This window comes from Strix aluco, chromosome Z (assembly GCF_031877795.1).
Source record: "Strix aluco isolate bStrAlu1 chromosome Z, bStrAlu1.hap1, whole genome shotgun sequence".
Classification (NCBI taxonomy): domain Eukaryota; kingdom Metazoa; phylum Chordata; class Aves; order Strigiformes; family Strigidae; genus Strix; species Strix aluco.
This window is the reverse complement of record NC_133971.1, coordinates 70,699,450-70,843,628: the sequence shown is the minus strand read 5'-3', so window position 1 is coordinate 70,843,628 and position 144,179 is coordinate 70,699,450. Positions and strand designations below refer to the sequence as shown.

At 41.1% G+C, this 144,179-nt stretch overlaps 1 protein-coding gene across 3 annotated transcripts; it reads left to right on the top strand.

Moving 5' to 3' along the window:
- Positions 1 to 41,334: 41,334 nt before the first annotated feature.
- On the top strand, positions 41,335 to 143,757 carry DAPK1 (death associated protein kinase 1). 3 transcript variants are annotated; one of them, XM_074812137.1, is made up of 26 exons: positions 41,335 to 41,363; positions 41,800 to 41,967; positions 94,293 to 94,514; positions 104,308 to 104,446; positions 106,377 to 106,506; positions 106,789 to 106,837; positions 106,978 to 107,001; positions 107,419 to 107,571; positions 107,716 to 107,761; positions 109,349 to 109,438; positions 110,717 to 110,809; positions 112,384 to 112,503; positions 113,657 to 113,755; positions 114,539 to 114,637; positions 115,777 to 115,875; positions 117,389 to 117,586; positions 118,596 to 118,793; positions 122,137 to 122,235; positions 127,302 to 127,379; positions 130,150 to 130,372; positions 132,729 to 132,917; positions 134,690 to 134,887; positions 137,603 to 137,741; positions 138,905 to 139,025; positions 140,542 to 140,730; positions 141,349 to 143,757. In XM_074812137.1, exons 2-26 carry the CDS (start codon positions 41,906 to 41,908, stop codon positions 142,579 to 142,581), a joined length of 4,290 nt encoding a protein of 1,429 aa, XP_074668238.1. In that variant the 5' UTR covers positions 41,335 to 41,363; positions 41,800 to 41,905; the 3' UTR covers positions 142,582 to 143,757. The 3 variants fall into 3 exon arrangements, with proteins under 3 accessions (XP_074668238.1, XP_074668237.1, XP_074668239.1); XM_074812136.1 differs by having other exon boundaries at positions 106,975 to 107,001; XM_074812138.1 differs by lacking the exons at positions 138,905 to 139,025; positions 140,542 to 140,730; positions 141,349 to 143,757 and adding an exon at positions 137,075 to 137,118 and having other exon boundaries at positions 106,975 to 107,001; positions 137,603 to 137,736.
- The last annotated feature ends 422 nt before the right edge of the window (positions 143,758 to 144,179 follow it).

Below are 144,179 nucleotides of genomic sequence, written 5' to 3'. Positions count from 1 at the left end.
AAAATTCGTGCATGTGGAGTATAAACTCCTCTGGGGCTTTGTTTTTAGTTTCAGTGTGAGTACCCGTGCTGCAATGATTTGATTTGTACATATGTCTGCAGGATATTGTTTCATATCATTCAAGTCAACAGGGTTCCTGGAGTAAATTGTTGTAGCAGGACCAGGCTTTGAAGAATGTCACTCTCCAGGTACAGTAACAGGAAAAAGGCAAGTTTATATGGCCAAAAGCAACCAGTGCAAGCCATGAGCCTGCATACTCAATGCTCACTCTATTCCCACTGATAATAAACAAAATCAGTGGCAGAAATCAACCTGGATTTTTTTTTCCTGCAGAAAATTAACGGGAAGATCATAAGCCTGCTGACAGACAATCTGTGAAGGATGAGAATGGTGAAGTGCATCGTATTAATTATTCAATATAAACTATTCACTCTGCTCTTCCAGCAGGCACTGTCTTCTACTCCATTCTTGCTCTGAGGCCTGCAGCTACCCCAAGTCCTGCCTGCACAATGGTGCAGCTGGCTCCACTGAAAGTTTTTCCAGCCACCTCTGCTTACTGCATTCATGGCTTAATATTCAGCACCCTCACAGTTCAGCAATTTTTGTGCTTATCTGGTGTCTACCAAGGCAAGATGCTGAGAAATGTAGAAAATGAAAGAGCACAACTGCAAGGTTGGGTGGGGAGGGAGACACAAGGAATAGTGTCACCTGTAGCAAGATGCAGCTGACAAAGAGTCATGGAGCTGGATCAAGTAGTCCATTTAAACCCATACATGTGTCCCAAGAACTTCAGGGGAATAACCTGTGTGATGATAATTTTTCACACAGTTAAGGGTGTATTGGATTCTTAAACCTCTGTATAATCCAATAAAGAAAAAAATCAAAAGCTTTGATAAATCCCCTGCATTAGAAGTCCTGCAATCTAGCTGTCTGCTCAAAAAGCTCTGCAGTGACTGATGCTCATGTTTCATAAGTGTTCCCTGAAGGCCATTATTCATCAGCAGAGAGTTCAGCACAGGCAGATGAGAGACTCACAGCATGGAGCTGTATTTCTGAAAAATCTTGCATGATCATTTCTCCCAATGACCAGTTAATATAACTGATCCAGTCATCAATCTATTGCTGTCTGTCCTTGCCTGCTTGCTCTTCTCAGCCATGCATGATGTGGAATGTATATGAGCTGATAGCAAACCTAGATGGATGTCTCTTCAGTAGCATCATTTGAATGAGCTACTCTGGCCGTGAGTCTTCTGTTTGTCTACCAGGGACAAACACTGTAAGTATAGATCCACGCTCTTACTGCACTTCATGCTGCAATTTCATGGCCTATGGTTAAAAATAATTTGCTTTCCTTTCTGTCTGTGAAGCCAGTCAGTCCTCAGTCCTAAGTTTGCATAGTGGAAGAGAAACTGCTTTGAATGTGATTGTTGTTTGCACCAGGAGAGATACCAGTGTACACTGTAATTGTGAAAGTGACAGATTGCTGAGTGCTGAACAAAGTCCTACCTCCAAGTTGCTAGTTGTACCAGGTGTATTTAGAACTACTACAAGTTGGTTTGTTTTTTTTTTTATCTCAGAGGTTCTAAATCTTTGATTAAAAATAGCAGTCATAAAGTGACCATATTGATTTCTCAAGTGATACCACACTTTCACAAAGGGATTTCTCAGACTATTTCCCTGTTTCCAGGCAACCTTGCTGAAGAGAAAGATAAATTAAACATTGTGCTAACAGATTGACATATAACTTTGACAGCTATTTTTAACAAATGTAAATCTAAATTACTGCGTCCAACAGCTTCATTCAAAATCTGTGATCTTGGCTACTATAATACCTCTAATTTATTTCTTTTCACTTTTGCCTGAGACACACAATCCACAGAAAGCAATCCAGAACTATAATTATTGGCATGGTGATATGGCCAGGCATAGTACTTGTTAAAAAATTACCTCTGAGAGCTTCTTCCCCAAGATGCTGATAATCTGAACTATAAAGACAAATTGATTGTGCAAATATAGACAAGTGATGGCAGGAGTGGATTCAGTCTGGAGAGCACAGAAATGCTGAAAGTTAGTTCCTTTCCTCTTCTACAGACTCTTTGGAGCTCAATGTCTATAGAAGTGTAATCAGTCATAGGTGGAGACAGGGGAACAGCTATAAATCCAGTGCCTAGATGAAACAAAAGTTCCAATTCCCTCCAACACAGGAGGAACAAACATGAGTAGGTGATTCAATACACCCACATGATTTTGTTCCCTGGGGAGCACACTTACTCTTTCCTTCTTCTTGGACCAAACTGTTTGCTTCTGCCTGATGGCTTCTTCCCCTCAATTTTTTGCTGCACATACACAGCTTGCCAAATAATCCTCTAATGCCTGTTTGCAATGAGAAAGCCCTTCTGCCTGTTGCCTTAGACGGTGGTCCTATTGTTTCAGCTCTGCCCCTGTCTCTGTGTAAAGTCCCGTAATTGTTCTCTGTCCTGAACTGGAAATATGAATGCTTAACATATATTATAACCACATCTCTGATTATGAGCAGACATAGGTCATGGTTAACACTGGCCAGAAGGATGCTTTTACTTCAGACCTGAAGAGAAAATGCTTGTGGGTGACTGTGTGTGAGCTCAGTCTGCCAGCTTCAGTTCCTGACCTGTCTCAGAGGCCAGGCAGGGCAAAACAGGGATCAGGAACCCTAGTTGAGGCTAGGCTTCTCTCAGTGTTGATACAGCTAGAACATTGTCTCAAACAAAAGTATTAACTAGTATAGTATTCTATCCTATATTAAAAATATAATAATGAAACAGAATACAATATTTTATTCTCATGAATGCTTGATCCAAAAAGATCATCTAGAATACTGGGTATTGTATTGAGTGCGAGTCTTTGGCTCAAGCAGTCCAGCACAAGTGTCAGCACCAACACCAGTAAGTCTGATCCTGTTCCTCCTGCACTGATGGCAGAATTTGCATGAAGTAAACCCTAGGTGACTTAATTAGCACCTGATAAAATGTCATATCTTCTCTACCCTGATTTGCATAAATTATAAGTCTAGCTCAGGAACAATAAGATAATTACTGAATGCAAATTTGCTAATCAGGGTGCTGCTTGGGAGCAGATGTCAGTGAAGATAAACTTCACAAATCTATGCTGATCTGTTTCTGGTAATGTCATGATACAATATTTTCTCCTCCATTTTGGTTTGTTGTGGTAAAATCCCTGGGCTTTTCAGTGTTTCAGTGTCTTACCTTTACCTCAGATATGTTAACAGAAATCTGCCTTTGGCATATTGAATATCAGTCGTGCCCTATTATATGTATCAGGCTTTGGTAGACATTATCTGCAGGACCTCCATACTGAATAATACTTGAGAGACTAAGATAATCTCATTTCTGAATCATTGTCTGCTCTAATCAGTGACACTGGATGATAGGAGGGTGTACAGGTCTCCTCTTCCCTCTCCTGTGATGTGACAGTTCACAGCTGCAGGTCCTGACACTCGGGTGGGTCCCTCAGTTGCTAATGTGGAAGGATACTCTATTCACAAAAGTCCCTCAGCTGGTGGTAGTTGATCCAATCACCACTAATACATTTTAGCTGAAAGTGTGACTTTTTTTTTTTCCACCTCCTTTTTCTATGTTCATGAATAGTCTGTTCATAGTATCAGTGTGGTAACATCTTGATCTTTTTCTTCTCTTTCCCTTTAACTAATGGAAACTGATTTAATGTAATTGCTTCCAAGTAACACAATGAATGAGAGAATGTCTAATATGACCATCATTAAAAGGAACGTGCTCTTCATTATTCCAAGAGGGAAACACAGAGCTATCTGTTAGCCCTGGAGAATTTAAACCACTTAAAATAGGGGTCAATTTGGTGGCTATGGAAACTATAATTAGTCTACCCTCTAATAAAAATGGATATACCCGGCTGTTGAATTGGCTGGATGACTGCATGCTAAGACTTAACATACTTCATTAATGAAAGCAGAACAGAAGTGTAAGCCATATGTGGGGGATGTACTTTGGAAGAGTGTCTTCAAAGGACAGGTTATCTAATAAGACAAGAGCAGCAATACTTTTGGTGCTATTTGATAGTACTGGTCATACAATAATCAGAACACGAATCCAGGAATGAACACTCTTGCTTAAATGGTAAGGGAGGATGAGCACCTGATGTCCACAAGTTATTTAGATGTGTGGCACAGAAAGGGCTCTCATTAATCATAGCAGAATATTGGATGTAATTCATAAAAAGCTATGCTTTCATGTGAGCATGGAAATATGGGGTAATGTATTTATGCCTTATCGTAAATCAAAATCAATGATGATCATGTTCTTTCCCAGGTTAAAATAGAAACTGTGAATCTGTTAATTGCTTGTAATACTGGGGAAAGGTTTTACATTTTTATGTAAAACTGTAAGAGCTCTCCAAAACATTTTAAGTACATAATGGTTCTGTTTCAGTAGTATCATTTTAATTTTCAAAACATAAAAATAACTTTTGAAGAGTTGGAATGTAAAAATGGACTTTGCTACTTAATGCTAGTGCTCTCATGGGCAAGAAAACATAGTCTGCAATACGCAAAACTCCTGTCCGTAAGACATTAACACAGAGATTGCAAAGGCAAGAGAGATCTTTCTAGTCTGTTGAAATTCCTCTTCACACATTTGATGTGACATTTATTAGCTCGTAGAGGCACTTAAGTAGAACCCAAGGCCTCTCTCACCTCTAAGTTTTGATTTTAGCATATGCAGCCTCACCTTAGATAGCTATGAGGTCAATCCACATTTAAATACCTAAACAATGATCTTAACTTTCCAAGGCACAGGTCATTCACAGGTCCCTTTTAATGCCAGTGGAAGACGCTCATCCTCTAAATATGAGTCCAAATGTATGGGAAGTTCAGCAGCCCAGTGCTACCCAGGATAGATGTGATCCAGGTAGGCTGCGCACTGGATGGCCTCTGTCCCACTCCCTGAGCAATGCTTTGTTCAGACAGACTTCTTCATTTTGGAGAAGTACAGATATCATACTGAAATTATGCTTGATTTGCTGAAGATATTTCAGGTGGGCCTGTTTCAAATAACCATATTGATGCACATAGAAAATCGTTTTGTTCTTCCGCTAGGCAGTCTCTGTCAGGAATGAAGAGGCCTGTGGGTGGCAGAGCAGCACATCGCAGGGCAGGAATCAAGCAGCACGGCGAGGAACAGGCAAGCTCAGGCTGAGGCAGAAAGTCCCACGGGAAACATGATTCTTAAATGTATCTGTGTGTTCGGGATTCAGAGAAAATGCTACTTTGCACTGAGCATCCAGTTTGTATCATCATTATTCTGAACTGGCTGCCTTGATTTTAAGCAAATCAAAGTTTTTTAAACATGACTTGTGATTTTAAAATAATTTCTTCCTTCCATGTCTTACCTGCTTAATAAGACAAAAAGATAGGCATAATAGTAGGTTTCCTGAGAATCTAAGGCAGAGAAATACTGCGAGATACTCTTCAGGCTGTATCTTCTGAGGAGGTGTTGTATATGGTGTAGCATGAAGCCCTCTGACTGGGAGACTGTGCAACTAGTCTTGGTTTTTGTGTGCTGAGCAGAGCAGATTGAAGGTTTTCACAGATGTTTTCTGTCACTGGAGCATTAGATATTAAATTAAGCACTGATTTCCCTAAAATTAATTCAATTTTTGTGTTAAACACTGGAAATACTAGTTTTTAGACACTCTCATGTATATAACTGCAGGAGGAATACTTTTAGTAGAAATCCACATTTTTCACTGGTAGGAAAAAAAAAAAAACAACCCTGCTCTAGCTTTGAACCTTAAAATATAAGAGTTTCTTTCATATTTTTGCCACAGGCAGCTGACCTTCTGCACCTTCCAATTTCTATGGAAAATAGAGTCATAGTCTCTGTCCTTTTCTTTCCTTCTCTTGCTTAAAGACTTTTTAGTTGTTCTTGCTATTCTTCTTTGTCCTGGAATAAGTGGTACCTGGCAGGGTGCTTTAGTAACAGAGAAGTTCAGTAGAAAGACTGAACTGGATGCATGTAGCAGTCTAGAATGCTTTTTAAGGGCATGAGAAAAAGCACCTTGTATTACCACAGATAGAAAAGATCATTTAACTGAGAAGTTTATTCTGTTTTGAAGGGAAATCAGTATTTAAAGAAGAAACAGAGCTACATTTCTGCAGGGGGGACTCTGATATTGCCCTGTACTCTTCAAAAACACCTTCACAAGATGTTTCTTTGCAAAAATGCCCACGAAGAACAGTTTCTTTACCTCACACTAGCCCTGTAGACAATTGCAGTACACAGGCTGCAGCCCTCAAAGCAAGACTGCCCAGGTGCAAGTGGAAAATGCTACAGAAATTCCATTTGTCAACATAAATCATCAGCGAAAACATGTCTTAGTAAAACAATTTCAGTAATGCTAAGTGACTTTTACCTAAGGTTCACTTCTCAAGGTTGTTTCAGAAGGCATTTAACAAGGATGCTGGTTTTTTTCTCTTGCAGCGCTGGAACGTGTAAATTTCCAGTAATCCATGCATTAAGAAATCCACTTACAGAGATCATTAGGAGCAAAATACACAAGTGTTCTTGGAAAGCAACTGTGCCGTGCAAGTATCTGTGCTATATATTTAGGTCAAACTGTAATAGGAATTTCCAGTTTCACTGAAGTTCTTCCAAAGAATCATCATGAAATTTGGAAACAGATTTCCCTGGTTTGATATAAACAAAAATTATATATCAGAAAGGAACCACCAAAATAGCAAGGAAAATATTGTAAAACCCCTAGAGATAATAGAAAAAATCTGCATATATGTGCATATATCACATCACATATCCTATCATATTAATGTCATGTTATTATGCTTATATACACATAATTAATATGAATACAATGTTAATATATATTATTATTGTATCATCTTAATATTTATATACATAATTAATATTGATATCATATAATATTATATTAATTATCTGAAAGCAAACTTTGGACCATATGACTGTGGTGGTGCAATTCTTACCCCTCCCCGCCCCTCCTTGTTGGGCTGCTTGGTGCTATGTGCGATTCTACCCACATCCCCCGAGCTATACACCAATCTGTGGAGATAAGGACTGGTAACATTAACGAGCCTGGCTCCTGCCCCTCCCAATTGCTCGGAAACGGCTATAACGGCCCATCCTCTCCTAATGACCTGGCACACCTGTGCCTGGGATGCGGTCAAATGGGAACAATAACAGAGTTGCACATTCATCAAGTTCTTGTGCAACTGCTGGAAGGCACCAGAATACTTCGTTGTTTGAGCTGGGTGTGAGCAAAAGCTATCTGACAAAAGTCAATTATCTTGGACCCTATAAATGGCGACCACAAGGGAGACCCTTTGAGCTCTTGTGGATCGCAGTGGGCCTGTGACCAGCATCTCCCCTGAGCTGGGATGCCTCTCAGGTATCAAAACCCTTAAGGTATTGTCCGCTGCCAGAGCTGACGGAAGGCCAGGGCGAAGTCCACCCGCTCGAGTCTCAGTTATCGCCCGTTGAGGAATGCCAAGGCATTGTGAGTATTTGCTCTAAACTTGAGGGAAATTTTACTTTGAGCTAGCTTCTCTTTCCCCTGCTCTTTCTCTGTTTACTGGTGTGTGGGTACATACTTCATTCTACTGGATCCGAATACTTTTATCTCTGTGTGGGTTTGTATGTTTTGTGTTCATTCTACTGGATCCAAATACCTTTGTTTCGTTATGTGTGTTTGTACGTTTTGTGTTTGTGTATGCGCATGTACCTATGTATAAATTAAGATACCATGAAGTAAGTTAGTGTGAATCTTGTCATCCTAGAATCTGTAAATAAGTCGCTATTTTATAACATCTTCTAAATTATTTTGTAAATGATCAATTGCTGTTATTTATTAATAAATCTAAAATTCCTATTAAATCATTACCTTGTTAATACTTTCATCCGCGACAATGACCTTGCCAGCTGCCCACAGTTAGAGATGCAATGACTCAACTCAGTGATCACTCTCAGAGCAGAATCATTATGGAGATCCCATACAGAGTAATACATATTGACTAAAAAGGGAACAGTTTAGAAAACATACTTTGATATTCTTGCCTGGCAGAAGTCTCACTGTCACTCTTACTAACAAATCAAATGCACTAAGACATGGCTGTCTCATTTCCAGGAGAAGGATGCAGTCTTAGAGATCTGCAGCAAAGTTTGTATTTTGAAACTAAGAATTCCCAAGTTTATGTAGCTACAGCTGAAGACAGCTAATTAATCCAGTAACATGGACCTTGCCAGAATTGCCATGCTTTTCACTTTAAAGAAGTTGCAATTAATGAAGCAAGGCTCTGACCTTTGATATTCCACTTACATTAAAGATTCCTCAAAGTCCTATGAGGAGGGAGGCACAATTTATTGGTTAAAAACCTACATGGTCTGATTTGCAGTTCAGCTGAGGAACTTTATGCCACCACTTTCACAATGTAACATCACAATTAGCATACCTTACAATGAAGCACATAAAAACTATAACATCAAGCCAGTGAAAACAAGAATGCTGTCTAAAAATATGCATTTATTGAGGAGTGCAAGCCCATTGAAAAGACGGACATAATAGAAGCGTGTCCCTTCAGTAATCTTGTGGCTTAAAAATTATTTGCATATCATCAGCCACCATTGCCAATGGCAAAGATATGTTGCCATGACATTTCAGTTGTCCTTTTTTATTCTCTTATTGCCTTTTGGTCATCTAAGGAGCCTTCAATATAAAATGAAACAAAACCGAGCTCTGGTCCATATAATAGCACACTGCACTTTGTAAATATTGCACAAATATTCTTTGATTAACCCATACAGCAGACTTCAGAGGCGAGTAATTGCTTGTTGCATTTGCTATTCAAGAATGTGTAGAATCTAAGCAGGACATTTTAATTCCTAGCTGAGGACTTTGGTCTCCAGTTTGCAGATTCATAGTTGTATATCCAATTTATCAAGGCTAAAGATGCTCACACAAGAATTCTGAACATTAAATATCAGAAACTTAAGAAATTTTGCATGTAAAGCACCAAATGAGTGTGCAAGGCTGCCTGTGACTTGATTTAAGTCTAGATTATGAAAGTCAAGATATGAACCCCACCATTCCAATAGCATTCTTGTATTTCATTATCTTTCTGAGCTGAGAAGCATTTTAACCTGTATTTTGCAAACTGAAAAAAAAGAGTTCTGTCTCTCCAATAAACAACAATTACTAGCAGTATTTCTAAAAAGGAAAAAATATCAGCTATAAATACTCTAAAATGCTCTTCACCTGCAATTGTAACCCTTATAATCAGCACATACAGCTCTTCTTTTAACCTTCCCTGTGCTTTGTCACATGAAGTGAATAGGATAAACAAAAGCGCCTTTATATTATGTTTCAGGAAATTTGCAGTAAGGTTCCCCAAGGCTGTAGGCTAGCCAGTCTGGAATATTAAGAAGAAACTGCCGTGTGACACACAGAACAGATTCAATAGCTTTTGTTAACTGTGGAACAGGCTGTGACTGAAGTCTACTGCAGAGATCCTGTTGAAGGACTGGCAGAAAGTTTTTCCTTGGAGCTGGGCAGCAGGATTAAAAGAGGAACAACCCTGGGAGAGCTGTTTACCATTTTGGTAGCTGTTTCGAACCTGAGTTGGGTTTTACTTTGTCAAACCAAGCCTTGTTTACATCTATAGTGGTACTTAAATTTGGCAAGGGACCATTCTCTGGCCTTGAGGACAACAAGCATGTCTTGGTTTAAATCCTTACAGCTGAGCCCTCTTGTTCTCCAGAGTAGTTTATCTTCATGTGTACAGCCCCTTGAGCACAGTTAATGTCCTATGGTTATTCCAGGACATGCCAGGATACTGCCTGAGAGAGGGCTACCTGGTGGTGGCCAGAACCATGCTCTGGATCTCATGACAGTGTCCAGACACGCATGCCCCAGCATTGTTCTGTGTACTAAATTTGGGGTAACCTTTTTGACCCAGATCCCACTCTATAGGTGAATATAGTATATAGAGTGGATGCAGTATATATACTGAATATAATATATAGGGGGTTTTTTAATCCGTATGTGTTTTTAAAATATTTTTTAAATGTAAACTACACCAAAGAAGGAGCAACACCTACTAATCTTTCCATTTGTAACCTTTATAGTCAGACTGAATGTCATAAAACTGGCAATGAGAACTTTTCAAAATATTTCCCCAGGGTAGGAGCTATTTGGCTTTAAAGAGCAAAAGTGGATAACTTTTCTTGTTAAAAAACCTCAAGGCAATCTTGCAAAATTTTGATGTATTAAACCAGAATCTTGTGGACATATACCAGTTTTCAGATGGGGGATATGGGTTCCTGTGTAATAAATTCCAGCCCTCTGACAATGGACATATTTCTCTCACCTTTTGCAGATCCTTAGAAAGAGTCCCTAGATCTTCAAGGTTAAAATAGTCAATAGTAGAATAGAATAGAATAGAATAGAATAGAATAGAATAGAATAGAATAGAATAGAATAGAATAGAATAGAATAGAATAGAATAGAATAGAATAGAATAGAATAGAATAGAATAGAATAGAATAGAATAGAATAGAATAGTTTAGTTCAACTGGAAGGGATCCACAACAGTGATGTAGTCCAACTGCCTGACCACATCAGAGCTGACTAAAAGTTAAAGCATGTTATTAGGGCAATGTCCAAATGCCTGTTTTTAAGGCACTGACTCATGGGACATCAACCACATCTGGGAAGCCTGTTCCAGTGTTTGACCACCTCTCAGTAAAAAAATGCTTCCTAATGTCCTGTCTAAACCTCCCCTGGTGCAGCTTTGAACCACGCATCCTATCACTGGTTCCCAAGAAGAAGAGATCAGCACCTCCCTCTCCACCTCACCTCCTCAGGAAGCTGTAGAGGGCAATGAGGTCACTCCTCAGTCTCCTTCTCTCCAAACTAGACAAACCCAGAGTCCTCAGCCACTCCTTACAGGACATGCCTTCCAGCTGTTCCACCAGCTTTGTTGCCCTCCTCTGGATGCATTCAAGGACCTTCACACCGCTCTTAAATTGTAGGGCCAGAACAGCACACAGCACTCAAGGTGAGGCTGCACCAACACTGAGTACAGCGGGACAGTCACCTCTTTTGCCCGGCTGGTTATGCTGTGTTTGATGTGTCCCAGGATGCGGTTTGCTCTCCTGGCTGCCAGGGCACACTGCTGGCTCACACTGAGCCTGCTGTCGACCAGCACTCCCAGATCCCTTTCTGCAGGCCGGCTCTCCAGACACTCCTCTCCCAATTGTACTTGTGTCCAGCATTACTCCATCCCAGATGCAGGATCTGGCATCTGTTCTTGTTAAATTTCATGCAACTGATGATTGCCCAATGCTCCAATCTATCTAGATCCCTCTGCAAGGCTTCTTGTCCCTCAAGAGAGTCAACAGCACCTCCCAGTCTGGTACCATCAGCAAGCTTGCTAATGGTGCATTCAACTCCTGCATCCAGATCGTTGATAAACATGTTGAACAGAACTGGCCTGAGAATTGAACCTTGAGGAACAACACTGGTGACCAGTCACCAGCCAGATGTAGCCCCATTCACTACACCCCATGGAGCCATGCTCTTCAGCCAGTTCTTCACCCAGCACACTGTGTACCTGCTCATCTCACAGCTGGACAACTTGTCCAGAAAGATGCTGTGAGGGACAGTACCAAAAGACTTACTAAACCCAAGAAAAACTACATCCACCAATTATGATCAAACACTTATAATCACAGAATTATCTAGGTTGGAAAAGACCTTGAAGATCATCCAGTCCAACCATTAACCTAACATTGACAGTTCCCAACTACACCATATCCCTCAGCGCTATGTCAACCCAACTCTTAAACACCTCCAGGGATGGGGACTCCACCACCTCCCTGGGCAGACCATTCCAACACCTAACAACCCGTTCTGTAAAGAAATGCTTCCTAATATCCAGTCTAAACCTTCCCTGGTGCAACTTGAGGCCATTACCTCTTGTCCTATTCCTTGACACTTGGTTAAAGAGACTCATCCCCAGCTCTCTGCAACCTCCTTTCAGGTAGTTGTAGAGGGCGATGAGGTCTCCCCTCAGCCTCCTCTTCTCTAGACTAAACAACCCCAGTTCCCTCAGCCGCTCCTCATAAGACCTGTGCTCCAGACCCTTCACCAGCTTCATTGCCCTTCTCTGGACACGCTCGAGTAATTCAATGTCCTTTTTGGAGTGAGGGGCCCAAAACTGAACAGAGGAATCGAGGTGCGGCCTCACCAGTGCAGAGTACAGGGGTAAGATCACTTCCCTGTCCCTGCTGGCCACGCTATTTCTGATGCAAGCCAGGATGCCATTGGCCTTCTTGGCCACCTGGGCACACTGCTGGCTCCTGTTCAGCCGGCTGTCAATCAACACCGCCAGGTCCCTCTCTGACTGGCAGCTCTCCAGCCACTCCTCCCCAAGCCTGTAGCGCTGCTGGGGGTTGTTGTGGCCCAAGTGCAGCACCCGGCATTTGGCCTTATTGAAACTCCTACAGTTGGCCTTAGCCCATCGCTCCAGCCTGTCCAGATCTCTCTGCAGAGCCTCCCTACCCTCGAGCCGATCAACACTCCCACCCAACTTGGTGTCATCTGCAAACGTTAGGAATATGTGACCACACTGGACTGGCTTTTCAAACACATTTGAATTAGCAAAACAAAGAAATCCTCCTGAATTCATCACCCATCATGTTTTGTTAGGCTTTTCCTGATGATGTGCTGGGAGGAGGGTCTGACAATATTTTTGCAAGGTGCTTAGCTTTGATGGGCTTTTTTCTCAAGGAGCTATTTAATATCTGACTGTCCTTTCTTAGTTTCCACCTATATTACCGACCAAACAGATGATCTCAGCCGATCTTAACACTCACAGAAAGATTTTTTGTTGGCATTCATGCTGAGAGGGGAGATGGTGTATATCTGTATACTTCAAGAATGGACGGGGGTTGATTTGATCTCAGACATAAAATAAGACACTGTGAGAACTGCTGAAATGCAGGATTCCAGAACACCTCTCTGTAGGACATAAAAAGTCTTCACCTGTGACATAACAGAAGTGGCTTTTCAGCATTAGCAGTGAACTTCCTTCATCAGCACTGTTCTCTATGCTTCCTCTGCATTTCTGATCAAGCTGACAGAAACCGGCAGAATTCCTTAATATTTTCTCTTCAGAGTAAGGTTCCTGTTCTCCTACATACTCCTCATCTGCAAAACAAATTCCCTGATTGAAGGTAGGAGATGATTAAACTATTGATGAAAGAAGGGCTTAAAAGCATAAATAGCAGCTTTTGTTATGTCACTGACCAACATACTAGAAGCTTCTGGCAATATGAATTTCAATACATAGCACCTGCTATATTCCATTATATTTCAAAGAGCCATCATTCTCCATAGTGAAGCAGGCAGTTTCGGAAAAGAAGTTCAAGGCATTTTTCAATGCCTTTGGGGTCTGCTCCAGAGTCCCATTGCAAGGATTATGCTAAATAGGCCCAGTAAAACCCTGAGAAAGAGAACGCAAGATCGGCTCAGTGTTGATACAGAAGATAATGGCAACCCTGTATCAGTGATCCAAGAAACTATGCATGCAGTTAAAACAAGGCATTTCCTAATTTTGGTCTATTGCTGACGTGTTTTCCCTCTTTGCTAGGACCGGTCTAACAGAAGCTTCTGAATGTTTGAAGTATTGCTCTTTTTCTAATTTCTCTACAGCCTTCTCGTTTTAACCTAAGTTATTCTGATATTTGGGACCTCTGTCATGAGATATGCCACGTGCCTTGAGAGGAAGAGCTGCATAGCAGCCCTGGCCCGGCACTTTCGTGTGGGATCCATGTGAGCACAGCTCCTGCTAGGCTTTGCATGGCTGCAAGGCAGAGTGTGTTGCAGTTCTCTGTTGCCCTGGGTAGCCAGGCTGCCCTACTGATGGTCTACTGCATTTGGCAGCATCCACAGAACAGGAAAGAGAAGGTGACCCTGCAAGTACCAGGATGACTCTGGGTGATATTTCTATCTATCTGCAGATTTCAAGAAATTAGCTGGAATCTGTGTGGTGTACAGGGAACCTTGTAAATCAAAAAAGGCAATGGAAATGGAGACAGCATGTATGATGTGTCCAGCTTCAGAAGTACAGAATATGGAACAGGAAATACAGGACATGGAGAAAGAGAAGCATGCATGGTCTCAGGGTCATGGTTTAGAGCAAGGCAGGAGACTGTGGGTAAGGGTATGGGGTCTGAGACCAAAGCCTTCGTTAGGGAAGATGCAGCATATGTAGCTAGGGCTGATAGATAGTGTTTGCTTTTTTTCACAAATTTCTGTCCTAGTTACACGGCTTAGCAGCAAGGCTTGCTTGTCAGCAAGGAAGTAGCCCTTTGAAAGATTTTGCTCCCATGAGGTTTTGTCTCACCTTTCTCCCATTGTTGTTGCCAATGACCCAAATCAGGAGGAGAGATGATGAACACTGTAGCATGAAGCCCTGTAAAATCACAGCTATTTGATGAGAAAAAAGTTTACAAAATGCAAGAATAGAACAGTGACAGTACAAGTAGAAAGCAAAGCCATGTCCTTTCATCTGTCTGGATATGACTTCATGCTCAAGCTACATGTTCAGCAAAAAAAGCAATTTGTACCACATAAAGCAAAAGCACTTGTGATGAAAGCAAAGTATTTGTATGGCTTTCATCTCTCTGCAACATCAGACCTTTCTTGCACTTATATCACCTTACACTTCTGAATTACTTTCTGTCCAGCAGGGTTTTTCCAGAGCAGATCTACCATGATAACATTTTGTATTGACATGTACAAAGAATTTAATTTGTGTGATAATATCTCTTCAAGGCAAAGCACACACAGGGCTGGGTTTTTTCCATTTGCCTGGATTTTTTAGCAATGAATAAAATTCTGGAATTATGAGACTGGTAGATCTTTAAGGGAGAAATCACTAACCCAGTGAAAATCTTAGTCCTTGCATCTATCTAGTAAACAATGATTTACAACATGAGTAATAGCTTATGGTTGCAATTATATGTAGAAGAAAACCTCTTGTAGAATATTGCACAGAAACATCCAGGTAACATACAGGAATCTGTAACTTCATAAATAATTTTTTTAAGCAGTCAGGCCAAAATACCTAGCCAAGAGACAGACAAATGTGTGCCTGAGCCAAATGGTCACTCTAAAAGTGGAAAAGTTAAAACTGGGCCGGAATGAAAAGTTAAATGATGATAAGGCACAGCTGTAGTTACTGTTGCCATGGTTTCTGCTCAGCTCTCATGGCAAGCGCTGGCAAGGCTTTCACAGCTCCAGGCATGCTGTGTCAGGACTGTCCGGGAACTGCTACAACTCTTGGAACGCTGCCAGCCGGAAGCCTCTGCCACCTTGTGTCTCCCATCTTGTGAAATGACACATTTCCATAAGGCCTGCTGCTGGTGTTGGTATCATTACGGCAGAAGAACCACCATCCTCAGAAGTGCCACGTGATGGTTGACAATGTGGTTTGCCTTCTGTCATTGTTTTGTGTGCATCTTCTGTGCTTTACAAAGTAGAGCTAAATGGTTCCTACAGCACTTTGCAGTAACTGGTGCCACTGTACAACAGCCTCCAAAGGAAGGACAGGATTAAAAAATGAGAGCAAAGCTTCTAGGATAAAAAAACACAGACTGAGGTTTAATTACTAATGTAAAGCTTAACCCCTGCTTTGTGATCTGGGTGAGTGAGAACAGAGCCCAGTGAGGGTTCCCTGTGCTATCAGAAACCCACGGAGGGACATCCGCCCAGCCAAGCAGTTTTAACAGGCTTGAGAAGTGCGTTGCAAAAGCTGGCTTGTGTGCCCGTGCTTCCAGTGTGGCACATGGGAAGGCAGGCAGCCAGCCTGTTTTGTAGGGCAGCCCGCTCAGATCTCTCTGCACTGCCCTTCCCACGACTCAGGGAGGTGGGAGCAGGTCGTGGCTCCTCTGTGGTGCTCCCCTGTGCACAGACTTTTTTGTTGGGCTGACTCCTAGATTTGTCTATTTGTAATTTCAGCTTTCTGGCCTTCCAGAAAAGAGACTGGAAGGTTTGAGATGTTGCAAAGTTATTCAGTCCCTTTGAGTTTTTAAGAGAAGATTATTCTTACCTGCTGTTTTTTGGTTGGGTTTTTTTGGGTTATTTTGTTTGTTTTTTTTTTCAAGTCAGCAGTCTCTGGCAATATTAATAAAGTGAATAAACTTCACTTCCCACATCTTACCAAGGTCTGGCTTCAAAATACCTTGCTACAAGCAGATGCCTTCCAGAATGCAAGCTGCAAGTTACAGCAATGGGAATCAGACCAGTTTTTAGAGCCAGGGTTCCCAGACTTCGATTCATGTAGGACTGCTTCCTGGATACTATGCAGCATAGGCACCACATAACAGAATTAATTTATAGTATGGCACCTTTTATTTAATGGTATACTTCAATGAAAATGTTCATTAGCAAGCTACATGTAAATGCTTCTTTGGATGCAAGTAAAAGGCTGAGAAGTTTGAGGAGAATTCAAATGGGTAGGTGTATGGAGTTGACCCAGTCAGATCCGTAATGCTGCTGCATCTCTAGAAATAGGTGGGGGGGAGCTGCAGGTCCTCTTTCATGGCTATTTCTAAGGCATGCCAGGAAACAGGGGATCCTCTTCTCTTGTGGTATTAGCATGTAAGGTTGAATAGGTTCATTGCAAGACAAATTTATTTTTTTTTTTAATCACAACATGCTCACTTACAATCTTCCAGTCTTGTTTTGCTCAGTATAAGCAAACAGCATCCTGGAGGCAAAATAAATTTCCCCAGCACCTTGGGTGACAAAACAGATACTCCATTATAAAATGAGATCCAGAAAGGAAGTGTTTCTCTACATTTTTGTTGCTACAAATACTGTTCCCAATATGGTGGTTACAATGGTCACCATCTCCTCTCTTAAAGACAAGGAAAATGAGTAAATGAATACGTTACTTGGTATCCTTCGGTAACTCTGGAGGCTGGAGGACAGTGGTTGAGGAAGGAGGACATGGGACAGTGATGAATACAGCAAGAATTCTTGGAAGAGAAAGATGGCACTGGCAAGAGTGCTGGTCCTGTCATATGCAATAGCACGCTACATTTCACAGCATACATTGCTGGACCAGCAGTGCTGCACAGCTGCTGACATACTTCTCTTCTTGAGCTTGCGCAGAGAACAAACCTGGTTCTTGAACTTCTGTGAGAGTAAGGAAAACATCTCTGTCTGCATTAATTGTATCTTAAAATAAGATGATGCCTTTGATTATGGCACAGGATATTGTTTCTGGGAGGAAGAAAATAAAATACCTTGCCTATTTTAAAACTGGAGATCTGTGATAATTAGGAAATGCAAACAGCTCTAAGTGAGCCCTAATGCACTATTACATTTTTTAAAAAAGCAACTATGTAGGAAATTCACCATCATTTTAGTTGAGGGATACTATTTTTTCTGTCAGTGTTGAGTGCACAACATAGGAAACAGAAGCAGCACTTGGCTGTGTAACTCATTCTTACTCAAATATCCTTCTGAAAAAAGGATTAATCAATAGCTCAGAAGAGAATATCAATTGTTTAACAGTAAATTAACTCAGCCTCAGCCTCTTTTAGTTTTAGAAGCCAGTTTGACACAATTAATTAAATATTCACACTCCAAAGCAAGGGCTTGTGAGGAGAGTTGAAGGAATGCATGTCAATGAACACTAATGGAATTCAAAGTATTTTCTCTGACAGAAACTGATAATCCTACCATCTTTAATGGCAGGGTTATATACAGAGACAGAATTGCACAGGTGGTACCTTATAATAACAGCCAAGCTGAATGGTAGGGGATCAGATAACGTCCATTGCCAGCAGAGAGGCCCAAAAGTGAAGAAAAGTAAAAAGCTACCTTGTGTCTTTCTAGTAACCATGCTTTCAAAGAGAAGTCTTAAGGCTGATGGTTGCACAGACTCTTTGGACCCCAAAAGAAAATGTACAGAGAGTTGATGCTCTACATTATTTTATTCTCTCTAACAAACAGTGCCCATAAGACAGGTAGGGACCGAAGGACCAAAGAGCTCATTCTCTCCATTCATCATACTGGAAGGAGGCAGCAAGAACTGCTTATTGGGAGGAGACAGGAGGCAGAATGAGTAGAAAATACAGTAGGTCTAGATAGAAATAGCACTTCCTTGGTTGAAGAAGCACTTTAAAGCATGGGATGAGGAATACTGCAGACTCCCTAGTCTTTTGCATCTTTCTCACATTTTAATGCATGGAGGTCAGAACACCATTTTTATAAAAGCAAATCCTCCCTCTCCAGTGAGCTCTGATTCAGGCAAAATCTGATAATCTTACTACTAAAAGGATTTTCTAAATTCAAACAGTATAAAATGAAACTGTACATACATAAGAGTTTTCCAGTTTTACATAAGGTTTATTAATGAAATGTCATATTTACCAAATGCAGCAATTACAGGGCAATAATCCACCACTTCCTAGAGATCAGTCTGCCTTTGTCCTTAAGTTTCCTTTCTATTCATTTGCTCTGACTTCCACTCAGGAAAATGTGTAAACACTTTTTATTGCAGGTACCTACTTTCTTCAAATTATTTATGTAATGAAATGCATAGAAATACAGTATTTGAAAACTTAGTTACTTGTAAATAACAGTATCTTTAGGAAGATCCAGGTAAGCACATAATAACTGTCTAGATTGTTATATTAATCTACTAAATAATCATTCTATCCTGACAGTAGGCAGACTATTTGTGGTGGTTTGACCTTGGCTAAATGCCAGGTACCCACCAAGTTGCTCTATCACTTCCCCCCCCTTCCTCCTTTTTTTCTCAACAGGGCAAAAAGGGGAAAGAAAATAAGACAGGAAAAAAGAACAACCCTTGTGGGTAAAACAAAAGCAGTTTTAATATAAGCAAAGCAAAGCAAAGGTCCGCGCGTGGAAGCAAAAAGAAAACAGATTTATTCTCTTCTTCCCATGAACAGGCGATGTCGGGCCTTCTCAGGAAGCAGGGCTCCAATACGCGTAGTGGTTGCCTCGGAGGACCAAGGGTGACTCCACCCCCTTCCTCCTTTCTCCCAGCTTTATACTGAGCAGACGTCATATGGTCTGGAATATCCCTTTGGTCAGTTCGGGTCAGCTGTCCTGGTTGTGTCCCCTCCCAAGATCTTGCCCACCCCGTCCCACTGTGGGGGGAAATGTCAGAAAGAGCCTTGGTGCTGTGTAAGCACCACTCAGCAGTAGCCACACCACCAGTGTGCTATCAACACCCTGCCAGCTCCCAACATAAAACACAGCACCATGAGGGCTGCTACAGGGGAAAACCAATTCCAGCTCGGCCAGACCCAGTACACTATTGTATCCATTTATTTTCAATATGTAAGTATGACTGAAATCATACCTGAATTGAATGCTGTTTCATTGTGATCTATTTCTGTCATATTTGCCAACCCTTGCTTTAGATTTTGGAAATTAATATTCAGCATGAAATTATATCATGAAATAATCACACAAAAGTTGCCACTTCATAATAGTCCAACCACTGTGTTCTAACCTTTGCATTGACGGTGCTGTAGGAAATGTTCTGGATTTAACATTTTGGTGTATTTCTTGTACTTTGAGAACAACCAGACACCATTAACATGTACCCTGCACAACAAGCCAGAGAAGAAAATAACAGCTCTGAATCTGCCAAGATAAACCCTCAGTCACGAACACCTGGGACTCGTCCTGGACAGTTTGTCCATGTACTTAGCTATCCAACTATGCTTTTTCTGCCTGTAAGTCTACAGTGGGATCCATAGTTAACCTTGCATCACAGGGATCATTTGCTAAGAAAGCTAACACTTTCTGAGACCTGCTCAGATAGTCAGCCTTAAACCAACTACCAGGTTTGGACTTGTAAAAGATTTTCTCTCTTGTCATTGGCAGGACCTTTGAGGAAGGGGAGCATTACTTACACTGCTGTGCTTTGCTTCTTGGACAGTTTTGGGGTAACAAATGCCTCCTATCACACAACTGACTGGATGTGCAGGGCAGGAGGCTTGCTGTTTGAGGCTTCCCTCCAGGGAGGCTCAGGAGTGCCTGTTTGCAAGTGTCAAGAAAATGCACAGGCCAAACTTTTCACAGGAGGCCTCACTGACCTAGCAGTGCAGCTCTGCTAGTCAATGTTAACCCTAGATGATCAAATGTATAATGATTTGCAAAGAGCAAGACTTGTTCCACCTTCATTTGTGCCCTGAGCTACCGAACAAGAACTCCTGCAGAGTTCTTTTAGAAACAGAGAACAGTTTTTCAGAAAAGGTGTGCCTCAGTGTCAGAAAATCTTAGAAAACTGTAAGTGAGCAGTTTATTTCTGCCTGCCTACATAAAAGACCTGCACTTGGTGCTTTGCTTTACATTCTTTCAGACCCATACAAGCACAGTGGGTTTTTGTTCTTATCAAAGGAAGCACAAATTCAACACCAGGTTTAGGCTATGGGCTTTAAACCATGACAATTTTTGAGACATACTGTGAATTGTAACAACAAAAAAAAAAGATGATGCCTTTTCCTCCTGCGAACCTGAGTACAGATCTTTCCCTAGGTTACAAGCAAACATGATCATGGGGCTCTGATCCTGTTTTTCCTCTTTTGCATACATCACAGAGCTGCTGCAAACCAGCATGACTTGCAACTTCCATTAAAGGGACCAAATGCCAGAAAAGAATGGCAGTTTGTAAAAGGCAGGATGCAGCTGCAGTGAAATGGCCTGGGGAAGGGAAAGTAAGTGGGCAAGGAGGGTAGAGGTACAGTGAGAGGGATGTAGAAGGTAATTACTTGTTCTGTGCTTTCCGTAGTAAATATTTAGTCCTTTTCACCAGTGAATAATTAATTTCACATACATTGTATTTCTTAATCTTTCAGTCAGCATCCGAATCTGAACAATCTGTGCTGACAGCAAATACTGCAAATTGTTTTGGATTATAGAAATTATAGAGAACTTCCTTTCAGGTTCTGCCTGATAGCATTTAACTACTGCAGACATGAAGTCATGGGACCTTTCTGCATCTGGACACTAAAACAAACTTGTTAGCAGTTTGCATGAGAGCATCAGTGCTTTGCTTTGATTCCTTACGTCCTGGGCAAACTACAGGATTAGAACTGTCTGGCCAACCAGAAGCTATGTGTGCATCAAACTGTATGTGAGCTGCTTCATAAGTGGCTATAGCATTTAAAAAAGATAAGGGAAAAAAGCTGCTAGATTCTGCATTCTACAATTTATTTGACTTTTTGTTTCATGTTCTGGAAAGATCTGAACTTGAGAACATACACATAACTATTAGGCACAATATTCAAACCTTTTCAGGTTCCCGTCTCTCAGCTGATTTCAGCACCTGAAATACATTGGAATGGGAATCTGGAACCCACAGGAGCAGAATAGTTCTGATAAGGAGTAAATGCTGTTTGGTAGGGAGTAAATGGTATTTGATGGAAAGTTTAGAGGGAAGAAAAAATGCAACAATGAGCAATTTTTAGCCATCTACCCACCACCAAAACTTTCCCCTTTAGAATCTTACACTCTATCAGAGGACAACAGGCTGAGATCATGGGAATGGCTCTTCTCCTTATTTCTTACCCCACCAAGGTGGATTAAAGAGTGCTAGAAATATGTTTCACTCTTTTGTAGCATTATGTTTCCTTGTAAGTAATCTCTGGTGTTGCCACAGGGATGGTATACAATGGTGAATGAAAGTAAGAGATCCTTAGGTTCAGAAAGTAAAATCTCTCAGTAACGTAGCATGAACAAGTTTGAAAACCATGCTGTGCCTTTCCCCATAGCTACCACTTGCATCTCTTTTCTATAAAATACAATGCAACTGCAGGATTGCATCTTGTGTCAGTAGCTAACAGTGAAGACAGAATATGCTAAATATTTTCTTTAAAAGGCTGTTAACCTGAACCGAGTAAATTAATCTGATGGTGTAACAGGAGGATTGACTCAGAAGCAATAGATGAAAGCAAGATGACCCAGCTTCTGGAGAAACAACCACTCTCTTCATATTGCACAGTCTCATCAAGACACATCTGGGGTATATTTTCTTGAAAGTCAAACCAATTACTGCTCATGATAGTCACAGGCAGCATGGGAGTCATGTGCCCCAAACCAGCACCAGCAAACCTTTGTTAGCCTGGAGTCTGACACCATGCACAAACACTTTCATTGGAGATCTCTTCTTCCCTTGCTATTAGGTCTTCAGACTGTATTGCCAACTTGCTGCATTTAATCTGGAAAAATATGTCAATAACTCAGACATAGAACAAAGTAGCATTTAGCAATACTCAGACGTATGCAGGGGTTTGAACAAACCTCTAAATGAAGTTGATAGATCCCAGTCAATACAGCCTGGACAGCCAATTGTGTTCTCATTCCATGTCTTGTCTTCCTTTGCATGCGTTTAAATAGGTCTTATGCTTCCATGTAGCAGGGGTGTAGGCACCCCTCGGTCACTGATAATTTCCCCAGCAGGAAGCAAAATCTTTGTGGCATACAGAGGTATCTGTGTTTACACAGTCACTCAACTTCATTATTGACCACAACAGCATTTCTTTCAAGTGATTAACTTTCTTACATGGATTCCCGTTCTTCAGCAGCATGGTGTTATGCTGTGTATTAAGAGCGCTTCTACCAACCTGGGACACAAGACTTCCTGAACTTAGATAGTGAGAAGCTAATGAATGGCTGACAGTTTCTTAGGGCTTCAGCTTCCTTTCCACCTCCTCAGAAGAAAATATGTATGTCTCAAAGCATCTCCATAGAAGACTGTTCCATTGCCCTTTCCCACTTCTCTGCTTCTTGTATCACATAGTTTTCTTCCCAAGCTCTTTTTAGCACAGAAGGGTACAGTGCTATCCCCTGTCATTCTGTGAAGTTCAGATCTATCACAAGACAACAGAGCGTGGGAAGTTTGCTGTAAATAGAAAGGCACTGAGTTCACTGCTAGTGAATAACTCTGCAGTTGTAAAGTGTTTGTCCCAAAACAACTAAGATTAGCTTTCACAGGAGGAAAGAACAGGGTGACTCACTGCTGAAAGGCGAAAGTACTAGTCAAAAGCAACATTAGCAGTCCTGAAATGCAGCTTCCTCAGTGAATGATGTTCTGTTATGCTGGAAAAGAAAATGTATAGAGCCTAACATAATCTACCTCATTTGGAAGTAAACAACATCTCCTAGTCTGAACTGTACAGAAAGTAGAAGAAAATACAATGTAAAATGTGTAGTCTACCTGAAGGGAGAAGGAAGCAGGAGCTGTGTGTTGGACTAAAGGTTCTAAGCGGTATAACTGAGCTACCTGTGATGGTGGTTCCCCCTGACTTCAAAGTACCCTGAATCAAATGATGAAAAATTATCAAGCCTAACTACAAGGAGAAGTGCTTGGTTGCAACACCTCTGTGAACAGACGTCAGGGGTCTGTTACCAGCAAACCTTTTCCTACAGATCAGAAAAAACTCATGGACTTCCAGGTCTGGAAACAGGCAACAACCACAGTCTCATCCCGGAAAATTTCCTTCCAGCTCCATTCTTTCTGCTCCCTCACCCTACCTAATGAATGCAAGCAGATACCTGCCTTGGTGAGGCCAGACTTGTCAGCTCTTTTCCTAAGTGTTGGAACAAGATTAATTATTTCTGTTACTGCAGCCATTAGCTACACTCTCCACTAGCAACCACTCACAACAATCACAAAGGCAAATGTCTGAATTAGAAAGAAGGCCCACTGGGGCCTTCTAAGACCTATGTAGGAGGCTCTGCTGAGGAGCACGATGTCTAGAGGAGCCCAGAGTTGAACCACTGCAACCATGGGTATTACCTCTGTTATCATGGGGTTTTTTATCCAGAATCTTTATGGCGCTGTCTGCAAACTGGGACCATATTGTGGAAACACCAGAAGTAACCTCTTATGTCAAGAACATGGTGTTAGCCGTTTTTCTTTTCTCTTCTTATGTTGGAGGCACCAACTTCATTCTTACATGAATGGTCACGTGAAAACATGAGGTTCCATGTTCTGATTGATCTGCAAATGGTGAACTGAGATAGCTCTTTGTGTCCTTTACAACTGCATCTGAGGCAAGAGATTCCCCAAGAACTCTGTTGCTGTCAAATCATATATAACCACTACGGAAACCTGCCTCATTTGATGGATTTTTTTTTTGTTACCAGCTTCCTGGATACCATTTATTTTGTTCATGAGGTAACATTTTTTCCATGGTCCCAGCTTGCTGAACATCACCATTATAAGCACCTGTTTGTCTGATTTCCATTTATCTGTCAGTGGCACTGCTCCTGTGTTTCCCTTTAGATTAATAAAGACCCAGCTGCTAGAGTGTGCCCTCAATTTGTGGCCAAGGACACCAGCTTCATATGCGGCAAATAGGTTTTCAAGAGCTCTAAACAGATTATACCTCCAGTGACTGTTAAATGTCAGGGATAAAAAAGGTCAGGTATCTGGTACTGCCAAGCACTGCAAGGTCACTCTAATGAGCCCTGTTAACAGAGGAAATCAGAGATCAGGAATTCATCATTGTCTTCTGGAAATAATGACTGGAACAGCAGAATTAAAATAAGGAAGGGCACAACATGCTTTGTATTAGGATTTTCAAAGAAAATCCAGACAGAGACCCTCAGTGTTCTTTTTCATTTCTGGGATCACTGAAAAGAGGAAGAGGATCACAGATCAAGGCTCCAACTTCATTGATCACAGATTGGATAGACGGAAGGCAGTTTATAGCTGGTGGTCTAAGGTCAGAGGAAGGAAGCACAGGGCTCTACCAGGCTGCAGATCTGCCCCTAGTCTGTGGGATCAAGCAGTTCACTGGGTCTCAGCTGCCTGGACAGAGCCCAGGTGCTGGGAAGCAGCCGAGGCAGAAAGAGCCCCTAGCAACCAAAAATAGGAGGGTATGGGGAACCAAGCAAGATGAAGAGATATGAGGGGGATCAGCCAAAAGGGGTGAAAGGGAGATAAGTACAAACATACTATAGAAATAAAAGAACAAATTTTAAAATGAAGGAAAGTTACATAAAGGAGAGTTACACAGCATTAGGCTGCCCTAGATAGTGCACCTGTAATTCCAGAGCGAAGAAATCCTAGTGGCGTCAGGAAGGGCACACATTCCTCCCTGGAAAACTTATGTCACCTCTACCATTTCCTCAGGATGCCCCTACCTTGTTGAGAAACAAGATAGTTCAGACTGTAAGGAACTACAGTTTACCTGCCACAGCTATCTACAATATTTAATAAAAATAACTGATGCAGCAGATATAACAGACACCCTCATGTAGATAAAATTGCCTGAGAAAAATGTTTCTTTTACTGGTTTCACAGTGGGATGAGGGGGAAAGGACTGCTAAAAAAACAGAGCTGTGACACCACCAGAATGCTCAGCAGTGAGGTATGCTAGTACTTCCCTGGAAGCAAAACATTTGGTTCAGGCACAATCAACGCATTACTCACATCTCTGGCCTCTCTGTTAACACCACAAATAAAAGTGTGAAATGTGGAGGTGGTTTGCATGCTGTATAATGCCAGGACTAATGTTTTAACTTCCCATAGACCAGCTGGCCTGAAATCCTGAAATTGAGGTTAATGCATGCATGTATGGAGACACCACCTATCTCTGCACAAGAATGCATAGGGGAATCTTTCTTGTAGCACTGACAAGAACATTTACATTTCTTTTTGGGTTCTGTAGGTGTGATCTGAAATAATTTTTTTCATCTGGTATGATGTTTTATGTCTGATCTTCATCTTTACAGTTAATTTCTGAACTCCTGTGATTTACCTCTACTGTCTGCAGTATCAAATTTAGGTTATTGTCAAAAGGCTAAATTTTGAATCAAGATTACAAGTATTCAAGTTCCCAGCAACTGCAAAATACGCTTCATCCAGAGGAGGATGTACAAGTCTCTCTGAGGCTTTCTGATATCTATAGCACTTTTTGCCTGGTAAGGTTATGAGCTTTTAAGTTAGCACTAGCTTTCTCTTTGCAATAAGTATCTATCTAGCCATATATCAGAATCAGTAACTTAAGTTTTAAAAAGCTCTACTGACTTATGAAATCTTGTAAGATATTTAATGTAATACTCAAGATAGTCATTCAGCTCCTCTGTTTTATTTTACAAAAGTCAGTATGTTTTTATTGCCCTATACAGAACTTGAAGAGTTTAATGGATGTTCTTCCTTTTCAGGCCATAGCATCTAAGTGCAGTGGCTTTAAGAACTGGTTATTTTCCATTTTGAATAAATGCATGAACTAATACCAGTGACAGCAGAGAAAATGAAATAAGTAGAAATTTATGGCTAGCCAGTGTTGTTCTGCTTTGTCATAGTGATGATTCACTCTTTCTTTCCTTGTTCTCTCCGTGCAATGCTTGACATTGTGGTAGATTATCTTTTCATAGGAAAAATCTTAATGAAAGCATTTTCTTTTGCTCAGAAGTTCCAGGGCCAAATGGAAACAATAGCTTGACCAAAAGTTGTAAGTCCAAGGACTCACACTGCAGTTAGTCCTCTACATGGCATTGTCTTTCTGTCTACATAAGAGCAAATTCCAGCACCACTTTCTTTGTGTTTACCTGCCAAAGCAGAGGGTAAAAAAGCCTCACTACGTCGATCTCAGCCCTTTGCTTGCTTGGTGGGCCTGGTTTGGAGCCAAGTCTCTGTTCCCTAATCCTACTGCAAATGGGAGGGAGGGAGGAAGTGGAGCCTGGTGAGAAGCATGTAGACTTGAGGTTCCCTTCCCCAGCCTGAGAGGACAGCAGTGAGCATAAGCAAAGCAAATCACTTACTGTCAGGCACTGAAGAGATTTACTTTCTTCTGAGCCACCTCCTTCTCAGCAGTGCATTCAGCGTGACCTGGTGAGCACAAAGAGGAAGGCCAGCCACGCAGCATTACTCTGTATGAGCACAGTAACTCCATAAATTCTTTCTTTTTCTTAGAAAAGCACATTTGAGAAGGATTGTTTTAAGTGATATTTTCTTATTTGCTGTGCTATTGCAAAACTAAGCCTTTTCATTATTAAAACTGTATAATTGTCAGAAAACTCAGTGGGTGCTAATGCCTGTACAGGCACCTAGCACAAAGCCAGTTCCCACCACAGAGAACTCAGTACAAAAGGAGATGATCCTTCCCCTGTGACTCACACTGGAGCTGGTGGGACCACTTCTGCAGTCCTTCTCTTCACTGTGGTGAAAAGTGGAAGGGCAGGCCCCACGCTAGCAGTGTTTTTTATATAAACAAGTCACAGAGAAACAAAGATCATGATTCATGGAGGTTGCTATGATACCTGAATTGCATAGACTCAGTGTCATTCATGGGAGTGCAATCCCTGAATGTACAGTAGGATTTCCTTCTGCAGCCTACAGGCAGACACAATTCCAGCACTTACACTGCAGTATGTGTTAAAACCCACCAATCTAATAATATGTTCATTTGCAGACCCCTAAAGAGTACCCAAAGCTGCAGACCCCTAAAGAGTACCCAAAGCTGCAGTTGAGTAGTTATGCCATATAGTGTGGATTGTATTCCTGATTTGGAGTTAAAAATAAAAATGAGGATCCCATGTCTCCTTTCTACCAGGGTAAATCTGCAACAAATCCCCCCCAGTACAGTGGCGATGCTGGTAAGTGCACCACCATAATGGAATTCACATTTTGGATTGCCTTGTGGTCCCAGAGGAATGACAGCTATGTAAGGCAGACTAAACGATAACATTTAGTAGTCCAAGAAATGGATAGTGCTTCATGACCCTTAGGGTCTACTTCTGGTCCCAATAGCTCGAAAACCAGCATTTATGAGAAATTCCTATAGAGTTTAATCAGGAATGACAAGCTTTCTATAGAATGCTTAGAACAACCCAGAGAGTGCTGCAACAGTGATGTAATTGTCCATTCAAACCTATTAGCTGCTAAATTTCTATGGAATCTTACTGATTTCTTCCCTGTTCAATTCAATAGGCGTTTCCATAGAAAAAACCTGCACCTTTACTGCAGCCCACACAGATACAAGGCAGAGTAAACCTGTATTGTTTAACAGGAGGTAAAATTGCTACTTTTCTGTATATACATGGTGGGAAGTCTCTGCTGCACAAATTCCAAGCCTTTGATACGCAACAAAAATCAGTTCATACTAAACACAGCTTGTTTCAAAAAAGTATCATTGTAAGTTAAGCTTAATTCACAGCAAACTAAAAGTACTTCCCAGTATTCACAGAAGTCTCTCCCATAACTATCAGCCTTAGAAGAACACAGAGGGTGGATTTATGCCTGCCATAAAATTATTGCTTAGGGTAGAGTAATAGGACAGGTGAATTTAGCTTTTGGTGATTAGTATTTAAAAAAAAAAAAAAAAAAACAAAACCAAACAAACTCTGAAAAAACAGTGTGAAGTTACCATCCAAACACATAGAAGAGCCATGTTCATTTTAAGCTCCATTAGCAACACAAAAGGATAGAAGAAGCTAAACTCTGCTGCTGCTGCAGTGCCAAGGCTCCAGCTCAATTCAGAGGGGCCAGGGCTCCTGTCCAAAGGGCCTGCCAGCAGGAAAACTGGTAGTGTTGTGGAACAGGAAAAGAAAATAAATATTAAAAGCAGATGCCAGGCCAAAAGGGTGCATGAGACCGTCCCTGTTCTTTATGCAGCAAGAGCTCAGCTCTGAAACCAGTTTTCACTTCTTTGGTGTCACGGAAATATAATTCAGTCACTCTCCATCCAGATACAAGTGTTGCAGTTTCTGTGAGCAGTAATTATGTGGTGGAAGCTTTGTCTCCTGGACAGAGTCCTTTGATTGCAAATTCATAATTTATAGGCAAGACACTTGAGGAGAGAAGCAAAAATTGGTCTCAGAAAATTTCTCAGCACCACTGCCAGCCAAAGACTGCCACATCTCAATATGCCCTAGGGTTTGTTTGCAGCCTTGTTTGGCAGCAGAGATGAGGAAGTGGGTGCTGCAGAGCTCTGAGCTGTCTGAGTAAGGTCAATGCCAACCACAGATTCGTATAGGCAACAGAGGTCCCCAACTAACTTCCCAAAATGGTCAAGAGGTGAGCAATGCCTGACAATCTAATTTCCTACACATGTATGCTAAATATAGTGAAAGTATGGGACATAATTATTTCATCACCTACCAGCCTGGTAGGTGCTTTAAACTGACTTTTAAACAGAACAGCATCCTTCTCTTGTCCTAACTGCACATTGGAGGGAAAAGCCCTTAGGATCCCACCTCTGTGTTTACCCTTGTCTTCTGTCAAAATGAGTCCCTGGTTCACTTTTGTTTCTTCTCTGTTTCTTGTTTTGAGTTTGTTTTGTTTGTGTTTTGGAGAAACTAGTCATACAGAGAGAAATTGCTTTGTTTGATTCACTGCTTCTTGCTGTAGGCATTCTGCCTTTCTTCACTAAATTTGTAATTTGACTATTGATGTTATTGATGTTCCCAGAGGTTTTTGTGCATAGATCTCACAGCAGCAGAGATCTCTTTGGCAAGTTCTATGTCAGAAACAAGGTACAAAAAAGTTCATTTTAATATCGTATGAAAAGCCTGCAGTTATTGTAAAATACACGGTAAATATAATGAAAAAATGTAGTTATGCCTGGTGTAGAACTAGAATAGTGTAAACATGAGTGTGTAATTGAAATTAACATCATGTCTGAGCAGAGAAACAGCAAATGTGATTACCATAGTGCAAGCGTTAGGAAAACGGGGTGGGATGAAGCCTGAAAGAACAAAAATAAGCTATCTCGTGGGGAAACAGCGGATCAGATCTTGGGTACAGGCTAATCCTTGTCTCCTCTAGCTAGTAACTCCTAATTCTTATTTAAACCCTGAAGAGGGAAAGAAACTCAGAACTGGTCACTATTCCTTGTACCAGCAGCGTGTGTCCAGTCAAACTAGTGATCCCAGGGGTTTGGCAGGCGACACTGGCACTGAGCCAGGCAGTATTCATCTGGCTCCTGGATGTTTTTTTTGGCCTTCTGACAAAAGGCCCTACTTCTTCCTGTAGAGGGGTGATTAGCACTGCTCCTTCATTTAACTTTACTGCAAAGCTTAAACCTTTCTCTCCCAGAAAATGTGGAAGATTGCCTCCCGGAGCACCAAGCCACTGCAGTTCCTGAAGTGAAACACTGCTAGCAGAGAGTCTTCTAATGACCATCAAAGCCTACTTCAGTGGCTTTAACTAATTGTTTTCATTAATTCTTTATCTATATGGAATAGAAAATGGTGTGGGCCGAATCCTGACCTCAGTGACATCTCATTAAATCTGGAGCAACAGCTTAATAGCTGTAAATGGAATGTAAACTGTAAGTGGTCTGTAGACTGAACATCAGGAACACCACAAGGATTTTTGCTGTGACTTCACAGCAAGTCAATAAAGCTAACACAATACTTTATCTCATTTAGGGGAAATGTCTGTGGGCCACAAACACCTATTTTTCATGCTTACAAACATTTCAGTAATAGTACAAATGAATAAGATACAAGCAAAGAGGATAAAAGGTTTATTAAAAATCTTATTTCTGCTTTTGTGATACTTTTGTATTAAACCCTATTTTTAAAAAAAAAAAAAAAAATTCTGTTCTTTGTTGCCATAGCAATAGATTCCCAGGGCGAAATTATATCATACTGCCTTTCTTCTAGGCTTCTGCAATGTGCAATCACCACCCACTCTCCTTCATTACCATCAATAATCAGCAAACCCTCCCCACCCCAGCCTCTATTCATCTGCATGTTTTGGGTTGGAGTATGTAAGTTATTGTTTTGACAGGTGCAGAGAAGCCAAGTGAATTCTCAGTGTGCTGAGGAAGCACGGGGCGTGCTGTCTGAAACGTCTCTGGTCCCCTCTGACGCCGCCTGTGAGCGCCCGTCCATCCGCAGTCCCGCAACCCTCTTCTGCACGGGTGCTAACTGCTGGTGTCAGCTCTACAACATTGTGCTGTGATCTGCTGGGAGGGGTGGGAGCGAGCACCTACGCTAGCCTGGCATTGCAAAAGCAATGTCAAGTTTGAAGTAGAACCCTGATTTCCTGAGGTAAAATGCTATTGCATTAACTCAGTGTGTCACACTATATTCACACAGTAACTTCAAAATGAACGTATCTGTAGCAGGTCGACAGGCTGAGCAGAGGTTGCAGAATATGTACCGCAGTCTGAGGATTAGAACACAATGTAATGTAATTTAACAGTCTTGTACCAGGAAAAAAAAATTAAAATCCTGGGCTCCATGTAATTATTCTGAAACAATGTACAGTTACCACTCTCTCCCTGAGTATCTCCCTGAGTATCTAGCCCTGCATTTAGCTTTATGGCTATTTCTCCAAGGTTGGATTCACACATGCTTTTTAACACTAAATCCCCCAAATCAAAGCAAGTGGTTAAGTTAAAGAGTTAGTGCATGTTCAACACTGACCTTGTTTAAGTTATCGTGTATGGTTTGAGCCCAGAGGGCAACTGAGCACCACTCAGCATCTGAGCATCACTCCTTCCCCCTCAATGCTGGCTCAGGAATCGAGATAAGGACAGGGAGGGGTTGCTCACCCATTATCAGTCACAGGCAAAAAACAGGCTCATTAAGGGAAGTAAAAAAGCAAGAACATCATTTTAATTCAAACACTAACAAAACCAACACTTAACAGACAGAATGGGACAGTGAGAAGTGTTACCATATCTTTAAAACACCTCCCCCACCCCTCCCTGCTTCCCAGGCTCAGTTTTGTTCCGGATATCTCTACCCCATCCCCCAGCAGCACAGGGGCAGGGGCTGAGGGGTGCAGTCAGCCCCACGCTTCTTCCTGCAAGGGTTGGGGAAGCACTCTTCTGCATTCTCCCCCCCTGCTCCACGTGCTGCCCCTCTCACAGGAGACAGTGCTCCACAAACTTTCTCTCTTGTGAGTCCTCCCCATGGGATGTGTTCTTGAGATGCCCAAGTGTGGGTCACCTCCACGTGTTGCAGTCCTCCCAGCGCTGAACTACAACAGCGAGGGCTGGCTCTTCACATAGAGTCCCAGCCTAGCACAGCTGCCTGCTCCGGTGTAGGGTCCTCCACAGGCGAATCCCTGCTCCTTCCATAACCTCCAAGGGCTGCAGGGGGGCGACCCTGCTGTCTCACCACAGAATACAGAGGAGCTCTCCACTCTGGCGCATCATCCCCCCTTCCTCCGCCTTCCTTCCACTGACCGCCATATTCACATAGGTATCCTCTTCGTAACTCATCCTCAAAGTCCCCTCTCCTCCTCCCAGGTTGCCCATCTTAAATATGTTATCGCAGAGGTGTAGCCATCATCGCTAATTGTCTCTGCCTTGGCCAGAGGTGGGTCCGACCTGGAGCCAGGGGAGGTTTCAAGAAGCTTCTCACAGGGGTCACCCCTGTAGCCCTCTCTCCCACTACCAAAAAACCCTGCCATACAAACCCAACACAGTTATCTTGGTTCCATTACTATAGAGGACCAAAACGATTTATTATATTGATTTACACCAGCTGAAGAACTAGCCCTGGGTAACTTTCTGACGTTTAATATTACTGGACATTTTTCACTTTATTTGAAGTAGAGGCTAGAGTTCTCTGTGTTTGTAGTGTTGTCACTACTTAGAAAAAGCAATGCAACTACAGATTTACCAAGAGCATTGAAGCTTCCTCCTTCCTCCTGCTCCAGTCCCAGTCCTTTACCATTAGCACTGCTTTTGCTCCAGAATCAGAAGTCCTGGTCATAGAGCTAAGCCACCAACCCACCCACCTCCCTCACTCAGATTCAGGGCTGCCTCTCCCCTTGAGCAACATTCACCAGGTTTTCAATAGTAGTTTCTAGTGTTTAATCTGAATTTCTTAGTATGTCTTTGTTGTTTTTTCATGCATCCTGACTTGATTTTTCTCTCATCGGCCAGCTTGTAAAATATTTTTGTTTTCTAACTATTGGTATTCTTTTGCAGAATAAAATTTGTTTTTCTAATAAAAATAAAAGTTTCTACTTGGCTAAATAGAATGTACTGTAAAAAAAATAAGTGCTTTGCACAGTATTACGTATTAAGTCTTTGCAAGAGCATCACAGCTGAAAGTCAAAAGAAGAGAAGAGCTGCATGACAGAACTCTTCCTTGCCTGTCAGTTAAATTAGCTGCTAAATATGGTTTCAGGTACAAGACACATCATTGTTAATGCATGCCTTTGTTAATTCAGGAACAAGATATTTTGAATGCTTACTTCCCATTTAGTAGTTATTTATGGATACAGTAGTATCTATTTAAGCAATATGCATATAAATAATTTATCATTTCTGTAATGTGATTATGAATGAATCATGATGCTGCTTTTATGCTGAGAATACTAAAATAACATTCTGTATTTTAATGGTGGACAAACCCATGCTACTCCCTATGTCTTGAAGTCAGGAAAAGACTCTGAATTTGAAAATCAGTTCCTTTATTTAAGCACATAAGTAAGAATTTCACCCTTCGTTCTGCAGGGTGCTCACCCAGCAGAGTGATTACAAACTGTACCTGTGTGAGCAGTGGTTTACTCCATCAGATTCAGAGTTCACAATGCTATGCCTAGCATCCAGACCTCCAGACCTGCTTTGCCAAATCTTGGTTACAGATGTCAAATTTTCCATCCTAATGAGCAACTGTGACAATTGCTAATAAAAAATATATTGTTTTTGGCAATGACAGCAGTAACACCACTTGTCACACCTGTTCTATTTGTAGCTGACAAGCCTCTAGAGTATTTGGAGAAGGAAGGTCCTTCACTCAGCATGTAAAATCCTACTAGGACAGTTGAGTATGTAGGTATACAGCAGCTGCTTTTCCTTTGAAAATTGCACAGAAAGAAAATAATCACCAAAACACAGAACAAATAATCCATTCATCCTAGCAGCTGAACTCATTTAGTAACTTGTTCAGCTTTATTTGTAATACAATAATAAATCAATTAAAGGGATACAATACTAAATGAATTAGAGGCATACTGTGAGGGATTAATTCAGCTGGGGAAAAAGGATTCCACTCTCCTTTTAACACACTCTCCATCACAGGACATGGGAAGTGCTCACTGGCCCTCCACACCACAGTTGCATTCTTCCTTGCTTTGGAAATTATTATTCTGGCCCAGAGCCATTTCTCTACCATGTTTACTCTCAGCTTATTCCCAGCAAAGAAGTGCTATCAGGGAAACTGTCATGACTCCCTGATCCTCAGCAGGCCATCACAACCATCCGTAGCAAGGTGGAACATACTTAGGTTGTGTTACCTTAAGCTAACAACACAACTAGAGGAAATAAAAGGGATGTGGAGGGCCAGGGAACCAAAATTCAGCAGGCAGTGCCTGGGCATCCCAACCATTACTATTTACACCAGGTGAAGTTAGAGATCAACCTAGAAACTGGTATTTCATCAGGGCAGATTTTTTCTATACCATTCTATACCATTGATGATAGGAACTTCATCTGACCGGATTACAGTACTTGGACAATATACAGTATCTATTAATCAGCCAGCCAAGATTAAGTGTCACTTACGCAACAGAAGCCTCTTGTACTTTTTTCCATATCCTTTTGACTGGTGAATACGTCAGTTTGCAAAAGCTTAGTTATGCTCTTACTTAGCTCTCTGCATGGCACACACACACAAAAGCACTCTGCAGGATCACAGTGGGTCACTGGCAGTACCTGGGAAAAGGAATTACATGAAAGGGAGACTGAGCACAAACTTCAAATTTCCCCCTTCAGAAAATATAGCACAAATGTTTAATTGCCTGCTGTACGTCTAGGCAAAATAGGCAGATGGAATGTATGGGGATGAGACATTACTCTATCTCTCAAACATCTAGATGTCAACTCCATGCAGACATATTTGTTGTAGATTCATGCTTGGGGATGTTTTACCTTTGGAAATGCCCAAATACACTGAGCAAATGCTGCAAAACAGTCAAACAGACATTTTTTTATATGCTAATGATTTCACACATAGGCATTTCACCAATAGCTGGAGAATGCTACTGTCTTAACACTCCTGCTGTACCTAGTCAGGGTGCCAGGCAGCTGGTAAGTTCATCCTATTCCGTCATTTTCAAAGCCCTGCCCTTGGTTCCACAGTATTTTGAGGAACCTGTATCATGTGCTAATCCAAAAAAAGAAATCTCCCACACTTTTACCTTTAAATATCACCTGCTGTATGTGTTCTGCTTTAGCAGTCAAGTCTTGTGTTATGTGCTATTTTACAAAAATTGTGATAGGCACATGCAAGCACCAGCATGAAGACAGAGTTTTGGATCAGCACAGTACAGATTTTGAGATTGCCTTGGTACATGTTCTTTCAGAACAAAAGACAATAATGCTAGCTGTAGTAACTAGGTATTTAATGTGGACTCCACAGCAGTTTATCTGTCATGTCAGACCTACTGAGACAGGAAAAATCTGGGGCAGCAGTTAGAAGCATTAATGACTTCACATCTAGATTTTCACAGTGCATCCTCAAAGGAAACACCATCACGTAGGTGTCTTGGCTCACGGGAGCTGACAGAGGCAGTGTTAGGGACTAACAGGAATAAGGAGCTAAGCGTTAGGATAGCATCTTTTTTCAGTCATCATCACTCACTTCAAGTGTGATATTGTGCAAGTCAGACTGATCCTACAAACAATCTGCATGTACAGTTTAGTCACATTTAGCTAAAAAGAAAAAAAGAAAAATTACTTCCAGCAATTAAATACACATCCATGGGTTTGGGGTAAACCTCGTATCCAAATGCACTTCCAACACCTTATCTGTAAAATGATTACGTTAAATACTACTCAGCATTTATTTCTAAGGATAAGGCTATGACTGCTGTATTACCGTACTATGCCAAAGGAACTTGAACCCACAAGTGACTTTGCCAGGCAGCGAGCCAAGGCCAAGTGTCAGCAAGCACATTTCCACTCTAACAGCTGACATCAGCAGGAAAGTGGTGTGAGAGATTTGGCTGACTACAGCACCAAAAGATACTGCCACAGGCACTACCCCACCAATCTCTTCTGCCCTCCATGTGGCTTTCTCTAAAACTGGTTCTCACCCATAACAAGTGCAGTCGGTTCCTGTTCAGCATCTACAAGGATAATTACCTAATAACACTGGCTGCTACAGAGGTGTAGCAAAGGATAATTAAAGCAACCGATGTTTGCAAAGCATTTGGGGAGTGCTGAAGTAAAGTCATTATATAAATCTAACTTTTATACATTGATTTTTTTGTTTGTCTCGTGACTTGGACTGTAGAGCTTCCCTTAGAAAAAGAAAAGAGAAGTAGACATAAAGACATGACAGCAAGTGCTACCTCATCCTGTCATCCATTACCTCTGGAAGCTTACTGATCTAAGTAAATATGTTTTCACAGTATCATATATTACTGATAGGTCTGCTGAACTTTCACATTTCAAAGCTGAGCGGCAGGAATTCTAGCGCATATTGTGCAAGAAGTTGATGCAAAGCTCATCGTTTTATGATAGTAAATGTTATAAATTATTATTATATGCATATCACAAATCTGAGATGTCAGTCAAGTTCAAGGTTTATAGCACAATATACTGTACAAATAAGGCCTTCAATTACCCTGTAAAATTCTTTAAGTAGTTTGAGAATTACCAAGGACTTCCAATAAGTGCTTTCTTGATTTCTTCTTTCAAATGTGGGTTTGGCGTATTCTTCGGCCTGACTGAAGAAAATTTATCAAACATGCTGTTACGTATTTGATTGGTTTTGTTTTCGTAGGAAATCAAACTCTTTGGGCTCGGAACTAAAAAGCCAAAAATCCAAAGGACTTTCTCATGCTACTTTAGAATATATATTTTGTCTCATGGAATATCTAATCCTACATGCAACATAATATCTTATACTATCAAAAGTAATATTTTAACCAAATGTTACAAATCACACATTTACCTTACTGAAGTTACACATTAACAAAATCTTTGTCAAAATGTTTTGACTTGGAGTAAACCTTCTTTTCAGAAAGAAACATTTCTGCCAAAAATGTAATCATTTGCAGTTTGGTTTCTATTAAATAAATATATACAATAATGCAGAGACCAAACCTACATGGGAGAATAGTTACAGCAAGTCTAAGTCAAAGAGATGTAATTGCTATTTAGTTATGATTATGGTTAGTGGTTATTCTTAGGTCATTTGTCAGAGGCTTTCATAACTGTAATCCAGCTACAAGGAAAGACCTGTCTTCCTTTTCCATCGACAGCTTGACTCTTCCAGTGGAGAAGAGCCGCCCTCTGAGGGCACTGTCACAGAACGAATGGCATACAGCTTTGTAACCCAAACTCCAAAAGTGCTTTGCCCATGACTCTGCATTTGGGCTTTGATTCAGGGAGATGCTCAAACATATGCATTTAAGACCTCAAGTAGTTCAGATAATCTGCTGTTTTGCTGGTCTGAGTCAGTCTTTCAATTAACTGCATTGCCAAATAGAGGTCTCATCAGGGGACGTACATGATATGGGTCCCTGATGAATAAATACATGGATTAGGAGATCCCAGATTAGCTGCAACTCTCCTGGGAGATGAAACACTTTTTTTTTTTAATGAGGAACTGACACAAATATCTAGAGAATATGAGGCACTAATCTTTCTGTGGTGCTCTCAGAAGAGTGATGCTGATCATTTTCTATGAACTTGACTTCTATGTCGCTTCCAAAACACAGGAATTAAATGATTTTTAGCAATTTTTAACAAAACAGCTTTTTGTTTATTGACTGAAATGCTAAGGAATGATTTTTCCATCCTGTAAAATTTACCCTGCACCACTTAGTTTAATTACAGTGCTAAAAGTATTGCCTTGTGAAGCCACAGATCCTGTCGCCTTTGTCAGGAGCTTCAGGCCTTTCTAAAAGGAATTGAAGGATTCGGTCTACTTTCTGAGGGATGTGAGCCTTAATCACAAAAGACATTGGCGTATCTGGAGGTCCTTTTGCAGGAAAAATGCTTTGGCTTTACCAAAACTGAGTGGCTCTGTGACACCGCTGGTCATTCTCCCATTCTGGTGTCATTCCTGGTGTCTCCGATGGATACGGAAGAGCTACTTTCAGGGGCACTAACTCGATTGCCTTGTGAGAGATTAAAACAGATATGAAAAACCTATGAATCAGCACAGAGAACATCACACATAACCCAAGAAATTGCTTTTATAGTCATGTCAAAAATAAATGTTGATCTCTTAAAAAAAAACTATACACAGAAGAAGTAATAGCCAGCCTAAGTAATTTATGTTCTTACATTATTAGGAGAGACATCTTACCTGTATGAGAGAAACAAATCAGACAGTGATCTTGAAAAGATTTAGCCTGAAACAATACCCTTAATATGGCTCCTCGTCTGTTAACTTCATGTAGAAAAGGCTGTGTAGATTCAGTAGCAAACTGGCTGAAGAGTGCTATAAATCATTTGATTTACAGAAATAACGTAGCTTTCCTTTCACTTAACACTGCTTGGGGATACAGATGATTTCTGCAAATTTGAATTCTTTGTAATATTGAAAAACAGAACACTTGTTTTTCTACATAGCAAAATATACATGAACCACCTGACATAGGACGCTGGAAGGCACAAATCACTCCTTTGAAAACACATTTGTTGTTATTAATCTTGGTCCTCTTTCACACTGAAATAATCTTACCAACATCAGTATCACTCCTTGATTTACACAGTGTAAGGAGTTAATCTCACTTTATTGTTTGTTACATTACAATAAACAAAAAATACACATTGGCTTGAAATCACAGAGCCATGAAATCATGGATATTTTGCTACCAAGTTTATTAGGGTTGGATTTTATCCAATGTGCTATTAAACCTGTAAGTGTAAACCACAATCACAATTGCTGGATTACATTTGACAGCAATTCTAAATTATTTTTCACATTTACTACATGTGCAATCCAATATCATTCTTATGGAAGTCGATGAGCATTTTGAAAGTATATAAACAGGGCTGGGTTTTCACCTAGATTAAGTGTTCCCAGATGGCAAGACGAGTGTCACCAGTAATAGGCAAGCCTTTTCAAAGTGGACCGCATCAAACGCAACCATCTGAGTATTTCTCAGAAGAAACCAGAATGGTGCTTCAGCTGGCAAATGTCTTCTTTCGTACCAGTGTATACCATGTCACGGACGTGCTGCTGTGGCTGCCTTCACTCGAGTGGAGCATGACTCCTCCTCCAGCACACAACATGGTGAGATGTGCTGTTGCTGCTGCCACAAGAGTATTCAAACACAACTCTCAGGTCCACTGTGGGGGCTGAACAACAAAATTCAGGCATCCCAGACAGGTAACAGAGCAAGATTTCCCCTTTCAGATGTAGTTATTAAATGAAAGGGAAAAGAGAAACTTTTTAAGGCATTTGTTTGTTGATCCTATGTATCTTGGTAATTATCTCAGTAACGGTGTATTGATTCCAATGCGGGCCTGCTCTTGAATCAATAGTGAAATTTCAGTTGCTTCAGTTAAAGCAGGGTGGGTCCTAAGTAAAATACTGAATTGCATGTTTGAGTAGCGCTTGCAATGCAAAATACATACAAGCTACAATGAATGTTACTCTTCTGTGAACTCAGAACCATCATAAAAAATCCCAAAACAAAGAAGTGAAAAACTTCTGAAGATCAAGCAACTGAGTGCTTCAGGCTTCACAGGTTGGATTCAGTGATTGTCCTCATTTCCAGCAAAGGAAATATCTCTAAAATCAAAATGAACTTTTAAGCCTGTATTCAGTGTTTGTCAAAAACCTTCAGCTGTGTTGAAAATATGACAGTGTACTGTGAGTCATGACTTTGAAAGCCTGTTAAATACGTAGAAGATGGGCTGAAGACAAGGCACAGCATCATACTCCTGTATGTCTGGCTATATATCAAATAGTGAGTGGCGCAGAGTTCTCAATGTATCTCAGTCAGAGGAGACACCACCATGCTGCCCGCTTTGAAGATGGCTTTATGTAACTTCACATCCAGTGATCCATTCAAACACCCTCCCTTCATTTTACAGATGACATCAGCAGAGGCACAAAAATTTCTGATGCTTGCCCAAGGTCATGCCGTGGCTCACTCAGAAAATTTCAGGGCTTCTGTACTTGTTGCCCCTGTACCTGAAGAAGGTCAGGCTCTCTTAAGTGCTAAATCAAGTGTAAAATTGTATGACTGCCCTGAAGTTTTTTTTCACCTTTGATGAGCAATTCTCTTTCTGAGAGATCTCAAGAGTTCAGATGGAAGTTGAAAGCTGTTCAGTTACGTGACATCATGTACTCACTCGAGGCTGAACACCACAGATGGGAGGAAAACAGAGCAACTAGGAAAAAAAGCTCCTCCAAAATGTGAGCAGTAGTCCAAGTTCCAAGTCGGCACGGGACCAATACACTACAGAAAACATCATGCGCTGGGAAAGCTGAACCTAAGCAGCAGCACACGCGAAGGTAGAAGATGTGTTTTAACAAACGCCAAACAGAAGGTGCAACACTCTGCAGAGACCATTTAATGTATTCTGTACCAAAAAAGCTCATTGTTGTTGCCTGGTGATAAAAGGAACCTGCAGACCGTACTTAAATGCTTACCTCGTGAGGTGCTCAAGAGCACGGCAGGTGCCGCGGCGGGCCCGCCTCGCGCGGGGCCGGGCCGTTCGCGGCCTCCCGCCCTCGCCGCTGCCGGCAGGGCCCCGGGGCGGTGCTGCCGCAGCGGGCGCGGCGCCTGGGGCGGATGCCGCCGCGGGGCGGCGAGGCCACGGCGCTCGGCGCTCCCGCGGGCGGGCAGGACGGTGCCCTCCGCGGTACCGCCCCGCGGGATCCGTTCTTCTGACAGAGCAGGATGCCAGCGGGGGCTGGGAGGCGGGCGGCGGCCGCCAGCCCCTCGGCTGCCGCCAGCCCCCTTCCCCCTGCCCGGGGCGGGGCGGGGCGGGGGGAGGCGCGGGCTGCCGGCGGGCGCGGCCGGCGGGAGCGCACACAATGGCGGCGCCGGGAGCCGCCCGCAAGCCCGCGCCGGGCGGGGGTGCGGGGAGGGGGCACGCAGCCGCGGGCTCCCCCCGCTGCCGGGCCGGGCCGGGCCGGGCCGGGGCGGGGCGCACCTGGCCGTGGCGCCCGGCGGCGGCGGCGGCAGCGGCGGGGCAGAGGTGGGCGGGCCGCGGCGAGGGGCGGGGGGAGCGGCTTCCCATTGGCCGGGCGGCGGAGCCCCGCGCGGCGGCGTCGCGCCGTGCCTGCGCGGCGGCCGGGAGCGGCCGCGGCAGCGCCGCCTCAGAGGTCGCGGAGTGGCCGGGGCGCCGCGGCGGCGGGTGAGCGAGGGAGCCGGCGGCCTGGCGGGGGCACCGGCCCGCGAGACCCTGCCCGGCGGCGGGGAGGGGACGCCCGTCCTCGCTCTCCCGTCCTCGCCCGGGGTCAGGTGCGGGGATGCCCGGGGGCTCCCGCCGCAGGCTCGGCGGCACGTCCCGGTTGACCGGGCAACGGAGCTACGGAGGAATGCGGCGGGCGGGCGGCTGGGCGCCGACGGCCGCCACGACGGCTGGGCGGCGGTGCGGCTGCCGGGGAAGGGGCGGGGGCGGGGGGTGCCGCTTTCTTCTCCCGCCGCTAGGGCAGGGGCAGCGGAGGCGCCCTCTGGCCCGCGGGTCTGGCCCTTCCTTCGCGGGCGGGGCGGGCGGGGGGCGGCCCCGGCGCTGGGAGGGACGCCGCCCGGCCGAGGGCAGGGGCGTTCACCTCCGCGCTCCTCCGCAGGGCGCGCAGCCGAACGCGAGCCGGCACCGGCAGCTCCGGGGCGCTGGTGATGAAGGCGCCGAGCAGGGGCTGAAGACGGCGAGACGGCGGCGGGGCGGCGGCGACCATGACGGTGTTCAGGCAGGAGAACCTGGAGGAGCATTACGAGACGGGCGAGGACCTCGGCAGGTGGGTGCGGGCGACGGCGGGTCTGGGCGGCGGGGGCCATGCCGCTGAGCGCGGCGGGGCAGGGGGCGAGGGCAGGCCCAGTTCCTGCCGCTTGGAATGTCCTCTCGCTGCCTTTCCACCCCTTCCCAGGTGCCCGAAGACGGGAAAGGGAGTTGGACTTCCAGCTACGGCGTGTTTGCTTTTTTAATGCGGGTCTGATGGGATCTGAGACTTGGGCAGTTCCTCGTTGGTACCTTCTCGGTTTGGTGCCCACCTGGGTGTCGTGAGGCGCGTACGTGAGGCTTGCTGCTGGTAGCCAGGCGGGTAGCTGGAAACGTGGGGGGTTTGTAGGACAGAAGCTTGTGTTGTGTTAATAGTGAAGGACGACGTACATATTGCGTGTTGGTTTTGCTTTAATAACACGGTTGAAGAAGCAAGAGAAACTCTGTTCTTGTATTTGATCAATAAATAGTACTGCGGTGAAGATCACTTTCTGGGCATCACGGTTGGAGCTGGAAGTCAGATCAGGGTATGTCAGCAGAGCGCTGCAAATGAAACGCTGCCTGCTTCAACCTTGGTTATGGAGTGCTGTGTAGTAATCGCCTCCGAGCTCAAGCTATTAGTCACGCCTTGTTTTTTCACTGCTTTTCGTGTTTTAAAACTGTTAGTTTAACATTGCATTGCGTTATGTGCGAGTTCATCTTCCCCCTTCTTTAAGCGGGAATCCGATGGCGTTTTAGCACACCAGTATGGCAGAATCTTTTTCTAGTGTTCTTCTCGGCGATTTCAAAGCTTAGGATCAGTGTTTAATTACCACAGGGTAGTGTATGTGGGGCAGATGATCCTGTGTCTGCTTGTCTGTACCTTTCCAGTGAACGATCACTGATAGGTAACGTTGCAAATAAGGTACTGGCATAGGCAGGAAAACAAAAATACAACACTACTTAAAAAAACCAAAAACAAAACACCAAAAAGCAAACAAAAAGCCCCCACGTTCTCAGAGGGTTCATTGGACTGTATTTAAAATAAACTTCACCTCATGTGCCAGCTTGTTGCCATGACTTGTACAGGTAGGTGATGAATGTATACTTCTATTTTCACATAGTGTTCTGGGTTGGCTTTTTCATATATCTAAAATGACGGGCTGTGTTGGACAGCGGAGTAGTATTAACTTACTAAGTATCTTGTTAGACACATTATCATGGTAAATCATAAGTCTAGGTTGTGTGGTCTAACTGTTTTGTTTGGACATGTAAAACTGATTTGATTTCCATTCTTTTTGGCAAGAACGCATAAAGTGTTTTGAAATCCAGGGTTAGGTTTCTGGACTCTTAAAAATAGAGCTATGTTTGTGCTTACGGACACTGATACATGATTTACTTTATAGAAGAAAATAAAGGCACAAATCTAGAAATTATCTAACATGTTTTCTTAAGGTTCTTCAGGGAGAAGACAACGTCAGCATGCTAGTTTAGAAAGCGTTAAGGTTTATGTAACATCTCTTGTTCTTATTTTAAAGAGTCAACACAGTGTTTGGTCCCCGATGCATATTTATGAAATAGAACAATTACCCTTAGGCCAATTACATAAGAAATGTTTAAATAAATGGGGATTTTCCCAAACAAACATGCTTCAGAAGTCACATGCTAGCTCTAGAACACAGCAGTGAAGACCAAGAGTTTCATTTTTACAGTACAGGGAAGTGCAAACACTGAATAATGTTAAATAGTAAAAAAGACCAAACAAATTGAGTTTTGCAAACTGGCACAATATTAGGCAATGGAGTTTAGTACAAAACTGGTATATTAACGTGATCCATTACAGACAAGGTATTACAATACTGAGGTTGGTTTTATTCATCTTAATGCTATATCAGCTTGGCCTGTAGTGCAAACCTATAATTTAAGAACTGAAAACGTTAGACTCTGTTCTAGTTTTTCATTGAAAAAAGTAAAGAAAATTAAGCATCTCATCGATTTTATTTACTTTTGTGAGAAGATACCAGTGGATGTGAATCATTGTGAAAATTTTGACGTGGATTTTGCTTTAAAAATGGAATGCAGTTATTTGAAAGGGCTAAAGCTTTCACTTAAGCATCACTTAAGAAGCTAGAATTATTCCACTTCTAAGTGTTACCGTAAAACCATAACAGTAAGCAAATGTCAGGATAGTTGTTGAATAGTTCAGTGGTGGTTTTAACTTCTTTTTAAACTTAAAACTTCTAGGGTTGCTTGAAATACTCCCTTGTAAATCCTTCATCACTTTCCATTCTTATTCTTCCTCTACCCCTTAGGTAGGTTTCTCACCGTTAACGTTTGCATATAAATATAGTTGCAAATGTCAACCCTGAGGCTCAAAGCAGTGAATTTGAAAGACACCTTTGACTTTAAAATTTCTTGTGTTCATTTGGGAACCCAAATGTGATTTAGTGTGTGAGCTAAGCAATGATGAAAGGTTCCGTATTGCAAAATCGACCTTTCCCGCCCCCCCCCCCCCCCCTTTCTTAAGAAAATTCCTTTATTTCATCTTACTTAGCTGCAGTCATGCAGCAAACAAGGTGAATAAATGAACAGATGAGTGTTTATTGACAGAGATGTATTTGAATGAATGGATCCTGAAGTTCCTAGGCCAACCTGCCTTTTGAGAAAGCTCAGCGAAGATGCAAATACTCAGAAATTTTAATAATCTTCACTGTTTTCCCTTGTAAATTATTTAGAGCAGTCTTTATTACCTCATAATACTTCTGACAGTAACAAGAATTAAAAAATCATTTGGATAAGAAAGTGATCTAAGAAAGGTGTCTTGAAGAAAGTAAATGGGTTGTGTAAATGAAATTTTTGATTGAAACTAATAAAGGAGGTTTAAATATTGCTTAACACGAAACCTAGAGTTGTTGGAAACGAGAAGGGATACTGGTGTGCCTGGGCTGCAAAAAAATGCACTTTTCTAGTTTTCTGGTGCCTTTTCACTGTGCCTTTGCAAAAAAAGTCATGCACAGTCCTCATTGTTTTGCCAAAATGTTTGAATATTATTCCATTCTTTGGTGTGTTTTGATTTATGCCTGGGGAGAATAAGAAAAAAGGAATTTGGGATTGTGGATACTGACAGGATCACCCTTATTTGTCTTGCCTGTATGTGATTTCTTCCAACACATTTGTGGCTGTTCCAGTTGGTTTATCTTAAGCTTTTGTACCAAAACAATTTTGTGAGACTTGTGGATCCAATCTTGTCTTTAGCACAGAACGTATGAGAAGATTGTGCTTGCTCTTGATCATTGTGTATGTTGCATTGCATACACTTTTTTCCCATCTTACAAATTTGAAGTGATAGATATTATTTGCGTTATTCAGATGCAAGCTGCCTACAAATATGCGAAGTAGTCATCCAACCATGATACTTCAAGGAGTGGTAGAGATTATCATGAAAGAGCCACAGATTTACTGAAGCTATTTTGTTAATTTTAATTCTGCCTGCACTTGCAGGCAGTGTGACCGTGCATTTTAAATACACTGGTGCAGTGCTTTTACTTCAGTCCGTCCAAAAGACAAGAATTCAAGTCATGGGTATTAAAAACCTCACCACAGTGAGCAGGCAAGTAAAAACCTTGAAACCAGGTCAAACTAATAGAAATGGGTTTTTCTACCCTTCTGTGACTGGCCTTACTTTGGAGTTGCTACATTACTCTGAGAAATGCGGCATTCCTTAAATAATGACAGGGAGAGGTACCCAAACAAATCTGTAATGTAGATACATACTGTGTCTGTGTGAAGTGATTTAGTTCCTGGTTTTACAAACAGCTCCCCCTTTTTTCACCCCCTAGTCCCCTGTTTGTTGGGTTTTTTTGCTTTAAACTTTCATGTGCTTCCTAAAAGAGATGTAGATGGTTGAAATAAAGTTTTGGAACTGAAGAATGGTATTTTCATTGTGCTATGATTTGCAATTTTTGGATTCTTTTTGATGCAAAAAGTAGGAAGAGCTATCTAACAGTTTTAAACTTCAAGCTTGTATAGGACCTGTTGGACTTGCTAGGGAAACACTTGCAACTTGTTCTTGAATAAAAGCTGTGATGAATCTCAGAAGTTTGGGAAACCAGTCTGTTTCTGCTTCATGGCTCACTAAGCAGAGATTCTAACAATAAAAATCTGCTATCTAAGGTATCTAATTGCTTTATCAGTTATGAGAGGAAAACTCATAGAATAACATGCTGAAGGTGCCAATAAGAGAGAGCAGGGAGTTGTGCAAATGTGTATTTACAATCCAAAAAACATTCTTTTACCTTTGAGTGTTGAGTGGAAAGAGGTTTGGTTTTGCTTTTGTTTGTTTTTTCAGGGATGCTGGAAACTGATTTCTGTAGTAAGCAGGGAGTATGTAGACAGAACATATATATATGTGTGCATGTATGTATTTTTGGTTATTCACATATCAGTTTTCAGAAACACTGCTTTTTAGAACTGCAAAGCCTGTCCACCATCTATCCACATATCATTACTGTAACTATACTGCAGTCCTGTGTTGGGAGGAAGGTAAAAAATACCAAACAAAAAATACTTGGATGGCATCTAGAATTTGACCTTCATGGCTCTTTTCAGGCTTGACAACCTAAACTAATCTTGGTAACTAGCCAGTGTATTAAAATTGTGTGAGTATTGTCAAGTTCCATTGTGAGATGTATAGGATGTGAAATTCCTTTCAGGTGATACTTCTTTCAAATTCAAAACCCATGCTGAACGTCTTTAATAATGTTATAGTGTAACATTTTTTTTCCAATGAATTATCAGATTAGGAAGTCATTTGGGAGGGGGAGGAGCAATATGGAAGATGGTCCTGTAAGACTAGAAGTATTGCATGCAGGTATCAAATTTTTAACTGTGATATATTGAAATTTCCAGTTTCTGTTTTCTTGGATTTTCTTGTTGTAACCTCATCTCCATTGCTGCATTAAAAAGCATGTGTTAACCTTTCTTATTGTACAGAGGTAAAATGGTTAAGTACTAAAGATGCAGAAGGTACAAACGTCTGTGGTACCGTTTCCTGTGTTACTTGTACAGGCACAACGATAAATACTGCAAGTGTAGAATTCACTGCTTCTATAACTACATGTACACAAATTCCAGTAGAACATGATAATTAATTACACTGAGTGGACTATGAGTTTTTCAGGTACATGGGAAAGAACCTTGAAAATGTTGGCCACAAAGCTGCTGGAAACCTGGTTGGTTGGTTGGTGTCTTTGTGTGGTGGTTTGCTTGTCTTAAGGGTTAAAAATTGTGAAATTTGGATTACAGCAAAGAACCCTTTCTGTGCTGTTGTGAACAGTGTAAATGTTGTATCAGCCTTGTCAGCTTTCAGAGGAGAAGTTGGTTATTCCATGCTTGTCTCCAAGGCCTGGCCCTGGTGGTTGTGCGAGTACTGAAAAAGGTGGTCTCTTAACCGGAAAGTGCGGTGGAAGGAATTATTCTTCTGCATCTCAAGTCACTTTACCTCCCAGCCATGCCTCGAAATGCCTCCTTTTCGCAAACACATAACCTGAGCGCTGCGGATTGCACAAGCTGCAAGAGACTGTCACCATACAATGCTACTGGTGACAATTACTGCCTTACAAAATGTGCTGAGAGATCTGCTGTATGAAAAGCACAAGAGATGAAGATGCTTTTTGGGTGTAATTGCTCAGCCCTGCTTGGTTTATTTCTCACTCTGGGGGAGAATAATGCCTGCTTTGTAGGTCTTTTAAAACTAAGTGTAATTAAAACTAGAGCTTGCTGATTGTTCTGTGCCTGCAGTTTAAATGCACAAATCTTTGTAAATCTAAACTCATCAGGAAGCAGATAAAAATGCTCGTCTTGGATTTCTGTTCTAGCCATGCTCAGTAAGGCATGATCAGTACCGGAGCTAGTATGTTAGGGGTGTGCTGAAACTTTCATTCTGTCTTTCCAAGCTTTGCTTTTTTGCCCTTCTGGGTTTGTGAGAGTTTTTTGGTTTTTTTCCTCCCCTTTATCTCCAGATGTTCGGTATGCCACTTCCTCTGCTGAAGCTGTGCGAACTGAACAGAAATTGGCCCCTTTAGCTTAGGAAGAGAGAGGCTGAGGCCGTGTTTTCATGAGAGCTGTGTGCCAAGCTCAGTCCATGCTGTCGGTGGCTGAAAGGAGTGGTATTGTTTTCCTCTGCTGTGTGTTTCTGGGTGGGGTTTTTTTGATGCAGCAGTGCTGTCAAGGAGGGGAAAAACCCACCTTATATCTAATTTATGGCAGCAGTGCACACTCAGATCAGCTGAAAACACTGTGAAATCTCAGTCTGTGTGGAGTTGTGATTGCCTCCATAAATCTACCTCAAGTTAAATATGTAGGAGGGACAGAGATGGAGAGTCACTTTAGTACAAAGGCAGAAGAACGTGAACTGACAACAAGGAAGTTAAACTGGAAATTATGAGAACAATGGATGGTATAGTGATTCTGGAGGAACTGTGATGTTTGTTGCAGTTGGTCAGAGGTATTCAAAGGTGTATCAGTTCTTGGAGGAAATTGCATGTTTCCTGTGAGACCCTCAGCTGGCATTAGTGGCCAGGTGTCCTTCTGTTTTTAACCCGTTTGGTTAGCAAACCTCTGCTACAGCTACAATGTTGGTACAATTTTATATTCTGAAGAAAAGGTTCCAGTTGAAGCAGCACTTCAGTAGCTTTGGTTTCCTGGATGGTAGTGGCTTGCATAGGATCTCTGTCTCAAATAAGACTGTTGTTTCTCAAACTGTATTTTGACCCCATTGCAGGAAGATAGGTGACACAAAGGAGGATTGTCCAATGAACCAGGAAAGTGTTTATCGACTTACCATGCGGTGTAGTAGATCCTGCTTAACCATCATTAGATCACAGCTGAGCTAGGTAGAAGCTGAGAGAAGTGTGAAAGCCTAAAGATATTCAAGCCTAAAGTGTTTCATTGCATGCCTTCATTATGCAGTGAATTTTGGAGTAACATAAATGGTGTGAAATTTAGTAGACAGGGTACAAAAGGCCTGTGCCAAGGAGTCTAATATAGGTAATTGTGAGAAACGCTCAGTTGCCAATTATCAACGGTTCAGACAGGATGCGGTGTGAAGCACTCTTTATTACGTTCTTTGCAAGACCAGGCGCCCCCATCAAGTGGACGCACCTAACAGCCATCATGCAATGGTTTATATCCCTTTCTCCCAACAGCGAGTTCCCTCCCCTGATTCCTCACTGGCTGAGTATTACAGGGTGTACAGACTTCCCGAACCACCTACCGATACACCCCTTCATGTATGTGTTCATACATCGCATGTACATGGAAATGAACCTTGGCTTTCTCCAGGGCGGAGAAGTTGATATGCATGAGCTCATCACACAAGCGTACTAAGAACGAAAAGTTCGAAATTCAGGTTCCCCAAGTCTTTTGTACCTGCATCCATCTAAAGCCAGTTCCAAGTACTGGGTCATCACAGTTGACAAAAAGACCACTTACCTTCTAGCCCTAGGCCAGGGATTTCAATGGTTGTGAATTGCTCTTGTTGATTGCTTTGGTGAATCGCTCCTGCTCTTCCCATCAGGCTTATTATGTGAAAACAACATTCTTTCCCTTACAGTAATGTTATTAAACTCTGAGGTATCATCACCTAGGGGGTGATACAGAATGAGTGAAGCTTACGTGTTTTGGTCAGTTGTTGGGTGACATTCTTATTGGTTTTGGTGCTGTTATGGAATGGGCTAACACCAGAAGTGAATTATAGAGCCAGGTATCTCCCCATATTCTTGTGCAGTGCCCTGCTACGTCATGATACTCGCAGCTCTTGTCCTTCCATTTCAAAGAGATTGCTACTCTTCTGTTCTAAAGTGAAGAAGAGACGTTAAGATGGTGAAGCTGTGGGAAGAAGCTTCTTAAGAGAGAAGACTTAAGACTTTGGTACATTTAGCCTTGCACCACAAAGCTTGGAGCAGTATGATTTTTAAATGCATTGAAAGAATGAAAATGCTTGGGGAAGCAAACTTTAGAAACTAGATTTGCATTTACGGTGTTTATAGATGAATCTGCAAGCTAGAAATTGAAAGGCTGCTTGCCTACAGGAGAGTGAGCTTTGGGACTTGTCCTTGAAATGAAGCCAATGTGAACAGGGAACCTTGTATCAAGATTGAGCTTGTAAAATTAAAGGAAAGGATTGCATGATACTGTACTGGGGAAGAAGGAAGCTGATAAAGATACTGTCATTGTGGGTATCTTAGATCAGTTTAACTCTCTCTTTCAAAGTTTCCAGACATACTGTAGACCTTGAGGATGTTGTTCTTTTGTACTAAAGGTGTTATATTTGTAGTATGTTATGGTTTGGTGGATTTTATTGGTTGTGGCACACACTGACGTTGGGGAGAATGTCTTCTAACAGGTGCTTTTTACCCAAGTCCAGAATAGTTCACATGGTTTAGGATTGTTGTAAAACACCACACTGAGTAATCTACATGATGGTCTGCAACCTTATTCTCTTGGTTTGATATTTTATTTCCTTCCCCTTATTCCCTCCTGGTTATGCAAGCAAATGTGACAGACAGTTTCTGCTTCAAGAGGCAATACTATTGAGGAGGAAGTATCATTGCATGACTGCCCAGACAATGTGTGTGCATTGACCACCAGCATCAGGGACCTTGCAGTGCGATGGAGTACCACTCTTTACCTAGAGCAAGTTTTCCCTGGTGTTGTCTGCCTGCAGGTGCAAGACTTTATTAGGAAGCTTAGATGGTATTGCCTGTACTTAACCTAAGGAAAAATATCTCTTACCAGGTGGTAAGAGATAGGGGACATATCCAAAGCTTGGAAGAGTTCACAGTCAGTGTGAATGATAACTGTGCGTACAACCTGATTTAAAGGTATAGTTCTGAGTCTTTGCTGAACTATGCAGAGGAGTGAGCCTTTGGGAAGGAAAAAATTTGCTTTGGGCAGTAGTATTCTGTCTGTGCACTTCTTAAACAGGATGCTAAGTTATCCTGTTAACTGAACTGGTGTACTGGAAATACTTGATTTCCACTGTAGCTTTACTTGCGAACAATTAATACTGTTTCTAAGTCTTCACAAGTTCCTTGAGGAGCCCTACTTTCTGTCTGGTATGTAAATTGGCTCCTGGGCTCTTGTCCCTTTCTTCCATTTTCTCTCAAGTATCTGTAAGTAGTCACTGTAAGACTTGAGGTACTAGGGTGAGTGTGCCTGTAGAAGTGTTCACTTAAGAGTACCTGCTCATATGCCATGGGAACTGATAGATAGCAGAGGGACATTTTCCCCAGGTCACATAGTCTGTTGAAGCTGTGGTGGTTTTAAGTTGTTACTCTTAAGGGACAGAGAAGGGGTGTTCGTTTGCTGTACTCTTTGGTGATTTTTAACTGTCTTGTGATTATAGAGAAGCAGTATGGGGCCTCTTATCTATTCTCTCTCTGTTTTCTGAAATTTTTAGTCTTGACTATTGCAGGGTTGTCTTCAGCTTAAGTGGATTGTACTTTATCGCTGAGATGGTCTTTTGTAATCCTGTATTTCTGAATGAGACTAAAAAAGCCAATGCTTAAAACTTAGAATTGTATGTACTCTGTGGTGTGTGTTACTTGGTACTGCACTTACTTTACCTAGTTACATAAGTATAACTAGGTGGAGCTAACTTTTAATATTGTATTCTCTTCTGGCATGGTTTACAACTAAATTATTCTGCCAAGTTTAATGGAGATTGAGGTGTGGGGTTTTTCCCCTTTATCCACAGAGGAAAATAATATTAGTGGGTTTTTTACTTGTGTCTAACAACTTTGTGGTCAAGAACTCAGCACTTTCAACAGCTTCATCAACAAAACTAGCAGTATATTATTTACTAAGAAAAACCTACATTGGAGTCTTGGATGGTAATAAATTTTAGCTTTCTTTTGATACTTATTGTTCTTGCTGAGACTGATTCCTTTATTGAGACATTTGATTCCTGTACCTCTAATGTGAAGATGGTGCAGACATAATCCCAGAGGTAGATATTTCAACTTGTCCTCTTCTGCTTCCTTTATCTTTTGGGTTTGTTTCATTTGGGTTTTTGTGTTTGGGTTATTCGGGGTTTTTTTTCTGCAGGCATAAACTTCAAACATTTTGGTATGGGAGTTAGGACTCTTTTGGTATATTACCTATCTGGCAGTATTTTCTTATCTCCATGAGCAGGGCCATCTGTGCAAGATTGCAGTTGATTCTTTGCGAAAGGAAAGCACATCAGGGAGCGGCTTAGATCCTTATGTCTCATCTTTTCTCATTGCTTTTTATTTGAAACGGCCTTCTGATACTATTTACTTCACATTCCTGCCTAAAAGGAGGATCACTTTCCCTGCTTTTCTTGCCAGTTATAACGTTAACTGGAGAGCAAACCATTCCAGATTGTATCTTATAAAGCTGGTCTACTTCTGCTGTCGCTTTTGTTCCTTTAAAAGAAACCTTTACGTTACTGTCCCTCTTAAGGGTATGTTAGTTCCTGGTCAGCGCTGTCCTACATACCTGCTGGCCTCCCCATGTGCTGTTACAGGGTGGCTAAACCAGCCTAATGAGAGGGATGGTGAATGGGACAATCCTGTTCCTTACCTGCTGAGCTTCATTCTCCTGCTGCTTCTCCTGTGCTGACACTGGCACAGTCCCAAGGGCAGCCTAGAAGCAGGAGGGGATTACAGATTGAGCTCCCTGAACTGGGTCACCGTGGGCACGTCAGGCAAGTATCAATGCCAGCTGCCAGCACAGCACAGAAATGCACAGCCAGAGGAATGGGGAAGCCTCTGTTTGTGATGGATGCTGGCTAAAGCTACTACCCCATGCTCTAAAGTCGGCACCTGGTGTTCTCTGCATCAGTGCCATGCAGGTGTGGCTGATGAAGACTGTGTGGAAGAGCTTCTCTGAACTGGGAAGTGAAACCTGACTGTCGATTAACCCTGGACGATAAGATCAGTGACTGCACAGTCTGTTTTCCTGTGGCAGCAGCTGTAGCCAGACAAACCCTCCTTTGCATGGAGGTCAGAGGGGGCAACTTGGAATATTTTTTTAAATGTTCTGAATTCCTAAGGGCCCAAGCTTGTTTGTATGAGTAGTTGTGAATAAAGGCTGAAGAGCTGGGGAAGCAGACAATTATTTGGCTGTAAATAGCAGCTCATAGAACCATCGTGTATATGGACAGTTACTAAGGCATTTGGTATGAGATTTCTGTATGTAACACAAACTGTGCTTTGTTTGTAATGCCATGTCTTCTTAAAAATCTGTCTTCAGTTAAGGAAAAGCAGTATTTTCATCACTGGCTTATATTTTTTGGCTTAAATTATTTGTTTATAGATTGTATTGCTTGGTGAGTTTCTTACATATTTAGCTAACATCAAATTAATAATTGGAGGAGAAACACCAGAAATTTTCCCACACAAAAAATGACTGCCATCTTCTGTGGAGTATAAGCTTGAGGTTGTACGTTTCTCCTTGTGCTCTGGTAAAGGTTAGTAAGATATGTGTGGATTTTACAGTGATTTTTCATACCTGATGGGAAGTAATGAAATGTGGTGAAATACATTCCACACCTTTAACTCTGTCATTTCTTTGGAAAGCTGAGTCATACATAACCTGTTTGGAGCTTTGCAGTCCGTCCTCACTTTTGCTTTCAGTGATTAGATTTTACCCTTTTTCTAGCAAGCGTTTGGTGAATGATCCATACCCTATCACTGCACTAAATGATTTTTCAAACATACTGAAAAAGCAGCATTTTCTTACCTTAGCTTTGTTTCATGTATTTAACAGGTGCTGCTGTGCTGTGAATGTCATGCATTTGTGTATTTTTGTTTGTGGCCATACAATGTGATATCTTCCAGAGTCAGAATCTGCATAGAAATACTGCCTAGAGGCACATTGTTACTGCTCATTAATATCATAGGTCATACACTATAAAAGAAGGAGGTTCTGAAAAGGTGAAATAAAGGGAAGCTGCTCATTGTGATGTAAGAGTGGATGGCATAACTGAGATCTGATGACTATTATCACTAGACTCTTCCTTCCCAAGCTGAAGGACACACACCCACTTCAGGTGTGCTTCAGAACCTGTTGCTACAGAGAGAAGCAGGAAACTCAAACCATTTTATTTATGAAAGCAGCAACGACAGTATTTAGCATCACAAAAATCAAATGTTTGTCCTGTTCATATGTCTTAATATTCAGCCCGGACTCCTGGTTTAAGCAAGTGATGCCTGAGCTTTCATGTTCAGTTCTTAGTCAGATGTATGTCACGTACGTCTTTTAGCAAGACTAACTTAAGATTTAATGTTAATTGAGCTGATTTAGAAATTTCATGAAAAGTCCAAATGAAGGGGGAAAATGAAGTACTAAAGAACAATAGAAGCTTTAAGACTCAAACTCTGGTTGGTGTTAAATGCTGGCACAGTATAGTATGTTCAGTATACTATACTGGTTTCAGCAATCAAGGACAACAAGAAATGTTTCTATAAGTATGTCAGCAGCAAAAGAAAGACCAAGGAGAGCCTCTATTCCCTGCTAGACACGGGAGGAAACATGGTAACAAGTGACGAGGAAAAGGCTGAGGTGCTTAATGCCTTCTTTGCCTCAGTCTTTAATAACAAAACTAGTTGTACTGAGGGAATCCAGCTCCTCAGTGTCCCGATCCAATATCGGGGCGGGTTCTTAAATGATCCCAAGAGCGAGATTAAGACACAAACGAGGTCAGATGCTGTATAACCTTGTGAACTTTATTTGCTATAACAATTAGTAATAGCGATAGGACAGAGAGGAAAAGAAGGGGAAAGTCAGAAACCTTAAGCAAGAAAGACAGTAGGTATGCAGCTAATTACCACCACCACCAGGGATCCAGCGATGTTCCATTGGCTCGGGCTTGGTGCAGGTGATGGTGCTCCAAGCTCTGCTGAGGTCCCGGCTCCAAGTAACAGGTGTTGAAGAAGGTGCCAACGAGGGAGGAGTATGCAGTCCCTTTATTGTCCCAGTCCCCTCGACCTTTTCCAAAAGTGTCCGCCCATTTCGTGCCAGCCTGCACGTCTCATCCTGATCATGGGGCTCCTGGTCCCATGGTCCTCCATGCGCAGATGCCCAGGCGCTGGTCATGCCCACCCGCATGTCTCCCGCACCCCGATTTAGCTTCGGGCGGATGTCGTGGTTTTGTCTGGGACCCTTCATCTCCTTCAGAACGTACTCCTCCATGGCAACAGGGTGCCGAGGCCAGGAAATAGTGGTGGTGCAACAGCAATGTTGAGACAAGCAAAGTCTAACGCAGTTCCTTACACTCAGCCAGAAGACAGAGACTGGGAGAATGACCCCCCCACAATCCAGGAGGAGATAGTCAGTGACCTACTGCATTGCATAGACATACACAAGTCTATGGGACTGGATGGGATACACCCGAGGGTGCTGAAGGAGCTGGCTGGGGTGCTCGCCAAGCTGCTTTCCATCATTTACCAGCAGTCCTGGCTGACCAGGGAGGTCCCAACAGATTGGAAATCGGCCAGTGTGACGCCCATCTATAAGAAGGGTCGGAAGGATGAGCCGGGAAATTACAGGCCTGTCAGCTTGACTTCTGTGCCCAGGAAGCTGATGGTGCAGCTCATCCTAAGTACCATCATACAACACATGTGGGACAACCGGATGATCAGGGCCAGTCAGCATGGGTTTATGAAAGGCAGGTCCTGCTTGACAAGCCTGATCTCCTTCTACGACAGGGCGACCTGCTTATTGGATGAGGGAAAGGCTGTGGACGTTGTCTACCTTGACTTCAGTAAGGCCTTTAACACCATTTCCCACAGCATTCTCCTGGCAAAACTGGCTGCTCGTGGCTTGGAGGGGCACACACTTTGCTGGGTAAAAAACTGGCTGGATGGCCGGGCCCAAAGAGTTGTGGTGAATGGAGTTAAATCCAGTTGGTGACCGTTCACGAGTGGTGTCCCCCAGGGCTCAGTTTTGGGGCCACTCCTGTTTAACATCTTTATTGATGATCTAGACGAGGGGATCGAGTGCACCCTCAGTAAGTTTGCAGATGACACCAAGTTGGGTGGGAGTGTTGATCTGCTCGAGGGTAGGGAGGCTCTGCAGAGAGACCTGGACAGGCTGGAGCGATGGGCTAAGGCCAACTGTAGGAGTTTCAATAAGGCCAAATGCCGGGTGCTGCACTTGGGCCACAACAACCCCCAGCAGCGCTACAGGCTTGGGGAGGAGTGGCTGGAGAGCTGCCAGTCAGAGAGGGACCTGGGGGTGTTGATTGACAGCCGGCTGAACAGGAGCCAGCAGTGTGCCCAGGTGGCCAAGAAGGCCAATGGCATCCTGGCTTGTATCAGAAATAGCGTGGCCAGCAGGGACAGGGAAGTGATCTCACCCCTGTACTCGGCACTGGTGAGGCCGCACCTCGATGACTGTTCAGTTTTGGGCCCCTCACTACAAAAAGGACATTGAACTACTCGAGCGTGTCCAGAGAAGGGCAATGAAGCTGGTGAAGGGTCTGGAGCACAGGTCTTATGAGGAGTGGCTGAGGGAACTGGGGTTGTTTAGTCTGGAGAAGAGGAGGCTGAGGGGAGACCTCATCACCCTCTACAACTACCTGAAAGGAGGTTGCAGAGAGCTGGGGATGAGTCTCTTTAACCAAGTGCCAAGCGATAGGACAAGAGGGAATGGCCTCAAGTTGCGCCAGGGAAGGTTTAGACTGGATATTAGGAAGCATTTCTTTACAGAACGGGTTGTTAGGCGTTGGAATGGTCTGCCCAGGGAGGTGGTGGAGTCCCCATCCCTGGAGGTGTTTAAGAGTCGGGTCGACAGAGTGCTGAGGGATATGGTGTAGTTGGGAACTGTCAGTGTTAGGTTAACGGCTGGACTGGATGATCTTCAAGGTCTTTTCCAACCTAGATGATTCTGTGATTCTGTTCTTTATTTATATGGGTATGTACTTAGGCATTGATCCTTTAAAGTTCCTGTATGTACAAGCTCCTTTTTAATACTGTGAATGGCAGTAAGGGTAGCAGGAAAATCTGTGCATTTCTTGGTGTTATCCCACCTTCATTCTGGCTTCTTCCTTTCCATCACAGATGCAGTTTCTACTTGAACTGTTTACAAGTGTGAGTATGCTGCTTTTCATATGATTTCTGAAAAAGCTTTAGCAGATGTACATGTATTCAGACCAAATGGGTTTCAGCAAGCTCTAGTCCAAGCATCATTGATAGGAAATAGCTGACATCCAGCTGCCTTGGAAGTTCTACAGCCATACATATTCCCCCAGCTTATACATGAAATACCACTACATCGCAGCATAGACTTCACTTTGGTATTTTAAACTGCTGTGTCTATGAGTAGACTGTCTGAAACATTTTCTCAAGTACTTCCTTGGGCAAATAAGATAATACCTAGTTCTTTGCATTCTGTAGTTTGATAATCACTTAAGTATAAATGCTTGTATTAAGGGACTTCAGGCATGGGACCTCCTCACACTTTCACTTTTTGTTACTACCATCTTCCCAGTTTTACAAGAATGATGCATGTGTGTTTAGACTGAGTTCACTTTCATGCTGGTTGCATACATCTTATATTTGCCATGTGATTTACCTGACACCACATTTAGTGAATTTTTTTTTCCACTGCATATTGACAAAGGACCAGCTCCAAAGTCCTGCAGAACAGGTCAGTACTTTCTTCGTTTTGTTACAATGTTGTCAGTGCACATATCAAAGATCAGTGACTTGGAAGTGTTCATTGAGAGAGAACCACAGAATACCGGGGCTCGGTCAATCTGACACTACACTTGTGTTTTGTGAACTGTAGAGCACAAATGAGAGAGAATGTGAAAGTGTGGTATAGCACTGCTCCTGCCTGTATACTAGGAAGCTAAGAGCTCTTGAGCTTTGCAGTATGGCTTAGTCTCATACTAAAAATAAAAATAAAAGGGGGGATTGAACATACCATGGAGAAAACTATTTAAAAACTAACTCGTTAAGTTTTCAAACTCTATATATAATACCTCTGTGCTTAGGCCATCTCACATTGAACTGTATTAGATGAAATTTAAAAGTGAAAAGTAATCGTATGGTAAAACAAATTCTCAACAAGAAACCACAGCTCTTAAATAGATGAAGTCACAGCATTTAGATATTATGCTTTTGCTTACAAAGGAATAGCCAACAACTTGACTCTTAATTTTTTTTCCTGATAATGTTGTAATTGCTGTTCCTGCCTAGGCAATAACTGGATCAGACAACAGGAAAAAAAAATAGTGTCTGACCATTGCTCAGCCTGTTGTATAAAGTTTCAGTGATGTTGATAACTTGCATTTCTTGTCTGGTCTACTGGCACAGTGACAAGCACACATGTCTGGTGTTACCCAGATTGTACAAGTGAATGCTGCATAGATAATATGAAACTGAAGACAGAGCTGAATTGTTCATACGCATACAGGAAGCAGGAAAGGTTTTGTCTGTGCCTGTCTGGTGTTTGCTTCTCACCCACCTATTCTGACCTTTCAAAGCACTCTAAAAAAGCAGGAAAGGTAATTTTAATCTTTGGCTACTTTCAGACTTAAATAATTCAGTGAGGTTCTCATAGCAATCTTAAAATTGTTGGTATGTCTTTGTTTTGTATGTGAAGTAATTTATGATTTTCCAGGGGGACAGAATTATCAGACCTTCAGTAATGCTTCCAGCTTTTTCAGTGTACCTTCTCTTCTGAACATCTGCTGCCAGCGTAGATGCAGAGTACTTTATTCATTCAAATTTGCATTCCAAAACCCAAATGTGAATAGAAAAAAAATCTGACATCAGAATTCCTGTTCATGCAAGAGAATCTGTTTTAAAAAAATAAAATTACAGAACTCCATAGAAGCATGTAATATCTCTCTGTTCAGGTTAAAGCAACAAAAATCTGCTTATTTACTTGACTATTAAGCCACATCAATCTATTGACAAAAGTGTAACTTAGAATGAACAAGACAGTACTGGGGAGCACATTGATGTAAAGGAGTTCCTTCTTGTTTCTGTGTACAGCTTGTAAATCAAAACAACAGTTTTTCTATTTGTACACAGATGCCAGTTTTTCAGTGACAAGAATGTTCCTTTCATACACTGTAAAGTTCTAGCAACAGTGCAACTCCTCTTTCTGGCAAGGGCTTTGTACATGCTTGAGAGTTAAAATAAATCTTTCTACTCCTTTTCTGCTTCATCTCCTCCCCAAACATGCTTTCACTCCTTGACCCTCAGCTGCACTAAACTAGTTTTCAAGAGCATGGTTTGACGTAATTGCTTAGCAGAGTATGATCATGGAGAAATCCCATATATTGTCTGTTAATCCTGTGGTCATAACTTCTTTAAAGTCATGTGCTCCTTTGAAAGAAGACCACGTTGATGGGAGGGAGGGCTGTGCACTGGCTGGCTGTGGAGGATTTAGCAGCTGCAAGATCTCTCCTTTGTTTTTCTTTCATTGTCTGAAATACCACTGTCAGTGCCACCTTTTCTTCTTGAAAACCCTTATCCTTCATGCTGCATGGCACTTAAGACAGAAATTCTTGCATCTGTGCCTGATTGAATCATGAATCTGTACTTTCCCTGAATGAAAAAAAACTTGGGCATGTGTTCCTACGTGTTGTTCCTTAGAAGGCTTATGTGCAGGCATAGTGTAAATTTGAAATGCTCTGATTTGGAAATGGATAAATAATAAAGGACTGCAAGACCAAGTAAAGCAGGAGATGTGATGATAGCTATTAGCCCCCTTGTTCTGGAAACCTTCAAAGCACAGCAGCAAGTAAATGTGGTGGGAAGAGAGGGAGCGCAGCTGGCTCCTGTCTGTGTGCTCACACCCAGGGAGTCCGTAGTGCCTTCCTTACCTGCACCTCGCTGCAAACCTTCGGCCTTCTTTTCAATACTGGTGGTACTTCTATCTAGCTGATCAGGGCCATCTCTAAAAAACCTGAAGCTGTAGGCTGCTGCAGAGCAAACCCTCCATCTGTTGTAATGTGTGTTTCCTGCTGTTTGTTACAGTGATGATTGCGGGGCTACTGTGAAGACTCTCTAAACACACTTCTGGTTTAAGCTGTGCATAATGGTAACATAAATGAGAGTCAAGTGAATAAATGTTTTTTCCGGCTCCTTTATAAGGCAGATGGAAATTATTTCTGAGTTCCTTGTGGATATCTATCTGTACTAAAATAAGTACCAAATTAAGTGGGAGTGCGGTAGTTTTTCTGGTCTATGGAATAGCCTAGTGACAGGAAGATCCACTTGCTAATAAGACCTTTATTGTCAAGTGTGAAGTTTTTAAGGATTACTGAAGTTAGTGGTCTGCAAAGTATGGTGCAAGGAAAAACATGAGTGTTTCCTAGCTGCTGTTGGATTCATTAGCTAAATAAATTAATTGTGAGCTATTAATTTTTATCTTTTCCTGGAGGGCTGGTTGTGCCTCTGTAGGAGACCTCTCAGTCATTGTGCAGCTCCTGCTGAATTCAAAGCTTGTCTGTTGTCGCACATAGTAGTATCCTTCATGCTGTTGTTATGTGCCTGCTTTTTGAGTGAAGAAAGCTGAGGTGGCAGAGCTCTTCAGACTCTCACTTTCAGTTGAAAATTAGAATGCAAACTACTGTGATCTTTTTGGTTACGTGTTCCAGCATTAGTTATCCCATTTTTTCTGTCTTTATTCATAACTTCTTTTAAAAGAAAGTTGGGGGGAAAAAAAGGTGACTGCCCTTTCACATGTCATGGGTGTGCTGCATGCCATGTGTTGTCAAGGGTGTCTTTTCAAATGACTATTATTCTTTTTATGCAGTTCTCTTAGTCTGTAATTTATACTGTAAAGTTTTACGGCTCAAGGGCCTTGACAGTACAACTTTAAGTCCTCTTGTAGTAGGACTTAAAGTAATGAGAGGTAAAGGCAAATGAGAATATGTTGTGAGGGAGCTTACTTGCTTTTTTTTAAAAAAAAAAAAAAAACCAAGGGTGGAGGGGAAGAGGAAAAAGACTTTGTGCCTGTTTGTGGGGACGTACAGGATGTATGGTATTTGGGTTTCTGTGCTTGTGTTTTCTTCCATTTTAACCCCACACATAGATTGTGTTGTAATTGGCAAGTTTTGAGAGGTCCTGCGTTTAGTCAGCTGCATAAAATGACTTAATGAAGTGCTGTTCCCTCACCTAATTATCTTGTTCATTTTGGGGGATTATGAATTTTTAAAAGCCTTTTAAGCTGTCTCATTTGAACAAGGTTTTCTTACATCTACTAAGTAATGTTATATTTAATAATATTTGTGTGCTGGTGGTTTTTCATACGTTCTCAAGAATGACAAACTGGTGACATTGAGAAGAAGTAGTATCTTGCAAAATAGTTTCTCAGCTACAGTTAGAGCTGAAACATAGGAAGAAGTAAGATAATGTAATATGATGATTCTTGAATGGAGAATTTAATCTATCCTTTAGGGAAAAGAATGAGCTTTATGGATATGGTTAATATCACCCTGTTGGTGGTTATAAAATGTGTGTGTGTTTGGGTGGCAGGTGCCTGCATGGAGGTAGTAGATAATGCACATTTATCAGATACACCATGTAGCTTTATGCTGGAGTGAGAGCAGGTTTACTCTAGTTTTACAATGGGTATATATGTAAAGGCTGTGTCCTTGTGCAATGTAGAACAGGGCACTTACTCCAACAGAAGTGAAGCAGAGCTGCAAATGTCGGGTGCTGCCTGGAGTACTGCTGCTTACATTACCTTTCCAGTAGCTTCCCCATGTTTCAAGATTTCACAGAGAGAAGCTGGTTAATCTTGGTACACCTCAGACCAGGTTGTTAAGTACATCTGAGAGCTTGTTTATATGTGTAGCTTTGTTTAGATCAATTCTTTTCTAACCTTTCTTCTCCCTTCTCTTTCTTCCTTCTTGTGTCAAGGTTCAGTTGTTCCTGTATGCCATCAGAAACAACACATCACTGCATTCTGGTCTATGTCTTGGGTGTTAACCTTTGTTTACATTTGTTTTTTGTCCTTTGCACTTTGTCAGCTATTCAATCTCAACATGATACTCGCTTCCTGCTGCCTGCTGGATTTTTTTCTTGACTTTATCTCTTGAGTGTCAAAATGCAGCATGCTGTCCTTAATAAACACCCAGAGTTGGGATTTTTCAGGTTGTCAGTCATGAAAGTATGGAAACATCTTTAGTTTTAGTCTGAAAGCACCTCCTTCACCTGTGATGTGCTCTTAGCCTATCTTTGTCCAGCATCCTGGCTGTATCATCTGCCTCAGAGTTTTCTTGTGTGGCAGCAAGCTTACCTTGATAAACAGTGAAGTCTCATCAGTTGATTTTTGTGGATGTTTTTTAATGCAGTCATAGCTCTTTTAACCATTACTGGAATACTGTTCAGCTTAAAAGTCATTCACAAAGCATCAGTGAATGTGATCATTAATATCAGAAGACATCTTGCAGTGAACTCTTGCATCCGTCTTAATTAACATTACTAATTATTAATACTTATCTTGCTTATGCATATGTAACTGTGATGGAAAGTTTCATTTCTTTGTAGCTGTTTAGAGTTTTTATTCTGAAAATTGTAACTGTTTTTACATAGGGTAGGAATATGTTGAGAAAAGAATTAGTGTAAATGTCTTAATGTTTATCACCTTCAGGTGCTTTTGAGAGGCTTCTAAATGTCAAATTACTGTCTCTTCCTTGCCAGCTGCAGTAGCTGCATTGCTTTTAAGGTCTGTTTCAGGTCTTTTTCAGGTGTTTAGGATGTGCAGTCTTCTGCATTTTAGGTTAGAGGTGGTTATGCTGAACCCGGAAGAACTGTTTTAGTATATTGTAGCCTTTTTATCTGCTCATAATGAAGCAGCAGTTGAATTAATCACTTCTTTCTTTGGAGACACCAAAGTTGGTCTTGCATACAACCTCACGGTTGTCCATACAAACCTTGCTGAAATTCCCAAGCACCCAAACTGCACACCAATACTTTTCTGGGATAAGAAGACTACATAGTAAAGGAGTATCTGTATTGTATTATGTGTTTCTATTGGATTTTATTTAGGTTACAGGGACAACTGGGGGTTTTGACCATTCTGCTTCCTTGGAAGTGGCCTCCACAACCATTGCAAGGTGGCCCTTTTGTTTTTCTGTGGAATTTGGGTGTAGCTTGCTAGCAGTGAAAGCTGCTAAAAATGTTTGGCACTAACTGCACTTCTTAACATAGGTGGTTTGGTGCTACTGTTGGAAAGTTAGTGTAACAAACTGTAATATTTTCAATTCTGTCCTCTCAACTTTACAATTCAAGGAGGAAATCATCTACAAGGAAAATTTTCTGATGGGTTTTGCTCTTTTTGTCTGTATTAATGCAAAACAGTGAGCTTATATTTTTTTTTAGGTAATCCATCTCTCTAACTGCCCTATAAAAAAAAAAAAAAGATGTTTCCAGAATAGTATCACAAATATGGTGAACTAGCTACAATTTATTTCAGTTTGTTTCTTAATCTCATAGTAATTGATTTTCTGTAGCTGGAAGAAACAGCACTGTGAAAAAGTACTGGAGCTTTTGGAATTGAAATTTCAGAAAATTATGCTGAATAATTATTTGCTGAGAAGGAAGAAAAAAGTCTCCCCCCGAATTTATTTCCTCTGACTTCTCTGGCTTAATGTTAATGGTTGGGATGGCCAAGCAGAAGACTTGTGTGAGAGGTTTTGCTATCATAAATTAAAACTGAGGGAGTAAAAAACCAAGAACTCCATAAGGATTTGCAAACAACCTTTCTCATTCAAAAAAAAAAGTAGTATCAAAGAAGTTGAAACAGTCCCTGATATGTTCTAGTATGCCTACTTTTTGAAGGTCTCTCCTGCCTCTTTTAGAGTACTGTTGTTCGAAGTCTAGTTGCAGGATACAGGGCAACGTTGGCTTGAAGAATTTCAGCTCATTGCCATTTCATCCTAGGACATATGGTAGCACTTTCCTTCATGACTTGTGTGAACACTTTTTTTAAAGTTATCTTTTAAACTGGATCATTGAGCATTAATGGTTAGAAGTAAATTTTGATTTTGTGAAGTCTGTTGTAGAAGAGGTGTGACAAGAACACGTAGTTGGGCCTGCAGGAGCATAGGTAGGCTGTACACAGACATCTTTGAACCAGCTTCACTTTGAGACAGAGGAGGAACGTGTTAGAGACCCTTTTTGCAGTGGCATATGCTACAGAATTGCCACCATGATAGCAATCCAGCCCAACAAACATGTAAAGTATATGATGTTAATGTGAAAATTAACTAAACTGAATTATGGGGAAGACTCTGGAGAAAATTATAAATTGATAATAAATTGCATTGACAGGTCTCCTGTTCTTCTTTGTAGTACTGCTTTTTAAACTGATTTTATGCACTCTCCTGATTTACTTAAGATGTTTGTTTAATGTGTGGCCTGCATAGGCTTTAACTTTGGAGCAGAGCTTTAGAATTCAAAACAGCTACTACATTCCCTGCTTTTATTTTTAGACTTCCAGTGTTGGCCTTTTTTGTGCTACCCTGGTGGTGTTGACTGAAGGTTATTTCTTCTGCTGGTGATGTGGCAGATGGGGAAAAGCATTATGGCATGAAAAAATAATGTGAGGCCGGAAAGAATGACTGTTTCTTGGTGGCGATCTGATTTCCATGTGATTGTGGGTTTTCTGTAACGTCTTTGGAAGAGGACAGTGTCCGTTGTGGTCACTAATTCAAGTACCCCCTGTACTCGTGGTCATGAGAAGACTGTGTTTGAGCTTAGCTAGTGCTAGCAGTAGCGTCTACAGCCCCCTCAGCAGATATCACATTATCTTTCATGTGTGTGCCACTTCAAGCCATTCTGTCATCTAGTTTCATCTTACCATCACGTTCCCATCTCTGATAAACAGTCATCTTTGAGCACCATGGTGAAATGGTTGTGTGCAGGGTTGTTCACAACTGCATGGTAACTTCTTTTTCCCTGTTATGACTTCCAAAAGGATGTAGATTTTTGAGGAACCTTTGTTGGGAGGAGTTTGTACTCACTGTGAAGACACTTTATATCTGCGTCCCTGACAAAGGTTGTGTCTGGCTGCTTGCACCAATGCCTGTATTTACCCTGTTCACTACCTAGTGGAAGTTTGAACCCACACACCTATCAGAATTTCAGCTTGTTTCCCCAAATATTCTTTGAGACAAAGTTTGAGGTGAACTTTCTGTGATGCTGAAGGGTTCTTATTTTCATGCTTTGAGGAAACTTTCAAAAAGAGCAATAAATATCTTAAGTTGTGCATTGAGAATGACAGTGAATTTAAGCCTAAGAGGTGTTACAAAAGAGCTAAGGCTCACTGGTGTGTCTGTTGTTGTTGCCAAAATAATGAAAAGTAATTCAGATGATTTTCTGACTCTTCAGGTGCAATTGTACAGTTTCAGACAGGAAGGTGTTTGGGGATTCCCTGTTCCATTTGGCAGATTTCCATGTCAAGCCTACAAGTTGATTTTTGACTGCCAACCCCGCAGTTGTTACCATGCTCTGTGGCAGCTGAGCTCTGCTCTCTTTCTGTGTTGCCACCAACATGCTATCACTTCAGCAATGTTTCTGCCAGCTAGACAGTCTTAGTTAAACTTGGAGTAACACCTGTGCAAACTCGTTAATTGCTAGAGAAATTTCAGTGTTGTCACTCTAGGAAATAGGAAGGGAGCTGTCTTTATTTGGTGACCTATTGCTTTTCCACTTCCGGAAATCCTTTTTTGGTTTGCCCACCTCACCCCCATACCCCCCCTCCCTCTCCCCCCCCCCCCCCCCTTACAAAGAAAAAAAAAACCACCAACAAAAATCCCGACTCATTTTTCTTCTGGCACATTATCAACGTTCAGCCATGATGAAGCTGTGATGCCAAAGTGGCTCTTGTGAATATGAGAAACAACTGACCTGTGAGGGGAAGGAGGACTCTGACATTTAACTGTTTCTCTGCAGATGCAAACTCAGGTACCATCATGTTTTCTGGACAGGCTACCAAGACCTCAGGTGGCTTTCATTAATTTTTTTGTGACTGCTGAGGAGTGTGGGAGTGAGACTGCTGAGTGTGTGAGAAGTTAGATGTCTGGTTGCTCACATCTGGTTACAGTAGAGGTACCATACAGGTTGCCATAAGAAAAGTCTTCCCTGCAGTGGTAGATAGTCTATCCACAATGCTGTTTGCACAACAGCACACCTGGCTTCCTGATGTGTTGTGAGGCACCTTGCCCCCAAGTGTGGGGCAGATGAGGTGTGGTGGTTTAGTCCCTGCCGGGGTCTGAGACCACGCGGCCGCTGCCCCTCCCCCACAAAGGGAGTGAAATACAAAGCCCCGAGACTGAGATAAGGAAAGGTTTAATACAACAGTGCAACAGCAACACAACAAACAACAACAATAACAGTAACAACAATGAACAGAGCAAGATATCTACCGGTACAGCAGTGAGAGCAGAGAGATCACATAACACAAGCGTTCACCGAATCTCTCCCACGCTCCCGCGCTTGGGCGCCAGGAGGTGATGTCAGCATGGTATTGAATAACCCGGCTAGAGCTTCCCCCCCACTGCTGGGGAAACTTAACCCTATCCTAGCTGAACCAGGACACGAGGGCAGTGCAAGAAACCAAGGCGTTTTGGGGACCCAGGCTTGCTCTCTTTGGGCAAATGGGGTTTGGTTTTTGGCCCCATATGCTTCAACTGCATAGCTATAGAGATGTTCCCCCTGTTCTGGGAGGTGTGTGTTGCCCTGGCGCTGAGAGCTGTGGTCTCACTGGGTGGCAGTGCCTGCCAAGGGCTGCCCACTGGACACTTGTTGGCCAAACACTTGGTTGTGTTCCTCTGTGTGTGCTGGGCTCTCTGGTTGCCCCAGCAGGAGGGAGTGATTTGGAGGTGGTACCGACCCCACCTGCATGTTGTCTCCCTCCTGCTGGTGCAGGGGCCTGCCTCAGGACCCCCAGCTCTGCCAAGGGCAACAGTGGGTCCACCAGCTCCTGATAAGCATGGAAAAACAGCAGTATTTGTTTCAGTACTTGGTGAAATTGACTGAGCAGCCCAAAAAGTTTCAGAAACACCATGGGGTAGAGGAATAGCAGGACTGTGATTTGAGAGTTTTGCACACTGAGCAACTGAGAAACAAAAACATGAAGTGGCCTTGAGGCAGGTTACTGAGATGCCATGGGCAGGGAGAGAGCCATCCTATGAAATGCTGGGCTGTCCCCAAGCTTCACAGAGCTGCATTTGAGTGCTGACCTCCTAAGGAGCAGCCACTGCTGCCTTCGCTGGCTGGGCGTGAGACCTTTATGGGAGGTGAAACAAAAAAATGCTGCTTGCCAGACTGCCTCTGGCAGCACAGGTTTTCTTCCTGAGTACAGTAAGTCCTTCTTAACAGACCCTTTTTCCCAGCATGAAGAACGACAATTAAAATTTGTTTTTCTTCGTCAAACTATTCTGTGAGGTCAGTTGTGGCAAATGCACTACCATGCTGATCTCTTGCTGTGTTGTAGTTCCTCACTGACATTTTTTCCCCATGTAAAGAGCTGAGAAAACCCCCTATCAGAGCGATTTTTCTTTGTCTGACACTTTAACATGAAAAAGAACAAAATGAGGCATGACACTGGGGGGGAGAGCACATTGTGCTGGCCTTTCTGAGACAATTTGTATTGAGCTGAAAAGCTGGTGGCTGGCTGCAGGAAAGGCAGGCTGCTTACTGTTTCACTGTCACAGGGGGTGTATGGGGCAAGCTGTCAAGAATGCACATGGTCATCTAACAGTTTTTATTAGAGGTTCATGCTTCTGTGAAAGAAACAATAGCAGTCCCTTCTAAGAGAAACTTTGCTGCAAGTGATGGTTCAAGTAGATGCAACTCATGCAGATGAATGCTACTTTATGACAGAAAAAGGAAGGAAATGCATAAATGGAATTTGTGTTCTTGAGACCAAAATAGAATGCCTCTGTGAACTGGATTTATAACAAAAAATGCAGCAAAAATTAGTTACAGCTTTGTTTACGCTACTGGAGCTTGAGTCATTTCTGTCTGTGTTTGGGGGCAATACACCTCTGACAAGAAGGCAATAGATACAAGAAAATTTCGTGGATTAGTGCAGCTTAATATTTAAAGTCTTTACGTGAAAAGTCTTTATCTAGAAAAATCATCCAAGTAAGCTCTGGCTTGTGAAGTGAAATACTTCAGGGTTGTCATTTGTTTCCTTGTGCAAAAATATGTAGTAACTAGAACAAATATATGTTCCATAAGGCAGACTGTCACTTGTGGGCAACTTTTTTTTATTAAAATACCATGTAATATAGAAACATCTGACCAGAACTTTCCAGAGAGAGCTTTGATTCAGAGTTAAAAATAACCAGAAGCCCTTTGTGCCCTTCCAGCATGGCTAGAGTACTCATACCTAAGCCTCTGAAGTCTATTACATAAAGAGTTAACACTTTTAGTAAACAAATTTCTTACGTTATTTTTGAGGAAGTCATGACAGCAAAGGGGGTGCAGTACAACACCTCTTGAAGGATGGAGGGGGAAGTGGTGTGCAGAGAAAGTTTATTGGAAATACTGAAATGCCACTGGGTGACTGGTTCTCCTTTTTTCCAGGGCCCTGCTCATCTTCAGTTGGGATGCAGGGAGTTCCCGAGTAGAGGCAAGATGCGAAACTGAATACAGGGAGTGCACTGCTGGTAGTAGCAACCAGGGAATAAGCACAAATCCCCTGCTGGTTTGTAACTCTCTGGAGCAGAGCATGGCTGAGGGATGGACTTGGATACTGCTCTCTGTAGGGATTGGACCTTCTTTCTCATTCACCAGCTCTAACTGGACAATACCAGCTGTCTAGAAGCATGCTTTTGTTAAAGCTCTGTTTACAAAGTCATCCGTGAATTCAAAAATCGTTGCTTTATTTTGGAGCTGTGTTGAGACATGCTTCATCCCTTCTCCAGCTGTCCCCACGTTATTCCACTTATTTTTTCTCTGATGTAGTATTGCATATCCATAAGCAAGAGGTTGGAGGGTGGCAAGGCCAGGTTATGTAGGACAGTTTCCAGTTCTGCAGTGCAGAAGTCTACGGAAGTGCCCCTTGATTAAGACCATAATTTCTAAAATGTTTCCTGTAGGTTTTGCACTGCTTTGCTCTCAGCCCTTGTAACAGGGCTTTGAGAAAGGATTTCAACTGCAGCTTGCAGTGAATGTTATGCTGATGTCCATGTGACTCTGTTTTTATTCTGATGTATAACTCTTCATCTGAGTGGAAAGAGCTGCAGCGCTGAACACTGGAATTGGTGCTTCTGAGTCTTTTGTAGACTGCCTGAATTACTGTAGAAAGTGAAACTTCTCCAGTGCAACGTTAGTGATTATAAATACTTAACTGTTTTGAATGACACATCTCCTAGCATCCTGTTAGTCAAAACCAAACTTAGAAAAAGGCTCTCTGTTTTGTCACAGAAGTTGAATTTTAGGAAACAACTCTTCTCAGTAATGCTGATACGGACTTGCACCTTTGTTTTCTTTTTATTTCTTTCTTATTTTTTCTTTTTTTTGCTTTCCTCTTTTAGTTGTATTTATTATCACAGTTGATATTCATTGAGCATGCTGCTTGTATTAACAGAAGTATATGCATACAACAGTCTCCAACCTTTTCTTCAATGTAATGATTTTAATAGCTTTTGTAAAGGTAATGGAAGTAGTTGTGGACTTTGGACTGCTTCAAAATACTGACTCTTGAAGTAAGAAATCAAGGTGCTCTTAAGTCAGAGCTTACAGGAGAGAGTTTCTGTGCACAACATCCTCTTGCAGAAGCATGGCTTGAGTAGAGGAGGCATTCCATGCCCACAGAAGATCACCGAGACGCAACTGTTGGTTTGGACAGACGGCTGCCTGCACACGTGCTGCCTTGCAGCATAGTCCTAGCCCTGCTGTGCATAAGCAAGTTATTTTCTTCAGCAAGTACAACTTAGAGTGAAAATAAGACACCCCTTGCCACTCAAGTCACTTAGCCTTAAAGTAGGTTGTATTAATATTGGAAGTATGAAAGTCTGAATCCCAGATCATGGGGTTCAGGTAAGTTCTGATGCTGCAGAATGCTACTGTCTCCAGAGATACTTCAAATGACTTTTAAGTCTGGATCACTACATGCTCCCTAATCTTTCTTAAGGCACAGTAATTTTTCTACCTACATTGAGTGAAATACAGACTTAGAGCATTTGGTAGAACATGCATTTTTAATAATGATCTGGTTTATATAAAGTATAAAGCTAGACATGATGGCATCTCTAGAAATCACTTAATCCATTTCTCTGCTTCAGAAGATGATCAACTCAATTGCCTATAATTGTAGAATAAATATCTATGGTATTTTCTGCGTAGAAGACACTGAAGAATGAAGCTTTTAATGCTCTTTTCTTAACTAAATGCATATTCCTGGCTTTTTCATGATGGATCAAAGTAAGTGCTTATAGGCAGAAAGCATGTTAGAAACTATGCAGGGAAAATTAGATGTGTTTTGAGAAGAAGTGGATACCATTAAGAATCTGGAACACAAAGGGATACAATCCCAAAGGATGGTGGTGATGTTACTATTTTATTTCAGACAATTAAAGAGAGCCAATAGATGAATGAAATGATGATGCATCTATTTGTTATTAATTTGATATAAGCTCTTTAATTTTCAGCAATCTGCTGTTATTTCTCATTTTTAGGTTCTAAAAAAGTTAGCCAGTCAGCCTTCCAAAGACATGACATTTTGCTTCTTCTCAAATTCCATGTAGAAGCCTTAACTGGAAACCTCATCCTTGTTCCACAGGGAGCACTCATGCAAATAAAATGCATGCTTAATCTGAACCTGTGTAATTACTCAGTAGTTGTGCTCCAAATTTGCCACCTCTCTAGTGCTGCACAACAGCACTTTCAAATCCTACCAAAGGAAGCGAACACTGGTTTTAGTGAAGGGAGCAATGTGGCTGGTTCTGACACCAGTGGTTTTCATCCATTACTTTCACAAGTACACTGATTGTTGTTGTAGCACAAAGTCCTAAACTGAAATAATTCCATGTTAAAAAAAAAAAACCAGTACCAAAGTAACAAAGAGCAGCGATCTTCAGTTCGGCATGTTTCAACATAAAAATGTATAGACTGAATTGCTAGGTCATAGACTCTGTTTTACCTGGAAGGAAGGGGGTTGGAGAGTTACATGTTATGTTAGAGAGTTATGGGGGGTTGGGTAGAAATGGTTAAAAAAAAAAAAAATTGCTTGTCACTGTCTTCTCCCTCCTCTCCCTCCAGCTGTTAAATCTCCACTGTGCATGCAGATTGGAGAGCATATGAATGCCCCAACCCTTTCTGTCTTTTGGAGTAACTTTTAAAAAATATTTATATGCTGTAACTTAGAGCTATATGAAGTAAGCCAAAGAAGAATTAATTTGCTGTGGTTTTGGATAGTTGTTTCATTTAGTTCACTTATGGTGAGACTGTTGATACCAATACTTAGAATAATTGGGAGTGGGAGAGAAAGGAGGTAAAAAACCTAAAGCAAACCAGTAGAAATTATGTTTACACCTTTGAAAGAAAAGTGGATTGGGATTAGAAAAGAGATGTGAAACTTCATACATAGCAGAACTCCTTGAAGTGGAACATCTTGGCAAATACAGGAACTTCAGGTGGTTCGTACTTTAAATAGGGCAGTACTTAAAAATGGACTGGCCTGGGCCCAAAAGCAAATGAATGGGTAGATGTCCAAGAATTTCCTACTGAAACACCATTGGCTAAGGAACAGAAATTTTTTTGTGGATGTGATATGGGGAGGAGGGGACAGGGCAGGAGGGGCGGGAAGATGTGCACAGGAAGTAGATACTTTCTATATTGATGCTGGTTATGCAGATTAATCCTTTTGCCAGTGCTGCAGATTGATGGGTAACCACATGATGTGCCATCTGCCACTTAGATGTTAAGTTAAATTCAGACTTTGTGCATATATGTTTACTTTTTTATTCCTTAAAACACTTGTTACAAGTGTTATTCAGCTATCTAAATAAAAGAGTAAATAACTTTGACAGTAGTAGATTTGTGGTTTTTTGAGGTACGTTGCTTTAAATTATTAACTTACAGTTTAGTGTTTATTCCTTTATTTAGACTACAGTAAAGAATTTGTTTAAGGCTGTGTGTTTTAACTTGAATGTGCAATGAGTCCACCCATTTCACACATCCGTAGTTGAGAACAGGTTCTGATTGTTTCTCTCTATGTAATAAATAAGCTCTGCTGAGTGTTAAAGATGCTGGGAAAGTCTGAATGCCACGTTTAGGGTGCAGCACTCTGTTTATTCCAGAAAGGAAGCATAATTGCCAGGATTGGGTTTAGTTTGTTGGTTGTTTGGTTGGTTTTTTTTTTTCTGAGTATGTTGCTTTGGTGTGCTTTGCCATTTTATTGTGAAGGTAGCTAGGCAAGTTGGAAAGAAACTTAAAGTGTTGTGCCCAGGACATAGCATATGCAGCAAGAGGGTGATTTGGAAAAGGGCATCTCTCCTAGGAGAGACTTTGTGGGGAGTACTGATTCATTTAATTGTGCCTCAGGAAGAGACCTGAGTATCAGGCCATACCACTGGAGTCAGGTGAATGTGTAAACACAGGGAAAACTAATAAAAAAGTGAACAGAGTTGGAAAGAGTGAGGAGAAATTAGAATACTGTTTTTCCAAGTTTTGGACACCATGGCTTAAATGCCTAAATCTAGTGAGGTACAGGAGAGGTAGACTCAAGAGTGCTGATGTTGGAGGCGAAGGTGGAGATCGTAAAAATCCGAAATTAAGAGAATTTAGCAAGGAAAATAAATACTGTGGACTGACTTGTGAAAATAATGAGAAGGAAACCTGTCAATCATTAAAAGTACAGTGAATGGAACGAAGGGGGCTGAAAGTGGTAAACACCAGAAATAAACAGCCTGTGAAACCATGCAGCTTATTCAAAAAATAGTGTTTCAAAAAAGGAGAAAGGCAAACAAGAAGCGTTCAATTTGTAGTGCAAAACTTTGACCACGGAAGACTACTAGCAATACAGGAAAATGGGTGGTGCATGTGTCTCATGTTGCCCCAGTGGGCAACCTGGTGACAGCAAGCCTTGTATATCAGATGTATTGTAACCTAACATTAACAGTTCCCAACTACGCCATATCCCTAAGTGCTATGTGTCCTGGTTTCGACCAGGATGGAGTTATTTTTCATTGGGGTATTTCATACCATGTCATGTAATGCCCAGGGGCGGGGGAGCTCTGCGAGCTCACTGTCTGCCGTATTGATGCTGTGGGGGGTGTTTGCTGCATTCGGTAAGCCACTGTTGCATTTTACCCGTTTTCTTTTTTGAACTCACTATTGTTACTGTTGTTCTCTTGTTATATTTAGTAAATTCTTTCTTTTTACTCAACCCACAAATTCTCTTCTTTTTGTTCCTCCCCTATTTCACCAGAGGGGGAAGGGGGAGGTGAACGGCTGGCCATGTGGCGCCTGGCTGCCGGCTGAGTTCAAACCTCCACGCTTTTTGACGCCCAGAGTGGGGCGTGGAGGCTTTTCTTTTGTTTGAGATAACAACAAAATGGGTAAAATCTGGATTGCTTGGCTCCTTAAGATCTTATCACCTCATTTGCAATATGTGTTTCCCATGCTGTTGCTCACCTTCAGTGAGAGGCGGGTTAAGGTTTTATTTCTGTTGTACTATGTGATGCTCATCTATGATAGCGTGCAGTCATCAGTCCTGGGGCTATTTACAGCTGTGTTTGAGAAATTTGGGGCACTCAAATATCTTTGGAATGTTGACAAAAACATGGTTGCTGTGATGTTCGGAGCTAGTGTTTACCTGCATGTGGTTCAGGTTTTGTTTATGGTTAAGCTACTATTTCAGATTAACCAAGTAACAGAAAACTGCAGCCACTACAAGCCTGAGGACAGCGCTGCAGCTGAACCAGAGAACCAACCCATGACAGTGTCAGTTGCTCCCATACAGAAGAAGAAATACACAAAAAAATCCCCTCGCAGTGTACAGGGTGATGATGAACCAGGCCCATCATGAGAACAGGAGGAGGCAGAGCCAGTGATAGTCACCCAATCCTTGTCCTTGAGTGAGTTGCGAGACATAAGAAAAGATTTCAGCCCCCATCCAGGTGAGCAACTCGTTACCTGGCTGCTCCGGTGCTGGGATAGCGGGGCCAGCAGCGTGGAATTAGAGGGCAGGGAGGCCAGGCAGCTGGGATCCCTGTCTAAGGAAGGGGGCAGTGACAAAGCCATTGGAAGGGAGACACAAAGTCTCAGTCTCTGGAGGTGACTTCTGTCAAGTGTGAGGGAGAGGTATCCCTTCAAGGACAACTTGACATGTTGACCAAGTAAGTGGACCACTATGGACAGAGGCATTCAATACTTGAGGGAGCTAGCTGTGCGGGAGGTAGTTTACTATGACTCAATGCGCAGCTACCCACAGATCCAGATGAAGTCCAATGCACCTGGCCCATGTGGAGGGCTTTTGTATGGAGCACACCATCATCATATGCCAGTGCATTAGCAGTAATGGACTGGAGAGACAAAGAGGGACCAACAGTGAATGAACTGGCTCACCGACTATGACAATATGAAGAAAGTATCTCTTCCCCCATCATCGTGGCTGTGAACAAATTATCTCAAGATGTCCAGCAACTTAAGGAGAACATGTCCTACTCCCCACCTGCACGGACCAGAATCTCGGCTATTAGGAGCAATCGTTTCTCTACTCGAGAGGACTGGTACACACCACGGGGGAAGCTGTGGCATTGCCTGCGTGACTATGGAGAAGAAATGAAGAAATGGGATGGAAAACCTACCTATCTCCTAGAAAAGTGGGTATGTGAGCTGGAAGGAAGAACAAGTACAGAACGTCGTCCTTTCAGGAGAAATGCTGCTCTGGTTTCCAGTAATCAAGATGAGGCTGAAACCCGTGCACACCACACTAACCCATTTGTCGTTACCGAGTATTATGATCAACGTTAGAGGGGCCCTGCCTCCAGCCAGGCGGAGGACAGGGACAACCGAGTTTACTGGTCCGTGTGGATTCGATGGCCTGGCACATCTGACCCCCAGCAGTATAAGGCTCTAGTGGACACTGGTGCTCAATGCACCCTAATGCCATCGAATTTTAAAGGAGCAGAACCCATTTGTATTTCAGGAGTGACAGGGGGGTCTCAACAGCTGACTGTATTGGAGGCCGAGGTGACCCTAAGTAGAAAAGAGTTGGTGAAAACACCCCATTGTGACTGGCCCAGACACTCCATGCATTCTTGGCATAGCTTATCTCAGAAGAGGTATTTTAAGGACCCAAAAGGGTATCGGTGGGCTTTTGGTATAGCTGCTTTGGAAACAGAAGGAATTAAACAGCTGTCTGTGTTACCTGGTCTCTCAGAGGATCCTTCTGTTGTGGGATTGCTGAGGGTTGAAGAACAATGGGTGCCAGTTGCCACTACAACCATGCACCGACGGCAATATCGCACCAATCGAGATGCTGTCATCCCTATCCATAAACTGATTTGTCAGCTAGAGAGCCAAGGAGTCATCAGCAAGATGCGCTCCCCCTTTAACAGCCCCATATGGCCAGTGTGAAAGTCTAATGGAGAGTGGAGACTGACAGTGGACTATCGTGGTCTGAATGAAGTCATGTCACCGCTGAGTGCTGCTGTGCCAGACATGCTAGAACTTCACTACGAACTAGAGTCGAAGGCAGCCAAGTGGTATGCCACGATTGATATTGCCAACGCATTTTTCTCCATCCCTCTGGCAGCAGAATGCAGGCCACAGTTTGCTTTTACCTGGAGGGGTGTCCAATACACCTTGAATCAGCTGCCCCAGGGGTGAAGACACAGCCCCACCATTTGCGATAGACTGATCCAGGCTGCACTGGAACAGGGTGAATCCCCAGAACACCTACAGTACATTGATGACATTATATGGGGTAATATAGCAGAAGAAGTTTTTGAGAAAGGGGAGAAAATAGTCCAAATCCTTCTGAGAGCCAGTTTTGCCATAAAGCATAGTAAAGTCAAGGGACCTGCACAAGAGATCCAGTTTTTAGGAGTAAAATGGCAAGATGGACGTCATCAGATTCCAATGGAGGTGATTAATAAAATAACAGTGATGTCCCCACTGACTAACAGAAAGGAAACACAAGCTTCCTTGGGTGTTGTGGGTTTCTGGAGACTGCACATTCCAAATTAGTCAGATTGTCAGCCCTCTCTATCAAGTGACTCGAAAAAAGAATGATTTTGTATGGGGCCCGGAGCAGCGACAGGCTTTTGAACAAATAAAACAGGAAATAGTTCATGCAGTAGCCCTCAGGCCAGTTCGGACAGGGCAAGATGTTAAAAACGTGCTCTACACTGCAGCCAGGAAGAATGGCCCTACCTGGAGTCTCTGGCAGAGAGCACCAAGGGAGACTCAGGACTGACCTCTGGGGTTTTGGAGTTGGGGATACAGAGGATCAGAAACTGCTATACTCTGACCGAAAAGGAGATACTGGCAGCATGTGAAGGGGTCCGAGCTGCTTCAGAGGTGATCGGGACTGAAGCATAGCTCCTCCTGGCTCCCCGACTGCCGGTGCTGGGCTGGGTGTTCAAAGGGAGTGTCCCCTCTACACACCATGCAACTGATGCCACGTGGAGTAAATGGGTTGCATTAATCACACAACGGGCTCAAATAGGGAGCCCCAGCTATCCGGGAATATTGGAAGTGATCACAAATTGGCCAGAAGGCAAAGATTTTGGAATGGCGCCAGAGGAAGAGGTAGCACGTGCTGAAGAGGCCCCACCATATACCGAGCTACCAGATAATGAGAAGCGATATACCCTGTTTACCGGTGGGTCCTGTCGCATTGTGGGATAACATTGACGGTAGAAAGCAGCTGTGTGTAGCCCCACACGACGGGTTTCTGAAGCTGCTGAAGGAGAAGGTGAATCAAAGTCAGTTCGCAGAGGTGAAAGCCATCCAGCTGGCCTTGGATATCACTGAGCGAGAAAAGTGGCCAGTGCTCTACCTCTATACTGACTCATGGATAGTGGCAAATGCTCTGTGGGGGTGGTTACAGCAGTGGAAACAGAGGAACTGGCAGTGCAGAGGCAAACCCATCTGGGCTGCTAAATTATGGCAAGATATTGCTGCTCAGGTAGAGAATCTGGTTGTGAAAGTATGCCATGTAGATGCTCACGTACCCAAGAGCCGGGCCACTGAAGAGCATCAGAACAACCAACAGACGGATCAAGCTGCTAAGATTAAGGTGTCTCAAGTAGATCTGGACTGGCAACATCAGGGTGAACAATTTATGGCTCGCTGGGCCCATGACTCCTCAGGCCATCGTATAGATGCAACGTATAGATGGGCTCGTGACCGAGGGGTAGACTTAACCATGGATGCCATTGCACAGGTAATCCATGAATGTGAGACATGTGCTACAGTCAAGCAAGACAAACGGTTAAAGCCCATTTGGTATGGAGGATGATGGTCAAAGTATAAATATGGGGAGGCCTGGCAGATTGATTATATCACGCTCCCACAAACTTGGCAAACCCTATGTGCTTACAATGGTAGAAGCAGCCACGTGTTGGTTGGAAACTCATGCCGTGACCCGTGCCACTGCCCAGAACACCATTGTAGGCCTTGAGGAGAAAGTCTTATGGCGGCATGGCACACCAGAAAGAACAGAGTCAGATATGGGACACATTTCCGAAACAACCTCATAGATGCGTGGGCCAAAGAACATGGCATTGACTGGATATATCACATCCTCTACCATGCACCAGCCTCTGGAAAATTTGAGCGATACAATGGATTGCTGAAAACTACACTGAGAGCAACGGGTGGTGGAACTTCCAAACACTGGGACGTGCATTTAGCAAAGGCCACCTGGTTAGTCAATATTAGAGGATCTGCCAAGCAAGCTGGCCCTGCTCAATCAAACCTCCTACATACCGTGGATGGGGATAAAACTCCCATAGTGTGCATTAGGAATATGTTGGGAAAGGCCATCTGGGTTACTCCTGCATTGGGTAAAGGTAAACCCATCTGTGGGATTACTATTGCCCAAGGACCTGGGTGTACTTCGTGGGTAATGCAGAAGGATGGAGAGGTCTGATGTGTGCCTAAGGGAGATTTGATTTTAGGTGAAAGTAGCCAATGAACCGGACTGCCAACCCTGTTATTGTATTTAGTGCCTTGCAACATCCCCATGCCAAATCCAAAGCCTCCTGCTCCACTGACTGAGCCAACTCCGCCTCATTCTTCAGCCTTACAGACTGTCATAACAGATGGAACCCAAAGTTATGGTCTAAATGAACTCAGCAAACATTGTGGAAGGATGGCCCATAGACTAAGGGAATGATACCTGTGAGACCTGGAAAGAGAGAGAAAAAAAAAAAAAAACAAACCACCAAAAAAGCGGGTGGTGATTCCTTAAGATATATTTGGAAACCTGAGCATAACATCAATGGTATGGAATAAGGGGTGGAGACTGTCCAGGTTTCGACCAGGATGAAGCTAATTTTCATTGGAGTATTTCAAACCATGTGATGTCATGCCCAGGGGCGGGGCTCTTGCTCTAGGGCTTGAGCTTGCAGAGCTCACTGTCCGCTCGTCAGGCGGTATTGGTGCTGTGGGGGGCGTTTGTGTTCGGTAAGCTACTGCTGCATTTTACCCATTTTCTTATTTGAACTCACTATTGTTACTGTTGTTCTCTTGTTATATTTAGTAAATTCTTTCTTTTTACTCAACCCACAAATTCTTTTGTTTTGTTCCTCCCCTATCTTACCAGAGGAGGGAGGGGGAGGTGAACAGCTGGCCATGTTGCGCCTGGCTGCCAGCTGAGTTCAAACCTCCACACTATATCAACCTGACTCTTAAACACCTCCAGGGATGGGGGTTCCACCACCTCCCTGGGCAGACCATTCCAACGCCTAACAACCCGTTCTGTAAAGAAATGCTTCCTAATATCCAGTCTAAACCTTCCCTGGTGCAACTTGAGGCCATTCCCTCTTGTCCTATCGCTTGGCACTTGGTTAAAGAGACTCATCCCCAGCTCTCTGCAACCTCCTTTCAGGTAGTTGTAGATGGCGATGAGGTCTCCCCTCAGCCTCCTCTTCTCCAGACTAAACAACCCCAGTTCCCTCAGCCACTCCTCGTAAAACCTGTGCTCCAGACCCTTCACCAGCTTCATTGCCCTTCTTTGGACACGCTCGAGTAATTCAATGTCCTTTTTGGAGTGAGGGGCCCAAAACTGAACACAGGAATCGAGGTGCGGCCTCACCAGTGCCGAGTACAGGGGTAAGATCACTTCCCTGTCCCTGCTGGCCACGCTATTTCTGATACAAGCCAGGATGCCATTGGCCTTCTTGGCCACCTGGGCACACTGCTGGCTCCTGTTCAGCCAGCTGTCAATCAACACCCCCAGGTCCCTCTCTGACTGGCAGCTCTCCAGCCACTCCTCCCCAAGCCTGTAGCGCTGCTGGGGGTTGTTGTGGCCCAAGTGCAGCACCCAGCATTTGGCCTTATTGAAACTCCTACAGTTGGCCTTAGCCCATCGCTCCAGCCTGTCCAGATCTCTCTGCAGAGCCTCCCTACCCTCGAGCTGATCAACACTCCCACCCAACTTGGTGTCATCTGCAAACTTACTGAGGGTGCACTCGATCCCCTTGTCTAGGTCATCAATAAAAATGTTAAACAGGAGTGGCCCCAAAACCGAGCCCTGGGGGACACCACTCGTGACCGGCCACCAACTGGATTTAACTCCATTCACCACAACTCTTTGGGCCCGGCCATCCAGCCAGTTTTTTACCCAGGGAAGTGTGTGCCCCTCCAAGCCACGAGCAGCCAGTTTTGCCAGGAGAATGCTGTGGGAAATGGTGTTAAAGGCCTTACTGAAGTCAAGGTAGACAACGTCCACAGCCTTTCCCTCATCCAATAAGCAGGTCGCCCTGTCGTAGAAGGAGATCAGGTTTGTCAAGCAGGACCTGCCTTTCATAAACCCATGCTGACTGGCCCTGATCATCCAGTTGTCCCGCATGTGTTGTATGATGGTACTTAGGATGAGCTGCACCATCAGCTTCCTGGGCACAGAAGTCAAGCTGACAGGCCTGTAATTTCCCGGATCATCCTTCCGACCCTTCTTATAGATGGGCGTCACACTGGCCGATTTCCAATCTGTTGGGACCTCCCCGGTCAGCCAGGACTGCTGGTAAATGATGGAAAGCGGCTTGGCGAGCACCCCAGCCAGCTCCTTCAGCACCCTCGGGTGTATCTCATCCGGTCCCATAGACTTGTGTATGTCTATGCAATGCAGTAGGTCACTATCTCCTCCTGGATTGTGGGGGAGTCATTCTCCCAGTCTCTGTCTTCTGGCTGAGGAGCTGGATTCCCTCAGTACAACTAGTTTTGTTATTAAAGACTGAGGCAAAGAAGGCATTAAACACCTCAGCCTTTTCCTCATCACTTGTTACCATGTTTCCTCCCACGTCTAGCAGGGGATGGAGGCTTTTCCTGGTCTTTCTTTTGCTGCTGACATACTTATAGAAACATTTCTTGTTATCCTTGACTGCTGAAGCCAGATTAATTTCTAGCTGGGCTTTAGACCTCCTGATTTCCACTCTGCATAACCTCACAGCATCTTTGTAATCACTGTGAGTCACTGGCCATAAACTCTTCTTTTCTCCCTGAGTTGCAGCCAAAGCTCCCTGTTCAGCCAGGGTGGTCTTCTCTGTTGCCGGCTTCTCTTACAGCACCTGGGGACAGCCTGCTCCTTAGCCATTAAGGCTTTCTTCTTAGAGAGTGTCTGGCCTTCCTGGACCCCTATACCCTTCCGGACTGTCTCCCAAGGGTTTCTGTCAAGCAGGTGCTTAAACAAGACAAAGTCAGCCCTTCTGAAGTCCAGGATGTCAGTTCTGCTTAGCCCTCTCCTGGCCTCTCTAAGAATAGAGAACTCTATTATTTCATGATCATTGTGCCCAAGTCAGCCTCCAACTGCCACATCATCCACCAGTCATTCTCTGTTCACAAAGAGGAGATCCAGCAGGGCACTTTCTCTGGTCGGTTCACTCACCAGCTGCGTCAGGAAATTATCTCCCAGACATTCCAGAAATCTCCAGGGCTGGTCCTGCTCTGCTGTGTTCCATTCCCAGCAGATGTCTGGGAAGTTGAACTCTCCCACAAGAACAAGGGCAAGCAATCATGACATTTCTCCTAAGTGCCTATAGAATATTTCATCCACCTCTTTGTCCTGGGTGGGTGGCCTACAGTAGACTCCTACTACAACATCTGCCCTGTTGGCCTTCCCCGTGATTCTAACGCAAAGACACTCCACCCTGTCTTCACTACACTTGTGCTCAAAGCAATCATAACAGTCCCTAACATACATCGCCACCCCACCGCCTCTCCTTCCTTGTCTATCCCTCCTAAAGAGCTTGTAGCCATCAACTGGCGCACTCCAGTCATGGGAGACATCCCACCATGTTTCTGTAATAGCCACTACATCATAATTTTCCTGTTTCGTCATGGCTTTAAGCTCCTCCTGTTTGTTACCCATGCTGTGTGCATTAATATACACACACTTCAGATGGGCTGATGTCCCCTGCACCTTTTTGCATTTAGAGGTCCTAAGTCTGGCTTGAGCTTTCACAGGTGTTACTACAGTTACGGATCCATCAATATCCCTTGCATCTTTGTTGTGCTGCATGTCTCCATCCCTTGTCTCCACTGAGGTGGCAGGGCGAGGGTCGTTGCTGGCACAACACCCCACAAGCTCTGGTAATCTACTGTGGGGCTTATGTCTGGGAGTTCCAGTTTTGTCCCCTTCCCCCTTCAAATCTAGTTTAAAGCTCTCTCAATGAGCCCATCTAACTCCAGCCCCAAGATCCTTTTCCCCCTCTGGGACAGGTGCATCCCATCTGATGACAAAAGGTCTGGCGTCCTGTATACTAACCCATGGCTGAAAAATCCAAAGCCCTGCCTATAACACCAGTCTTGGAGCCAGAGGCTCATCTGTGGAGTTCTCCTGTAATCTTCCTCATCCATCCCTGCAACTGAAGGGATGGGCGAGAACGCTATTTGTACCCCTGACCCCTTAACCAGTTTCCACAAGGCACTGAAATCTCTCTTCATTGGTTTTGGACTTCTGGTAATATTGTCGTTACCTACCTGAAAAACCAAGAGGGGATAGTTGTCCTTGGGTCTCACTAGAGTGGGGAGTTTTGCCGTGAGGTCCTTCACCCGGGCCCCAGGGAGGCAGCAGACTTCCCTATGAAGCGGATCTGGTCTGCATATTGGGCCTTCGGCACCCCTCAGAATGGAGTCACCCACTACAATGACTCTTCTGGGGTTCTTTTTAGAACTGGTTTTAATACCTGGTTGTGGTGGTTTAGTCCCTGCCGGGGTCTGAGACCACGCGGCTGCTGCCCCTCCCCCACAAAGGGAGTGAAATACAAAGCCCTGGGCTGAGATAAGGAGAGGTTTAATACAACAGTGTGACAGCAACACAGCAAACAGCAACAATAACAGTAATAACAACAAACAGAGCAAGATATCTACCAATACAGCAGCGAGAACAGAGCAAATCCCACAGTACACGCAGTAACGACTGTCCCGCCTCTGTGCCAGGATGTGATGTCTGCATGGTATCTGAATAACCCAGCTAGAGTTCCCCCCCTACTGGTGGGGAAACTTAACCCTATCCTGGCTAAACCAGGACACTGGTCTAGAGTGACCCGGCCTTGGTGGACCTTGGTCTTCCTCCTTGTGTGACTCATTTTCTTTATTCTTCTCTGTTTCATTCAAAAGTTCCAGGGCCCCGTATCTGTTGTGAAGGGACACCATGAAAGGTGAGGGAGGTTGGGAGACGATTTTCCTGCCTCCCTGAGCAGGGACCTGTTTCCAATCTCCCCATCTCTTAGGTCCCCTCCTTCTGCCTGGTGATCGCCTGCCGATTTTCGAGCCTCTATTTGCTCCTGTTGCTTCAGGGGTGCTAAGGTGCTACTCCACCAATCAATTTCCCTTTCACACTCCCTAAATACTTCTTAATCTTTCAACCTCTTCTCTGAGTTCCGCCACCAGGCTGAGCAGGTCACCCAGCTGATCGCAGCGCACACGGGTGCTGTTACTGCTGCCCTCCGGCAGGACTGACGGGCTCAGGCACTCCCTGCAGCCCGGGACCCGGACCGCTGCATGTTTGCCTGGCAGCTCTGTCTGGGTCGCCACATCCTTTCTGGTGGTGGTTTTCTTGGAACTGCTGCGCCTCACCCTTCTGCCGCGCCATGCCCTGTTCGCAGCGGCCCTGGGGGCTGCTCTTGTAGGGGAGGGCGTTGGGCGTCATTACTCCAGTCTCTGCCTGCTCTGAGTCCCCACTGCCCTCAGTCACAGCTCGCTCTTCCTGCTCAGGGGGGACGCGACTTGAGGCTCTCCCTCTTCCCTGGGCTTCTGCCTTCTCATCTTGTGGTGTTACTGGGGGTTTTTGATGCTTTCAGAAGGGTCCCCTGCTGCTATCCTCCTCTTTGGAGCCCATCAATTCATGATTGGTGTGGAAGAAAGGAAAGGAGGATGAGTAGTAGGAGGTGCCATGCTCCAAACGGTCTTAAGTCTTCGACTTGTCAGTTTTGTTGCCCTTCACATTATTTCCAATCAGGAAGTGGAGTAAAGTTGTGAGACAGTTGCAGCTGTACGTAATAAAACTTTTATTCAGAGGTCTTCACTGAAAAGCAGATGCTATATTACATTTAGCAGATGGAAGCAATTTCCAAGAATCTTCAAGTGCTTACCAAAATTAGTCCATTGTACTAGTGATGAAAAGAAAAATACTGCACAGAGAAATAGTTTGAAGACTTCCATGTGAATGCTTAAGTCTTCTAAAGTATCCATCAGTATTAAGTCTTACACATTTACATAACATTTTGGATGAGGTTGTTCTGTGTCATCTCTCAATCAAAGTAATGATTTCATGTATGTTTTTTTCACTTATTTTGCATCTGAATTGTATAAATCCCTCTTATTGGCAATGAAAAAGTTATAAGGGTTATTTTTAATACCATAAGAAATTTGAAGACAACCTGGGAAAATAGAACTTAAATTCATTTTACAGTTATCTAAATTGAGGGAAATAGTCATAGGAAATTTTTCTTTCCCTTAAAAAGATGAAAAATCAATAAATGTTAAGCTGAATTTAAGACTATGTAGTATACAGACACGCACAACTTAGGCATCTTCAGAGGTTAAGCTTAAGGACTGTGCAGAGGCAGTCTTTATTGTAAAGCATTTTCTTCTGAGCAAGTGGCTTTTGATGAACTTAGTGAAGTCTCTGTTATACTACTGAGTTATCTGCCAATTTGAGTTTATGGATGTTAATTCTTATTTAAAGTCCTAGGTTAAACTTTGTTGCCTTGGTAAGCCTTGACTGTGTCTCACAATTACATGCTCTGCTTGGTAGTTCTGTTTAGATAATATCTGTTGAAGTATTGTATATACAAAAACACTTGGTTTGTATAGAACTTTCTGTTCTTATATAACTCCCATATTCTTCTTTGCTATTTTGAACGAAGACCAATGGTATATTTAAATAGACACAAATTTGTGTTCAATGCAGATAAATCTTCAGGGGTGATATTCTTCATGTGATTTGTTTATATTAAATTTGCTATACATGTTTCTGTTACAATGCTTGGTTATTATTCAATATCTTTGCCTTTATTTTGCCTAATTAAAATGTTCTTAAGCACCATTTACTTTTTCCTGTACTGTAATGTGTGATGCATCATGAGTCAAGTACTTATCTAAACATCCCTTTAAAGTGGTGAAGTAAACCACACTTCAGTCACATCTAGTTAAGTATCAAGGAGGTGGACTACATAAGGAAAATACAAATGGATTCTGTTTCAAACAGAACCTACACTGATATTTTTTCAAGTGTTTTCATAGCTGTTTTCACATGGAATCACACAATAAACCATCCCTTAACACTGCTTTTCATAATTCCTTCCATTCTTTCCCCTCCATGGTCCTATGCCAACACTCAGGGATTGCACAGAGCAGATACATTTGCAACTTCGCTGGGAGATCTGGCATTACCCAGTGAGAACACATTTTGCACACTGAAATCCTGTTAAGTTTAGAGCCCTGACTTGAAACAAAGCCTCCCTTAAAGGGAAAAAATGCAAAGGTGCTCTCATTTGGTTACGTAGCAGCCATACTTGGCAAGGGCTATGCTTAGCCTTCAGGCAAAGTACATCAGCAGGATGCAGATGTTGCAGACCTTTTGATTCTTTATTTATTTTCCAAGGTGCCATGTTTCTAATTAAAAACCCTTCTCCAGGACAGTAATTCAGTTACTTCTTACAAATATAGAGTATATCAAATATCTATTCACTTCACAGTATAGTGTGTATAAAATAAACTATAAAGAAAATACCGTGCAATTTTATTTTTGTATCCTGTTTTTACAATGCTGTTGTGATGTATAGAGAGATACTGACATATTTATACATACACAAAGAGCGAGTGAAAGCATTTACATATATTGCATGTAAACAGGAAGGAAAGGTGGATTTTTGTTCCACTTCACAAAATCAAGCTTGATCATCACAAGATTACATTTTTTTCTAAACCTCTTGTTTCTAAATGTGAACAATTCTTCAGTCATCTGCAGTTGAAATTTACTGTCAAATTGCTGATATGCAGGATCCACTTTCCGTCATCTCTGTGTGATGGACTGTACTAGTTAATAAGTGCTTTTCAGCTCAGCAATTGTATGCACAGGTGTGTGCATGCATGAGTGCTCCCAACAGTTCCAACTTGAGTAGCATTAACTATATTGGAAAAACTTAATAGTTCTCTGAGTAGAATGCAAAAATCCCAAGCAGATCAGCCCCTTTGCTTTAGGTGAGAGTGTTGGGGAAGGGCCATGGGAAGGTGTGCTTGGTCTTACTTTCAACGTGTGGGTACAATACACTAACAGTGTTCCAAATCTAGCTCTCTTTCTTGTTCCCCTTTTTTCTGAGCCACCTAGAGCTGTGTGATTAATTTGCTCCCGCTTACACAGTAATTACTGTTCTGGGGAGCTGTGTTCAGTGAGATGCGATCTTGACCAAATCTGTACATGGATAGTAGTCTGTGTAGTAAGCCTTGGAAATGCCAGTCATACCTTTGATCATTTGGCCTTTTTAAAATGTGTGGCCCAGAAATTGATGTAGTACTATGATAAACTGGTATCATGAAGACACTTTGTAGCATAGGCTTCCCTTTCAGTACTGGATGCACATGCATACATGTACTCAGGCAAGAGGTCGTCTTCTGTGTTTTCATCTCTTTTAGTCCATCGTCCCATGTAATTATTCCTCTAAAATTTTTCATACATAACTCAGAGCAATATAAAGCATGTGAAATGGTAATAGTGTAGTGTCTTTCTTATGCTCTGTTATAGGCAAAGTTCTTTATCATGCTGTTATGTCCTCCCTTAGGACTAGGGGCTCCTCTGGGTTTCTAAGAAAACAATGAAGAGACTGAAAAATCACTTTTCTGTAAGCTTAGTAAACATCTAGAGAAGTCTGTTAGCAGTCTAATGAAATTGCAGAAAGCGGCAGAGCAACAGAGACTTCCAGTTTCATCATCATAATGTAATGATGAATACATACCCGAAATGCGTGATAAGTTGCTTTTAAAAATAACCAAACCACAAAAATAGGGGGCATGAGCTTATAAAATGCTGAAGAAAAAAACAGATTGGAAAAATTCCCTGCTTCTGTGATTCTTCACTTTCTGGTCCATCCTGCAACCTGACTTCAGTTATACGAAGTTACGGTAGGTAGTTTAGTCTGTGGATGTGCTGAAAAAGTTAACTTAGCCCACCTGCTTCTTGGTGTTTGAAACCTTGAGTTCTGACTGCTTCATATTGTGATAGCATGTCTTACAGATACTATCAGAGTGTTTCTGTTAATTTCATTAATAAGTTTAGTTACACTGTTTGAACTATATTTGAATAGGTAGTACATTGGAGGTTTCAGACAAAAAATAGTATCTGATAAAGCAGTGTTTTTGCTAACAAAATATTTCATGGAGTAATAATACAGATTATTTTGAAAGTTGTTAAATTTTTTTGCTTAAAATATTACATAAGGGAAGAAGTCATTTTTATACTCTGGATGTTTTGGTAAAATAACTTTTAATGAAATATTTTGTGCATTCATACTGAAAGATAATGAAACAATTTTGTCATCACATACATTGAGTCCCTATATAGAGATCAGGGTATTTCTGAAACTTGATAATTTTACACCAAAAGATACTCTAAATCAGAAATTAGGAAAGGGAATTTAAGAGACACAGAGTTTCTAAGTGTATAAACACATCTATGTGTAACAAGAAACTCAGAAGTTAGGAAATACCAGTTGTGAGTACATTTGTTTGCTTTATAAACATGTCTGATTTTCCCCTTCCTTGCTGTCCTTGCTCTTTTTGTCTTTGATGCTTTTCCAAAATATTTCTAAGGAAAGTATACCATCATGCATTTTACTGATGGTTATAAATTACAACTTGATTTAAACTCTGTATATGTTGGAGATATACTGCGCAATTGCATAACGTGTTACTCTTTAGCCTTTGTACTTGCAGCTTTGTACTATTTATAGTTTCATGGTCAAGTTTAAGTTCTTGTGTTTGCTTTTCTGTATTAGCAGTAGTTGGAAAAGACCAGTCCTAACAACAATCTCTGTGGTGCACCATCCAATTTCAGCTGCTTAGTCACTCATACAGCAGTTGAGGAGTATTTTCTCTTTAGCTTAAATGCTGTATCATGTTTAAGTCCTCTTTCACCTGTTCAGTACTGCTTTTCTCCTCTGTCTCCAAAGTTACTGCTTCTATTGTGTCCTCTCCTGTAACAAGTGTTTATGTGCGGCTGAAACATGTTTACAGCAATGGGTAGCCTTCAGGTGCTTGCAGCTTTTTCTTCTACTGAGTAATTAAGTGCTGTTCCCTCACCTTATGGAGTGGTCAGGTACTTTGAGTGCTGCCCCTTAGACTCACTATGGACTGAAAATGCATTTCTCTGCCATGGATGCAAAGCAGACAGCTCCACTGTCAACTGAGAGATGTGTGTCTGTGTCAGCACTTGAAGTGTAAACTTGTTACTTATGTTGAAAACGGTTTTGCCAGAGCTGTTTAAATTAAAAAAAAAAAAAAAATAGCCTAATCATCTGTCTAGGATCCATGTATCCTTCAGATGCAGCTGTTCTGTGATGCTCTTGTCTTCATGTTGTTTGCCACTTATTTTCAAAGCTCTTCAGTACTCGGAGGACTTGCAGCTAAACAATACGTGTTGCATGCTTTCAGAGTCTGTGCTAGAGAATTAAACACTGCAGGGCAAGGGAAGGAGCACAAAAATTGTAAGCACTGTACAAGTATTTCTGACTTTCACAGCCGGAACAACTATGGAATGAGCTTATTACTCTCGCATTCATTCCTGCCTGTACTCTTTGGTTGGCTGCAAAATTAAAAACGTGACTTAGGGAAAGGGCCCTTATGTGTCACGAGAGGATATCGGACCTGCACAACTCTATGAGAGTTATAGCAAGCAAAGCCGTTTATTTTTCCAAATAGTCCATACTTATGCTCTTGCCAAAGCTCTTGCTTCCTAATTAACAAATCAGCAATTAAGACAGTTACCAACTTTTTCTCCTATCAGCATAAGAACATTCTAACACGCGCTATGCAGACCAATCAACTTCTTGTTCATGCGGCAGTAACTTTTCACAGTTCAGTACTTTTCCACAGTTTTAGTGTTGCAGCTGTCCGTTGTTTTTCCCCGCCACCTTAGCACCGCTCAGCAGTTTCTTATCTTTCTCCCAAGGCCTGTTTTTCATCAAAGCCTGGCTGTTTCTCAGAGGCTGTGCGAAGCTGACAGGCTGCAGTCTCCCACACTTATGTTCCCTAACGTGCCCTCTGCAGGGAAAAGAAAAGATGTGCCTGCGCACTTAGAGAAACTCTACCTGGCAAGATACTTTGCTTTAGAGTATCCCAGTTTACTTGTCAAGATCAATGAAGATTTTTTTCCTTGCAGGCGTTAACACTGGTAGCTAGCAGTAAAGCTACTATTCTGTGAAATAGGTTGTCTTTTGAGTGTGGTACACATGAAACACCACTGCTTTCCAGTTGCATCTGCTTTAACCTGTTAGCCATGCCTTACCCCACCCTGCTTATGCTGATAATAGCTTGTCTTCTCAATGGGGTAAGTGTGACACTTTATACTGGTGACTCTCAGCTGAGGTACTGTAAGCCTTATACACCCAAGAGAGGCTCTCAAGTGCCTTATAAAGTTTATCATCTTTTGCATGACTACAGAGAGGGAGAGAGGAAGGAGGGGAAAGTGATTGCCTCCAATTTGACATTGCAGCTGAACTGAAAATGTTGTTTTGCTTGATTAGAAGGTGGAGAGGGGACTAAATGTAGCTATAATCCTTCACAGTTTGTGGATAAGTCTTCCTTTCCTTTGGAAAAGACTCAGCTAGGTACTGCTGCCTCACTGGGAAGTTTTGTGAGAGTTAACCTTATTAGCAGAAGCAGCTCAGATGCCCTTGATGACAGACAGTGGTATGTGGGTGCCAGTGGTGACTGATGGAGCTGACTGATGCTGAGACACTGCTGGGGGTGGAAATCACCTGCTCAGTTGGCCTGCCCTGATACAGATCTCTAAAGAAAGACAGGGGTGTCCACAGTCTGCTAGTAACTTTCACTGGGGAAGACAAATGGCTCTGTAGTTCAGTTTCAGTTCATTTAATGGGCTAATCTAATAGTATTATGTAAGCCTCTTGCTGTTTGATTAGTATAATTTTAAAAAGGCAGTCAAACAAATAGTAAAACCAGTTGGATCTTAATACATTGAATTTTCAGAGTTGACTAGTGAATACCAATTTTTGTAAAATCAAAAGTGCCGAAGTGTCAGAAATGTACCAAGGCATCTTACTGCTCTGATGTCAACATAATGCCTTTTCCTTATTCCTATCCCCTGCTTCCATTAATCTTTGTCATTTGAATGCAGTCCTCAGAAGATAGCATGGAGAAGTCCCCCATGCTTGCCCTACTGTGGCAATAAATACTAGAAAATTGGTCCATCAGGGTTACTGTAGGATCCCTGTGCCCAGCTTGGACCTCTTTCAGAGGGTTCTTGAGGCAAGAGTTTCAATCCTTGCAGAAGAGCTGGTAGTGGGGAGGAATACAGGGTGTCTGTCACCCCTGTGATCATCCTTCTGGAAGAAATGTAGGGACTTTTTTGTTTTTTCTCTTTTAGTCTAAAATGTCTGTCTCTAGTTAAAACTATCCATGCTAATGAGTAGTTGTTCTGTGATCCTGCTAAGCCAGGACCAATAAAGAGTGGAGTATAGGTGCTTTATTGGTGACTTCATCACCTCTATATATAACTTTTGCGTATATATATATGTATGTATTGTAAAGGGCACTGGGCGTCTGTCTTATGATGTAAAAAAGATGGAGAAATGTAATGATTAGACAATGGGATAAGTACTTGTTCTGAAGCGAGTCTGAAAAATCACTGGATGTGGAAATACCATGCCAAGTGTCCCAAAAAGAGTGGATTTAGGATAGTAATTAACTACTGGTTGCATAAGAATTACAAGATCACAAAATAAATTACTGTTATTAGCAGAAGTATTTGTTCTCATGTCAAGCTGTCATCCTGCTTCACTATTTAACCTGGTTCTGCTATGTGGAAAAAAAACTGTCAGATACTTTATAAAGTGTGCCTTTGTGATTTTCTTCTGTATTTTTTTCAGTGTAATTGTTTCCTAAAATGGCAGTTAATTTTTGACCCTACCCATTTTAAATCAAACCTACAAAAGCAAGGGAATTTGAAAAACTAAAGGGCTTTTCTGGCTTTGAAGGCACTGTGTGAATGAATGCTGGATCTGAAACTGTAGCATCTATGGGAGAATATTACTGCATATAGATGTGTTAGCCCATACAGAGCTGACTTACAACAGCTTGTTGCTGCAGTTTTACAGGTTAAAGCCCAATAAATGCCCTTTGATTTACACCTCTTCTCTGCTTTTAAAAGAGGAGTTCAGAGAGAGTTGTAAAATGGTGTGGCTTAGGGATCCCAGACATAAAAGAGCCCCTTTGATTGCAGCTTAAGTGGATCTGCATGTGCAGCATTTAATAACAACTAATTGTGGGGTTATGTGCTGAATACCACAACAGCAACAATAATAAGGTTACTAATCTAGATACCCGTTGGTAACTTTCTTGCAGTCTTGAGCAGTGTCAAAGAGCCTGCCATCCGAATAAACCATGGACAGGACCAATCTATAAAGTCATGTGGTTTTAAACAATATATTGGTCTTTTGATAACGCTTTTATATTGAATTGTGATAGATCAGGGCATCCTTCAAACAGGTGGTCGTAGCTGGAGAAAAAGGTAAAAGACTGAAAAACTAAAGCTGCATAGCTCAGAAGAGGAGGAGAGAGGAGCTCTGCTGGTCTTACCTGGTCCCCTTTATATCAGTAGGTCAGTACAGCTCATGCGGTAATGTCACAGTTGACCCATTGCCAAAATAAGATTAAATAGGCTTAGCCTTAAAGGCATTGGAAGCATAAAATGGCTTTAGGGAATGGTATAATTCAAATATGAATAATACTGTGGAAAAATAATTTTTTCAGCTTACAGGTCCACTGCTGGTGCATGTTTAAAAAGACTTGCAGGATGTTTTTTTATTTTAGGTAACTCTTAATCCCAGTCAACTTTTATAATTAAGTCTTCTTGGATATCAAAGTATATTTTATGTCTGTATACTTCAGATTTACTTTTCAGTCCCAACCTCTCCAGAGCTGATGTTAGCAGTAATTTTGGGTTTCAGTCTTTTGGATTTTGTTGTTGTTGCATTTGTTTGGTTTGTGTTGTGGGCTTTTTTGGACTTTGTTTTAAAATGAAGCAATACAATAGCTTTTGCCAAACCTACAAGGTGAGCATTGATAAGGAAGTGGTTAGCCCTGTAGCATTCAAGTCTATGGATGAATCATAAGCAGAAATACTTTTCCTTCCTCTATCAGGCAGTTTAGATTGCTAGATTGACAGCCAGCCGCGTGGTCAAAAAGCAATGGCTTTTTACTTCCTTCTGGTCCGTGAGCTTGAGTAGCTGTTCAGAGTTGTGGTAATACCTACGTCTCTCTACTGCCCGACTTTGTAGTTTTGCTGGAACTGTGAACTTTCTGAAAAGCCAATTGCTTTTTAAATAAAGCTGAATATCTCTGGTGAGACGTGCATGTTGTGGGGGGAGAGAGTGAGAGAATCACTGCTTTTCCCTGCTGTAAGCATGGGCCAGTAGACTCTCTACTTCTTGGCAGCAGTGCGAATAGCTAAGTGCACACTCCACTCTGGCTGGCTGTCCCACAGTGCAAAATTGCTCAAACCTTGGAGATCAAACCCAGAGCTGCTGTTGCAGGAAGAGTTGTTGTGGAGTTGAACTGAAGCAAGCAGGAAGTGTTAATGTACCTTGTCTAGCCCTCTGCTGCCAGTTTAGAATGACACATCTTCCAGAGGTCCTGTGTGTTATGGGCCAGCCCCACATGAACGTCTTAGGTGTCCAAGAGCATCTCAGATAGCACTAGCTGACTGAGTCTAGGCAAGTGAAGCAGGTCTTCCAGCCTATGTGTAATGGGGAAGAGGATGTGGTGTGGTCTAAAGCACTGCTCTGTCCACTGCAGTTTGTAGCAATAATGTGTTGGACCCTGTCTGTTGAACCTGGCCATTCACAACTTTGTACAAAATTGGGGGTGGTGTGGATGTGGGTGGGAATTTAAGGCAAGAATTTTTTTTATGCAGCATTAAGTTATCTCACCAGTTCATAAAATACTTTCTTGAAATAATGAAGAATGAAACTTGAATGGTGATCATAACGTTGAAGTAAAACCAAACCTCAAACTTAAGACTGTTGACTGACTGCTTCTCTCAGAGTTTACTTTTCTCACCGCCCATGGCTGCATGCAAAGGCTGCCCAGCTGGTGGTGGCTACTCTAGAGCCCCTTTCTAGGAGTTCATAGGAGAGGATCCATCTCTGCCCTGTCTTCTGCAGGTGACAGTCATTTAGCCTTGCCCAACTGCATATCCCAGTTCAAGATGATTTGTCACTTAGGGTTCTGCATGGGGACAGCAAAGTATTGATGGCAGTGGTGACCCAGCAGCATAACTTACTCTTGGCTGATCAGCCCTCTAAATTCAAAAAGTAATGAGTGTGATTTTTTTTTCCTTACAGCTTGTTAATATCTTCATTTATTGCATAACACTGTGCTGATCAGTTACCATCTTCTATTTTCTGTCATACATCCTTAATTGCTTAATTACTTTGTCGACATATTTGGCGCATGCTTGTTCTCCAATAATAAAGTAGTGTTGTGCACTGAGTTCATGCATGAGATGTGTAGTTTTGAGTGATTTTCACTTGGCATTTTGTCATTACATGATGCCCTTTTTGTGGGTGATGTGTCTTCCTAGAGATCTCTGTCAGTTTTAATTAATTAAGCACTAACACAGGTTAGTTCCTCTTCCAGGTACAGGGTGGAATTATACGTGCTTGCATGTTACATCACTCTGTAGATAGTCAAGCCTACTAGGCATAGCATTGATTTAACTGCTGTTTTAAGTCTACTTTAGGGGACACCACTTTTTCAGGGTAGGCTAACTTCAGAAAATTTTTGCCTTGCTATCATTCTGTAGTTCTGTGAATTCTTTGTATGGTGAAATAAACCAAAACCAGGATTGTTACAGAATCCTCAGGCAGAGATTGAGAAAACTTAAAAGGAAAACAGTGATATTAGAAATCCTGTTCATGCTTTAACTGCGCATTAGATTCCTGGAGACTTCTGATCTGAACCAGTATGTACATCTAGCCCCAACAGGTTTATATGTCAGTGATAGCAGGAGTCAGCAGCTTCCTGGAGTTTCCTCTGATTTGTAACACAATCACAGGTTTTTGTTCCTCTTGCAGAACAAAAAAAATTAACATGCATATGGAAGGGGAAATCCAGAAGCCATTACTTTTCCCCAGTAATCTCTGATGCACATATTTGTCAAAAATCCAGTGGTCTACACAGATATTCTCTTTTACTTATGGGTATGCTGAAATGTGTGTGTATGTACGTTTGTGTAATGTAAGAATACCTTGACTTACCTTTTCTGCCCACTCTATGGGTTTTCTCAGGCATTATTCTAGATTGCCTAAAAAGCAGTGATGTGCTGTAGTCGAGTTGGTAATTCAGAGGTACAGTTGTTTTCCCCCACCATAGTAAATCGAGGCTACTCTAAACTTCCTTGAACCACTCATCTTCATTCTTTCCCTCTTTTTTTTCTTTTTTTTAGTGGACAGTTTGCTGTAGTGAAAAAATGCCGTGAGAAGAGCACTGGTCAGCAGTTTGCAGCAAAATTTATCAAGAAACGGAGAACGAAATCCAGCCGGCGCGGAGTGAGCCGCGAAGACATCGAGAGAGAAGTTGGCATACTAAAAGAGATTCGACATCCTAATGTGATCACGCTGCATGATGTTTATGAGAACAAAACAGATGTCATTCTTATTCTGGAACTGTAAGTAGCTCTAGAGACCTGGGGAGGAGTAACAGAATCTTTGTTAATTTCTTTGTTTTAAAACAACAGACACTTTCTCTGAGAATGATAGTGATCTAATGGATGTTCCTTACCATCCCAAAAGGAAACTAGATAATAGCATGAGAAATTTTTATTTTTAAGTCAGAGTTTAGCTTCTTGATTTCTATCCATATTTTTCACTGTAAATGCACTACAAAGATTAAAAAAAATCCAGCATATCTATGAATTTTTTCTGCTTGTTATTTTAATCACCTTATGGATCTAGAAGAATAGCGTGGAGCTAAATAAATTGATTTAAAGTTAAGAGCAGAGGGAAATAGAGATTCTGAGTGCAGGTTAGTTTAGCAGATTTTACTGTGTTTTATATTGGTGTAAAGGAGCATCACTGAATGCTTTTTCTTTTTTTTTTTCAACCTGCATAACAGAGAATAGAATTTTCCCAGTTCTGTCCTGTTGAAATGTAAACTGAACTTTCATATCCTTGTTTTAGTTCTCATTTTTCATCCAAGGTTATTGCTAATGGATTGATATAAATATGTCAGCAGAGAATACTTCTGCATTGTTTCAAGTCTGGCTTCAAGTTCCTCAAAGATTGCAAGTTTAGAAGTTAGCATTACTCGTGTTACAGTTAGGCAGTGTCTGCTTGGTGAGACATGCATGTCTTTACACAGTTTGCATGCCTGACACTGTATTATTTCCATACTTGCTCTGTATCAGTTAAACGTGCTTTAGAATAAGTATTTCATGCAAGCAAATAATTTTCTTACCAGAATCTTGGGCAGCACTTGTGTTTTTTCCTTGGCTGTTGGTGTGGTTTTTCTTACGTAGGATTATGTCTTCCTGTTTACTAGCTTTGGTAAATGATATTTCCCCTTGCCTTATAAGGATATTTTAAGTGTTGCATGCTTTCAGTAACGTGTAGATTTACAGTATAGATTTAAAAAGAAAACTGGGAAGAAGCTTTTGGAGTTTCATCTTTTCTATGGTATATACATGCATGATAGTGCTTTGTTATGTTAGAACGTGCTTTTACACTTCTAGTCCAGCATGTGTTGCTTTAGTGTAATACTTGTAGCCTGGGTTGGTTTTTTTAGTTCCAGAAGTATACACTTGCATGTTTGTCAACTTTGGATAATGTAAGCAAGTATTTTTTTAAAAAGCTAAGTTAACATCCTGTATGAAGTAAAACTTCATTATATTCCTGTCAGAATATCTACTACTCCTGTTTTTTGTTCAGAACTCTTTAAATGTATTGTGAATACACAGCAAAATTAGTGTGATGCTTCTTCCTCTCCCCACTTCATACTAGCTCTCACATTCTTTCTGTCTATAACCTTACTATCAGTGTATTCCTGTTTCTGCAGTGCTTTCTGCTCTGTAATCTGTCTAGATGAAATCAGGCCAGTGTCTCAACTTGAAAGCTCTGAGGAAAACTCAGTAATCATGGACAGTGTAGGAGGAATGGGGCCATTCTACCCCCTCCTTCTACATGGGATAGGGGAACTTTTTTGGCAGCAAGGTTGCTGTGTGTGTCTGTGTACCCGCTAACATTCACTGAATAATAGAAGCAGATAATGTGTGTTAATATTTTGTAAGCTTGGTATTGTGCAGCTCAGCAAACTGTTTGCATTACAGTTTAGTTAATTGTTTTGCCTAGTTAATCCCTATATAGTTTCAGTTAGAGATTTTTTTTTTCCCACTTTTCTAAACTACGTGAGTCTTTCAAGTTGAAGCAGTGTTATTTGGGGTATAACAAAGGTATTGCATTTATTTAGTTAGAGGGTTGAAGAGGAAAAGATGACAATCCCTTTGTAAACTGAATATGCTAATTGCTGTAAGGTTTTGTAATTCTCAAAATCACCATGTTATTATGTAAAGCTATTGAAAAGGCAAAAGATGGTCATTTTAATAGCATGCTTAGACACTTGAATATGTAATCCCTTTCGTCTAATGTTCTAATACTCCATTTTGCCTAGGGACCTACTTCACTGACATTCCTTGTTCTTACAGAACAATTTCAAACAAATACAAATAAAGCTGAAAGCTCATTAAATAACCTGTTTTGCTGTCCTCAGAATCCATCCTAAGTGGCCATTTTACCTTCTGGTTAGAACATAGCATTTTTCCTGGGACTTACATTCCTTTATTACTGCAAGATGAGACAGTATACTACATACAGACAGGATTTTGTGTAACTTAATTTTTCTAGAATTTAGAGAGAAACTAAAAATCAACATTCCAGCTATGTATGAGAAATTCATAACAAAACAAAAATTGAGAAGAAACACTGATTTTTATTAGTAAGCAAGCGTAGTAATGCGAGTTGGGGTGAGGAAAAGTATCTTTGGTTTCTGTTCTTGGTAGAAGCTGCAGCCCACAGATGTCAAACCACCGCAGCTGCCCTTTTGGTGGCTGCTGAATGTTAACATTCACAGTCTCAGGGCAACAGCATCTGTTTCCTGTTCACTATTGATTTTTATCTCCTGGTTCAGCAAGAGGTTTGCAGTATTGCGTGCAGCCTCCTAAACATTTTTTTGCGGTATCAATCAGCCGTTTTTCAGAGTTGAGTGACTGACTGTAGAAGTTTTCACTTCATTCACTCGCAGCAAATACTACATCAGCAAAGTATTCAAGATGGTGATTTGTGTGCAGAAATATGTGGGTGGTTAGTTAATTAGTGAAGTGGTAAGGTCCTCACAACACTGAATGCAGAACAGAGCTGCATATCAAAAATTTATCCACATAGGTATTTGAAGGTTTTTCTCTCAACTACCTTATGTCAGGAAACTGACCTCCAAAAAAAGAAAGTTACAAAACATGTAATTTCTGAAACTTTTAAAATCAAATGTTTCCATAAAAGATTCAGCAGTCACACAAGCATGAGATCCTTGAAGAGCCTTAATTTATTACAGTCTTTTGGTATATTTAGAGAAATCAGGCATACTTTCATATTTCTAGATCTTACTTAATAGCAGGTGTCTCCTTGATTTGGAAATAACATTTGAAATTCCCACTCTCTGGACTCTTGTCATCATCTTGCAAGGAATGCTATGCATGTTACATATGAACTGGAGGACACTGCCTCTTTCCTTATCTAACTTAAAACTGTAATAGTTTTCTTTTTTCTCCCACCACACAAATGATTGAATTAGAAATTTTTTCTATCCAGCTACAGCAACTAATCTATGTTAGCAATACTGAGCTATTTTCAGTGAGCTCTGCTGAAGCCATCATTTTATCAGACTTCAGACTAGAAAACACAAGGGCCTCTGTTCAGTGGTAATTATTTTCTTTCCTCAAGCATGTTTTGCACCTACTTGGTTCCCCTTTTGCTGGTCTTAGATGCATGATCTGTCTCTTCTCTTGTTTTTCCTTCCATTTTATTATGTTTTAATTTAGACTGCAGACGTGCAAAATAGACTCACTGTGCTTTGTAGAGCCTTGGCTATAGTTTCGCAGTGGAACTGCAAAGTATAAATACCCTTATCCTAAATTATATAGTAGCTCCTTAGAATGCTCAAAAGTAATGCAGATGGTCTTGCCTTTTAAAATAGCTTGATGGCAATAGCTGACTCTTTTCACTGGGAAGTATGGATGGAGTTAGGTATTCATGCTTTTCTCTGCAAAAAATATATCTTCATTTCTGAAATGAAAATGTTAATTTAAGACCATTAGCTCTGGTAGTATAGTTCTGAGTGAATATCTGGTTTTAAAATTTTTTAAAAATAATAAGAATAAAGCGTTGAAAGTCTCAGCTCAGAAGGAGAGGAATGACATTAACTTACACATGATTGTGCATTAAACACTAAGTTTTATACTTCTTTTAAAAGCTAGTTCCTGTATACTTTCTTTAAAATTTAGTCCTTTGCATCTCAGTGTCTCACAGAGTTGCCACTTCAGTGCTACCTTCATAATATTTACCAAAACAGAACAGAGCAAGGAGAGGATAATAGATCCATGTATAAAAATTCTGATGATCTCATGAGTTGCTCATTGAATAAGAGGTAAATAACAATGAACTCTTTAAATTCCTCTCCAATCTTATTCCTCTATTTTATGGGGAGTTAATTTAACTTGTTAATTTATAATAGCTTGGCTTTCGGAGAAGCTTGAAGTCTGCACAGAGCTTCTTTAATTTTCAGTTGTCTTTTGACAGAAATAGCTCTGAGGTTTTTGTTAATTTTCCCTGCAAGTCATAAGAAACTTGTTCTGGAGTGGCCTTGTACGGAATTTTGAGAGGAGGATTGAATCTTTGGTGCTTACTGGGATACAACAGCAGGTAAACAAGCTCTGCAATGCTAACTTGTTGATGTTGTGCCACCTTTTGACTTCAAAATCATGAATTGCAGGCCCACAGATAGGTGCACAGAGGGCATGTAGACAGGTGAGAAGAAAGGGAAGCAATACATACTGGCTTTGCTCTTAGTGAAAATACAAAATATTTGTAAAAACGTATGATCTGCTACTTGAAAACAATGTAAAATATAGTCATGTTATAGCAGTGAAAATAGATTTACTCAGCCCTTATGGCTTTCTGTGTTAACAATGTGGTCAGTAATATAATGTGTCCTTTAGGATTAAGATGTGATGTCCATCAATCACAAATTCTTATTTTATTGAGCAAGATATTGAACAACCTATTATGACTGCAAAATGGTAACTCAGTTTAAAGGTAAACAGAAAGGTTTTATATAGGAACACTAAAGAATTAATGCTTTAAAGGAAAACAGTATGTCAAGGTGAACATAGAGGCTTTGCAGCTGTAAAGGAATTTAGCTGTGACTTGACTGTACTCAAGTTCCTCTGTTAATCTGAAGGGGTATAAATTGTTGCCCATCAGTAACTTGCTAGCACTTTGGAGATCAGAGTTGTGTGACCGCACAGGTGAACCACTCAGAAAGCGGTCTCATAATTCCTACCAGCAAACAGAGAAATTGAATGGAGAGAAGCTCCGTGCTTCCAGAGGATACTAAGTACAGATATTCCAAAGTGGTCTACAGGAAGAAGCACTAGTGCTTGGTGAACCTGTTGCCTTTTCTCCCTTCAGGAAGCAATCTTTATCTAGCCAGTGGTTGGCAGCAGTCTGTTAGACACTGGCTGCCTGGGCCCCTCTGCAGAGCCCCGAGGGCAGGCAGGGAGTGCGTTTGCATGGCTCTGGAAACCCACATAATGACCTGGTTTCAGTCAAATTTCAACAGGGTGTTTCCAGAAACGCCGAAGCTCACTTAAAAACAAGGCTGGGGCACTGTGATGGAGGTGGAAGCAGTGTACTTCCTGGGAGAAGATGACATTCAAAAAGATCTGTCATAGGGGCCGATGTATGGAGTTGTTTGCCCCTTCTCATTTAGATTAAGACTGCCTCTGAGTGTGTGAGATGGGATATGCACAGATACATTGGTGAAATGGGACTTTCTGCTTGGCTTGTGGCTTCGTCTCTGAAGGTGACTATGGAATAGTAAAAAGTTCAGTGTTTATTTACTGTGAGACTGTGTTATCCTGGATGATGCACAGGGCTAGCCTTGAAAACCCAGCAGGATTTTAGGAGGTTTGTGAAAACTGCAATAGCTTACGTAGCCAATATCTTTACTGGCTTGTTCTAACCCATTTTTTCATCTGTGATATCTGGAAGCACAATCAGGATTATCTAGTGTTTCTAGATGTATAAGCTGGTTATGAAATCTGTGAAAGCAGACTCTGCTGATAGACCTGGGGGTACGGTAATCCAGTGAATTAATTGTGGAAGTGTGGCCCTATATTAATCCTTGAAGTAATTGCCTCGCAGCGATAGCATGGTTTTCTGTATACCTGTGGTGGTACAGCTTAATATCAGGCCTGCCAGAGTCAGCAGGAAGGTAGGGAATAAGCAGCCTTCGGGCAAGTGTGAAGAGCTAAAAAACACGACCTGAGTTACTGAGCTCTCGTGGGGACATGGGTTGCAGCTTTTCACATACGGGAAGGGCCCCTGGAGGCCGCTTGAAGGAGAGGGACCTTTCCTGGAAGCAAGGTTTCTCTGAGCTTCCAGGTCATCTTGTGTGTGTTGGTTTAACATTTTACTCATCGTTGCTATAAAACCCCATTTTTCTCATGCCTTATGTCTGCGACAGTAAAAGTAAGCAGCAGGAGAAGCTGGCTGGGCACTGTGCTTGCCAGCGATAGCAGCGCCTAAAGAGAGATCACAGGGTACTGAGCTCTCCCCTTGCAGCTGAGGAGTTACCAACAGAAGTTGCAGTGGCCTGCTCTTTGAGGTGAACCCATGTGGGAGCTCATCCTAGGCATTAAGGGTGAGGTGCGTAACATGAAGGGGCACACTAAAATCCTGTAGACCAGAGGTACAGCTGCTTCTGGAACAAAGCTCTGAGTGTGTTACATCCAGTCCCTCTTCACTCACCTACTCCTTAAGCAAGGGCTGCCAAGTCACTTAGAGTGACAGTATTTAAGCATCTGAAGAAGCACACACCACTTTGGAAAAATCTATCACTTTTAATAATTAAATTCCAATTTTAAGAAAGAAAAAGTAAATTTTTTTAACCTGTTAGCTTCTCTGGACCTCAGTTTCAAGATTTGCAAGCACTAAGTGTATTACCTGTGAAGTACAGGTAACGGTTTATTACACACTATTATAAGGCCTATGATATAATCATAAAAGAAATGTCACTACAGCTAACCTGGGGCAAAGACAGGAGGATAGTACTCAGTAGTGTTAGAGAAAAGCTATAGGCAATATCATGCAATTAACTCTTCACAAATGTGACATATTTGAGATGCATAAAAACGCATGTACATCAAATTGTAATTTCATGCAGTCTAAACTTTGAGGGTATGAAATTGCGCAAAATGGAATGATAGCAGATAAGCTGAAGATGAGGCTTTTGCCATTTTACACAAATAGTTATGTTTCTTTGTTAGATATCTCAAAAATAACTAAACTTTGCAAATTAAGTCCTTCTTTTGGATCTAAAAGGAATGTGCATAATCAATGCTGCTGTGCATAGATGACTAGTAAGTTTCACAGAGACTGTGTATCTTTAAAATGCCAACAGGAATAAGAGCAAGCTGTAACAGCCATAAAGCATACCCATACCTGTGTGACATTGTCACAGTCTGTTTTAGACTGCATAGCGAGCAGCGGTGTTGCAAGTTGGCATTGCCTAAAATGCATGCTCTGAGCACTGCTGTTGCATTTGTGATGGCTGATGAATGCTTTAAGCATCAGCAGGCGGTTTCACTATTTCATAGGGTGAGTGATCTACATGAAGAGCAGACCAGATGACTGTGTGTGGTGCAGTCTTTCAGCCTCTTCCTCAGCCAAGGGTCCAGCTTTGCCAGCTCACCAAACTGTGTGATGGTTAGCCCAGTGCCAAACTGTGCTTAGTGCATAAAGGTGCTGGGTTTTGTGCTGTGACTGCTGACACAGCTGCCAACAGCTGGGGAAGTAGCCACAGTGAGTCTGCCTGCTCAGTGTGGCATGGCTGTGCTCCGGTTAACAGCCTCCCAGCAACTGCAGCAAACATCCACGTGGAAACAAGTTCCATGTGATGTCTAAGTCCCTTAGCCCAGTAAGTGGAACTGAAGAGTAATGCCAGCACTGTGTCACCATCCAGGTTTCTGTTCATCATCAAAAAGTGCTGCAGAGGTACCTCTGCTGAAACCTTAGACCGAAAACCTGTTGCTGTTTTTTCAGTCAGAAGCAAAGAGTAAGAGAATATGCAGTGTATCTATTTGTAAGATGTTTCTGACCAGTCTCTGCAAAATAATGAACTGTATTTAACCTTTAGGAATTCCATTTTAATGTCTACACAACAGAAAAAGATTATTGAAAGGACCTCTCTTCCAGTCTGTAGTTCTTCTATTTAATGGCACTTAGTTTCAGTAATTGCTTTCATGCAGAAAATATTACAACACAAATATCCAAAACAATACTCTCATTATTGTCTAGGCAGCTCAGTGAAAGCTCCAAGAACTCATTAAAATACACTTTTCATGCAATTTGCATTACAATAATGCAGATTAAGTCTCTTGAAAAGTAGACTTGATAAAGAAGTCAAATGTATTTCCAGAAATTTGCTCGGACTGTTTAGCTATTGTTATATGTTAATCCCATTATTTTTCATAATCAGAAGTTTAAATCATAAACAGATTCTTTTTCCCTACAGAAAGGCAACATAAATTAGGACGTACTTTCTGAATTTTCTTAATACAATGCAAAATATAGGGGATAATATGACCATCTTTGCGGTCTCTAAGAAATTTTTAGTTAATAATGCTTCTTTTATAAACAGGAAAAACAATTTGCGACAGTGCACAGTGTTGTGATTTAACCTCAGCTGGCAACTAAGCACCACATAACCACTTGCTCATTCCTTCCCCTGGTGGGGGAAAATCAGAAGGGTAAAAATGAGAACTCAGGGGTTGAGATAAAGACAGTTTAATAAGTAAAGCAAAAGCTGCGCATGCAAGCAAAGCAAAACAAGGGATTCATTCACCACTTCCCACTGGCAGGCAGGTGTTCAGCCATCTCCAGGAAAGCAAGGCTCCATCACACGTAACGGTTACTTGGGAAGACAAACACCATCACTCTGAATGTCTCCCCACTTCCTCCTTCTTCCCCCGGCTTTATATGCTGAGCATGATGTCATATGGTCTGGGATATCCCTTGGGTCAGCTGGGGTCAGCTGTCCACCTGTGTCCCCTCCCAGCTTCTTGTGCACCCCCAGCCTACTCGCTGGTGGGGTGGTGAGACGAGCAGAACAGGCCTTGACTCTGTGCAAGCACTGCTCAGCATTAACAAAACACCCCTGTGTTGTCAACGCTGTTTTCAGCACAAATCCAGAACATAGCTCCATTCTAGCGACTGTGAAGAAAATTATTTCTATCCCAGCCAAAACCAGCACAGACAGTCATCTCAGTATATGTCCTTAAACTAAAAAGGACATTGGTTATTTTTTTAAGAGTAGTTGTAGTTCATGTTTCCCATTCACTTCAGTATCTCTTTTTCTGTTGACAGTTATCATCACTACTGCCAGACTGCTGACTGAGCTGAGAAGAGGGTCATCTTCAGTTTATTCCTTTTGCTCAGATACAAAAATCTGGATGTGCTTATGTATTCCCCTCACTTCTTATGTCTCTTCTTTCTGCCAGTGCAGCTAAAACACTAGCTGGAAATAGTCTTAAGAGCAGTAGTGTCTTTCCCTTGTAGGAAAGATGTGGTGATGTTATAGTACAAATAAAACACATATGCTGAATGTAATACAAGATATCAAAGAATAGATTATACTTTCAGAGTTGTATGGCAGGACAGCTACCAGTAACTATTTCAAAGTAAGTTTTAAATTTTGTATTTTTCAGTGGGGGAGTGTGGTGGAAAAGTGATGTTTTACTGGTAGTATAAACCAATTCATGTCTTATTTTCTAGATGTCCTGTTACATTCGTATGTTTTCCGTATACTTACTTCACACTTAATTTTAGTGCTTTAAATGTGCATACAGAGAGTAGGTGGGTTTTATTTCATTTAAATTTAGATAGATCCAACTGTGTTTTTTAAACTTTTTTTTTTGTTTGTAAATAAGACTCTCTTTACTGTGTTGTTTTCAGGATGAAGAGGGGTAGTTGCTAACTATTTCAGGTATTGAATAAAGTAATTTTCATCTTTTTTGATACTGACAACCTTTAAAGCATCTGGACCCTTTTCAAGGCTGATTTGAGAATAGCGATGCTGAAAGGAGCCTGTTGGTTAACACAAACTTGTCAATAACTCTGCTTCTGCTCTCCAAGTGTTGCAGGTGGAGAGCTCTTCGACTTCTTAGCTGAGAAAGAATCTCTCACGGAGGAGGAAGCCACAGAATTTCTCAAACAGATACTTAATGGTGTTCAGTATCTCCACTCTCTGCAAATTGCCCACTTTGATCTTAAGGTGTGTTGAACAGATAAAAACAACAACAACTGTAAGCAACATCTGTTAAAGTCCTTTGTAACACCAGCCACAAATCTGCCATCGTGCAGATCTTGACCGTAGTTTTGTTTTGCTAGCTTATGTAGACAAGGGAAAGCTCAGCCATTGAAAAGAAATTACTGAACTGTAAATAGTTCCCATCTGTTTTCAATGTAAGATTCTTCATGGAAGATGGCAACTTCCAATGAAATTAAACCATTCTGAGGAAGCAATCTTGAAATAAAAATGATGATTATGATTTTATGGAATGCGTATGGGAACTGGATGAAACATTCTGACCAGGATGCCTTTTTTCCAACTTTGTTTTTTCTGTTGTATACATTTTATGTTCACATGAACATTATTTATGGGTACTAAATTGAAACAGTACAGAGTTAAGTATAAAGAATCTTGTGGAGCAGACAGAGCAGATAATTTCCTCCTTTTTTTGCTTTTGGGGCATTTTTGTTTCTTTTTAGAAAAACTGTTAATTGCATCCTTTTGGTAATGAAAAGAGAGCTTTTGTACCTAAACTAGCTAATGCTTTTTTAATGTTTCAATTTCAGAATGTTTTCCTCTGTAAGATTTTTTTTTTCCAGAGGTAGGCAGTTGAACGTTCTCTAAGTCTGCTGAAGTTGGCAGCTATGTCTATAATAGCAAAAGGAGGCACAGTTATTAGATTGCAGTGCAGTTCTGAAAGGGGTGCTGTGTTCTGGGGATGAGGTAGGGAAGAGAATGATTTTAAGGGTAAGCATACCTTTTTCAGTCTCATCTTCATTACTTACAGTAATGTATTTGGCCTTTGTATGACAGTCAGCATGAGGAAAAAAAATGTGAATCTAGTAAGAAATACGTTTCTTACAATATGAAATGTGAATTTTTGCCTGTGTGCTTGTAATAAAACAAAGTATCCTTACACCAGATACTAAGAATATGTGAATTAAAGTGTACAGCAAGGATTAAAGAATGCAGAAATTAAAAGTATGAAATAGAAATGTACGAAGGGAAGGAATAAAATTACATTTGTGCATATCAGCCCCTGTAATTGGGGAAGAGAGGTAAAAGAAGGATTATGATGAAGAGCTGTCCTTAATGACTGCAAAAGTCCTTAACAATGTGAGCAGGATGGATGTAGCTCCAGGAACTCTTCAGAGCATGCCAGCTTGTGGAGGTGACAGGATATGGAGACTAAGTAGCTGGTTCTGTATGCTAGTTAAAGTGATACAGTGTAGAAGCAGGGTCCTTTGATGATAATCCTGACATTTTATCTTCCAACTTTGTTCTGGCTTTGCAAGTCTTTGTTGTAAAATAATTGAAAGCCCATATTTTAAAATGCAGCTAGAAAACACATGAGAACCTGCTCGTTATCCTTTTTCGTAACTTATATGTTGAACATTAAAATCTGGAAACTGGACCACTCCAAAAGTTTTTCTTGGAGGTCTAAAGGCAACAAGATATATCTTCCTGATTGCTTGTGCAGTGTGAAAGAAACCTCTTTCAGGGAGTAATGTTAACCAAGCCAAAATAGTAGTTTATAGGGCTTTGTTTCTTGCAAGCTCCCAGCAGTGCTCAGATGGCTGTAGTGTAGGGGCTTCTTTACTGAAGACAGTGTGTTTCACTTAGTGTCAGTCCACATGGAAACTGCAACTGTGTTGCATCTACAAGAGGTAAAATCTTGGCCCTGTGGAAATCGTAGCACTCTGTCATCAACATTAAATGCTAATTTTCTGTAGTTAATTTGTAGTGTATGTTAGATTGTAATAGGAAAAGATGGGATTTTTCCACTGAAGGCACAATTCAAGAGGCTGAGGGAGGTAAAGAGAAGTGTTCAATGCTGAAGAATGCAGGTGTGTGTCAGACATTTTGTACCTGTGTATGATCTGTCTTTCTCTCCCCTTCCTCCTTCTCAAAGCCTGAAAACATAATGTTGTTGGACAGGAATGTACCAAAGCCTCGAATCAAGATTATTGACTTTGGTTTAGCACACAAAATTGACTTTGGAAATGAATTCAAAAATATCTTCGGAACGCCAGAGTTTGTTGGTGAGAAAACAGTTATTTCTTCAAACTATTCTTTCTCAGTCTGTGAAACAATATCTGTGGCTTAGCCTGGTTTGGCTGAGTTACAGATTATGTAATTTGTGTGTAATTCATGGCATTTTGAAATTTAAATAAGTAATTTGTAGTATTCAGTTCCAACTTAGACTCGCATTAAGGTGTTGTTATCTATCAGCATCTTAGTTTATTATCTCTGCCATGTATAGGCTCAGAGTGACATAGATGTATTCTTTGACTAGGTACTGATCTTCCTGCTTTTTCCTTTAGCTCCTGAAATAGTAAATTATGAGCCTCTTGGTCTTGAAGCAGATATGTGGTAAGTTATTGGATCTTACTTGAAATAAATCTCTCATGATTATTCTTATGTTCTAACCTTTTTTTTTTCTCTCCTCTCTCTCCCTCCATCTGTTTCTCTCTCCTCTCCTTCATCCCTCCCCTCCCCCTTCACTCTAGGAGCATTGGTGTAATAACTTATATTCTGTAAGTACCAAAATCTATGGGTGGTTCTTGCAAATGCTGTTTTTTAATTCTGATTCTGTCCTCTGGGTTTTTGGTGGTGTCTGTACAAGTCAAACCATTTTGATTGCACATCATAATTCAAGTTGAATGATCATAAACTCAATAGTATAATTACTGAAAGAATGGCCATTAATCAGCATTGAGATAGCATGAGAGGCTGTCATCTGTAGGTCATTTTCCACAGCAGCTCTATCTTAATCAATATTCTCTGAAATTACAGCAAAGATTTTTGCCCTCCTAGATCGCATCTTTTCAAAAGCACATTTGCAGTCTTAAGCCACAAAAGAAAAATGTTCACTTTCTGCTGTTGTTTGATCTCAGAGGATTGAAACAACGATGTTACAGCATGTCATGAGAGGAGTGTTCTCTTTCTTGCAGTTTAAGTGGTGCATCACCATTTCTTGGAGAAACCAAACAGGAAACATTAGCAAATGTGTCTGCTGTGAATTACGAATTTGAAGAAGAGTTCTTCAGTAATACCAGTGCCCTAGCTAAAGATTTCATACGAAGACTTCTAGTCAAGGATCCAAAGTGAGCTGTTCCTCTTGTGTATGCACTGTTGCACCCTGTCTCTAGTATTTCAAATTACATGGTATTCTGAGATGTTAGTTTAATAAACATATAGCAGTATGCATTTTTTACTATCTGAAACAGTTCTGTCTTATTCTATTAAAGGAAGAGAATGACTATTGAAGATAGTTTGCTGCATCCTTGGATCAAGGTTAGCATGTAATTCATTCTCTGTTGTCCTGTTTTTAATCATTATTCATTTCATACTTCCTTTTCACTTTTCAAGTTCCTTAACAAGGAAAATGGGCATAATTTTTTAATATGACTTACTGAAAACTAACACGTACAGAATGTGGACTTCCATTAACATATCTGCTGTGTAAGTTATCAGTAGCGAAGTAGCCCACTATTGAGATTAAAGTCATGCTCAGGCAGAGAAGCTAGTCTTCAGGGAGCATTGTGCTGGCAAAGATACATTCTCTGAATCCAGTCCAATTTTCTTTCACATTTTTCATTTTGTAATCTTATTTAGATCGGGCAAAAAAGAGTCATCTCTATTCTGTCCTTCCTCTTTAGACTGAAGAAAGCAGTTGATGTGGGGTGGTGGTCCACTTCTTCTTGCAGTGTTCCACCGTGTTTGATTTGGATCAAGCTGTTGTGGTGCTGCTAGATTGAGAGGGAGAAAAGGGGACCTATCATTCTTCTTAATGCGTGTAGTAATACTTGCCACTTAATTTTTTAAATTCCGTATCACATTCTGATCTGAGTAGTAAACCTCTTGAGTGCCATTGATTTCCGAGGTCTTGGGGATGCACAGTGGGTATTTCACCCCCTTCCACTTCCCAGAGAACCTGTTAGCAGAATATTTATCTGTGCCACAGCTGCTTCAGTTCATAGTTTAGCATCCTAGGGCAGACATTTCTACACCAGTACACCAAACTACAGATTTGACTGTGCTTTTCTGACTTTTTGTTGGGGTAATCTTAAACAGTTGAAATATGTTGGATGTGTTGAAATGATTTTTCAAACTGCTGAAGCAAGCGTTGTCCAAGTTTGTCTCTCGGGGACCAAGATCTCCACATGTTGTTTTGTACCCTGTTAACGTTCCTTTATATCTTAACTTTCTGGGCATTCTCCCCCCACCCCACTGGTCATATCCTCTTTTCCCCCTTCCCATCACTACATTTACCTTCATTTCTCCATAAAAGTGACTTCAAGTATGGGATCATATAATGCAAAATTTGGTATACTCCACTGGTAACTGTTGCTTAGTATTAACCTGTGAGAAAGTTCAGAAGGTGCAGCCTTAGAGCTTGCTGCACAAGCAGGTGGGATATGATTTTTTTGGGTCCCAGAAGTATCCAGCTGATTACACTGAGACTGGTACAAAGTTTAACTGCATTCAAAGTCAGCCAGGAAATCTTCCCAGGAGACAAGACTTATGTAGGAGATGATATCCAATACTTCTGTCAGAGGAAGGTGGAAGGATAAAACTGATCTTTCCGTTGGCTGTTGGCTTTTTTTGTTTAAAATGAAAAAACAAATTTTAGTATTGCATGAAATACACTTAGATCTGGATTTCCTTTAGGGCATTTTCTCAAGAAATTCCATCTGCATGCCCCACTAGGCTGTGGATGTTAAAATGATGTGCTTACAATTGCTTTATTATTACAATATCATTATCGTATAAGTGGAAGTCATCACTGAAGGACAGTGTCTTACAGGAAGGTACTTTATGAAAGTTCTGGGTGTAATTGTGGAATATTTTACAACACCTTTATTTTCCTTCTGCGCATAGCCTAAAGACACCCAGCAAGCACTTAGTAGAAAAGCATCTGCAGTGAATATGGAGAAATTCAAAAAGTTTGCAGCACGACGAAAATGGAAAGTAAGTCATTCAGTAAATCTTCAAAATGTTGACGACATACAAATGCAGTAGCATTACCTGCTCCAGGGACACATCAGTGCTTTTAAGAGTGGAGAATAAGGAAGAAGACACCCATTCCTCTGTCATTTGGAATAAATTAGGTGCTTGAGTATGGTGGTATGGGAGAAGACTTCTTTGTTAGTGATCTACATGCAAATGCTTGTGTGTGGATTGTTTTATGCATCTAGCTGTATGCTGTCATCGTCTGTCTCGGTAATGTTTTCAGAGAAGGGCACTTCTAAGTGTAGGTGCGTGTTTTTGTGACAGTAATCCCTGTAAATCAAACATCCTTAAAGAGGCCTCACAGAATTAATTATGCTAGTAGTTCTGCCAACACTCAACAGAGTAGGAAGAAAAAACTAGTCTCTTTTGCAAAGGGTTTTTGGTCTGCGACTGTCAACCTGTTTAGAAGGTTGGCATCTCTTCATCTTTCCAGAAGTGGGGTAAGGTATTAGCTGAAAGCGTTGATCTGTGCAAGGAGCAGTTCATCAAGACAGTTACCCACCTTCTGCATGCGCATTGGGGAATCCACACTGATACTAAGCAAGGGCAGGACTGTTGTATCTGTTTATCATGAGAAGAGATGAAACATAAGACAACAGAGGTCACTATTATTAGAAAAGGAGTTTTATTTGTTGTCACAGAGGCCAAGAAATAAGATTATTTTGCTAAGCTATGGACCAAAAGCACAAAATATCCAGCTCTGCAGTACAATTTTTTTTGCTGCAGTTTGATCTCTGTGATAGGTGAACATCTATGGTATTTAGAAAATTTAAGTACTAGCCTGCTGCCCTAGAATGAAATGGTGGGTCTAGGAATATCTTAAACTGTTTTGTAATATGGCATTTAAAGGAATGCTGTCAGCTAATTAACAGTCAGGTTTTCTGTGTGTACATACTTTAAAATATGTACATTTAAATGTTTTCAATGTGAACAGGAGGATGTAATACAAATCTGTTTTGTTTTGTATTTCACAGCTTGGTGAAATTGTAACAATCCAAAAATATTGTGTAGCTTTGCTTAGTGCGTATGAATAGCTTATTTGGATTATAAATGTCAAAAGAGGAAATTGACGGTTCAAATGCAATGTAAAAAAGAGATGGGGGTGTTGAAGTCAAACTCCAGTTTGTTTTGCTAATGCAACAGTATTCCTTTAAAATCTCTGCAATAGCATCTTATCACAAGTATTCTGTTTTGATTTTTTTTACATATAGCTTTTTTATTTTTATTTTTAAAAAGCAATCAGTGCGCTTAATATCCTTGTGCCAAAGATTATCAAGATCTTTCTTGTCCAGAAGTAACATGAGTGTCGCTAGGAGTGATGATACTCTGGTAAGTATGTTCTTATATGCTTAGAATGCTTTCTACATCTGAAACGTTAACATTTTGTGACATTATTCTAACAGAAATACTGGGCTATTGAAAATGCACATAATTAATTAATCTTGTATGTAGGAAGAAATAGATTCTAAGGCTACAGATGTCAGTTATCCATAGCCTGATCTTCTGCATGACACAAACCTTGAAATTTAATTTATTAATTACTGTGGTGAGGCTGGTAGCTATGCCAGAAATTCATCTATCTTGGTTTTGAAGTTTGATTCAGAAGGATTTTTTGTACTGTAGCAATTATTTGAAAAAGTTGCATCTGAATTTTTCATGACACTGTGTAGAGTAAAATAATACTGCATTTTTTTTAACAGAATATTCAAAATCATTGAGACCCTCTTAGATCCAGTGAGTGCTAGACAACAGTATCACAACAAGCAGTTATGTAAGGAGGAAATTTTAAAGTGGGCCAGTATTCAGTTTGTGGTATTACATATGTCTACTAGGTTTAGTCAGGAGCAATTGCTGTATGCTTTGTTGTAATTACAAATGCTTGTAAATCCAAAAGCATTCTTGTTTAGCTTACTCTCCAGGTTTTACTACACACTTCACAAATTCCCTGTGATCAGCAAAGTATGTATGTTAATATGTTTATAGCTGGGTAACCTCATCTTTTCTGTGCGTAAATAGGATCAAGCTTCAAAAAATTCTGCAAAGTCCTCTTTATCCTTACTATCTTCCCTGTGTCTCTCCTGTGCAACTCTGCCCTCTTGTTTCCACTCTTCCTCCTCCTGCCTTTCTGCTTCCAAGCTCTTTGTTTGCTCAGTGTTGCCCTTCTTTCCCTGCCTCCCCCGCCTCAGCCATCAGTATGCTTTTTAACACTGGCTCAGCATTTCACACCTGTGTTGCAGCAGGAAGGATTGTAGCCTAATGTTAGTGTTCTAAAAAATCTGAAACCTCAGGAGAGAGGAGTTAAGAGTGATCCAAATATTGGGCTCAGTGAATTTCAGTTCTTTGACATTTTAGTGCATGGGAGAAAAATAAAGTTATACCTGTAGAGTTATCTAGGCTCATTACTTATGTTCTAGATTTTTAACTTGTCCGTTTGTATAGATGAAAGCTTCGTCCAGAGTACCTCTCTTGTGTCATATTCCTAGATGGCTGAAACATAATACTCCAGTTTGTATTTGTGTACTTCTTGGGTTTTTTAATGTTCACATATATGCCTGAAATTAGTTTCATTTCATGCAAGTACTGCATCTATTGAAAGTCCTAGGAGGAAAAAGAGAATACCTAATAAAAGAAGTGTATTTGGGATCTGAGTAATGAGTTCATGTATGAAGAAGAGGAAAGCATATTGTACTAGAAAATGTGTGGGGGTTTTTTGGTGTGGGTTTTCAAATAACGTGTACATGTTAGCCATATGCTTCACAAAGGATTACAACTTGCAGCTGAAGCTCTAAAAGACTTTGAAAATTTTACTTTTTAATCTTTTTTTTAGATGTTGTGGCAGCTGTTGAGAGGGATTTCTTTTCCTTGAAGCTTACAATTTTTCTTCTTTCTCATTTAATTACAAGGATGAGGAAGATTCTTTTGTGATGAAAGCTATTATTCATGCCATCAATGATGACAATGTTCCTGGATTACAGCACCTTCTGGGATCTCTGACAAATTACGATGTCAATCAACCCAACAAGGTAGTGTGGGTCTGTGATGAGGTGTGTGGGGGACTAGCTATCACCCTGTTGAATAGAGCAACATGGTTGTAAAATAGAAATGTAACACCTGAAATGAAAAGACAAGTGGATGGGAAATAATTCTGCTTTCTTTAGGAGAGATTTTAATGTGTTCTGTGTTCAGTCTTCTCAAACTACCTGAAAATGGAGCCAAAAATGTGTTGGTTTATTTTAGCCTAGGCCTTTGAGAGAGAAAGTATTAATCAAACCTATTGTCAAGAGCTGTGATATATCAAGATATCAGCCTTTGGTTTTCTTTGCAGTTGTTTTTTTGTGGCAGATGAAGATGGCAGAATACGTAGGAATAACCAGACTGCCAAAACTGACTTTGCAAAACACTGTTAAAAACAGAAGTCCCATACTGCAGAAACTAGTTATTTGAACATAATGTTAAATGATGTCATTCATTTTCAGAAATGAAATTACTTTCCTACTGCAGTATTTCAGTGTGCTGTTGCCATACTAACAGGAGTATTGGAATTGAGACCAAGAGACAAAAGTTCTGTTGCTGGCTCTGCTGTTTAACCTTGGATAAATCATTTCTGCTCTAATTTTCACTTTTTTGAATGTTATACTGACCTTCATTATAAAGTACTTCAAGAAATATTCATGAAGAGCACTATAGAAGTAAAGTGTCTGTTATTTTACTGTGATGGGGCCTTGAACCTTTCAAGAAATCACTGTATTTTTTGTTTTAATGGTTTGGTCCCATTTAACTTTCCTGTATGTTCCTGGAGGCTTGTGTCTTTGAGGTGGTGTGACAAACACTTGGGAAATCTGGCTTAAAATGTAGATATAAAGAATTTGCAAAGGGGAACATCCTTGCCAAACTGGGCTGATGAGGATTTAATATTAATATTCCTAATTTGAAAAGCATGCCTTTAGTATGTAGTGTATCATTTAGTAGATGTGAATTCATCACAAAAATATGGAAGATGGTTGTGAATAAATTTCTTTGGACAAAGGGACAAATTATTTTCTATACAGCATTCCCTGAAGACTTAATTTGAATCTGGAAACCCAGAGATGCCATTCAGTGGCTGCCTTCTATTCCACTCTTTCCTTAATCCTTCAAAAATTAAATATATTGTTCTTGCTTCTGTCTCACTGTTAGCATGGAACACCTCCACTACTGATTGCTGCTGGCTGTGGAAACATTCAGATGCTTCAGTTGCTTTTAAAGCGTGGATCCCGTATTGATGTTCAAGATAAGGTCAGGGTTCTGCTTTGTCACTGTTTTGTGTAAGATTTTTAGTATAGCAGAGGACAAGCAGTTCAGACCAAGTTGTATTGGAAATGAAAAAGTCTGGGTTGTAGAGCCTGTTTTCTCTCTTCCACAGCAAAAAGATAAAAGCAAATCTTCAGTAACGTCTTTTATTACTAGTGCACATCCTCTGATTTTGGTCACTTTATTAGTTGAAGTAATTTGAATGATACTGATCTTAAAATGTAGTTCATGCTTACAGAATTGCCCCAATTAGTTCAAGTTAGTGATTGCCCTACAACTCAATGGTGAACTTTATTTAATATGGAATGATAAATGCACATTTTAGCATTGAGGAATAGTGCAACTAGAACTTGTATGTAACAGAGGGTATGCTTTGCAACAAGCTTTTTCTCAAAATGTGTTGTAACAATCTGGGGTAAATTTAAAGCAAACTTGAAGCACTGTCTGCTTCTCTATATAATAGATGGTAAAGTACGCAGCAGAAAGGTTTTTCTCATTACTTTTTTTTCAAAAAAAACTCCCTTACAAGGGGGAAGAGGATTATCCTTTCAAACAGTTAGTGATCCTGTTAATTGTCCTTGCACAGAGGGGTTTTTGTGGTCATTGTTGAACCACTTCAAAATTTTTTTTAAAAAAGTATGTTCATATAAGCTTGAATAGCTGTTCAGTATATCTGTGTACATCTAACTGCATGTATACCTCAGCTGAAGATCTAAAATTAGGCTTATAAATTGATCGGTAACATCTGTAATGAAGTATTTTTGACAGGCTGGATCTAATGCAATCTATTGGGCTTCTCGACATGGTCATGTAGAAACACTGAAATTTCTCAATCATAATAAATGTCCTTTGGATGTTAAGGATAAGGTAAGAAAAAAGTTCTTTTCCTTTTTCATGCAGTGATCCTTTTTTTTTAATAACTTTAGCAAAGAGAGAAGTCTTCCAGCTGGAATGATTTTTCGACTGTGCCATAATTCCAAGAATGTGACTGGCTTTTTTACTGTGGTTTTATAAAATGACATATAGGGCTATGATAACACAGCTTTAAAGTAGCTGGATGTACTGATTATTTTCCTGACAAATGTTAACCAAGCGTGCATGTTAAATGTGGTGAGTACAAAATCTAAATTTTTGCTTGAAGACAAGATTTTGCATTGAAACTTAGGGTAGAATTGTGACTCTCTTTTTCATTCCTCTTGATTGAAAATCACTTTTGCCTGACAAGTAAATTTGACTGTTACTAAGTGGAATATAATGAAGCCTAAGAGTTTATAGCTGATGAGCACTTACCTTGTCTCCAGCAGTGTTATTTGAGCAACATTTGCCCTAGAAACTAGTTCCTGTTAAAATCCTATATTATAGTGATGTTTTTATACTAGCCAAAGCTCCAGTATAGAGGCAGTTATACTTGTGAAACACAGTTTGCTTTGTTGAGGAAACTAGTGCAAGGCAAGGCACATTAGCAAAATTAGTGTTCAACTCCTGATAAGGATACTAGGAAAGGTTACTCTCTTAATAAAAATACCATTTCTTTTTCATATAATTTCAACAAAAGGTTGCAAATAATTACATGTAATGACCAAAATACGCCTGGATATACCAACATATTAGGCCAGCTCCTTACATTTGTATATACAGGGTGGAGGGAGGGGCATATGGAAATAATATGAATAGAAGTAGGATGTCTGTTTCAACACCAATTGCATATGCAGCTGCCTCTTCATATTGCTCAGAAATCCCATTGTGGCTGTGACCTGAAACAGACTAAGTAGGAAAATTAGTTCTGACAAAGGAAGGCCTTTGAAGAAATAACCTATCAGGTGGTGGTGTATCTGTCACATGCCACTACAGTTTGTAAGCAGATCTCTGCTGACCACAGCTGTGCCGCTGGGTTACAGGGAGGGAGGAATACTCCGTGCAGCATACAGGCATTCAGGCTGTACACAGCAGTATATATCCAGGGGTGACGTATGAAATTACACTGGCATGTCCTTCTTTAATTGCAGTCTGGGGAGACCGCTCTCCATGTTGCAGCTCGGTACGGGCATGTGGATGTGGTTGAGTTTCTCTGTAGCATTGGATCCAATCCAAACTTTCAAGACAAGGTGAGTCATGGACGCTGTCTGTTTTTCTTCAACAAATAAGGCTTTAGTGTGACTGGTCAAAACTCTTAGTCTTATCTTGCAGCCTCTGGTATGTTTGCATTTGAAAAAAAAAACCAACCAAAAAACCCCAAAACAATTACAGAGGTTTCAATACCTCTTAATAGATTAAGACTATGCAAAATACAGTGTGGATGAATCAACCACTCTTACAAAACACAGGTTCTCTTGAAAGCTTAAAGACAGAGAAACTCAACATCACAAAGGTATGGCTAGTAGTGTGTGCTCTGTGATTTCAGCTAAAGCTTTTATTAGTTTTTGCCTTGACTTCATCTTGTTTTTAGCCATCATGGGACTTTGCTGAAGTGTCAAGCACTCATTTTTGAAAATGAGAGGAGGGCTCAGGAGGGATTGTTTAAAGCTCTGAAATATTTTGAGAAAACATGAAAGAAAAGGCTTAATAGAAAACATCCGTTTGACCCAAATTTAACTGTGTGTAGGAGTTCCACAAGCCTCCCCAAGTGCTGCATCCTCTAGGGCTACCTTTATATTGTTTAAGCAGCAGCAGGTCAAGGGACCAGAGGACGTGCTGCTCGACTGTTTCCTCAGATTTTCACAGAAATCTTGAATGCAGTCCAAGTCGTCTACTATTGTCTTCATTAGTTGTCTCCTCATTGATATTTGCCAGGTGCATAAAGGATATCCCATTTCTTAGAATTTCATAGAATGACTTTTTTGGTGGGTTGTAATCCTCCCTGCTTTTTAGTGGACTACTTTCAATACCATATTTCTGTAAAACATTTGAGCTTCTTAATGATATTCCATGTAACTGTTAGGAAGTACAAGGAGATTGAAGGTGAATATTTTGAAGCTTCCAGGGTTCAAGCAAAAAGCGAATTAGAACTTGTCACAACTGAACTCAAAATGTCTGCAGTTTCAAACGCTTGTTGTGATGCACATTTAAAGAACTTGTGTTTCTAAATACCTAAAGTCACTGCCTACACTCCTAAATCATAAGGATGTGCTTTTTGAACATGGTAAGCAGAGTGATCTTCCTCAAACCACAAGTCTAGTGGGATTTGCATCTCCTTGGTGAAGCGATCTGTTTTAAACACTGTATTAGTCCCTCAGCACACAGGATGTAGAAGTTGTTTATGAATGAGGATCAGTTTTCAAGTGAGAGAACCAAGATAGTTAGCTTCAGGAGCACATCTAAACTAAGATTGCTGACATGCAAGGTGTTAGCAGATAGTTTTATGGTGAGAAATATGGGTTCTTGGAATCCAGGTAATAATGAAAATCTGGTGCGTTACCATAATCACTTGGTATGTCAGCAAGAGTTATTCTTGCTTTGAGAATGTCAGCATTAGAAATTACAGCATTTTTTTATAGGGCTTACTTAGTAGACTGTCTTTCTTCTTTTGTGTCATCTTTCTCTCTTTCTGAATTAAGCTGGGGAATTGTTCCTCCTGGCATTTGGTTCAGCTCTGGGTTTTTTTATTTTCCATGTTAATAGGAAGAAGAAACACCACTACATTGTGCTGCTTGGCACGGCTACTACTCTGTTGCTAAAGCACTCTGTGAAGCAGGTTGCAATGTGAACATTAAAAACAGAGAAGGGGAGACTCCACTCCTGACAGCATCTGCTAGGGGTTACCATGATATTGTGGAATGCTTGGCAGAACACGGGGCTGACCTTCATGCAACAGACAAGGTTAGTTTGAGTTGCTTTTGGTCAGGAATTAAGTCCAGAGATCACAGGTATCACAGAGCTGTCTCTCTGAATTGCTTCATTTGAATACTGTAAGCCAGCATTGTTTCCATGATGTGGGTTTTCTGAGCAGTTCACACAGAGACTGTTGATGACTGCAGTAGCCTTTAAAGTTGCCCACTGATTATTTTTCCATGATTGGGTTTTTGCTGATTCATTATCACTGTATCAGTTATCACCTTATGAGTAATACTCTATGAAAAATGGCAGGAACACTGAGTTCTGTAATTGGCAACAAACTATTAACTTACAAGGAGAAAAGATGGATTTACTGTTTGCCTTTGATTCCTACAGGTTGGATAAATCACACCTATTTCCAGGAAGCTAAATTCCAACTGTTTAAAAATATAACTATTTGATGCAGAATCGTTTTTTGTCTTTCATGGTGTAATTACAACAAACAAATTTTGCATTTCAATGCTTGTACTTTTGGTGTGCTTGTCATTTTTAGCTACCTTTATTGCTGATAGTTACAAAATAGCTATTAAAGCAATTTCAGAAAAATGCTTTTGCTTCTGAAAGAATTAAATTGATTTTTTCCAGTCACATTGTCTCTTAAGTTGTTCCACAAAGAAAGCTCTGTCTATAAAGTTACTGATCACTAAGCAGATTGCATGACTTTTGCATCACTGACTTATGTCAGTAAACACTAGAGTGGTTTACAATATTCAGCTGGTTGTTACAGTTGGTCACTCCCACCTCCTAGGGAAGTTGTCAGTAGAGAATTTGTATTTGCGTTTCATCCATTCCACTGCAATGTCCAGTGGCTTAATAGAAATTTGCTTTCATTCCATAGCTTTTGTTCTGACAGTTACTGTGTGTCTCGCTGCCTCCACCCTCAAAAAGAGGGGCAAGGAGATGCCCCCAGTTACATGAAATTATTGTGACTCTGCAAAATGCTTTGATTTTTAGCATTATTAAATCTCAGTTACGACCTCACTTGTGATTTCAGGATGGTCATATAGCCCTACATCTTGCTGTGAGAAGATGTCAAATAGACGTAGTTAAAACTCTCATCAGCCAAGGATGTTTTGTAGATTTCCAAGACAGACATGGCAACACTCCCTTGCACGTGGCCTGCAAAGATGGGAATGTTCCTATTGTGATGGCACTCTGTGAAGCAAGCTGTAGTATGGATGTCACTAATAAGGTAAATGGAATATGGATACTGAACTACCTTTTTTAATAGCTCACCCATTGCATTAGATGACCTTTTCCAGTTCTCTGATACAGAAAATATTTTTCCTTTTAGTTTTTTATCTCTTAAAGTGGCCAAATGCAAAGCATTAAATGACTCACCTTGCAAATTTACCTGTTTGTTTCTGTTGAATAGATGATTAAAGACCCATGAAGACAGAGCCCAGGTGAATTACCACAGTGTATTTTTCCACTCAACTCTAAAGTTGAAGTATATGCCAGCCTTTCCTAGCTGTATAGCTTTGCTTTGTGCAGATTATATCTAGGCCCTGAAGAGCAGATGAAATGCATTGCTGCTGGCCTTGATGTGATTTAATAATAGTAATTTATATACAGAATAGAAGACTAGTACATTTTTATGAAAAATCTGCTTTGAATTCTTCCAAACTACATGCACTGTCATCTAACAAGGGATTTAACTGTAGATTCTATTCCTGGTTAGAAAAATGAGTGTCATATTGGCTGGTTTTTTATGTTTTTCTGCATTGAGTTGATTTATTAAAATAAATACTAATCAAACATTTATCTTAGAACAGAACAGCATTAATTTATATATTAAACGAGTTGTCACTGGCAAGGTCAGGAAGTCTCAGAATTGAAATGTTAAATGAAGTCAGCAGTCTGAGTAAGGTGCTTTTTGGGAGCTTTTTTATTGCTCGTTGTTTCACAAACAATTGTAGAAACACTTGGTGAACTTTATAACCCTGAAAATGTTGATTCCAGTGCATATGGCTGTATTACTCACAGTTAAAAATGTGAACTGTCCATAATTGTTGTAAGCACTTTCCAAAAAGAACGTGTAATAGCCTTTCCCTAAACTTTGAGATACTAGTGCCTTGTTTGCTTATTCTGTTGTGCTAGTGCTGCTGTGTGTGGGATAACTCAATGCAATGCTTTACAGGTTTAACATTCTGGCTTTGTTCCTAGAGATCTTTTAAGAGAAAAGTAAGCTGTTTTCAGGAAACTTCCCGTTGGTTAGTTTGAATAGGTTAGAACCATTGGACTCTGCAGACAGGCTGCGGGGCTTTAAGGGCTTGATATTTAGCTATGCATGTCTTTCTCTGCCCTATTTAAATTTTATATATGCTATAAAGTTTAAAAGTTACTCATAGGAATCTTTATGTTGCTATCTGCAATTTGTTTGATGCAGGTGTCGTAGCTTCTTTATTTTTCTGGAAAAGTACATGTTCTGGAATAACATTTTGCTAGTTAACGCTCACATTTATTACCAAAGCACTGACCCTTTCTGTATTAGCCAGCTAAAGAAAATTGTGGGGCTTTTGGCTTGGGGGTTGTCCAGTGCAATCACTTCTGGTTTCTGTAATTAAAATCATCAGCTGCCAAGTGAAAAAACTTAAAATAATGAGCTCCCTGGTCTTGCCTCTGAGTTTAAGCCTGATTGACTAGACAATTAAATCCAGATCCACAGCTGAGAACACATTTTGGGGAAGGTGAGTTAATGTAGCACAAGGCTGGATTAGCACCTCCTTTCATAGTGAAGAATGCTGAGCTGGGATCAGTGGCCTGACTAAGCATGCTGTGGAAAAAATAATCAGTCTTCAAGTGTTCAGTGGGGGCAGGATCAGGGCTACAGAAGCTGTTGTTACGGTTTGTGTCCTGTTACTTTCCTAGAGTCACATATGCTAGAGTGAATTTTAGAGTGATTGTTATTTGAAAGGGTGAGTTTGGGTCTTATCAAATAGAAAATCTATTTCTACTGGTCCTCTTCGGCAGCCCTGTAATGGGAGTACATTAACATAACCATTTATCCTTGGTCCTTACATCTGGCATTGTCCCACATATACGTAATACTGATGGAAGGTAGCATTTGTTTCTTCCACAGACTGCAGTAGAACAGCATACACGTTTATTTAGAATCACAGAGTCAAAGATTGAGTCCAGCTGTAAACCTAACACTGTCAAGTCCACCACTAAACCATGTCTCTAAGTGCCACATCTACATGTCTACCACATCTACACCTCCAGGGATGGTGACTTTACCATTTCCCTGGGCAGCCTGTTCCAATGCTTGACAACCCTTACAGTGAAGGAACCTTCCTAATATCCAGTCTAATCCTCTCCCAGCACAACTTGAGGCCATTTCTTCTTATCCTGTTGCTTGTTACCTGGGAGAAGAGACCAACACCCACCTCGCTACAACCTCCTTTCAGGTAGTTGTAGAGAGCAATGAGGTCTCACCTCAGCCTCCTTTTCTCCAGGCTAAAAAACCCCAGTTCCCTCAGCCACTCCTCACAGGACTTGTGCTCTAGACCCTTCACCAGCTTCATGGCTCTTCTTTGGATGCACTCCAGCACCTCAATGTCTTTCTTGTAGTGAGGGGCCCAAAACTGAACACAGTATGCAAGGTGCGGCCTCACCAGTGCCGAGTACAGGGGGAAAATCACTTCCCTAGTCCTGCTGGACACACTCTTTCTGATACAAGCCATGGTTCTATTTGAGTTGGGGTGTAGGGTTTTGAGGAGCTGTGTATCTTTTCTGTTTCCATTTGTCAGAAAGTTAGCTTTGGTTTCAAATACTTTTTGGGAAGTAATTTTGTGAGATTGTTTCTGAGTGTAGGGTTGAGACAGGGAAGAACAGTATTTGAAAGCATGAAAATACATGAAGTTAATAGTAAAAGGAGTTACAAGCAGAAAAGACGTGGTAGTGATAAGGTGCAACAGTAGTTCTGAACATGAAAGCCCAGAAGTGGATGTCATGAGGACCTGTTGCCAGTGGAGAGATTCACAGGAAAAAGCAAAAACTGGGGAAGCAATGCTTACAGTACTTTCCCTCTGTCACTGAAAGCACAGATTCCTTCAGGCTGACTTCTTGCATTCATCCCTTTTATTCCTTTGTGTTGAAGTAGGAGACTGCAGATACGTAATCCTCAGTAACACTTGGATTGAAATAGAATCCAGAGCTTTAAAGGTTAAGGACTTAGTGTTGCTTAACAGGATAATATTTAATTAAGCAAAATGAGATTAAATTTATCAGGAATTAGAGAGACATTCTCAAATATAACCAAAAAACTCTAAATCATTCCTCCACAGTTGTGGAGAGTTGTGGATTAGGTATAAAATTGTTTCCTGTTTTTTAAGTAGTCAGTCTAGCCTTTGTTTTTAATTGAGCTTTAAGCAGTTATGCTTAAACTGTAGTCAAAAGTACTTTTACTTAGTTTTTGCAAGACCTTTGCTGTGTTTCAGTATTTACAATTGTACAATATGTTTAATTATTAGTCATAAAATTTGGAGTGAAGTTCTTTGACTGACATAATGACACTTTTTTCCCTGTGTTAGTATGGGAGAACACCTTTACATCTGGCAGCAAACAATGGCATTCTTGATGTTGTCCGGTTCCTGTGTCTTACTGGTGCCAGTGTAGAAGCTTTAACCTCTGTAAGTATTGAGAGGTACTGTTATGCTTCTTGCTTCTGTGTTGGATAGTAGGAAACAAATTCATCTCTTGGAGGGGGATGATAAAAGTACAATGGTCTAATATAATTACATTTTGAAACTAGAAAAAAAAAAAAAGTTAGGCTGTTGTATGTCCACAGCTTGAAAAGCATTCTTTTTTATCAACTTGTTCCATATTTATAACTGATTTTGAAACTGATTAAGGTACAGTATAGCTACCATGTCATTTACACCTAAGAACTTCTTTACCTAAGAATTACTTGTTAGCATTGTGTTTTCTGTAAGCACGGTGGACCACTGTCATTAAGATGTACATCATTTCACATCACATACAGTTACAGTACAAATGTATTTGTCTTGAATGTTTTTCTTGCTTTCGGGGGATTAAAAAGTTTTATTTTCATGGTGGGAGATGTGTGGGTGCATTGACGAATGAACTAGCATGCAAGTATCCTTGTAAAACAAATCATTTATGTCAGATCAGTCAGCACCACTGCTTCCAGTTAGCACCACTGAAGGTATTTTTCATTCTCGCTAAGGTGAGAAACATCCTCCTAGCTGACATAGCCACAGCAGGAATGAAGTGTCCTTCATCATGCACACCTCATACGCCCATGATACATTATAGGCATCATACATAACCATTACCGTGTTTTGAACAACCTAACCGTGATTTATTTTCAGATCCATTGGATCAGTTTACATTGCCATTCACCCTAAACAATGCATTCTGCTCAGAAATAGCTATTGTTCTGTATGCTGAAATCATGTTGTGATTAGATTTTGAGTCCATGTTTCTCAAAGTTATTCTCCTAACAAAGTATACCTGAGACAGCTGAATGGAGGGAAAAGGGATTAAACTTCTGTTTCATGCGCTTTACCCATTCAGTAGAAAATACAATTGTTTTCGTTGTTTTCCTGCACATTTAGCACTGTGGCTTTTTCCTCTGACTGTGTGTCTTATGTGGCAGGAGAATGCAAATGAGCTTGGAATTGTTGTTTAAACAAGTTTAGCATCTAAAATACTAGATTGTAGATGGGCATGTCCCCTATTAATCCATAATAATGGCATGTGATGCACTGGATTTTGTGGGGTGGTTTACAGATTTTCCTTTGTCACTTGTTTTTGTCCTTTTTTCATTTTATTTTCACTACTGCAGAATGCAGAGATAAGATAACAAGAAGGTGATGGAGGAATTCTTGAGCTGTATCACTTCATTTATGTCATGATGGCTGTGTTGGTATAATTGTCTGGGTAGACCCTGTCCTTCCAAGATAAACGTACTTTTTATCTCTTTAGTTTTGATCAGTTTGAAGGTGATAACAGTGAAATCATGCTGATACTAAATCTGGCAGGAGAAGCAGACTGAATATGCATATAACTATCCATTATTCCAGCAGTGTTGTGGCAGAGAGAAGGGCAAAGGATAACAGGAAGGGAGGAAATATGTGTGGTGATTTTAATAGCATTTGAGTTTGCATTAATTTGCTAGGTGGATGTTCTGTTCTGAAAAGTCTTATTAACAGCTGTTTCCAAGCCAGTGCAGTAGAATTAATTATCTTTTTCTTCTCTCAGAATGCCACTTCTGAGGAGTTAACTTTTTTAGCACTGCTAAGTAACTAGGTTGTAGTATGACTTCCCTGCCTCCTCCAGGCTAAAGCCCATTTTAGGACTAGTTTGATTTTTAATTTGATGGCATGAATGTTAAGTGACCTTAGGAAACCTTATGCTCCTGGAGTATACAGTATTTCCAATGGTTGAATATTGGCCAAAAAAATTCAATTGTGCTCACACACTAGCTGGCACCATGTTCTTGGCTTCTCACAGAAGTTTCTAAAATTGCACAAAGTTTAAAATTGTCAGATAACTTAAAAATTTTGTATGGTGATGCTTGCAAATGGCCAGTTAAACTCAGGACCAGCTCTGGCAGGCATAGATGTCTGGTTTGCACAGAGGAGCCAGTCAGCAATTGTGATGAAATATATAGCACCAGGTGTGAAATATGCTTTCATGCATTCTGTAACCAAGCCCTTCTCAGATGCCAGCTTTCCTTATGCATTTCTATCCCAGTATATAAATACCCTGTAATGTTCAATAAAACATGAATAGGAAAATAACTTACTGAAAGCTGTTTGCTATTTTGCTTGTGTTTTCTAATTCTGTTGTGCTCTACAGTTCATCCTGCAGTGGACATTCAGAGAATGCCTCATTTTGTTCACAATTTTCGCAAAAAAAGGGAACTTTGTTCTGTTAATTTCTTTTTCACGGAAGCAAATGCTTTTTCCACCTGTTAATAAATTGAGCTTCCAGATCCGAGTCTGGATTTTCAACAGACACGTGAACTGAACTGCTAGCATCTGTCAGTGTAAACATCTCAAAATGCTTTACTGGGGTAAATTGGACCTAGAGTTCTTTCTGCTATGCTTGGTGCTTCTTGCCAATGATCTGGGGTACTGTTCACCTATTCTACAGGCCTTTGTGCCTGTCTTGTTTACTGTGTGATCTGAAGAACATGGACTTCAAAAAGGGTGCTTCTCAGGCAACGCTCTTGTTAAGGTGTTGCTCCATAAGTGAAGGTGAGCTGGGAGCCAAGAGTAAACAGCAAGGCAAGTAGGGACAGCGTCCTCACCAGCAAGGGCCCAGTCCCACAGTACGCAAGCAAGGCAAGCAGCGCAGGTCCAGTGATGGCAACCAGCTTTAGCAAAGAGTCCAGGTTGCCGGACAATGAGGCAGGTCTGAGGTTAAGTCAAGGTTAGGAATTGGGCTCGTTGACCATGGTCAACCAAGGGTTCAGTGATTGCTTGGCAAGTCCATAGTGAAGAGATAGATTCAAGGGGAAACCTGGAAGTTACGAGCTGGGTCAGTGGGATATAGAGGCATATAACTGCAGTGTTACTTAGGTGAGGACCAAGGGCAAAAGCCTCAGCCTAAGAGCAATGCCTGAGCAAACGGTAGCGCAAAAGCCCTTGATGGGGCTTCTTTTCTGGTCTTTTTCCTTCACAGCAGTCTGAACCAAGATCAGGCAGCTGTATCAGACTGTTAACAGGTAGGCTTGCTCTGTGTACACATCTGCTCAGACTTTTAGCAATTTGAACCATTTCTGTTGCCATTTTTCCAGTTTTGAGAGCAGTCACCTCCATCCCATTATAACCACGCTCACTGATCAGGCTCTGGCCTAGCCACTGCGATCCACAATCCTTGCTAAGTACTCACCAGGTGGTTATTTCCTTTGTTTTTGTGCCCAAATAGCTGTGACTGAGCTAAATAAACTATATGTCAGAGTATAGCTGTTTAGCCAAAGCAAGGCCTGAAGTCAAAACAAACCCCCATGGAGTAATGAGAGACAGCAGGCAAGGGTGTCAAGTTACCCAAGCAATGCCAGGGCAGTTGTGGCATACCCATCAAGAAGTGTGGGACCTGCTCTTGATTCAAAGGGACAATGCCCGTGCAGGAATCTGTCACTGCATATGTGCTTGGTGCTGGAGTTTGCCAGGCCATCCCCAATCTTAAGTTGCAACAGGAACATACTGTGCTCTTCAAGAATGCAGGGTCAGGCTGTAGCAGTCCTGCTTTGGACTTAAGAGAAGGCCAAAGGTTTGGGGATCCAGATAGAATTCGCATTTCAGGTTGGTGAAGGCCACATCCTGTTACCACAGGGATTCTCAGGAAGGGGATCAAGGTTTCCCCTTTATTTGAAGGTTTTGGATTCCCCTGGATGTGCCCAAGACTGGAAACTTGTGAAGCACTAGAAGTACTGAAGCAGTTCTGATGGCAGACTAGCTACCCTGCCACTATATCACTTTTCCTCTCCTAAAGCAGGGACGCAGGATTAACTGGGATTTTGAGGGTAGGGTCAGCATAGACGTTCCTCCCTTTGATACATTTCTCTAAGGAAAATGAATTTTTAAAAATACATTCAGATGTTTCTTTACTAAAGTTGCGGTTAAATGTCAACTATGGAAGGAATTTAAGGGTAAGATACTGGTTCAGATTTAGTCAGTTCACACCATCAACTACAATTTTGGCTGTTTCTTGTTATGTTCTGTTCCTGTTCTGTCTGAATTATCTGAAGTTCTGGACTACGTAATAACTTTTATGGAAACGTGAAAATGGTTGTTGTAGGTGGGCACTCAGTTGTCAAAGATACTTATTTCATATGTAGGGATAATAATTACAGTAAGCTCAGGAACTAAAGACAATGCAGGTTTTACATTAAAAACTAGTAAAACCAAAGATAGAAACTCAGGAAGGAGATCTTAGTTTTCCAGTACTACTTCTTAATAATTGAAAGCTCTTACCTGAGAGAGAAAGTGCTGATGGATTAGTTAGTTACCTGTTACCAAAATTTAAAACAATACAATAACATTAATGTAGTTGTAAGAGTGAAAGTAGTGAGCAATTTTTATTTCAGCTTTTTTAATACTAAACTGCTGACCTGTGAAACATGGGTAGTTAAATGGCAAGACCAGAATGCTGGAGGCAGCTTTGCTTCTCCTTTCAAATTTGTTGATTCAATTTAAACCACATCCCTTACAATGTTCTTGCTTTCTGGAAACCTCCAGTGACTGATATGCCACTGTCATTCTTTATCCATTAATAAAATTCACCTGCTATTCATGTGAGTAAAAATATGCTCATGTGTCCCCTCTTTGTGAACTGTTTAAACTTCTAGGTCTGTAATATCTAGAAATGGCTATCATCCTCTAATTTGTGAGAAGAGGAATTCAGATGGGGAGTATTGGCATCACTCTCAGATGTGGAATTCAAAGTATCTTGCTACAGTGGCATCCAGATACCAATTTGTGAAAGAAATGCCATTGTTCTGCATAGTACCATATTTTTTTGACAATTTAAAGATACAGGGATTCTGGTGTTAGTAGTTGTTCCTGGTTGTTGTTTTTTTTCTTTCTTCTCCCTATTTCATTTGCATCTGACAGCAGTTCTGTTACTGCCTTGAGCAGCTGAGCTATGTTGCATGTGATATGGTTTTTTTTTTTTATTGTGAGCAAAAGGAAGGAACTGCTGCTAATAATTTTTGTTTTAACAGGATGGGAAAACAGCAGAAGATCTCGCCAGAGCAGAGCAGCATGAACATGTAGCCAGTCTGCTTGCAAGACTTAAAAAGGTCAGGAATGCATGAATTTTAACTGAGGTTCTCATGTTTATAAGATACCAAGAAAAGTCTTACCATGGGAAATCACATGATAAGATATTCATCAAAGCCATTCTGAAAACCTGTTGCAAAAATCCTTACTGGAATGGTGTCTCTTTTTTTTTTCTTTTTTTTCATATTTTTAATTTGAAATTATGCTCCCAGTTAAAGCTAGTATGTACATGTTAAAAAAAATGGCTACGCTAGTCTGCACCGCTGATCTGTCTTACCCTGTCTCTGACAGTGCCTAGCAACGCATCTAAGGTGTTCAGAAGAAACTGGAAAATAAGCTATTAAGGATTAGCACATCCAACAAGAGGACTTATTTCCCCACTGTTACCAGTTTAGCTAGATTAGGGTTATGAAGTATCAGGGGTTTGGAATAGCTGCGTATGTTCTCAATGTCTTCTTTTAATTCTGCAATTTTCTGCAATTTCAGAATCCCAGACAACTAAACACAAAGTTGATCTGGGCTTGTTGTAAGGCAGTAAGTCTGACACATCTGATCCACATTGATTATTCTGGATAGGCAGCATCACTCATGCTGTGAAGATTCAGGGACCACTTGCCTGGCGATTACAGGCAAGACCCAGACAAATTAAAACAATCCTGTTTTAATTACGCTGATGGATCTGTGGAAAACTGAAATAAATGACCATTTCAGAGTAGCAACAGAAGATGGTGTGTACCAGGCATTGCCAAGGTGAAAGTAGAATCATGTCCTTTAGTCCTGCCAGTAAGTCTATACTTGCTAGGATTATAAAATATATCAGTGAAGAGGTCAGAAAGTGCCAAAATTTAGGTTTCCTTTGCAGTAATAGCTTTTGTAAGCTTTTGTCATAACAGGATCCATTCTGCATGGTTATATCCCCATACCAAACCCTTGCCTGTGTCTGCATGCCGGTGGATAAATTTGTGATTTAGTCATGATGTAAATACAGAACTAATACAAGTTGACCTAGAACAAAAGAGAGAAGGTCAGATAAATCTCTTCTGAAACAGATGTTAGTAGCTCTATCTTCTTGATAGCAGCGTATACTTAGTTATTGAAGGCCCGCCTATATATATGGGGAAAATGTATGATAATTATATACTTGATCAGAGAATATGATCAATTGAAATTAATAAATTACATGAAAACAATGAAAATATTCTAGTACTACTCAAAAAAGGTCAATACTATCTAGTACAGATCATACGTGACACTTGCTTTATTTTCAGTGCTTGTGGAGGGTTTTGTCCCTAATAGCACACACATGGAGAACCTATAGAATGCCATAGTGGCTCTTGGAGAGGATTCAGTATTAGCCATGAGGGGGTGCAGTATTTGCATTGTGACTAACTTATCTAATAAATGCCTTTTAGCGAGGAAGGAACTAAATTATATGCACTCCTATTTCTGTCAAATTTCTCATCTTAATTGCTGCATGCTTATAATTTGGGGGGGGCTGTAGGTGCTTGTTTAATGACTCATCCCACACATTAAAACAGTGCAAATGCAGAACAACAGAGCCTTTCTCTCAGCTCCAAATGGGGGAATGAAGGAAGGAAAGATGAAGCTAGTTCCTTTGCCCTTCCACCTTTCTGCTGTCTCTGTGTTTTCTTGAAACAGGTCTTTATGTGGTGAGAGACACTTGATTAGTTTGCTGTCCTGCACTGCATCCCCTCGTTGAATTGATTTTTCAAGCTCTGCTTGTGTGGGAAATAGAACATCCATGTCTGATTGCCTCTTGCTGGGCAAAAATAAAAGATTTGATTTGTTCATTCCCAACTCTGTCTTTGGCAGGAACAGAAGTAGTATCCTCACATACTACAAGACAAGATACAGAGGAGTAATGGGGAAGCTCAAAGTGGAAAGGTCTTCTGTAGGAGATGTGATTGGATTTGAGGAAGGCCTGTGTAGGAGGATGAGATTGCAGCTGTGGAAGAGACAATGAATGCACACAGAGGGTAAACTGTGAGAGGAGAACTGAGTAGGGAACCAGATATATTGAGGCTTGGGATTAAAAAGGGAAACCAGTCTGGAAGATGTACACTTGCAGTAGAGGGGTAAAAAAATGGAAGGTGAATAGTATGTAAGAGGGTCTTTTAAGGTAAAGAATAATAAGTGTGAGGAAAGGAGAGGTAAGAGTGGTCTGGGAAAAGCAATATTTACTGTGAAAGAACTGAAGTGGAAATAAACAGAACTGGGTGAGGGAAGGAGGGAGAGGGAAGAGGAGAATTCTCGGAGAGGGAAGAGAATTCTCCCAGATATGAGAAGTACAGAAAAAGTTAATGTAAAGAGGGGAAGTTCACATTGAGTTTTTGGATTGCTCAGTTGATAGCTGTCACTGCAAAATTCTTCAATGCTGCATGTCTATTATATAAGATCATGGATATTGGTTATCCTACTGAGACTGACAGGTAAGGAGAATGGGTACTGAAAGAGAATAGTTTTTCTTCCTTTGTCCTCTCCATCAGATGTCAAAATGCTCCCATTCACTGATGTTGAACCTCAAGTCATGTGTGATTTTCATGGAGCCTCAAGGTGACTCTTGAGAGCAAGCAGTCAGCTGTGCCTTGTCTACCTGTCCTGCCCTTCTGCCATTAACTGATCACTTGCACGATGAAGCAAATAGAGGAACTGATGCAGATGAACACCAACCTGGCAAGAAAGTGTTACCTAAATGCTGTGTTTTAAGTTTGTTGGGAGGCAGAAGTTCCCTGCCACAAGCTCTGATTTCTTCTTTATGTTGAATTTTAGGATACATACCGGGGGCTTTTTATCCAGCAGCTGCGACACATGCAAAATCCACAGCCCCGGATCAAACTGAAGTTGTTTGGACACTCTGGTGCTGGGAAAACAACACTTGTGGAGTCCCTAAAGTGTGGCCTGATACGAAGCTTTTTCCGAAGGCGTAGGCCTAGACTCTCCTCCGCAAACTCAGCCAGATTCCCCCCATCTCCTTTGTCTTCCAAACCTTCAGGTATGGCTTCAGAACTGTAATGTTTGAATGAGAAAACATTTTCCTCTTAAGTCTGTAGCTCTTAAGAAAGAGCTGTTGTCTGCACTGCAAAAGACAGGACAGGCTAAGCGTGTAAGAAGCCAAAGCAAAGTGGAGATGACATTGACTTCTTTGTGCACAGGCTCGTACCTAAAGTGAGAGCGAAGAGGAGCAGCAGGTGTGGAGGGTGCAGGAGTGGTTAAGTTTTTGTTTTCTCCCATGCTGTATAAGTGAACTTGGAGAGTGGAGGAGAGGACTTGTGAACGCTGACATTTATTTTTCACAAAAAGTCCTAGGCTATGAATGCCAGCGTCAGGACCAGATTCCACGGTTGTGATTTTGGGGGGTTATGTTTTGTCAGCCTTTTTGTTTGATTAGTTTCAATAAACTCTCTGCAAAATTGAAAGATGTTGCTGTATCTTTATGTGATCTTTAAGTAATAACAGATGGTTCAGAACTGCCTCTGATGCCTTAGAGTGCTTTTCTGTAACATACAGGAATGGATTAGGCCAGTTAGAGGTGTCTAGAATTGTCTCCGAACAAGGTGAAAATGGAGGTTTTCTAAACTGAAGTAAATGTGTGCAAATAATAGGGAAACTCTGCCCATGTAGCACCAGTTGGCTTGTGTGAAGTTGGGAAGAGCTGCAGGATGTGGAGGAACTGGCTAGGTTTACACTTCAGCATGTGCCCAGCTTTGGAAGAACCCACAGTTGTGGCAGAAGGACACTGGACAGAGTAGTGAACTATTTGTCCAGGTCCGTTTTCTAACACTTGAGAGGCCGCACAGTTTATACAAGCTAAGAAGGCACTTTGAGGAGCTCAAGTTTAGATGGATATTTAGAAAAGTAGTTTATGTTTCATTAATTTTAAAGTAATATTAGAATAGCACTAGTAGTAGCTTTCATCTCTACTTTCTCTCTAGTCACCTGAGGAACCTATAAGGTACTCAGAGTGGCTTAACAGGACAAGATACCTGGCACAGAGGTTGTTACTGCATTTGCTGTTTACTTAACACAAGGGACTCACATCTATGACAACAAAGAACTTGATTAAATTAATCAATCAGAAGTTCTTGATTTATTTATCTTAATTTACTGTGTTATACAAGGGGAGATAAATCACTCAAGGAGTATCAGTTCCTAGAGGCAGTGCAGGAAGGTTTTAACTGAAGACAGATTTTTTTTTATGTTGGTTGGTACCAGAACCAGAGGATAGGTGTGCTCACACCATCATAAAATCAGACAAGCCTGCCAGTCACATTGGCAATTTATTATAGAAATAATGGTGAATTTGAAGCATGTACTTGAAAATAGCTTACCTAGATACAAAGCCAGAAAGTTGCACAGTGCTATGCACACTTGAAACATGTGCAGTTCTATGCAAACAAAGCTACTATGGCATTGGTTTAATTTTTGGAGTTTTAGTTTTTCCTTGTTTCAGTATCTGTTCTTTTTGGATGAAAATCAATATGTAATGTGAAAATAATGTTACGAGTTGAGTGACATAATGAGATAAAAATTTAAACCACAATTTGGTCTGTACTTCATCATGTGCTTAGGTTTGCTTACAATCTGTAAAAATAAGTGTGTGAATTCACTAGTATTTATTTACAACAGCCAAAATACTTAAATATTACATTAGAACACCAAACATGAAAGTATAGTTTTACAGCTGACAGGTAGTTTCTTTCTATATTAAAACCCAAATATTAGAACTCAGCACCTAGTGGAAGAAAGAAATCTTTACTTTTCCCACTAGATGGTGCAAGTCAATTAAAAAACCCTTATGTTTCTCACTTACTCTTAGGGAATCTGAATTAAGCATAAACTAAACAAATTGCTTATTAGGAAAATAATTTTGGTCAAGGGCCTGCTTTTCAACCCCACCTACCCAGAAACAGTTGTTACACAGTGGTATTTTCATCCTTACTGACAGGAATCAACTATATGAATATGTAGCATTTCCAAACCAATAAAAATAGTCCATGCCATGAAACTGTAGCCCTTGGCTAAAAAAGGAGTATGTCTTTGCAATGTAGAAGAACTTCAACTATTGAAACCTTCCATTCCTAAATCATGCAGGTTTTTTCTATGCTTCCTACACAGTGGTATATCTGCTGAAGTGCAGTAAGTGCTATATAGGATCATTCTAATATTTTCCTTTTCATCATTCAGAATAAAGATGTAGTTGTCTATGCTCACAGCTTGGTAGTCATTTCCTTTCTTTGAAGAGCATTTTGGTTTTTTAATCAGCTTTTATGCCTTGCATACTTATTTTGAAGTTTTCTGGTTGTGATTTTCACATGGTTTGTAATCTCATTTTCCTTTCCCTGACCCAGTTTCAGTAAGCATTACGAATCTTTATCCTGGTTGTGAGAATGTCAGTGTGAGAAGCCGTAGTATGATGTTTGAGCCAGGCCTGACCAAAGGGGTATTAGAAGCTTTTGTTACACCTGCTCATCACTCTCACTTCTCTGCTGATGACCAGTCCACCAAGGCCATTGACATTCAGAATGCCTGCTTGCACGGTAAGCAGAACCCTGGGCTGGTGTGCTTAATGCTGTGGGACAATGCCATGTTACTTGTTTTTAAAAATAAAAACAAACAAACAAAAAAATCTGACTTCGTATGGTAGTGACTTTGGTTGAGAAGGTAAATATGCATGAAGTTCTGTACCTGTAATACACATAGTAATCACTGTGTCAGATCCTTATAGTATCACAGAAATGTTTTTGAGGTGAATAAGTGGCGTGGGCCAGAGGAAGAAGGGATTTGGTATAATAGGAGTGGATTGGCAAACCAGCTACTAGTGTGAAGGTTCCTTCACCCACACTCTTATGTCCTTTGGGGATTTTATCAGATTTAATCTGGTCCCACAGACCCAAGTGTCCTCACCATTCACATGGTTCCCAGCTGTATGAAGGACCTTCTCACCCCATGACAGGGCTGGAGCATGTTTGATGAGCCCTGGAGCTCACCAAACATGGTGGGTGGAGCTTCTGATTTAATGGTTTTTTGAAAGGAAATAAACTGCTCTGCAATTGAAACCAGTTAGTAGTTAGAGGGGTCAGTCAGAGAAGTTGTCAAAAGTACATATATGGCTTCTGACTGTGAAGACCATACAAATGGTGCATGTACACCACCAGCCATACTAATCGTTACATAGGTGGTAAGATCTCTCACCGTAGGATCTCTTCTTCATAAGGAAAATGTTCTGCATGCCTTAGCAGCTGCCATTTTGATGCTGAGTTAGGATTAATCAAGATTCTACTTTGGAGAGAAAAACCTATTTATGAATGCAGTATATGTACACTAACACATGCAGTGACAAAACGCTTGTCCTAGATGCTCAAGAGTTTGCCATGTAACTAAAGCTTGTTCTTTGTCCAGGCTAATTTCCTCTTTCAGTGTAATCTGAAAGCGAGTCAAATTCTGCAGTGAAACAGAGTTGTGCAGCAGACTGTCAGAAGGGGTTTCTTTTCTCTGTGCTGTCTTGATAAAGAATGAAAGTACATACATGGGTGAACTCTGAATAGCTGTACTCAAAACAGCAATTTGAGGTTTCTGGCTGCTTCAACAAGTTTGAGGTGCATCTTAATCAGCATTTATTTAAATAGAGGCGGTACAGGTGTGGACTTAACCCTAATCAGATGGTGCCTCTGGGAAGTGCCATACAGTACAACAAACTAATACTTCTCTCACCTGAAGCTAAAGAAGATGGCAAAAAGAAGCACGGTGCCGTTGAGATCTTTAACATGGTGATTCTTCAGTCCTGACTTAGCAATGTGATGCAAATAGTACAGTTCTGTAAAGCAGAGTGGCTTCTTTGAGAATGTTGTTCAGCTGTTTTTAATACCAGCAGTGGCATGTTAAGAGGAGAAGTTAATAAAAATGTTGAGCTTTTTGCAGTGAGCAGGAAAAGAATGGGAGCCATTATTCTTGTTTTACAAGGGAAATACAAGATCCATTGCTGTTGTGCCAGACAAAGGCCACTTTAATGTGTCAGGCTGCATGCATTTGACACACAGGTGCTTCCATGTGACATCCAGCTGAATGTCCTAGAGAAGTGAATGTGAGAGAGGAACAGATTATGAGGACCCAACTTCTCAGCCTCTCAGACTGACTGAAACCTGTTTCCTTTGTTCATGGTTGCATTTCCAGTCTTGCTTTTTCATGTGCATACAGTTTATCTTTGTAAAAGTTTAAATCAGGTTAACTCTTGTTTGTCTTTCCATGGCTGAAAGATGCCTCATTCTTACTGACAAAGTGTGATCTCTTCATCTGTTTGTCTGTTTTTCAGGAGTTGGTGACTTCAGTATCTGGGAATTCTCTGGGAATCCTGTATATTTCTGCTGTTACGATTATTTTGCTGCAAATGATCCCACTGCAATTCACGTAGTGCTTTTTAGTCTTGAGGAGCCTTATGAAATCCAATTAAACCAAGTGACCTTTTGGCTCAGTTTCCTGAAATCCTTAGTCCCAGTTGAGGAGCCAATAGGTATGCTCTTTTGCCTGTTAATTAAATATTAGGGGACTGTAGGATAAAGCTTCTTGTGTTTCTCTGCAACTTTGTACATCTTCCATGTTGAGTGCTGTTACGTGTCTTCATCCCCATGTATTCAAACAAACCTTACACAGGGTTTCTTAGAGAAAGGGAATTTTATCTGTGGAACAAGCCTAGAGTTGTACACACCACCTAGTCTAACTAAAAAGAGTCATGAGGTTCGGTGCAGCTGCTTGTGGCTGGGATTTACATCTGTAAATGGCAGATGAAGTTTTATGTCAGATAAGCTGCGTGGAAAAGTGTTTCAAAGGGTTGGTACCATGTAAAACCAGTTTTAGACACTTTGCTTAAATTCTACTTATATCTAGCCCCAATTAACAGTGTTTCCAGCATAAATTAGTCCTGTCAGTAAGAACAGAACAGAACAACATTGTGGAGTGATGTTACCACTCAGTATGTGCAGCTTTAACTAGAGTTATATTTGGACTTCAAATATGTTAAATGTTTTGGTGCATCAGGGTGTACAGAAACCAGTATTTCTAGTAAATTTCACTTCACATATTCTCAGACTTTGCACAGGTTTTAAGTAAGCTTACTTAGTATTCAAGCTTTCTAATGAACTGAAAGTTACTTGGCAGGCAGGCAAATTAGTTTAAATAATTTTTCTCTTAAAAGGTCTGTAGATATAGGTATATGTACCATGTAAGTTGTTTGTGAGCATTAGTCTGCAGACTGTGACAATTTAGTGGACAAACGAAGCTCTGACATGTCTCTTGGTTCTATGGACTGAAATGTTATTCCAGCCAGTGGATCTAACTCAGCACTCACAGACACTTATAATGCTGCTATGGACTCACTAGACAAACATATCAAATACTTATGTAGTGCAAAGAGTATTTCCCCTCTCTTTTTGTGTTCTGCTTGATTCTGTATGCATTATCTCAGCCAGATAATGATGAGCCAAGTCAAACCTTCAGGTTTAGGTTCAGGCATCTGCATGTCTTTCATATTCCATTTTAGATCAAATCACAAGGTTAACAATACGAGCATTTGGATCTAACTGACATGAAATTACTGTAAAAGCTCAGAAATTTGCAGAAAATTATCAAAGCTGAAAATACAGTTAATTTGGAATTGCTGAAAGCTTTTCACAGCTCTTCAGTCTAGCGAGGAAACTTTGTTCTTGGTTTGACCAAGTTAGAATTTGAGTTAATAATTTCTTTTTGCTGATCTAATTGTCAGCATTATTCAGATACTTTGCTTAAATCAGTGTTTATACTGGTCAGCTCAATAAGGGTACCCATGCATTTTTGTACTGTTACAAATCTCTAAAGTAGTATGTATCCTATTATCCTATGAGGAGCGATTAAAGGAGCTGGGACTGTTTAGTTTGAGGAGAAGAAGGCTGAGGGGAGACCTCATCACTCTCTACAACTACCTGAAAGGACATTGTAGAGAGGTTGGTGCTGGTCTCTTCTCACAGGTAATTAGCGATAGAACAAGAGGGAATGGCTTTAAACTGCAACAGGGGAGGTTTAGACTGGACATTAGGAGAAAATTTTTCACAGACAGAGTGGTCAGACAGTGGAATAGGCTGCCCAGGGAGGTGGTGGAGTCACCATCCCTGGATGTGTTTAAGGGTCGTTTGGATGAGATGTTGGGGGATATGGTGTAGGGGAGAACTTTGTAGAGTAGGGCTGATGGTTGGACTTGATGATCCCAAGGGTCTTTTCCAACCTGAATGATTCTGTGATTCTATGTAGTAACTGACGTTAGCAGAAAACTTAAACTTTTGGAATTACTTGCCAGTTACTTTGTTTAAGTCCTTCAGCTGCCAAAAAAAAAAAAAAAAAGAAAAAAATATTTATTGTTAGAAGATACTTCCCTTGAAGTGCTATGCAGAGATTTGAGAAAATGTGGCTATGTATGAATGAATCAAGATTCCATAGCTCTTAGTTGATAAAAACTGAGCAATGATATAAGCATATTTCTCCCATGTGAAGTTTTTTCAGACTAAAACAGCAGGATTGCATGTACTGTCATTTTAAAAAAGAGTCTAATGATGTCTCCTCTTTTTTGGAAGATCAGTTTGAGAAAAGACTGAAAATTCTGTTCTGTACTGTCACCTCATTGATGCCATTTGTATCTTTCTTTCTCATTCTTTTTCATGGTTTCTGCCAGGCTTTCCTACTTAACTCTCACCTAAGTGAGAGGTCATTGTTTGTGTAAGTACTGCAAAATAGCATTCATACCAGCATATGAATGTTGTAGACATTTTGTATTCTACTTATAATGCTCTGCTCTGCACCTGTAGTATTAACGACCATCAAAAGATTATGAGAAACCCTTTCAAGAAGCTGTTCTTTTTGTTTTTCCTCCTGCTATCATAGTTTGTAGTTAATAGATATATCATTAGTGTTATTGATTAATGTTTTTGTTAAAACAATAAAGTCATGTAATAGTGTATTTGGTGTTACTCAAAGAGTCTAGCTATTCAAATTGGGCATTATATAGATAATCCTATAGACAGATAATAGCCAAAGCACCAGTGGTGTAAGCACAGTATGGCTATGCTTAGAGTTGGTAAATCCACTGCCAAAGTAATTGGTGTGAAGAATGTAAAATGTATTGCTACATTCACCGCGCAGTAAGAAAGCCATCTCCATAGGCATGTCTTACAGTGAGGGAGTGCTCTTGTTTCTCTTTTAGCATTTGGTGGAAAGCTGAAAAGTCCCCTGTGTGTTGTTTTGGTCGCCACACATGCTGACATAGTAAATCTTCCTCGGCCTGTTGGGGGAGAGTTTTGGTATGACAAAGACATGTCGTTATTGAGAGAAATCAGGAACAGGTAAGTGGGGACTGTATTTATATTTTGTGTGTTTAAACATGTCAATGGTAAAGATAAATTACTGAAATGCATAGGAATATGTAAAAGATTTTTATGTGGCTTAAGCTTAATGGTACTATGATATTTTCAGTACATTCAGGAAGCTTATGCTATTGAAACATTTACCAGTATTACAGTGAGTAAGCTGCCTTAAGTGAGCTAAAGTGAGCCAAGTGGTGCAAAAATTAATTGAGGCTTAGGAAGTCTCACCCTGTAAACACTGGCATACATCCAGAGGCCCACGGCTGCCATGCGTCTAACATCTTGGTGCTCAGGTCTTGCAACAGTCTTAGCAAAGTGGGCAGTTCTCAGCTACAAACTCTGGGTGCAAAAGAGGAAGCTTTACAGGAGAGCCACTCTTTGCTCTGAATTGATTTAGGATGGGTAGGAAAAACACAGGTACTCCCTACACTGTTTGTGAAGAGCTGGATATTGTGGAGTCATACAGGTGACAAGGTCATCCAGGAGGTGACTAGAAGTTAGGGAAACTTCTAGCCTTCTTCAGCAAATGTTTGGAGAGCATGCTAATTGTAGGTGTAAATAGGGAATTTTTCAGGAACATAGTATTGTATAAAGTAACAATAATTTATATTCACAGTGAGCATATAAGTGGGTAGCATATGGTATGAGCAACCATCCATACCTGTGAGCATAGACACTTGCCTGGACTGTACAAGAAACAGATATAGGAATTCCAGCACAGTAGTGGCAGGGCAGTATCTTAATCAATTGAAATAAACCAACAGAAAATACCTGTGTGTAATCTTCGGTGTTGGAATCATTTTAAATGCAAATTAGTCCAGAGCTAGGAAAACAGGTACATGCTGTCAAAGGTTTTGTAATTACAAGTCCTGTGATGGAATTGTAATTTTCTTACACATCTTCACCCTCCTTTTGTAGGAAATACAACAAATTTCTCTCAATATCTCTGTTTATTTTCAAGAAAATAGAGAGCAGCTATGCTGTCTATGCTTATAAAGAATCTTAGCATAATCAGGACTTAAAACTTTTTCATGATTCCTTGAAGAAAAATAATTTGTAATTTAAGACTGAAGTACAACTGGATTAAGAAATAATACTGGATTTGGAACTAAGTAAATAATGGCTCACTTCTTCTCTTTTAGATTTGGAAATGATCTGCACATTTCAGACAAGTTATTTGTCTTGGATGCTGGAGCATCTGGGTCTAAAGATATGAAGCTTCTCCGAAATCACTTGCAAGATATAAGAAACCAGATAATTTCTGTAAGTAATGTCTAATGGTCTGGGTTGGGCCAGCCAAAATGTGAAAATCTTCTGTAATAATTTACTGAAAACTTAGTACTTACATTATAAAAATTAAAGCAACAAGTGCTGTTCCATTTTTTTAGCAGCATGCATGACAGACATGGTGATAAACAAACTCCTGACATCAGAGATTCAGTAAGCATTTTCAGAATTGTAGGTGTTTTGTACAGGTCACCAAAATGATCTCTCTTGACATGAGACAAGATTTTCAGTTCAGAGTTATAGTTTTGTATTTTGAATTGACAGTGATTGTATTCCAGCATTGGCCCTTCTTTTTTTTTTTTTGTTTTTAATCTTTCTTTTTTTTTCAGCGTAGTATTAGAGAAACAGGATATACTTTAGGCAAATAAGTTTTTTGTAAAAAAACAAACAAAACACCTGAGTAGAACAGTTTCTTCAGCTGTTAGAAAGATAATTCCCAATATAAATGTGTGAACTGAATATACATTAACTTTTTAGCGCACTTTTTTACTGAAAAGGATGCGCTCGGAGTTGTATATGTATGTGAGACTAAAGGTAAAATAACCATGGTTTGATGTTACCACCATGAAGCAATCCACAGAGACTTCTGTACTGAGGGTGACCAAGTTCAAGTTAGGTAGCCTGTGCTAAATGGATTTAAATTTCTTCATATCAAAGGCCCTCTTGTGTGACACGCCAGTAGGACTTTCTGCAGCTAGTTCTGATAGGTATTTGTTAAAAAATGAATTAAAAGTGAATGTATTACTGAGTTCATTATGTAGACCAAGGAAATCGGTTCAGTTTTATGCAAAATTCAGCCTATTTTATGTTCCCAATGATATCTTAATATAAGCTTTTCTTCTCTGACAAAACTTCATCGTAGCTGTGGTCACTAGCTTGAAATCTGGAGGGCTTTGCTGCATAAGTGCATGCTGTGGCTTAAGACTGTAGGTTGAAGGCATCAGTGATGTCCAAGATAAGCAGTAGATAAAAGTACCATCTTCTTATCTGGTACCCTGCTGTCTCACCTGTTGAAGTAAATTGATCCTGTACAGATACTGATGAGTACAGATTTTAATGTTGACAATTTCTGAAATAAAGATTAACTTCTAGACTTATGAAGGCAATTGATACATTTTGAAGTCACTGTGTCAGGTGGTCAGCACATTTGACTGGGCAGGACTATATAAACCAAGCTTTGTTCCACATGTCAGGGTTCCTTTTGTAACAATGGTGATGTTTGGAAAGTTTGCTTATTTCAGAAAAAAAGTTGTTTCTGGAATTCACTTTATTAAGAAAAGGTAGTTCTTACGGCAAGCGAATGCCAGGTGGAAGAGTAAGGGTCCATCACAAGGGGAACTCTTTAGATGTGAATATACATCATGAATGCGTTAGACCTTGTAACCTCCATTTTAAAAAAACAAACAAACAAACCAACCCAAGACTAACAGTAATAGTACTGTGTTCTCAGCAGAGTAGAATTACAAATGGGTATTTTCTGTGCTTTTGTAAGACTTGCCCACCTATGACTCATCTGTGTGAAAAAATAATCTCCACACTGCCTTCATGGAGAAAAATGAATGGACCCAACCAGCTGATGTCCTTGCAGCAGTTTGTGTACGATGTACAGGAACAGCTTAACCCCCTAGCAAGTGAAGATGACCTACGGCATATTGCACAGCAGTTGCACAGCATAGGAGAAGTAAGTGTTTCTATCTAAATTGCATCTCCCTATTAGCAAGGTACTGCTCTGATAGAATATTGTTTAGTGAGATTTAAGCACATGTCTGTTTTTTCTCCTCCCTCTTCAGCCATCATAAGTAGAGACTGGTTAATAATGGTTTTTATCATTATTGTCTTGTGGCTCCTATTTCATTCAACATTATTTCTTTGAGACAGGAAGAACTACAGTTTATTGCTATAGTTGTAAGAATATAAAATATCCAGAAAGGGTAAGTATGCTATCAATTTAAATGAGGTAGTGCCTAATGTGTTCACTGCATATGGGAAATTTATGTGTGTCCATTAGAAATTGAATTGTAGGATTGAATTGTAGGATAACACCTTTGCATAAATAGCTTGCAGGGCATGGCTAGGCTTTACAGCTGTTGGGCTCTAATGGCTTTGCTGCTAGTGGAAATCAAGAACAAGATCTGCTCTTTGTTCTGAATACTTGCAAGAAATTAAAATGCACTGTTTGTTTTTATCCTGCCAGCAGTGTTAATTAAATAACTGGGTCAGTAAGTTAGGAAGGAGAGAACATGGGGTATCATCTTGTATTTCACAAGATGTAAATAGTAACTTTTATATTTATAAACAGATTAACATTATGCAGAGTGAAACTGTCCAAGATGTTGTGCTTCTGGATCCTCGCTGGCTCTGTTCAAATGTCCTTGGAAAAATTCTGTCAGTGGAGAACCCAAAAGCCCTCCATCACTATAGAGGTCGGTACACTATAGAGGACATCCAGCGTCTGGTGACAGATAGTGATGTGGAAGAACTGATACAGATTTTGGATGCCATGGATATTTGTGCAAGGGACCTTAGCAGTGGAGCAATGGTGGATATTCCTGCTCTCATAAAGACTGACAATCTCCACAGGTCTTGGACAGATGAGGAAGATGAGGTGCTGATTTATGGTGGTGTTAGAATCGTTCCTGTGGAACATCTTACCCCATTTCCTTGTGGAATTTTTCATAAAGTTCAGGTGAATCTCTGCAGGTGGATTCATCAGCAAAGCACAGAGGGAGATGCTGATATACGTCTGTGGGTAAACGGATCAAAGATTATGAATCGTGGAGCTGAGCTTTTAGTGCTGCTGGTCAACCATGGTCAGGGTATAGAGGTTCAAGTTAGAGGACTGGAAACAGAGAAGATCAGATGCTGTTTACTTCTGGATTCTGTATGCAGTACCATTGATAACTTAATGACCACAACCTTACCGGGCCTTCTGACTGGGAAATACTACCTTAGTCCTCAGCAGCTGAGGGAACATCATGAACCAGTAATGGTCTACCAGCCTAGAGACTTTTTCCGTGCACAGAGTCAAAAGGAGACATCACTGACTAACACTATGGGGGGTTATAAAGAGAGCTTTAGCAGTATACTGTGTTTTGGATGTCTTGATGTCTACTCCCAGGGAAGCCTAGGAATGGATATTCATGTTTCTGATCTGAATCTACTTACCAGGAGAAAACTAAGTCGACTTTTGGATCCACCTGATCCTATGGGCAAAGATTGGTGCCTTCTGGCCATGAATCTGGGCCTCCCTGATCTTGTTGCAAAGTACAATACAAATAATGGAACACAAAATGACTTTCTTTCGAGCCCAGTCCATGCCCTTCTGCAGGAGTGGAGTAATGCTCCTGAGAGCACTGTAGGTATTCTGATGTCTAAGCTGAGGGAATTAGGTCGCAGAGATGCAGCAGACTTTTTACTAAAGGCATCTTCTGTGTTCAAAATAAATTTAGATGCTAATGGTCAAGAGGCTTATGCTTCCAGTTGCAACAGTGGCACATCTTATAACTCGATTAGCTCTGTAGTGTCACGGTAAGAGCAGATGTTTCACATAGACATCTTTTCAAACTGCAGGAAGGATAAAAGATACAGTGCAAGAGTTTCTGTGCATTTTCATTTATGAGGTTTTGTGTCAAAGGATCTTTATTATTCTCCAGCACCACCTTTTTGTGCATAAACTTCCTACTTCTAACTGTGAATTGTTGCTCTTTATTAAAAAGGCTTATGTACTTCTGGTGGTTTAAAATTATTCCTGATACATAATGTGCTGCTTAATACTGCCATTTAACTGGAAAGTTTTAACTTTTGGATTACATACTGCAACTGTTTTATAAAATATTTTGATTCTTCCCATAAAAGGCAGGGAGAGAAGAATAGCACATATTACCTGAAATGTGTGTTTCTTACATCCTTTTTTTTTTTTTTCTTTTCATCACGTCCTGTGCTTAACATTTTTTTTTATTTGTAAGGAAAGAAATCCACCATTTGTGGTCAATCTGACTGAATTTAAAACCACATTGTTTATAGCTGAAAAAGCGAGTGCCTTTTGCTGAAGGGAGGGTGCAGTTGATTTGAATGACCCTGCTGGAGTTACAAGAACATGCTACCTCTGTTTCACTTAAATTGTCTGCATGCTTATCATTGCAAGTGGTGCTTGCCTTTTAATTTTTCCTGCACTTCTAAAACATTGGTGATGACTCACACAGAGCATTCTTGTGCCAGTACTATGGGTATAGACATGTGATACCTAATCAGCATCAATTACAGTCAAATCATAATGTGAAAATCTCTTAAACTTGCCAATTATCATGCTTCATTATTTCCATGCACCTCAGGTAAAAGTTCATATCATTACAGAGTTCAAAAAACACAAGTGTTGGATACTGCAGAATAATATTGTATAGTTGTCAGTTGTAATTTGTGTATAACAGGTTTTCTATATTAGATCCTGCATTACTTACTTCCTGTACTTGAAAACTTTCATGGGGATAAAAACAAAAAGGAAGCAAGGTTTCTTGCAGTGATAACTTTTAAATTGATATGAGGGATTATGACCCATTCTCTGTTCTAAAAGCATGTAACTTTAATGGTGCGATGTGTGTTTGTTTATATATATTGTATGTACATATATTAATACTATTTTTTCCTTAATCTTGCAATGTAGTAAAATTTTGAAGGATTTTTTTACAAATAAACTGTTGCTTGTTGCGTCCTTGTTGTTCATATTCTGTAGCTGAAAGGGACCAAAATTTCTTTTTTCCTTACAGTCACAATCCTTGAGAAGCAGTGCCTGGCTTCAGAAGTTCTGGGAACCTCCTGTTTCACTTCAGGGGGATTTCTCAGTATGCTAGAGGAATATTTATTTATTTGTTTACTGCAGAGGTGATTCCTCTGCAGCAGATGGATTTGCATTCATGTCGATAAATGGCTAGCCAGTTTGCTGCATAGCTTTTCCTTTGTGTTTTTTCACAATGGAAACCAAAACAGCAGATGCAAGTCTGTCATCAGGAATCCTCCAGATTATGCTGTGTTGCAAAGGGGGAGAACACTGCTTTTAGAGCCTGTGCTGTGTTCTTTACGTTAAGGATCCCTCTATCACACGAGGGTCTGCGCTGCTGCTGTTTATTTAAACTC

What these genes read in the sequence shown, in the direction of transcription:
- DAPK1 (XM_074812136.1), top strand. Translation starts at nt 41,906, where the DNA reads ATGACGGTGTTCAGGCAGGAGAACCTGGAGGAGCATTACGAGACGGGC. An exon ending in ATGTCAATCAACCCAACAAG is followed by an intron (nt 112,504 to 113,656) that starts GTAGTGTGGGTC and finishes TCTCACTGTTAG; the next exon opens with CATGGAACACCTCCACTACT. An exon ending in AGTTGCACAGCATAGGAGAA is followed by an intron (nt 140,731 to 141,348) that starts GTAAGTGTTTCT and finishes ATTTATAAACAG; the next exon opens with ATTAACATTATGCAGAGTGA.